The sequence below is a fragment of the Bacillus rossius genome, chromosome 2 (assembly GCF_032445375.1).
Source record: "Bacillus rossius redtenbacheri isolate Brsri chromosome 2, Brsri_v3, whole genome shotgun sequence".
Lineage (NCBI taxonomy): Eukaryota > Metazoa > Arthropoda > Insecta > Phasmatodea > Bacillidae > Bacillus > Bacillus rossius.
Genome location: NC_086331.1, coordinates 86,931,421 through 87,075,599, shown reverse-complemented (window position 1 = coordinate 87,075,599; position 144,179 = coordinate 86,931,421). Strand labels below are relative to the sequence as shown.

Sequence of the window (144,179 nt, the reverse complement as noted above, 5' to 3'; positions counted from 1 at the left end):
AGGAAGCAGCTCCAGCGATTAATGGGGCTCTTAAATTGGCTCAGGACATTTATTCCAGATTTTTCCACAGTAACTGCACCACTGTCTGATCTCTTGTCCCCCAAAACTAAGTACCGTTGGACAGAAGCTGCGGACTAGGCGCTGACTGCTGTCAAGGCCCTGTTTCGTGAGTGTCATACGCTGGCCAGGCTGAGGCCGGAGGAGCCCCTGTACCTCCAGACAGACGCTAGCCATGTGGGCATGGGGGCCGTGCTCTACCAGCTTGGGCCCGAGGGCGAGCGGCGGGTCCTGGAGTATGCAAGCGCTAAGTTCAGGCCTGCTGCTCGCAAGTATGATGTCAACGAACAGGAGTGTCTGGCAGTGGTGTGGGCGGTAGGCAGGTACTGTCACCACTTAGAGGGGAGGTCGTCTGTGCTTCGTACGGACAATCAATGCCTGAAATGGTTGAACTCGATGCAAGGGAGGAAGTCTAAATTCACCCGCTGGGCCATGACGCATCAAAACTTCGATTTTCAGGTCGAACATGTGCCAGGGAAGACAAATCAATTGGCAGACGAGTTGTCTAGGCATCCTGATCCAGCCGTGGTGTTCGAGGATGAGGGCAGCTGGGATGACTTGGTGCCACCCCAGGGGGATGTCTCATCCACGACAGAGGGGCCGTCACCCGCGGCCCTTTATATTACCACGCAGGCCGCCCCTAACACTAACTCGGGCTATGTGAATACACTCTCAGACTTGGTACAGGCAGTGCAGCAGGCGCAACTGGGACACGCGGCGACCGTGGCGCAGATGGAGGAGTGCCGTGCGGGAGACCTATCTTTCAGGCGCTGCAGAGGGGAAACACTGCAGGTCCGAGTCCCAGGGGACATGGAGTCCTGGAGTATTTACGTGTCGGAGGGGGCGCGGATGGCAGTCATGTCCTTCTTCCATGACCATTCTCTTGCAGGACACCCGGGAGCGGAGCAAACGTTGAGAGCCGCAAGGGAGACTTTATGTTGGCCAGGCATCACAAGGGACGTCTGGGAGTATGTCCGCCGTTGTCCACTCTGTCAGCATGGGAAGGTGCGGAGATCAGACGGAGAGGAGCAACGGCCCCGCCGGCCCCAGCAGCCTTTCCACACCGTGGCATTAGACATAATGGGGCCATATCCACGTAACAAAAAAGGGAAGCGGTTCTTGGTCGTGGTAACAGATATGTTGAAGCATATCCAGTGTCCAACGTACGTTCAGGAACTGTGGTGGCAGTGTTGGAAGGGGAGGTGTTCCCGCGCTTCGGTTACCCAGCAGTGCTACTGAGTGACAATGGCGGGCAGCCAGGTGGAAGACGGCTTGCCAGAGGTGGGGCGTCGAACATCATACGACCTCCACTTACCTTCCACGCGCCAACCCAACCGAGAGGCAGAACCAGGAGATCAAGGCTCAGCTCCGCCTCCGGTTGGTAGAGGACCATTCAAAATGGGACGTCCACATTCCTAATCTGTTGTATTGCCTGTGGCGGCAGACGAGCGCCGTCACCGGCTACTCCCCCGTGGAGCTGGTGCAGGGATAAAAGTTGGCCCTCCCGGGAGAGTGCGCGTGGCTGCAGCGGCAACAGAGGGGGAATGGGGGAGAACTTCCGCATCGAACTCTCTGAAATGAGAGAGCAGGCACGTTAGCGGCAGGAGCAATACCTGCAGCATAACACTCCACTGACAACTCGCCCTCCTAAACCTCTTGAGCCAGGCGACCTAGTATACGTCCGACAGCACCATCTGTCATCGGGCGCCAGCAAGTTCAGCGCGGGGCTGGCCCCGAAGTGGGACGGGCCCCGTGTGGTGTTGCGTCGTGCAGGCGAGACATCCTACTACATCCAGACACCTAGTGGACGGCCATCGAAAATACACCGAGATGACTTGAGACGAGTTAACGACGATGACAGGGAAGACAGGATAGATCCCCGTCAGACACCGCGGGGGGACGCAAACATGACACCGGCCGCGCGAGGGGCGTTCCTCACGGGCCGCGGGATGAATGGGATGATGACGACAGACGAGAAGAGCGGGCGAATAACCCGGTGGAAGGACAAGACACCAGACAGAACGGCGAGGGGAGGCATGACCAGCCGCAGGCGGTGGAGCAGACAGGACATGGTGAGCGGGAGAGGCAGGAGGACACGGCCATCGAGGTGTCCGAGTGGTCAACGGAGGACAGCCAGACAGACGTGACTCTTCCTGGGCTGATTGAAGAGCCGGACGAAGGGCAGACGCAGGAGACCCCGACAGACGAACAGATGCTGACAGACGACAGCCCTCAGGTCACAGCGAGGACGGTAGTATGGTTCGAGAGTCTGGCCGGGAGACACTAGGAGCCCCAGAGGCTTGGGGAGCCCCTGTGGCCATTAGACATTAGCCTCACTGACTCTGACTCTTCGGTCCGAATTATGGAGCCTGAGACAGACGATGACGAGGAGCAAGATGACGGGAAGGGTTCGCCGCCCCTGCCGACGGACGAGTCACGTACAGACGGGCCTGCGGACATGACGGAGGCGGAGACGTCATCGGACGAGGAGGCGGAACCGTTCGTGGGGGATGTTTCTGCCCCACCCTCACCCGACACATTCTCTGACACGTCACCCGTCCAACTGACACATCCCACTAGGGCACGATGGGCACCTGGGTACTTGCGAGACTTTGTATGCTCACAGATGGGCACAGTCAGTCTTGTCGTGCCATCAAAGCCCCGAGATAGTGTCATGAGCCTATTGCCTTATTTTGTCACTAAGGGGATATGTAATTCACGACCCACGGCACCAGACGTCATACCCACCACCACACCCAGTGCTATGCAGTGCGCGGCTATGAAAACTCGTGGATAAATGAGAGGCGTTGACGGACATAACGGCCTCGTCGGAGGGGAGGCATTTGACGTCGACCCAAGTGTCTCCCCGGCTCCTTCAGGCCGTTATGCCTCGCCAGCGCCATCTATTGAGCGTGGTGTGCGACGCAAGTGACGGTGACGTGCGACGTTTGTTTTCTGTACAGGATTTGACATATTATTTATTGTACATTTATTTTTGTTTTACATTTTTGTACATATTTTTGCTTATATTTTATTTTAATTAATTTTGTATTGAAGGGTTTAGTATTTTATAAGTTTTAATTGTTCACCGGGCGCCAAGGCCGTGGCTTCTGCCTGTGACCAATCAGCGTGTTCCGAGGGCTCGCGGAGGAGGGGGGAGACGCGGGCGCTCAGGCGCGGCAGGGGAGTGGGAGGGCAGTCGTGGACCCGGCACGAGAGGCGACGGACGTGTTGGTGATGCCGCTCCGGGACGGTGAGAAAAGCGGGCACGGTATTAGCAGTGGTTCTAGACTTTTGCCGTGCGGAGACGTTTTTTCAACTTTGCAGTCGAGCTTGTTAATTTGCTATTCAGTCGCGAGCTCTCATCATATTATTTTCACGCACGTGTGTTATGCTCTCTATTTTGGCGAGTCGCGGTTCATTTTTTCAAACTGGTCATTCGCCGTCATAGGTTCTGTGCTGTTCATTTCTTTCTGGCCAGTGTGGAGTACAGTCATACAGACATCCTATCGCGCGCGGGTCATAAGAATTCTATTCCTTACTGTGGGAGTAATAGTCGTCACGGGCGGGACGTCCCGTAATTTTCTTAACCAGATTAGTGCGCGGAACCGGGTTTCGACCCACATAGAAATAGTCACAGGCGGAAACGCGGCAGCCCCATGTAAAGTGTTCAGTGTCTTGAGTATAAAGGACCATCAAACTTTAGTCGAGTTGTTCTCATTTCATCTCTGGAGACTAAGTCCCTCGGAAACGTGGCCCGAACCCCCCTCTACCGAACCCTGAGTAGCCGGCAGAACAGCATCATTGTCAGGGACTAGTCAACCAGCCTACGACAAATGTAAATAAGTGGGATTCATTGTGGCATTACTCAGGGAAGGAGCGGGCTTCCGCTTGTGTTGGGAGCATCCCGAGAGTCAGGAATTAGCATATGATCAGGACAGTCAGTGACATATTATAGAACATGCTGCAAAGGCTAAATCTGTAAATATTGACTGTAATAATAATGTAACCGGCTTGTATATAAACTTGGCTATAGTTCCTGGTATCGCTGTCACACGCTCCCGGCCAAGCATATAAATGTACAGCGGCACCAGTTAGAGGTGGGTTGTTACAGCAATTTTCGGTATATGTTCCAACCTGATACTGATACAGTAATGTACTAGTTACAAGTATCCGATACTTCTGTATCAGATAGAGCAGTAGCGGTCCCAGGAAGCAACAAGGTGTCAGCATTCTCGTTTCAGGTTACACCTCCTCCGTGCCGTCATCACCAGCGTAAATAGGTATCGGTGTCTCTGATATATTATTTATCACGCCCGGTAATTCTCTACCTCTGTTACGCTCATGCCCGCCTAAATACAGCCAGTATCAATCAGTTCAACATTCACTGCAGTTCGTCCTGGCCGTCTATTACCACGTACATTGTTGCGGGCTGTCATGCTCTGTAGTTAGTATCTTTATAGTGTAATAAGGAATGGATGAGTGCAGGAAAAAGACTTCATTTGTGTGGAATTTTTTCACGAAAAATAATGAGTTTGCTAAGTGTAATTTGTGTAAACAAAAACTGAGTTATAATGCAATATATTTGTTAAATAGTGACTGAAGTTGCAAAGTGTTTTTTTTTTTAATCGATATTGACACTGCTATCTGCCTGATGTAACTCAAATGTCTATTGATATAGTATGCTCACTAATGTACCTGTTTTTTTTATTTTTTATTTTTGATAAAATCGTAAATTTTTAATGTATGAAAACACTAGTTACTAATTGTTTTCAAAAAAAGAAAGTCCATATGTTGATTACATCTGTTATTATAGGATCAACTGAGAATTTATTTGCATTTTCATAGTTGTTAAGTGTACAAATATAAATATTATATATTTTATTAATGTACTTTTTAATATTAAAATTTCATTAGTTTTATTATTGAACGAGACGGTGTTTTAGCTTTTCTCCCTAGATCGTGGATCCACATATCTATCACCTAAGGATGATGGATCTAAAACCAGTGTCCTTGGTCTTGTATCGCTATTAGCGTACTAACTAGAGTCTTCAGTCTTCGCAAGAAGCGTACTTTGAAGTAGGACAATAAACAAAACGACTTGTAACAATTTCTCTCTGCGCCTCTCCTTCAACGCCTTCCCCTGCGCTTCCTCCCCTACATTCTTACCCTTCTTTATCCCTTATTCGTCGTGCCACTCCCTCCCCTTTTTACAAGCTCCGCCCAAGTGACCGTCATCTGCGATCGGGTTCTGCGCACATTGGCCGTGGTGTTGTTCAAGGCGAATTCTACACTGATACTAAAGTACTTGATACTTGAATAGTGGACTCGTTTGCCATCCCTGATACAGGCACGTATCAGTGACAAAGTATCAGGTTGATACTCTGCGACCCACCTCTAGCACCAGTCGGACTCGATCGGTAGCTCTCGTGGTGTGCACGTTACTGGTGAACAAACTGACTGCTCTGCCTGTAGGTTCATTGAATCTGACAGCGCGGAAAGTACGTGAACCATTTTGTGTACATGGTGAGTGCCGAGAGGCAGCGGCCAACTGCAATCGAGCGCGTCCTGTCGGTGGCGAATTCAGGGGTCCAACTGTGCTGAGCAGCTGGATTTGTTGGCAATATATAAATATCAACTCGTGGACCATCTGGCGGGAGGGGCAGTTGCTTTCGTGGCTCGCCGATGATAAAATGACGGCAGAACTTCAAGTTGGACAGCGCACTGGGCCTGGAGTGTTGGTACTGCCGGCGATGCAGCAGCAATCGACGAGAGCCTGGCGTTACACACACTTCTAAAGCTGCACATCGTCGGCAGGGGGGAAGAAGAGTAGTGACCCTCGGAACCTCGCGCCGTGCATGAAAGGTCCCGGTGCGTCGGCTGATGGAGAGAGAAACCTGAACGATAGAATCGGTGAGTGACTGGAGCAAGAGTCAGCTTCGGGGGCAGCGCAATCGCGCGGGGCACTGGCAGTTTGCGGGTGTGTACTGACAGAATCCCGCGCGGTTGCCTGCTAACTAACCTCTTTTCCACAGCGGAACTCTACACTCTTCACGGTTATATGCCTCCTTGGCGACTGGCTGGGCACATACCTGTTGGGGGGTCACTGTGCTGTCGCGCGCGGCCTTGGAGCTTAACACTACACTCACACAACGAGATTAACTAGGTCACTTTTGACGCAATACTTTACAAGCCTCTAAATACAGACATCACGACACTTCCATACATCAGTTAGCCACCTAACTGAGGGGGAAAGGGTGACCTTCCCCCCGCCTGACATCTACACTAAATAAATTAAAGCCAAGCACCACAGCGGCAGCTACTTAACTACTTGCAGGACCGTGAGCCACTATTAATCTTAAAATCGCACACTTCGCGCCCCGCCGTCGTTTCTAATGATTCGAATAAAGTGACGGGGTCGCAATCTTAAATTGACTTCCCACATAGCGAGTTATGGGAACATAATAGTTCCTGGTATCGCTGTCGCATGCCATAGAAATTACTAGTTTAGTAACCTGTAACCTAATTCTAACTACTTTATAGTAATAAGTTGTGCATTTTCTGCAACGTCTGCGTATAACAACAACTATGTATGGTAAATGTCGTAAAAGGGGAAGACTGGATAGCTCTATATAAATAACATTCGTGAGAATGTGACAGATCACCTGGAGGACTAACTTTTATTTTTTATTTTTGGATGAAATGTTAACTTATATTGTATTATTATCAAGAATCACTCCTTTTTAACACATTTAACACACAAGGGGTTTGTGTTGTTAACTATATTTTCAGGACATCTATTAATAAATTATTCTGAAGGTAAAAAATTTATTTTCTCTTCATATATATTCACAGAGAAACATTTTACTGATTTAAATGTAATGTTCTGCAGTTCGTTTTCCTGAGATGGCAACACCACTAACATTTTTCACTAATTGTAAGACCGCGAGTGTTCTGGTATTATCATTTTACTGTATTATTTAGTATCGTTCTTACAACTTATTAGCCCTATGTACTTACCTACATTCTTGTACAGTGCATCTAGCTGGTACAAGCTTGTTTACATGGTTCTTGTGTTCCAAACCTTTTACCTTAGCCTTTTTTATAATGTTTTTTTTTGTATTCAGCAGTCCTTTTGACACCCTTCTTTCGTAGATCATTGTTGTCAATAGCTTCTTCAAGACAACTCTTCAAACTACTGCTAGAAAAACTCCATTTTCCTGCAAACTTACTTTTGTTTTATTTCACAACACACACGATTGCAACAACATTTTCGTTCACACTGAGCTGAACATATTTGTCAACAGATAGCATACAAGTGTCAGCACATTTAGTTCCAGTTATTTAAGGTAGATGGCATATGTGTTCACACAACCACGCTTATACTCTCACATCAAAAAAAATTTCACAGTCAAAACGACCTAAGTCCGGGACTTAGGTTGTTATGTTTATAAACATAAAAATGCAGTAGTAGATAAAAACGCAACAAATACGTGGACTAAAGTCATTTTACTAGTAAACTGTAGCCCTTAGCAATTGCTTCACGATTAGGCAATAATCTCAAAACACCAAAAATCTGACTTAAGTTGTTTTGCAAATTCACCATTCAGTTGTATTTTAAAATAAAATATTAAAATATAGAAAGGAATTGGTTGTGTTTGTGATGCGAAGCTATAGAATTACCAAAATATATTTGATTTTGCAAATATGTTTAAAAGTTTGAGAAACATTGTTCTATGTAACATATACAATTATATTTTAACATTAACTATTGAAATAAAGTACATACCTATTTGATTGTGTTTGTGATGCAAAGCTGTACCATAGGAAACATTAAATTTAATTTTGAAAGAATTAATTATAAATTTATGATATAAACTGACGTCGTCCAGCCGAAGGCCACCCCAAAGCCCGACCTGCACCCGCCAGTATCCGACCCCGCTAACGGAATGCACCCCAAGACATGGCCCACCCGAGTCAGGCGAGCCTTCGATGCCAAGGTAGAATCAAGGGCCGTGTCTAATTATTTGAACACCTCGACCCCAGTTCGCTAACAATCAAACATAAATTAATAATAACTCCACTATTAATTAAGAACCCCGCCTAGGAAAGTGCGACGCAGGAGTGCCCGAGTCACTCACGTGTGAACTTACATTAACAAGTTTATGAGTGCCTCCTTTGCGGCCTTCAGCCTTAATTAATTATAGTGTTGTGTTAACCTAAATATTACCTTCCTGTTTTTTATGTGTAACTAGCCACTGGAGCAGTCAGCAAGTGACGAACAGTTTCTGGTGTGACTTAATATTTAAACTTAATTTACGTAAATTTGTAACCATAATAATTAAAGAGTATCTGCCAATCATATTAATTATTAATAGTTAATGTGTGAATTTAGAGCTGCTCTCAGCGTCTTATTATTAAAATAATTTCCGAATAGCGTAACTTTAGCAACTTTGGCGCGAGAGAATGCTGTGACCTTCCCTCGCGCCAAGGGCAAACGCCAGTAACGAGCGACTTGCGGACCAGGACGGACGTGCGTTCCACGGGGAGCCATCATCCTTTGTCCACACTGAACAGTACTTCTGGTAATTATAGTCATACAACCCAAACCTATTTTATTCGTTACGTTAACTCCCCGTGCGTCCCCAGTCTTTTAACGGTGTAGGGCCTAACCCAGCCACTTAAATTTTAAACTCACCACAAGAGACATTACGCGGGGTAGTCCACTTTACGGCACGGGTCGACTCCTGCTACCAATGAACTTTCGTTAAGGTCGAGTGCACAGGCCCCGACGACAACTACGAGTAAACTTTGTATCTAATTTAACTGCGAGCCACGATTCACACAAGCGAATCCGGACACCGCCCAGTTAACAATTTTCGGGATTGGCCGCCTCCAATCAACCTCCCCCTTAACCTCGACTGGCGTGAGGGCTTAACATAGTGACAATGCGTCAGAGAACTAATATTGAACTAATTGTAACTTTGTAGGGTAATTCTTTGTGCGACGTGCAAGTGTAATGTAAGTGTAATTTGCGACTGAAATCATTCATCTAAATAAACGGCCACTCCACACACTCCGTGTGCGACGTGCCAACGACCATACAAACCTCGAGTTCGTGTCGTCATTGGATTGCACCTCCCTATCCCAGCTAGGAATCAGTGTATTATGCTGTACAGGGCCTGTGATGTGATACCAGCTAGGGGCCCCTCCAACCACGAACTTCACCGACGGTCCTAGTGGGCCATGCAGGGGCAACACACCCACGAGACCCAAATTTGGTTAGACGCTGAGCTAACCTGGCACCCTCCCAGAACGTAATTTCAACAAGAGCCAATCTCCCGCTAGGATACACGCCCGGTCTCGAACACAAGAACCCGGACGACGGCAAAACTGAATACTCAATAATGAAAAATTATTGCCTAAAAATTAAGCTAAATGTTTATAAATGATTTTTCGAACCAACAAACACTGCACTAAAATTTTGTTTTTTCACCTCTAGTATACAGAAACATTTATAGGAGTTGGAGCCAAATAAGCAGAAACTCGTTTCAGAGTTTTTTTCAGAGTGCCCACACAAATTTGTAAAAAACTTTCCCTGGCTTTTCCATGTCAAAATGCTAGAATTCCCTAATGTCATCAAAAGAACAATGGTAATTTATCTGCTCATTACATGATTGGTTGACAAGATAACAAATGGGGAAGGGCTCCAAAGTTCTGGCATAGTCCTCTTCTGAAAAAAAAAAACTCGTATAACTTAAAAGATATCTTTTTAGTCATACGAGTTTTTTTAAATTGTACTGAAACACACTAATCTGTAAACATTTCCGCATATATATATATATATATATATATATATATATATATACATATTATCATGAGCTAGCTCTTCACATTTTTCGAAGATAGTTTTAAACTTTTTGTTGCTGTGATGTCGATGTTCTTGGACGCTTGATATCGTGTCATTGACTAGTTGTATTGCTCTGAATACGTCCATGTACTCAGCCTGTAACTTTCGAGACACGGGTAAAGTGATCCCTAAAATATCGCCGATGATAAACTCCGATGATAGCATGCAATGTAACAATGCAAATGCATTGCTCCCTTGAGATGATTTTTGGGCTATTGCTTGTAGTACTGACGGTAGGACAGGGAGAGCCTCTAGAATGGTAAGTACAGAATCATGCCGTTTAATCCATCTTGTTTCACACAGTTCCTTGAGAGTATGTTTCCCTTTCTTCAGCCTGTCTCCCATTTCCGGGTCTAATGCATGAATTCTCCCAATGGATTCACGAAAAAAGTTTGCTACTGAAGAAATCACCCCTACAGCATTCCTTACAGCATACCGTACAAGCTTTACTTACAGCCATATTAAGTCTGTGATTAGCACAGTGAGTGTAGAGGGCCAGCGGCTCTAGCTGCATTATTCTAGCCTGAACGCCTTTAAACATTCCACTCATATTTGACCCGCCATCAAATGCTTGTCCACGACAGTTACGAATGTCCAGGTTCAATTTGGCAAGTTCTCCTAATACTGTACGGCAAATGTTTTCGCCAGTGAGGTCTACAACGTCAACAAACCTTATAAAGTCTTCTTTAATGGAATAAGTAGCAAGGTCGTAATAGCGAAAACAGACAGACACTTGTTCCTTAATATAATTATCTGTTGTTTCATCAACAATCAAGCTAAAATATACTGCATTCTTGATGTTAGCTGCAATTTTGTCTGTTATTACCTCATTACAACACTGGATAATATCGTTTCGAGTGGTCTTGCTTATATATGTGCTGTTTTTGCTACATGACTCTATATGTGACAATAGGTCCTTGTCTCCAGCATCTACTCGAAACTTCAATAAAGCCCTAAAATTCCCTTCTCCATAGGACGACTGCTCTGTTTTTAAGTCTCCATCGTCCCTGTGTCCTTTAAGTGGAATATTTTGGACACCACAAAAAATTACCATTTTTATGATAGGTATCAATTTCTTTTTGTTTTCTTCAACTAGAGCCTTTTCTGCACTTCTGATTTGACAAATCACATCATGAGATTTTCCCTCCATCACCATTTCCAAAATTTTGGCTTGCTATTACATTTGCTTTATGGTATTTGGTGTTCGAATGATGTTTAAAGTTACTGTTGCCTTTTTGAAAGTACTTAAAGGCTCTACAACCAGTTTACCTAAATGAACATCATTCGTACCACCCTCGTATCGTCCAAAGAGTATGCATCTTTTACACAATCCTCCGTTAAGCTTTTTGCTATACGCGAGCCATGGATAGAGTTTCAACCAGTTATACTGAAACGACCTATTATTTTTTCCCTCAAGAATCAAAGGAAAGTTGTAGTCAGTTGGAGGTACCCACGAGTTCTTCATCCATTGGTATATGTCTTCATTTGATAGTGAAATTGAAACACTTTCACTGTCCAAAAGATATCCAAAGTCACGATCTTGCCCACGAAATTGCTGGCACCGGCACCTCAGTACCAATCAGGTCTGTTTTACTTAAAGTAGATTAAGAACTAGTAGACAAAGAAGAGGAAGTTGTAGGCTTAATATCATTCTGTTTATTCGAGGGTTCGGAGGAAATTGGTTCTGTCAGTACTTCGTGCTTCTCTGATTCTTCTACTATGCCCTAAAAATAAAACACAACAATGAAATTCAAGTTTAGTTCTGAACCAAGTATCAAAATGTGGTACAAAGCATTTTAAGGCTAACACAGTTTACAAAATGTTTCAATGAAATTGCTTGATTTTTTGTATACAACCGCCTCTCAAAGTAACGCTCTAATTCTAATCCATTTCAAGAAAACAGAGTGCACATTAAAACAGCTCTAATCAAATATGTTTTCCCATAAGAGTGCATGCTAAACAAAATAATTCGTTTTTCTATTAGGTAAATGATAACTGACTACAATTTCAATCAAAACACTTTTGCCCCTTTAAATCAATTTACAAAACTAATTTATATCGAAAGACATGTTAAGAACATTAAATTAAATTTTGAATAGCCTGAAATTAAATTTAAAACATTCGCGTACCACATTGTTCACATAATAACGGCTTTGGCCACTTAGGTTTTGGGCTAACATTCCTAAGTAGGTGCAAAATAAATAATATTTTAACAAAAAATAACCGAATTCAAAATAACATTTTTTTAATAAAGAAGCCATAAAAAGTAAAAAAATAATTGCTTTATTAATTTACTTATGTTTACTTTAATTAATTAATACACCTGTTAATGTAATTTCCGCATCTGCTTTCTAAATGTGTATCTGAAATGAAATGACACACCAGCGCGATATGGTAGCGTGAGGTAAAATAGCGCTGAAAGCTTCTTGTTTTTCTCACCAGAGTTCTTACTGATATGGTAGATGGAGTGGCGTACTGTAAACATTAGCTGAACACAGAATGAAAATGAAGGAAGCAAATAGCTATAAAGGAAAGAGCAAAATATTGTTAGTTGATTCGTCACATTTATTCGTTGCATTGTATTAACTACACACATGATTTTGCTATTTTGTGCGCACAGAAACAAACATTATCATAAAAGAAAACAGCGCGCTACTTTGAATCTATAGTTGCGCTACTTAAAATCATGCCCTAATTAATGGTGTCGTTACTTTAAAACAGCGCTAATCAAACCGTGTTACTTCGAGGGGCTTGTATATTTTGTAACTAATTTTCCGTTCATAATAGTGCCGTCGCCCGGGTTCTCGTGTTTGAGACTCGGCGGTGTTCCTAGCGGGAAGGCTGTTCTGTTGCGGGGAAGCGTGTCCGGGAGGGCGCCAGGCTAACGCGGTGGTTAGCCACGAGGTGGGTCGTGAGGTCCGAAAGCCCCTGCGTGGCCCACTAGGAACGGCGGCGGTGGTGATGATGGTGTTAGGGATCCCTAATGCTTTATGCCCCACTGGCCCTGCACAGCATAGGACGCTGATCCCTAACTAGGTTGGTGAGGTTCAGAAATAACGTACACGGTTTTGCACTGTCGTTACAAGTCGCGCACAGACTGTGCGGAGTGGACGTTTAATTACAATGGCAAATTACACTGCACTTACAATCACACGAATTCCCTAACATAAAGTACATTGTCAATTACACACGAGGCGCTCTGACGCGCCATCACTAACGTTATGCCCTCACGCCAGTTGCAGTTGAGGGAGAGTATTTGATTAGAGTCGGCTAATCCCGTAATTGGTAAACGGCGACGCGCGGGCCCACCTGTTTGGACCGCGGCTCGCTATTAAATTAAGAACACGTCTACGATTGGATGTAGCCAGTGCCTGTGCACTTGGCGATTAATAAAAAGTCTGTGGTGGCGGGAGTCGGCCCGTACCGTATATTGCACAGCCCCACGTAATGCGATGTGTGGGGCGTGTTAAGTTGATGCGGCTGGGTTAGGCCCTACACCGGAAAAGGACCGGGTGCACACGGGGAGTTTTTAAAAAAGGTTTCGGGGTCTGACTATAATTACCAGATTGAAGTTCAATGAATACAAAGAGATGATGGCTCCCCGTGGGACGTGCATCCGTCCCGGTCCGCGAGTCACGCTGTACTGGCGTCTGGACCTGGCCCGAGGGGAGGGGTGATCTCCCTGTCACGCCAAAGTTTCTAAAGTTCCGTTATTCGTAAAAAATTATATTAATAACAAAAAGCAAGTGGCACTAAATTCATACAATAAAACTTAATGATTAACTTAATATATATATGTTTTAGAAATGACATTTAATAAATTTGTATAAAATAAGTTTGAATTATTAGAGCCACATTTGAGACTGGTTGTTGCTTGAAAACTACTCCATTGGCGAATGTTAAATGCTAATTTGGGGCGGTTTGAGTTACGTCACATATTACACTATTGAATTTAGGCTGAAAGCCGCAAGGGTTGCACTCACAGCTGTTTTAGTAAAAAAACTACACGTGAGTGGCCTGGGCACTCCTACGTCACACTTGTGTTGCACGGTGTTGTTAATTCAAAGTGGCGGGTTCATTAAAGTTTAGTGAATTTACTGTGTACATGACTCGGTTTGTCTTGCCAATTACGTTAAGGGCGTTGATAATACCTAAGTCACGCGGCGCTTGTCTGACTCGGGTGGGCCATGGCTAGGGGCGCGTTCCGTTAGCGGGGTCGGATACTGACGGTTGCAGGTCGGGCTTTAGGGTGGCCTTCGGCCGGACGACGTCAATAGTGATTACGTTTCGCGGGAATGTTTTTAGATAGTAATTATTGTTATTGCAAAGTCTCACAATGAAAATAAGTACATACACAGCCCTATATAATTTTGAGATTCACTTACCTTCGATTTTTTGCAGAAAAAAGAATCCAAGCCCAGTTTTCTCCTCTTTTTCTTACTATTCATCTTGACAGCACTGAATTAAAAAAATAAATATAAACTAACGCACAAATAAAAATCCTAAAATGCTGTTGGGCGAGATGGTAACTCACTAAGCCACATAACCTGCCCTAGGTTATAGATACTATTCCTTCTGCCTGGATCCTGGAACATTCTTGGCCGTTCCCAACAGTTACTAGCAATCCCTGGCGGTGTTAGCTGGAACTACTTGTACTACCTTGACTCGAGATTATCGATTATTAGAAGTAACTTCGATGTGAGGCTCTAATTGACGTCGTACCAACCGAAGGCCATTAGCCCGGCCTCAGCCCGCAATACTGGCTCCTGCTGGCGGAACGCACCCCTCGCCAAGTATCTACCCAAATGAGACGAGCGGCGTAACCTTGGCACATGGAGGGAGTGTCCCCCCCCTTCTGCACGCCAACCCCTGAGGCAGTTCTGATCAGCTCGCGGCCCGGAGCGGACGTGCTAGTACCGTGGGGAGCCTTCAAGTTTTGTCTCTGATTCCTCACGACTGGTAACTATAGTCATCACCAAATACCTTTTTCAACGCAACTGCCCACGCGACTCCGGGTCGGTTTTTTTTCTACGGTGCAGGGATTAACCCGGCCGTCGCTACTTTCCAAGTCAAGCCACCGAGTCTAGGGGACACTCTGGGGCCGATCGACCCACTCACGGTTAGACGACAGAGCTAGCCTGGCACCCTCCCGGAAAACACCCCAATTTTCATGTACAGCTCCTTAGACTCGCCCCGGCTGATGGCAAATGGCGCCCCTGCGTGTGGCAAATAGTGCAAAAAAAATTAGCAAAAGTAACACCCGTGAAGCAAAACCGGACAGAAAACAAACCAGGAGAAATCTCAAAACAGAATTCTTCAAGCCATTCCCAACTCAGACGACAAAGCGGGCACGAAACAGCCATTTTGTGGGCGAGAATGGATCAGGTTCAGACAGACAGCGCGTCGAGGCGAGAGGACATAGGAGCTTCTCCCCACCACCCCGCAACCACCAGCTTCGCGTCCTTCGCGATGCGGGAGCGCGATGCCACAGCCCGACATCCCCTCCCCTCAATGACCATTTTTCACCTCCGCTTTTTGCGGCTGTCCGGGCGCTCTCGGCCGTCGCTTCGCACACCCATCCGCATCCCCTCCTCCGCCGCGACCATTCTTGACCTCCGCTTTGTGCGGCTGTCCGGGCGCTCTCGCCCACCGCTGCGCATTGCTATCCGCACTCCCCCTCCTCCACCACGCCTGTTCGGTCCTCCGCTTTGTGCGGCAGTCCGGGCGCTCTCGGCCCCTACCTTCACACAGGTGTCCGCACCACCCCCTTCTCCCGGCCACTGGAGCGGCACGCGCAACCAACCCGCCCTCCCAATCGCGATCTCTGCTTTGTGCGGCTGTCCGGGCACCTAGCCCGCGGACCCGCTAAGGCATGTGCGGCACGTCAACAATAACAGCTGTCCAAAGCACCAAGAGTCGCAACACAACTTTGTTTCACCAAACATCCAACGGGACATGCGCACACTGCAAGCAATTGAGAACCACAGACTTGCTGACAGGCTCACTGCCTTGGCAAAGCACGTGCCAATGCGCAGCACAAACCAATACCACGTCACCAACCAACCAAGTGAACCACGAACAGTGGAACATAGACTGGGAGAAGATTTGAAAGGAAAAATTAGAGATAGGGTATACAATACCACCACAACCCACACTGACAGTGCCAGTCACCGGGAACAAGCCAAACACGTGTTACGGCATGCCGCCACACCAAACCACAGCACAACCGATTGGGCACGACATAGCAACGCGACCCACCAACATGCGCATGGAGTCGGTGCGAACCGCCCCATACTCATCGAGGTTACCCGAATTCAGTGGTGCGCCTCACAAGGACCCTCGCGCATACCTCCACCAGTGCGAAATCTGACTCACACGAAGTGGAACCCCAATGGACGAGTGGCCCGAGCGGACCAGCGAACAGCTGCGGGGAAGCGCCCTGACATGGTGGCGCCTATGGGGCCGCTTCGATATGGAGTGGCAGGAGTTCACGGAGGCCTTCAGCCAACGGTTCGATGCAGGTGCGACGATGGTGCAATGCACCACACAATTCTATGGGAACACACCGCGAGATGGCGAACCCGTTGAGAACTTCGTGGCACACAAGCTACAGCTTTTCAAGTGCATAGCACCACTCGCAGAGCCCATCAGAGCACTCCCCACCATCACCCTACTGTTGAGGGACGAGCTCCAGCGGTTCATGCGCGTCACCCACGAAAACACAGTCATGGAATAAGTGCAACTCGCAGTCGCGACGGAGCAAAATGTTCAGAGGATGTGGGGAAGGAGCGCACGTGGCCCCGAGCGAGAACGGAGCAGCCCACCCAACCGACGACACCTGCTAGCAATCCAGGCACAACCACCCCAACCACAACAGAGGGGCCCCAACCTCAGGGAGCAAAGAACGCTACGCACCAACGGCCTGACGCGGCCAGAAGCCAGCTCGAGTTATCAACCGCCGCAGTGTAGGTTAGGATGCTCCCAGGGCACATACCACTGGCACAGCGACTGTCCTAGGGGGGCAAACACCCTGCGCACGACACAACCCGCCTACCAGCCACCCACCACCTCGCACGACCAAGAGCCGATGGGAAACGAGTAAGGGGGGGACACAGATGGAGCCCCTCACCAGCAATACCGACACACGAACCAGGTGATGCCACGACCACGGCAAACCCACCCATGACAAGGGCAGCACGACGTGAACCACCCACCACGACACTCACGACAGGACGCGATGACCCCAGCACCGCACCACGCTCAACCGCCGAGTGCATCCACCATGCCGACATACGCCACATGAGCACCGGTGACAACCACGACGAGCCACGACAAGCGCCGCCTACCACAACACCTCGCTACCGAAGACCACCAGGTATACCAACCATGTCAGAACCCACCACGACACTCACAACAGGACCCGGCGACCCCAGCACCACACCACGCTCAACCGCCAAGCGCACTCACCGCGCCGACATACACCACGCCCAACAGACTGGCCACAGCGAACCAATCCAGTTACAACAACCCCCCAGGATGGGACAACTCACCAACCCAGCGACCACCTGCTCCGCGTGCCCATCGAGGTGAATGTACGCCCGATCCTTGCCCTCATCGACACGGGGGCGAGCCAGGTGTTCATCCACCCCTCGCTGGTACCTCCCGGCACCTTCTGCCCACACCAGGGCGAGTTCTGGCTGGCTACCACCACCCACGCCGGCCGGATGATGGGACACGCGGATGTGAAGGTAAGCTTTCGGGAGCTAACTACACCAGTGATCGCTGTTGTTGTGGGGGACTTGGGGGAAGAACTTGTGTTAGGGCAACCCTGGCTGGCAGAACACGATGCTGTGTTGGAGATGGGGCCAGCTAAAATCAATGTGGGGCGAACTGAGAGATTCGTTGTGTATGCGGTGGGTCGAACACCTAGTCCATCAGGCCCAACCATAACCCTAGACGACCTCCACCACGATGTACCACTGGAGTTCCGTAGTGCCATCAACAAAGTCCTGCACGAACGACGAGGCGTGTTCGCAACCGCCGAGCCCCTACGGTGAACTACTGTAGCCGAGCACTCAATCCCGACCACCACCGACCAACCCATCTTTGAATCACCTCGGGGTTATGGGTACAAGGAGCAGAGGATCAAACGGGAGCAGGTCACTGAAATGCTGCACAGTGGGGTGATCGAACCCTCCAACAGCCCCTACAACACGTGTATCGTTCTGGCCCCCAAAAGGGACGGTACCCTGCGTTTTTGTACTGATTTTCGCCCTCTAAACGCCGTAACCATCAGCGCACCACCCCCGCAGATCAGCGTCGAGACGGTGGTATCCGGCCTCGGGAGGGCCCACGTGTTCAGCATGCTAGATCTGAAGTCGGGATAGTGACAAGTACCAATCAAACACCAAGACTGGGAGAAAACCGCCTTCACCGTCCCTGATGGAAGGCGATTCCAGTACAGGGCCATGCCTTTCGGGCTCAAGTGTGCACCAGAGACATTCCAAGCAATGATGATGTGGGTGCTAGAAGGGTACCTCGGCCAGTTCGCCCTCGCGTATCTAGACGACGTTATCATCTTCTCGGAGACATGGGAGGACCACTGCCGCCACCTAGCACTCGTGCTCGAGAGACTCGCTACCAACCACCTGACCGCGAACCCTGCTAAATGCCACCTGGGTACCGAGGAGGTGGAATTCCTGGGGCACCACGTCAACGCGGAGGGGAGCCAGCCTCAGACTGGTGATCTCCAGAAGATCGCGACCGTGGAGGCTCCACGTACGAGGAAGCAGCTCCAAAGGTTTATCGGTCTGATCAATTGGCTGAGGGTATACATACCCGATTTCTCCCGCGTAATCGCACCCCTCACCGACCTGCTGTCACCGCAAAGGCGCTACCACTGGGGCAGCAATGCGCAACGTGCGTTCGAGGAGGTGAAGAGCACGTTCACTCGCTGCCACACCCTTGCATGTATTGACCCCGAATGCCCACTCATCCTGCAGACAGATGCCAGCGCCTTAGGGGTAGGCGCCGTAATGTTTCAAGTTGACCACCTAGGAGACAAGCACGTAGTGGAGTACGCCAGCACGAAGTTCGGGCCTTCTGAGCGTAGATACCACAGCAATGAGCAGGAGTGTTTGGCGGTGATCTGGGCAGTAAAAAAGTACCGGCCGCACCTCGAGGGCTGGACCTTTACTCTCCGGACCGACAACCGCTGCCTCACCTGGCTCCAGACAATGCAGGGCAGAAAAGGGAAACTCATACGGTGGGCATTACTCCTCCAGTCCTTCGACTTCGTGGTGGAGCACATGCCAGGGCGAGAAAACCAGCTGCCAGACGCCCTGTCGCGGCAACCGAGCGACCAATACAAGGTCATCGATGTGGAGGAGTGGAAGGGCATGCTGCCGCCCGGTCCCAACACCGAACACCTCTCGCCACTAAACACCTGTTTACGGATCACGACCGACGCCAACCAAACCGACCCACCACCTGACACCGCAAATGATGTCGACCAATGGGTCATGACCGCTCAACATCAATCAATCGAAATGACCCGACGACGACAACAAGCTGGAGACGAACTACACCCGACATGGAGAGACCAGGATGGCCGGATCATGCACCGAGCGCTTGGAACGGCTGGGTCGTGGAAGACCAATGTGCCTCCCGAGGCGCGCGAGGCCGTCTTGAGGTTCTACCACGAACAAGACCTGGCAGGACACCCCGGTACGGACCAGACATGACACGCAGTCTCCCAACACTACCATTGACCCGGCGTGGCGCGGGATGTGAAGGAGTACGTCCGGGAGTGCGAGATCTGCCAGGTCCGCAAGGCATGCTGACGCGATGGGGAGCAGCAACAGCACCCACAAAAACCGACCCATTCCTTCCAGACCATCGCAATCGACCTGATGGGGCCCTACCCCAGGTCACCCAGAGGGAAGAGGTTCATACTCGTCGTGACAGATATGTTCACAAGGTGGACAGAGGCATATCCGTGCAGCAATGCCAGGGCGTCCACCATCATCCACCTCATGACGCAGGAGTTCCTGCCTCGGTCGGGCTACCCACAGTCGGCCTTGACCGATAATGGCAGCCAGTTCATCGGCAAGCAATGGCAGGACTGGTGCGCGCGGGTGCATATCCAGTACCACACCACCCCAGCTTACCATCCCAGATCCAACCCCACCGAGCGCAGGAACCAGGACTTGAAGATCCAACTCCGACTCCGACTGACTGACGACCACTCAAAGTGGGACCAACACCTCGCCGACGCCCTGTTTTGCATCCGCCGTCGTGTGAACGCAGACACCGGCCACACGCTCGCCGAGATGGTGCAAGGGAGTAACCTGCACCTCCCAGGCGAATGGGTCACCCACAGGATGCTGCATGATGGAGAAGGGACGGAGGAACGCGACCAGCGCAGGACAGACATTAATGAAGACACACGACGACGACAAACGACCTACTCGCAGAATATCACCCCCAAGACCACCCGGGAGCCACCCCTAGTCCGAGCGGGAGACCAAGTCTACGCCCGGGTCCACCCACTGTCTGCAGCCCCCCGGCAACTACTGCGCCGGATTGGCACCGCGCTGGAGCGGGCCTTACAAAATCCAGAGACACGTGGGCAGGACTGCATATCTGGTCAGACTCGGGGGCGGCGTATCCGGAAGATCCACAGCGACGATCTACGACTGGCCACAACACCGGGTGAGCTGTGATGCCGGAAGAACCCGACCACGACGAGACACACGACGACATGCATGACGATGAACAACCGGTAGCAGAAGAGCCCGAACCAGCTACCGGAGAGCATGACCACGACATCCGAACCAGGACACCAGAAGAGGCCCTCGACGACCTAGAAACACCAAATGACGCACAATATCACACACACGAGATGACAATGTCATGCCAACCAGGACAGATGACCCGCCACAGACAGGTGACCATCACCGACGTCTCACTAAGCGATCCGGAGGGCCTATTGGGAGACACCGCCACCGTCATCAACGAACCCGACGACGTGGTACTCGGCGCCACCAGACAACAACTACAACTCTGTGCGGCTGGGACAGTGATCGCCCACGCATCAGAGGAGGAGGCGGCAACCCTACCTGAGTGCACAACACCCATCGTGGAGGAACCCGACGACGAGGCAGGAGAAATCCCGGGTATACCCGAACGAAGGAGGCAACCTTACTCTAGCGGGCCATCCAACAACCACGATGCGAGCAACCGCCGTACAACACCGACGGAAGACCACAACAACACTACCACAACCACCACTCGGACGCCTCACGACCCACCAGAAGTGCCCGACGAACCGCCCACACGCCAAGTGATGAGACCCGCCAGGGACAGGCGGCCCCCGGGGTACCTGGCCGAGTACGATCTCGGGAGGGCCCAGAGGGGCCACCGTGGCCCCCGCAATCCTGAGGGCACGACGGAGGAAACTCTACCACCGGTGGACACGCACTACCACCTGCGACCGCCCAGAGCCCCAACCGCCTGGACATGCTGTGAAAACTAGGCCACCACACCACACCACCAACAACCACAACTCTGCACACCACCACCTACCTCATCATGCCTCCACGTGGCCCCACCAGCCGCAGCCACCCCAGGCGCCAGGATGGGGAGTCAACGACATGCTAGGGGTGCAAACCGCCGCAGAGCCTGATCGTGTGCAAGGCTGGGCTTCTTCAGGGAGGGGTGGCGTTTGACGTCGTACCGACCGAAGGCCATTAGCCCGGCCTCAGCCCGCAGTACTGGTTCCTGCTGGTGGAACGCACCCCTCGCCAAGTATCCACCCAAATGAGATGAGCGGCATAACCTTGATGCATGGAGGGTGTTCCCCCCCCCCCCCCTCTGCACGCCAACCCCTGAGGCAGTTCTGATCAGCTCGCGGCCCGGAGCGTACATGCGCGTACCGTGGGGAGCCTTCAAGTTTTGTCTCTGATTCCTCACGACTGGTAACTATAGTCATCACCAAATACCTTTTTCAACGCAACTCCCCACATGACTCCGGGTCGATTTTTTTTTTTCTACGGTGCAGGGATTAACCCGGCCGTCGCTACTTTCCAAGTCAAGCCACCGAGTCTAGGGGACACGCTGGGGCCGATCGACCCACTCACGGTTAGACGACAGAGATAGCCTGGCGCCCTCCCGGAAAACACCCCAATTTTCACGTACAGCTCCTTAGACTCGCCGCGGGAATCGCACCCGAAATCCCGGCTGATGGCATAATGAATAAGTACTGTAAAATGTAAACTACGTGAAGGTACTTTCATTAAATTATATAACAAATTATTTCATGCACTAATTTATCCAGTTCATCTTTTAACCTTTTTGGGGGGGGTGGGACGTGCCCCCGTGCCCCCCCCCCCCCCTCCATGGAAGTATAGGATAATTCCTCTAGAGGAACTATTCCGAAAAATCAAAAACTTTAAGTGATATGTCATCCTATAATTCCTGTAGAGGAATTATTCCAACAGTGTCTATAATAGGACCCCAGCTATTGAGTTGCTCACACCTGCTAATCCATGGCTAACTCCAATTTATATTCTTCCTAAATATTTCCTGTTTAAATATTCAATTTTAATATGAATTCCAAATAAAATTGAATGGGCAATAGCTTTAATAAACAATATCACATATAAATATTTTTTTTCGGAATCCTGACGAGTCCCCAGTGTAAATGCACCTTTAATAGATGCGAGATGGCGGGCAAGTAATGTGATGTGGAATTGAGCTCTGCGGAAATGGTGGAATTATAGGAGTACAAAGGAGTTGAGAAGGGAGTATACTAAGATAACAGCGTAACATTATATATTTTGTATCAATGTAGATAAGAATTAAGGGTTTTAGTGTTTAATCTTTTGCATAAGGAGGTAGTAGTGTTGTGTTGATTTGCGGTCGCCACGTGGCCGTTTAATTAGAGTAGAAATAAGATCTAAGGTGTAGGATTATCTGTTGGTTATTACAGCAGGATTATATATTATTTAAGTTATTTGGGTAATAGGTTAGTGTAGAATAGTGAATTGTGACAAAATGGGTAGGGTGAAATGTAAGTCGAAGCTTAAATGTGTGGGTTGTAAAAAGGTGTGGAAAGATGGAGAGAGTGGTGTACGGTGTGACAAATGCGAAGGCTGGGTCCATACGGAGTGTGCAGGACTAGAGGAGAGGGAGCTGGGTAGTCTGGGGCAGGAGTGGATGTGTAAGGATTGTGACAAGGATAACAAGGGTTCAGGAAGTGTAGTGGCAATGGCAAGAAGCAGTGGTAGCCAGGAGCTGGTAGGTGGGGTGTCAGGAACTCAGAGGGAAGGAGGGAATGTAGATGTGGGTAAGGACTGGGCACTCAATTTCATTGGTGATATTTTGGGAGGAAAGATTGTTGAGGGTCTGAGTGGGACAAGGAGGGAAGTCGATTTGGAAGAAGGATTAGGTGAGGTGTTGTACAGGAAGGAGATGGAAATAAAACATAGATTAGAGAGGGTAGAGGAAGAAGTAAAAAGGGAGGATGGGTTGAGAAGTGTGTTAGTAAGGGTCGAAAGGCTGGAGTGCGAGCTGAAGAGGACAAAGGAGGAAGTTGAGAAGGAAAGGCAGATGAGAAAGGAGGCAGATGTGGAGGTAGATAGGCTGCGCAGGAGGGTGGAGGAGCTGGAAGGGAGGGAGAAAGTAAGGACTCAAGCTGTTAAGGCCACATATGCAGAGGCATGTACTGGGGAAGTTCAGGAAACAGGTGTCAGGTTGCAGAATGAAGGGGTAGCAAGGAGGGTGCGGGAGGAGGCCGGCAGTAAGGCTGTGGGTACAAGCAACGTAGATGTGAACAGGCATGAAGAGGGCAGGGATACGAAAAGGGGTACAATAGTTAGACAGGAGCCCGAAGTGATTTTCCTGAGCAGCTCTATTGTGAAGGGGGTAGAATTGCAGGGGGTGGGGAAAGGAAGTATATATAAAGCTGCGTTTGGGGGTGCAAAGATTAGGAACTTGGGGGAGAGGGTAGGCTGCATGAAAGGAAGCAGTAAAGTTAAGGTGGTGGTTGTTCATGTAGGGGGAAATGATGTGGCTGGTAGAGTGGTGGGGAGGGAAGTAGAGGAGGATATGAGGGGGCTAGTGGGCAAGGTGAAGGAGAAGTTCCCTGTAGCCAGAGTTGTGGTCAGTGGGGTACTAGTAAGGAGGGGTATAAACTATGTCAAGGCTGCGGCGGTCAGCGAGGTGTATGAGAGGGTGTGTAGGGACTTGGGAGCCATGTTGGTAGATAGCAGGAAATGGGTGGGGCAGGACTGTGTGGGCAGGGATCAGGTTCACCTAACAGAGAGGGGAAAATGGATGCTAGGAGACCTGCTAGGAAGGGAGACTTCTGGCCATTTGGAAAGGGCAAGGTTTGAGCAGCAGGGAAGAAGATAGCAACTAGATAGTGAGGAAGGTGGAGAGAAGGGGGGTGATTGTGAATATAGTGCTGATAGCAATGCTAGGGAGGAGGTGACAGCTAAAGTCAACAAAACTCAGATTGGTTGGACGGGGAGCGAGGAAGGAGAAAAGAGGGGGGTGGAGTTGGATAGGGCTGCAAGAGTGCTGGAAATCGGGGTTCTAAGGGGAAGGGGCACTCGTATCAGGGCGGAAGGGACAGAGGCGCAAGGGGGAAAATGCCAATATGTAAAAGTCGCAGTTATAAACTGTAGAAGTATATATAAGAAGGTGGAGGAGTTCTGGGGCAGGGTGGAAGCCTATGGGGCGGATATCATTGTAGCGGTGGAGACATGGTTGGACGAGGAAATTAGAGATGGGGAACTGAAGAGAGCACACTTTGAAATATTTAGAAGGGACAGAAACAGGAATGGAGGAGGGGTAATGGTGTGCATGCGAGAGGGACTCTGTGGTAGGGTTGTATGGGTTGGGGGGAGAGCGGAGTTATTGGAGATGCAGTTCCAGGTAGGAGAGAAAAATGTACGGCTGATTGCGGTGTACCGGCCACCAGGTCAAGGGGATGAAGCCATACGGGAGGTGCAGGACAGGTTGGACATGCTAGGGGAAGGCAAGTGGGTGATAGTGGCGGGGGATCTGAACATGCCAGGGTTGGCATGGGAAAAGGGGCCGGAGGGGATGGGGTCAAGGGAACAGAGATGGGCATCTCAACTGGCAAACAGAGGACTGGAGCAGGTGGTGACTGAAAGCACCAGAAAAGGTGCCAGGAGAGGAGAGCAGGATGACGGGAACCTGTTGGATGTGGTACTTGTGAGACCAATGGAGGCGGTCAGGGGAAGTGTGGTAATGGAGGGCATCAGTGACCACAGGATCCCAGTAGTGGAGTTAGACGTGGGCTGGAGGGAGAAAAGGGTAAGGAGGGGAAACGTGGTAAACTGTTGGGGTAAGGCTGATAGAGCGGGGGCAGAGGCATTCCTGAAGGGGGAATACAGTAGATGGGTAGATATAGAGGACCTCGAAGGTAGATGGGCTGCCTTAAGAAATATTCTGCTGCAGATGGCTACACGTTTTGTACCTCAGAGGAGGGTAGGCCAAGGAGGTGACCCTCCCTACTATGGAAGGGAGTTGAAAGTGTTGAAAAGGAAATGTAGGAGGCTGCATGCGAGGGCAAGGAAGCTTGGGGGAGAGGAGATAGAGGCGGAAATGAAGGCGCTTGGGAAGGAACTAGGGAGGAAATCGCGGGAAGCAAGGGATGCTTACATGGAACAGCTGATGGGGGAAGGGGGGACGGTAAATGGGACGGAGCTCTACAGATACATAAGAAGAGTGAAGGGTGAGGAGGGAATAGGGGTTCTCAGAGGAGGAGGGGGGCAGGAATATACAGAGGACAGGGAAAAGGCAGACTTACTGCAGGAGCAATATCTGGCAGTATTTACAAAGGGGGAGGCATGGGAGGGTAAAGAGGACGATAGTTTAATGGGCAGGAAGGCCTTTGAGCTGCGACTGACAGATGTAATTAAGGTGATCAGGAGGTTGAAAGGGAGAAAGGCAGCTGGGCCAGATGGTATAGGGAATAGTCATTTGAAGTTGGGTGATAGGGAGATTGGGAAGTACCTGTTGGAGGTTTTCAAGCAGTCTCTGGAGGAGGGGAAACTACCAATGGAATGGAAGGAGGCAGTGGTAGTTCCCATCTACAAGGGGGGAAATGATAAGGCGGAGCCAGGAAGTTACAGGCCGGTCAGTTTGACGTCCTGTGTAGGAAAAGTGATGGAGAGGTTGGTAGGAAGGTACGTAAAGGGGGAAATGGAAGATCTGGGGTGGGTGGATAACAGGCAGCATGGATTCAGGATGGGGTTTTCATGCGAGACCCAGATGGCTGGGCTGTTGGAAGACCTGGTGGAAGCGGTGGACGGGGGGAAGCAGATAGATGCAATCTTTATAGATTTTGAAAAGGCGTTTGATAAGGTCCCCCATAGGAGGTTAATGGAAAAGGTTGAGTTGCTGGTGAGGGATGGAAGGGTGGTAAACTGGGTGGGTGATTTCCTGAGGAATAGAAGACAAAGAGTGAGAGTGGGTGAGGAAAGCTCCGAGGAGGGGGAAGTGACGTCGGGGGTGCCACAGGGGAGTGTGCTGGGGCCTCTGTTGTTCACAATTATGATAAACGATCTGGGGGAGGGCATGAAAGCCAGATGGAGGCTATTTGCAGATGACTGTGTAGTGTATGAGGTTGTGGGGGAAGGGGGATGTTTAGCAGAGGACTTGATAAGGTTGGAGCAATGGACGGAGAAAAATGGAATGTCCTTGAATGTTGGTAAGACAAAAGTTGTCAGATTTACAAAGAGGAGGAAAGTCACACGAAATGTATATTACTGGAAGGGGCAGGAGATAAGAGAGGCAGCAGGATATAAGTACCTGGGGGTGACACTGAAAAATGACCTAGGATGGGCGGAGCACATAGAGGGGGTGGTCAGGAGGGGAAGGCAGGCGCTGGGGTTGCTTGGTAGGACCCTGCAGGGAGCTGGGAGGAGGACAAAGGAGAAGGCATACTCCACATTGGTCAGGCCAATGTTGGAGTATGCGGCGGCGGTCTGGGACCCCTACCTGGTGACTGAGGTGAAGGAGCTGGAAGGGGTGCAGCGCAGAGCAGCTAGGTGGGTGATGGGAATGTGGAGAAGGAGGGAGGGGCAGGATGGGAAACTGCATAGCCCAACGGAAATGATTAAGGAGTTGGGGTGGGAAACGTTACAGAGGAGAAGAAGAGTGGAAAGGTTGGTCAGGATGTTCAAGGTGCTGAAGGGGGAAGGGGGATGGGGGCAATTGGGAAGCAAAGTACATAGAGGGGAGTACAGAGGACGAAGAGACCACAGATGTAAGCTCCAGAGGGTGTGGAGGCGGACAGAGAGAGGGCGGAACACCTTCCTGGTGAGGACGGGGAGGGAGTGGAATGGGCTGGGGGAGGAAATGGTGGAGGTCAGGGATGGGAGGGAGCTGAGGAGAAAGCTGATGGAGGGGGGGGAGAGGGGAGTGAGTGGGAGTTCTTGCCACCGGGTGAAAGCCCAATTGCAGGTTAATAAGTAATAATAATAATTACAGTTTAAGGTCAGTAACATGACTGCCGAAATAAACTTTGAGGTAAAAGTACCTTGAAAATTTGTGAATTACCAATATTTACATTTATTTTTATAATATACTGGTTTAAACAGTTTTAATATCAATAAAGAATTTAGACATGTGTATAAAACTGGTTCTAATTTAGATTTTTTTCTTCAGATTTGTTCTCTTGCAATGCTTCGTGTTAATTTAGTTTCGGATAGGCTTTATAGTTATCGTAATAACTATGGGATCCCCTCCATTGCTCCATGGCGGAGGCCAACTACAAGTAAGATACGGTGGCAAACCCCCCTGACTAGGTTACGTTCGAACGTCAGTCACTGTGAATCTGTTGTTTGTGTTGTGTCGTACTACGTTGTTGATGGGTTGTGCGAAATGTCAGTGAAAAGTAAAGCCATATAGTAACAAGTTGATGTTATGTGCGTGCTGCTATCACGTCAAAATTGTAATAAAATCAACATTTCATTCATCACGCAGAAGTACCCACTGTTTGCAGTGACATAGATCATTAGGTAGGTATACTGTTTTGTAGAATCTTTGTTTTAATTGTGTACGGTAATGTAAGTTAGCGACATTAGAAATTGTTTTATAAGGCATTGGTTGCACATTTATAACTACATTACCTTTACAGTGACACGTATAGTGATTTCGTGCTGATCGGTACACTCGAAAGTAACATTATAAAATAAATTGTAGCTGTTTCGGTGCTTATGAGTGAAAATGAACATTGTCTAGTATAGATTCAGTTAATTTGGCAGTGATATAAGAACAGCAGCTTCATGTACTAACAATTTTACACACAATGAGCTATGTAAGTGATTTTGGTTTTTAAGTTATAGGCCTACAAAGATATTTCAAGGTATAAAAATCATTGAATAGTGTAAACATAAATGGGAAAAAATGCTTGAAATTGCAAAAATGAAAACTTGTACACAAAGAAAATATGTTAATGTTAAAAAATTTGATAGAAGTTGTGAAATGAAAAGTTAAGTAGACACTGTTAATGCTGCAGGTAGGCTGGTGTGCCTGTCATGCAGAACTAATGGTGCAGATTTGAATTAACACATCTTATTTTACCATTTCATTTTTCCATTGTTTTCTTAAGTGATTTTGTAGAACATTTTTAACTACAGCAATTTAAAGAACTTAATCAATATTTAATAGTTTTATTTTAGAGACCATGGTTTTCCTTTATTTCATAGCTCTTCACGACTTATTCATCTCATAGTTAAGTCTAGGTATATGTACTGAAGTATTGTTTAATGGCTAGTTGGGTATTAAAAATTTGAAATGTAGCCAACTTAACCAAACCAACTGTCCTTACTATTTTTACTGTAGCTCTAGCCTAACCTAACACAACTTTACCAACCGTTCACATGATGTCTCAATATTTTTAATGTAACTAACGAAACGAACCTTCTCCCAATTTTTTGCTAGGTAATTATTCTGTATCACGTATCCAAGTTTATCCCGTGATCCTGATGGCATGTTCCTGTATACATTTCTTAATGTTTCTAATGTAACCTCACCACTAGTTAAAATGGTTAACTAATGGTAAACTATTTTAAGTATCACAACAACCTCTTAAAAATATTATTGGAAGACATGTTAGGAAGTAAAATCAAAACTTTTTTTTTTTTTTAAAGGAAAAGAGGTTATCTTTAAAAAGTACCCTTCAAACACACTTTTGCAGGTCTTTGAATACTAATATAATAGTGATTTTAATGTATGGTAAAAAATGATGTTGAAAGGATCTATTTGTTTATAAAAATTATCAGTTAAATGGGGCAGTTAAGTGATATGAGCTTATGATTACCTAGGCATAAGGTAATTATTATACGAATCTACAGCTACGCACTTGAAAATGCCTCTATATTTAAGGTAATTTTCTAGAATAGCAGCTTCTGGGAATTAAAATTAGTATTTTTAGAATTAATTAATTTAATTTTTTGTTCTTTGGATCCCCCATGGAGTTGAGTGCTCCGAGATATAGAAGAAATCAAGTTGTACATGTATATACATACAATATAGTATAAATAATATACAGTAAAGAGTACCGTTCACATTTCATAAAAAACGTAGGTAAATAAAAATAGCATAAACTTTAGCCATGGTCACAAAAGGAAAACATTTTCTAAAACTTGTGTTGTTTTTTTAATATAGATAAATTGTTTAAGGATTATGATGTCTTAATGCCTTTTTCAAATCAACTGGTATTGTGATCTGCTTTCATAAATGTTTTAGAGTTTTTTGTTTTGAGGTTCTCCTTATGTCTTAGAATAGGTATATATTTATTGATGACTGTTCAGTTTTTAAGTTTTTTTGAACTATTTTGGCATATGTTAGGTGAGCTACATTAATAATATGTACAATTTATTTTTTAAATATTTAAATTACGAAATTTAAGAAATTAGAACCCAAACACTTAGTCTCATTTATTTTGAAGGTTTTTTAAATTATTATCACTGACCATGCTTATTTTATATTGTCTGGAAATACACACCTAGGATTAAGGGAAAATTAAAATAACTATGCAATATCACAAAAAAAAAAATAACTACCATCAAAAACCACAAAAATAAAATAGGTAGAAAATTGCACATCCCATACCAAATGATAATTTCCTCGGCAACCATTCCTATGATAAAAAATTTAATTGTTGCCAACATTGTTGCATTTAGTAATTAATGTAATATTGAATCTCAATAATAGAGAAAATTAAAACTTTAAAGTTTGCATAAAATAACATTAAATAGGTACTTAAAAATATAATAAACTCTGTAAAAACATACCTGTTTCATAAAAATTTTAAGAATTAGTGCTTAACTGATTTTAATAATTGGACGCCATTAACTTGTTTACGACAGGGTATAAATGAAATGATACATGATAATGTATAGACCTCTGTAAATATGGTAAATTATTTGTTATAAACAAAGAATTTGAAGTACAAAATTTGAGGTGGTGTATATTTTTTCCCGTGCATTTTTTCTCTTTGAAAAATCAAAGTTTATGTTGTATACTATAAAACATTTATTAAAAATTAGTATATACTATAGCCCATTTTGGTTTAAATTTAATGCCAATAGAGAATATGTACCTATAGGACATTGGGGGTTGTAATATGCTTTACTTAGTTACATTGATTTATAATGTTCCTGTTTATCAATAGGTTGTTTAAAAAAAATTGGGAGCTTATTCTCACACAGGCCCTTAATAGTTTCTAATATTAAAAAAATGGTTGTCTGTAAAGTCGGTTTACGGACGATAGTTTAATGTGACGTCATAACAAAACATTGATGAGATGATTGATCCAGAAGAAAATGAAATATCATATTCGGCCTGAGACTGAGCCGTAATAGGTTTTTGCAACCAAACCATTTAGGCATTAAAAATATTATATTCTTTGAGGAAGAAATTTTTTTAAAATTTTTCTATCTTTTGTATGGATACAAAGAAGGAGTTAAATTAAATTTACAATTTAATTGATAAATTTACTTTTATTTACATTCATTAATTCAAATATATTTATTACTTTTGTAGTGTCGCGCGCGCCTTATTTATTTTTGCAAGTATAAAAATGAAAGTAATGCAGCGGCCGGGATTCAATCCGTCAACCTTTGGATTGTTAGTCAGCGATGCTAACCGCACGGCCATGAGGCCATATTGGGATCAATTGTTTCAGATGTTATATATATATTTACAAAAATTTTGTGTTGTGGAAGTTTTAAAAAGTATGTAGTCCGCCATGTTTATTTCTTATAGTGGTTGGCGGGAAATTAATAACTGTACTGATTGTGCTGAAAATCGGTGGACGATTGTTAAATTACATAATATTAATAATTCAAACGATGAAAATATGATTGAAAAGTCAAATCGATGGTTGTTCCAATCGAGTGGAAGAGAGATGCCACGCATACGTACAATGAGCATAACAGGACACATCCGTAGTGGGACAATGTGCGTTACGGAACACTATTTTGTGCGTGCAGCCGGCATTCATCGATTTATTAGACGTCACGTCAAAATAAATTAAATCTTAAAGTTACTATCCAGGTGTAAATCACACTCATAGTTTCACTTAGTACACCAAATAACACATTTTGACAGTTTAGTTAATAAGACTCAGATTTTATTGTAGTGTTTCTTCTATAGACCTAAATAGAAGAGAATGACAGGATATTTAAAATGATTTAATTTTACATATGAATTAAGAGTAATCATGGATGTGATTAGGTAAATAATTGGACACACTGGTCTGAGATAAATTTAATGAAAAATAATACACTATCTGGCTGAGTGTGTTAATGCTATGTTTTGAAAATGAAATTAACTTATCAATGACTGGTACTGAAGTTAACTAATCAACTTAATTTTCAGGCTTTTTAATACTTCCTAGTAAAGAGATAGGCCTACCACTAGAAATAAACATTTGTTTGTGCAACTCTTGTGTAGTCTAATATTAGTATATTAAAAAGAAATCATTTTGCTTGGGGCCAGATTTAAGTTTAACGTCAAACATTTTAGAATGTTATGAATACTGTAAACTCATTAAAATAATATTTTTTAATTCATTTATAAAAGTCGTAAAAACTCTCAGAAAATTTTGCAGTTTATTGAAAAAAAAACTGTTTTAAATGTTTATCACAATGTGCATTGAGATAGTACACGGACAGCTTTCAAGAAGTTTGATCAAAGTGTTGATTTTTCCATTTGTATGAATTATCAACTCTTAAGAACATCACAGATTCTTCAGACTAGCTGGAATGACAGGTCTGTCTCTTGGGGAGAGTAGCCGGTTTCTACTAGTGTCAGCCTTATTCCATTAGTGTAGATCCTGCCAACTATATAGGTGGATTTTCATTTTTATCAACATGTGAGACCTTTATGATAAGGGGCTTAACAAACACAGTTTTACCAGCTTTTGTATTAAACTTAAAGTAACAAGTCCAAAAGCAAGCAATGAAAATGTGCTTTCATACGTAACCAAACCCACACCCTCCCAACCAAGCGAGTGCACCTGGTAGGGTCCTTCAACCTGCTTGGCCACAGAGAGTGAACTATCTTGTATCTGTGACCTTTGATGTTAGCCATTGTTGATAAGGTATCAATTTATCAGACAGAAAGGTAGAAAGTGAAGCAGATAGGTACCGTGCATTCCAACGTAACTGAACATTTTGGAATTTGGCTTGTGATGGTTATTTTTGTCTACCATTGTACAAAATTATAATTGAGCATAGTCTGCCTTATACCTGATCAAACTGACCACATACAAAGCCAAGTAATACCATAGTTCAACACTTTCTTAATGGAATGAAAACCTTGCAAATATTTTAATTGTTTAGATTAGTTGTAATGGACTTTGTCATGTTTATGACATGAGTAAGGGAAGGTACATTTAAAGTTTAGTAATTTGATTCATTCAGGACCACTGTCTTGGATTAGCGATTCTGCTGGATTAAAAAACGTCACTAGAGTTTTAATGGGAATACCAAAGAAAAATTAATTTAAAGTTAAATGGTATTTAAAACATATTGTAATAAGCTGCTTTAAAAAAAATACAGATAAGCATTGGTATTCTTCAAAAATCACTATGGAAACGTACATGCAAAATCTAACCAAGTAGAAAACGGGAAACAATACTGAATGAAAGCCGTAGATAACGATAAACTCTGCGTCTCGTCACGTGTGGCCCTTTGTTGTATTGGTTTGTATAGTGCATCACTTACTGATGTGATGCTGCTGCCCAGGCTATGAACCTAATGCAACCTGACTGCTAAGGTCAACAGGCAGTATCTGCGTGAAAAATGTGAACGTGAGTGGCTCTATTGGTGCCGAATTACAGAATGTGCGGAACCATAGACTGCGGGATTAATGACCTTTCTCTTAGTTTCAAACACAAGAGTTATATTCTGTTTGAAAATAAGACATTGTGATTTGAATCTCATTTATATTGTTTATAAAAAACTGCAAAAATAATCTTTGGGAATTTTGTTAATTCTTGAAGTACATAGAAACATTTATCTAATCGACTTCTTGTTTCCGAGACAGAAATAAGAAACTTAAAATTCAATTTGAAATGAAATAGAAAGTTATGGAAAACTGTATTGTACATCAGATCATGATTTAGAACAGCTTTCTTTTAGAATTGAAAGTAATACCTATAAAACTTCATAATGGCAATTGAAGGTAAAAAGTTTTGCAAAATGTACCAAAACATGATTGCAAAATGTATTTTTTATCCAATCCCTTCATTAAATACTAGTTATTTGAAACAAAATAAAAAAAATTACCGTTGTAAATAGAAAACATCTCAGATTATTACAACAAACTGGAAAAAACTAATGAATAAAACAACAATTAACAACTTTTATAAAACTATTTTAATATGACTACTAGACATTTTAGTTTTTTGAAATAATATTTTTGTATTTTGTAAAGGCAAATCACCAACAACTTGTTTTACACAAACTGAACAAAATAAAACCTACAGTTTGTCTTTATAATGGCTTGCTTCTTGTGCTAACACTTTCTTGAATTCCGTTTTACTATATATATATACTCTATAGATATAAACCTACTTTTTAAATTATAAGTATTTGACCTTTACAGTAATATAATTGTAATGTACGATGTGTACATGCTACAGCATAAAAAGCCTTACTATTATCCTATTGCACATAAATAAAGTGGTGGTCCATATCTTAAGAGTCACTAACCACTCATATCACTTTTATTGTCACAGTTGATGACCAACTCCAGTTCATTAACCTATGATTCTTCAGCTCATGTCATGCCTCTTAAAATACTGCCAAATAGCAGTAGCTTGCTTATTCATCTTGATTGTTGACACTAGACTATCCCTATTTCCTACAATCAACCTAAATGTGTCCACAGGAAAAGAATAGTACTGAAATGGTTTTGTTTACATTTGAGAGCTGGGTAGGACCTGTGCTACTTTCTACCAACTGATAAGCACATATAATGTTTTTTTTATACAGTATCTACCAATCTTGTCTTGTTTGTTGGGTTAATATTTGTAAATATTGAGTATGTCGATGTAACATTGTTGCTCATTCTAAGGCTGGCTTGCACAGTCATGACTTGAGACAAAGGAAGGTAACTAACTCTTCCATTGGATTTACCTGCAAAGTTGCTTAGATTTTCCTTGACTGACTGCACCACCTTGCCTTAAGTCTTCAACCACTGGTGTGTAAAAGAAAGTGTTGGCCTCTTAAATGTTGTAAGTATTAATTTATATAGGTGTTTCTATTTGATTTTTGAAAAGCTGTTGTGAAGCATGATACATACAACTCATAAGCCAGCATGACTGGCTTTACAACTGTTTCGAATATGTGTACTTCCAATTAATGTGCTGATATGGTTATGTAAAAATTTGTTGGAGAATGTTAGCTGAGTTAAGTTTTATGATACAAACTGCTGACACCCTGCACCTGACTTCATCAGTATGAACTGAAGTTGGTACCTTATTCAGAAATGGTCCTACACTGGAGAGGGCTGCACACGGGTGTGACATTTGAATGATATTTTTCAAGCAAAAACAATATTTGTATGTATTATATATAACTAAATGTGTTCCAGGCATATGTGCACAAACACTGCAGTTAATGGGCTAATTGACTGCATTTTCATTTGTTAAAAAAAATTTATACAATTATTTTTACAAGCATCTGTATTTATGTTACGGGTGTGACATATTTTGGACACCACAGTACAAAATTAGGCTACATGTTTATGTTGAATTCTCTGTGAAATCTGAAAGGACTTTTGCCAAATATAACCATATGTGGCCAATAAAAAGAACGTAGATAATTATTCCTGTGCCAATTTGTATGAAGATGTTCCTTTATTTTTACAATAAATTATATTGTGTCGTTATGGGTGTGACATCATGTTACGGGTGTGACATCATATGTTACGGGTGTGAGACTGTACATCAACATAACTGTCACTTTTGTAGACAGATTTGAATTACATACACTAAATCATTTATGTCATACCAACTTCTTATATTAAACATTGTACATAATACTATGTACCAAATTAACAACAATTTTTAATGCAAAACACTTCTAGCCTATTTTAGTATGGTGTAAAATGTGTACAAGAAAAAGTCAGTCTAACTTTATACAGGATTTCAAGAAACTAAATTATCTCACACTCGTATAGGCTAAGTTTTAAAAATGTTTTTTAAATTTCACTCCAGATTTGCATCTTAACAAACATGTTACGGTTCAATGACGTCAATATACTTTTGAAATTCATACTACACTCTGTTACCGACTACCTTCATTACTGGTTCTGGAAGATACTTCAAAATTTGTTTGATAAAAACATAAACACTTGTCTTTTTCATTAATTTTGAATATTCTTTTATTGTCTTTATCATGAAGTTTTAAAAACAGTTCCTCAACTTCCTCCCATCAGGCTCACTTTGGCACATCCCTACAAATTTGTATGTTCTCTTCTTTCCCTCATATTCTACTAAAACACATTGTCCTGGTTTGAGATGATTTGTTGAAACTGAAAGGATGGGTTCATCGTCACTGAAATTACTTGATTCCGTTTCTGGATAAATGTCTTGTATGATACTTTTTCCTTCGTCATGCTGCATTTCTCACTAAGAGACAGAACTTGTTCGATGGTTTAAAACAATGTTTTGACTGAAGTCCAGGTACAGCCTGTATATTGTTCCACTGGTCCATTAGCATCCCTTTGAATTTGTGAATTTATTCCATGTTTACAAAAATTCATTTTATTCCTGAAATGATTTCCGAAGCACAATCGAAAAACTCTTTTGCATTAATAACCATCCTACGGCGGGACTTCACCTCATTCCACACTTTATGTTTGACCATTCCTCCTACACCATCCACTGCCCCTTTGCCATGAGAAGTGGCAAAAAAATGCCACTCCCCAATTAGCCCAAAATCATCTAAGAAGAAACATAAATTAAATAAATTGTATCTTTTTTCTCTTTCAACTCCTTCGTGCGCTTCCTCTGGCGTTCCGAGTCCTTCAAACATTTTAATTTCAATTGTCTTTTGTTATTAGGCCTACACAAGATATCCATATTTTTCTTTCGTCTTGTCTTATCTCGCTCTTGTTCTTTACTTAGGTGCTCCTTCCATTTATCTGGATCAGCTTTCAATCTCTCTCTCCACTTACGTACATGTTCTTTGCTGTCCTGTACCTTCATCTGTAAAAAGTAATAATAAATATACATTCAAACTTAAAATTCACAGCTACTATATATGGCTAATAAAACAAAACTAATTGTTACCGGTAGTCCTGACACATTCCAAAATGATTTACTCTTAAAAGCATGCTTTAATACCTTAAAAGAAAATAAAATTTTATATTTGTGTTACGGCTGTGACGCTTTTTAATATTAATCTTTACTTAGTTAATCAAAATATAGCCAGTTAAGGGATGGTCACATTAAACATTGTCATATATAACCTTTCATTCACATAATGAAAACATGTTCAGTTCTTTATTTAACCAAGCATGTCAACTTTTATCAATTTTTTGTTACGTGTGTGACAGATATGCATACAGTTACTAAATAACCAAATTCATGACAGATTAACTTACCAACAAAATGGATATGTTGATGTTTCTTTACTGCAAGGTTAGCACTGTAAACACTACCTAGTGAATGTTACAAACAACCTTTTTGGAGGGAAGATTTAAGCATGCCAACTTAACATATCTCTACAAAAAATTTCTCACTGTGTACATGGTTTCCTTTAACGTTTAATATAATAACCTAAAAACAAAGAATTGTTACTACTGTACCAAAAATGTTAAATACAATACTTAAGTATCCTAAACAAACCATAAAAAGTGCTATACAATAATTTTTAATTTTTTGAAGATTTGTCCAGTTTCACATAGAATGGCCCGAGACTAAATTTCATGTGCTTCAGTGATTAGTCTTAGATATAGTCTTCTTTCAGTTGCTTGGAGCATTCTGGCTGACATGTCACTTATCTTACTTAGACAAGTTCTAACAGCTTGATTAAAGGATTTGTTTTGTTAGGCATGATTGCTTGCAGATTAACTTTTATCAAAATTATTGGGACAATAGTGGTATAGTGGTCAGATTGATTGCGTGTTACCAATGTAGTCTGGGTTCATTTACGGTGGGAATGAAACTAGATACTGTATTTTGCAAATAGAAAATCTGGCATGCATTGCTGTGGGCTGGTAAATTTTCTCAGGGTACCCTAATTTCTTCCAACAAATAAATTCTTTCACTATCCCATTCTCATAGCTTCACACTTATGTCTGATGGTCTCAATCTCAGCAAGGTGGTAAGATATAATAGGGTTTACATGCTTTTAAAATTATTAATGGGGGAAAATTTTCCCTTTTCAAGGCTTTGAAAGTGGTTGAATTTTATTTTAGTCCTTGAATTTTGATCAAGGCCTTTAAAAGTGCTTAAATTTTATTGAACTCCTCCAATTAAGTTTTAGCAAGTTATGAAGGAAAAATGGCAATATGAACATTTCTTTTGAATTAATGCATTTCTTTTTGCCTATTATCATTACAATATATGTACAGGTGATATGCACAAGATGTAACATTTAACTTTCATGATTGTCAAACTTACCTACCTTTACAATAATAACCATACACAAAATTCAAACTATGTTCGTCTGTTAGCAGAATTGATTTGGAAGATTATTATGATTCACAAAGGTGGTATCATAAATCGTACAATGAGGTTGACCAATGAACAGATGACTGTGTGCTAGTGTAAATCAGTTGAAAGAGTAGCCAGCTACTAGAGTTTATTAGCTATGGATTGCTATTATAATACCTAATTTATTATCTTTACTGTACAAGTTATAAATTATTCATTTTCTTATATATTTACTGTTTTATGGTAGATGTGGGTTGTGTTTATTAAAACATTTGCCAGGCTTTGTACAAATTTATGGAAATCTTTGAATTTTCTTTTCACCTTGGAGCATGAACTCTGTATTAAGCCTTACCATCAGGACTATTTATAAACTTTTGTTTTTTGCATATGTGAGTTAAATTATTTTTACAAGCTTAATTTTTTACACCATTGAGAATCACAGTTTCTTTCAGTTCAGTTGAAGAGTCCTTTGGAGTAATGATTACAGACATGCATTTGTGTTTTTATTTTGTGGCACAAAATGTGTTACTTTTTTTACCTGAAAGTAGTGTTAATTTTTCCAGTTATTTTACACATTTTTATTTATTTTTACCAAAATATTTGCAATTTTCTTTTATAAATCCCAATGCTAATTAATCATAATTTTCACAGGACTACCGCTTGTCGCTAGTAACAGCAATGAAAAGAATGCACTACTCAGCAAAATATATACATATACTATTATTGAATAAAACTGGCATAACTGTACATTATGCTAAAGTATACAAAAATTTTATATTTTTGAGATTTTATTTATTTGAAGGCAAGTACTTGTAGTGTGTTATTCAATCAAAATTATTAATCTTTTTAGAGCATTATTCAGTTAAAAATTATTCATCTTGTTACTGAAAGCTTGATGTACATGTACAATATCTGCTCATCATATTTCAGGAAACCATTTCGTAATTAGGATGCATGTGGGCTAACAACATGTGCTGTCTTCGCTTTATGGATGAACTAACCTCAAAAAGATTGTTGGTTCAGAAATAAAGTGTGATAGCTCATAAACACCTAAAATAATTTTAAAAATGCACTGCATAGTGAATCACTTGCTAAATATCAAACCCTTAAGCAATGACTGTAAACAAAACAAGAATAAAAATTCTATAGAACCTTAGATTTAGAAGAAGCACTTCACTAAAACGGTTACTGGTCGTAACCAAAACTCAGCATTGACAACTAAAAACATTGACCAAACTATCAAATGTGTAACTTTCAGCTTCCTGCTGCTTGTATTTACATATTTTATTATTGAAGAATACTATCTTTGGTGATTGAAGTTAATTTTTAAATATCAGTTTTGCAGTATTTCAAGGTTTTGGAAGGGGATTCTCAGTATTTAAAAAAAAATTGAAAAATTAATTTTTTTCAACAAACAATTACTGAAATTCGCATAAATATTTCTGTTATCGCAAGTGTGTTAAATGCATATCCTTAGTCATTATTGCTTGGCTGTCACATTCGTGTTGGAAGATTCAGAGTTTGGTCCCAACCCGCAATATGACTTAATTTATGAGTACCGAGTCTGTCCCCACCATAATCTTAAAGGGCCTTTTGTCTTAAGTGTCTGAACATAACTTTGCAAAGTATCCTACCTTAACCTATTAAGGATAAAAAAATAATAAATTCTTTGCTTTTCCCATCCAAAATAGACTTAAAGGTTTAAGCTACTTCTTGGTTTACCACTAATGGTACTCTTGTCATGTTTTGTTTAATGATTTTAATTTTTTTGTGTGTGTGAGACAAATAGATTTAAATGCAAACATATTTCAGTGTGTGATTTTTATGCCGTTATCCTTGTATGTGCAATTATGAATTCCAATACCACAATATCCTGTGGAAGACAACATACTTTTTTTTTTCTTTTTAAAGGAGAACTTACTACATGCAGAACATGTTGTCACTAAGGGTTATATACTTAGTCTTAAAACACCTATATTCCTAGTAGGTACTAATTATAAAAAAGCACATGTAATATTGCTGTTACTCAGTTACAGTAATAATTAGTTAAGGAAGTACCTCAATAAATTGAAATCAGTATGTTTTATTGTGTTGTTTAGTACTCAGATTATAGGTTGCTTAACATTTAAAAAGAGTGGTTATTTTTTGCATTGTATTACAGTTTCAATAATTTTAATTTTTTTTGTTTCTTTTTTTGTAGAATGATGGATCCTGATCCGCCAGCTCCGTTACTTAAAGATGCACGTTCTTACAGACCATTCAAATCCAGTGAAGATTACCTCTTTGCAATGAAAGAGGATTTGGCAGAATGGTTGAACATGCTTTATACAGGACTCTACCTATCTGTAGATAACTTCATGGATAAACTAGAAACTGGTGTTGTCCTGTGCAATGTAAGTTGAGTATGTTGTAAAATAATCTAATTTAGCCTATTATTTAATTCCATTGTAACATTTTCTTAAGTTGTTAATGCTGTTTCATAGGTATATCACTAACTAAACTTAAGCTTTAGCATGACAAAATTGACTATATTTTTTAAAATAATATGGCAGCTTTTCAAAGTATTGCATGCAGTGCACTTTTCCATGCACCACTTGATGACTTTTGTGCATGTGGGGAAGCATGTTTAAGTCAACAGTTTGAAACAGTGTAGTAATGTCCTTGGGCAATAAATGGGTTGTTCCAAGTGGGCACACCAGAGCTTTTAAATAATTCAATAGAGCTTTGATGTAATTCAACAGTGTTTTCACATAACTCAACAGAGCTTTCACATAATTCAACAGAGCTTTGCCATAATTCAACAGACCTTTGATGCAATTTTACAGAGATTTGAGATTTGGGATGTCTGGTGGCTAGTGTGACCATTTAATAGGCTTTCATACAGAATGAATTGGTTGAAATAATTTATAGCTATGGTTCTTAAGCTATTGTTAAACTGGAAGAATTCTCTATTAATGGCTTCTGATTAGCACATAGTTTTTTATACAGTTAGCCCCTCACAGTTTTAATGTTATCTTGGACACCATGAAAACATTGCAAATCTCTGTCAATAGCTGGCCGAAATTGTTTGCTAAGGCTAATATTCTTTTAAACTTAAATTCCTAGCTTGTACTTCCAAACAAAGAGCCAACTTTACAAGAGTGTTCTGTCACTTACATAATAAAAAAAGAAACATAAAATTAGCCAGTTTACATTTTTATGGAGTTTCAACATTGCATAGAAATGTTTTAAATAATTAAGAAAATAATTTCATACTGTTTTTGGACATAAGTCATTTCTGATTTACACTGTATGTCATAGAGAATCCTCCAGAACAGACAAAGAGATAAACAAATACACATAAAACAAGCCAAAATCATCCCGTATTAAAAGTTAATTGCATAGACAACACAGAGAAATATGAGGAAGGAATTAATCTGAAAAATAAGCACAAAGACAGTGAGCTGACGACGAGTCTGTGCCTGATGACGGGCACAGATGTCAGTTCCCAAAACGTCATAGCTATTTGGTCTTAGGATGTCTTCTGCCATCATGTTGTCTAAAATATTTGTTTAGTCTGATCACTGGGTTCATCTCTTGTGTTGCTGTGTTCTCGTTACATTGTCCAGACTATCTATTTCAAAAAAATTTTTGTCTATATGTATTTACTATTTGTGTTAAAAAATTTCTTGTCAGTCCTCTGTGTTAGTCTCTGTCATATATTTTTCTGACTAATTCTTTCCGTGAAATTCTATGTGCTGTCTGTGCATTTAACTTTGGACATAATTGATTTTGTCTTGTTTTCTGTGAGTTAATTGTATTCATCTTTTTGTCCATTCTTGAGGTTTTTTTACAACTTAGTGTAAACCAGCAATGTCATATGTCCAAACAAAAGTTTTAAATCAATCCCTTTCATTGCAAGAATCATTCAAAGAATGAGAAAACAAAATAATGCTTTTAAATTGACCTTGCAGCCATTTTTTTGTGATAGTGTTCTACAAAATCTTAAGCTACTTGATTTAGTGTGTACTTTCGTACCACACCAAACATAAGTTCCAAGATAGTGGCATTATGTTAACCTAAAATAAACAATTAATTTGTATGCAATGACAATATATGCTCTTAAATTTATATTAAATTACTTTATGCTAAATAAAAACTCAAACTAATATATCTTCCTTTATAAGCAGATACACTAGTTTACCATATAGTTTTCTGTTTTCATTATCTTATGAAAAATAAAAATAGATTTATAAAAGTTCACATAATGTGTTTAAGCAGTACAATAGCTTTGCTTTAATAGTAAAAGTGGCATGAATAATAAATTTGTGTCAGCAGGTTATACACACAGGTTGTAGGTGATAGGAGTTCTTTAAATATAGTGTACTGTGAACCAGTTGGATGCCGACTTGGTGCTCATAAATTTGAGTCATACTGAGATTTTAAATGGAACCAGTAAACTTTGCCAAATGAGAGTGACACATTAGCAAATACTGCCACTGAGGACAATACCACTAACATATTGACTCACTCTGTACACCCGTGAATTTGCCATGATAGCTCATCTGCTAGAGTAAGTTCTTTAATGGAGTACAAAGAAACTATTCCATAGAGGATAGAAAAGTTTTAGAAATAGTGTGGATTAATGTTAGGGCTTCTTCCGAAATGATTTTTACTTTAGTTCTGTGTTACTTATTGTAAGAATAGCTGTAGGGAAGCTTCCTTGTGAATACATCAAAATATATAACTTTTTTTTTTTACTATTTATATATTTCAGATGACTGGAACAATAATTTTTATGTTTAAACATCTTAGCTCTTGGTATACAGCATTTGGAGTGCCAAATTAAACTTAATGATAGTGAAACTACCCTGGAATATATTTGTTAAACTAAATTAGTCATAGTAAAAAGTTTTCAAATACCTAAGAAAAGGGGCATTATAATTATTATAATACAGGATGTCCATAACAGACTGTCCCAGTTTGTGATATATTATAACAGTTTAATTCAGACTATTTACAACAAATTATATATCAAATTGACTGTAAACTAACCTAGTTTAGTAGTTCAGTATGTGCACCTTTAGTTACACGATACACATCCAACCTGAAGACAGATTCTTCCCACAGTTTAGTTAACAAGTCCTGAGTAATGGAAGCAATAGCCTCTTCAATTCTGTTTCTCAACTCTGGCTTTTATAAAGCCCCAAAGGAAAAAAATTGTATGGTGTTATGTCAGGTGAACGTGGAGGCCAGCAAAAAAGAGTAAGGGACTTCGACATTCAACCACTCTCATACAGATTCCAATGGGGAGGAGCTCCATACTGTTGCCAAATAAATTTTATAGATTCATATTCTACTAATTGGGGAGATTGCCATTCTTTTAACATAGTGACACTGTAATTGAGAAAACAGCAAATCAGTACTTGTGCATGCGCTTATCTAAAATTGTTTGATTTACTTTTTAATTGTGATCTTGAACCAAAACTCTACAATGCTTACAGTTGATACTATCAAAATTTATAACTGTGAAATTCTTTTATGGATATACTGTACATATTCTCCTTGCAATTTGCCAACAGGCTCGATAGCACAGAGGTACAGAGCATGCTTGATAACCTCAAGGGACATGGTTCAAATCTCACCACTGGAATTTTTTAACAACATAATAAAAATATAATACCTTGTAATACAAATGTGGAATCAGCTGAATAATGTTAGTTTTGTTTGTAGGAAGAATTTACAAACTTTTTAAAGTCATTTCAGCAAAAACAAATATACAAACATGTACTTAGTGTTACAAATGTATTTTAAAATGTTTCAGTTTAATATTGTAGTAATGCCATAGAAGTAGAACTTCCAATGTGTGCGGAAACTTTATGGAGTTTTAACAAGTTGGGAAGTGTTGAATTAAAATTCCTTGCCCGATTTTAGTATTTCTTCAAGTCTTATCAGAGCCGTGGTAGCAAACAGCTATGATTCAGGCAGAAAATTCTTGCAGTGAGTGCAGAAATTAATTTTGTGATTTGCTTCTCGAAATTTTGGTATGCGCTTGAAAAGCGAATCTCTCTACAGCTAATAGTTTTCGAGCAACAGTCTTGTAAAGCTTAGTGTTTTGTTTACATGACTCTTGCACAATAGCATAGTTATTTCCGCACTGTAAAATTAGCTTGCGGCTGCTACGAAGACTGTTTTTGTATTTCAATATCAAGTATTTGTGCATAACTTTTAATAAAAAACATAACATTGTATGAGTTTTACATAATCATTTCTTAGCAATATTTAAATATAATATTCTCATTCAAAATTATCAGAGTAAATATACCTTGGTTAATTACATAACCACTAGCAGGAATACTTTACTGTACTTCTAGCCAAGCATAATATAAATAATGCTTGTTTAAATTTGTTGTAGTTTAGTACAGAATTTTAATAATTTAAAGGAGTGATTTATGCCCCAGACACAGCATTGCCATGTTTCTACACTAACGACTGCAGTGGTTTACGACACAAAGGGAACTGGTGAACAAAACTGTGCAAATAGCTTTGAGGAAATAGTAACAGATAAGTCTCGTGTGGACTTAGAAGTGGAGAAAGTAAACAGCAGATAATCATGAGTTTCATGAGTCACCTCTTGACAGACACCATGAAAAGAGCCTGCACCTACAGAACAAGAAAAATTTCACTGATAGTCATATGTAAAAAAATGTGTTTAATGTCAGAATATTAAATGGGAATGGTTAATTTATTGATGAATAAGTAATGCTCAAGAGACATATTAATTTTGTGAGGAGGTTCTTAATAAGTAATGGAGTAAATAATTTTATGATCTTATTGTAAAGTGTCTTTTAAGGTAGCTTGGGTACCTGAAAATTGAATTTATACATACATTTACTAAAAATTATAACAAATTTATGTACAAAGGTTTAAGTGACAAACATTTCAAAATTTGAAGACTCAAAATTTGTGGGTTTTTGTTTAGTGTTCTCAATGTAAAAGGGTTTCTACACTTTCTTTCAGCCTGTAATTTAAACAAAGAGACCGCACCCCAATCCCATAAACACTAGTACAGAGTTTATGTGTATGTGAAAATTAACAAAAATGACATTTGTTTAAAGGTTTAGGTAAAAGATGGAAAAAAAAATTGCAAATGCCACATTCTTTATCCAAATTCCTGTCATCAATGAATTTCTTAGATTCTTGCATTAATGAGACTGCAGTGTGATGTCACTTCACTGCGCCATATTGTCAGCTGCCCAGTTTGTCGCTTCTTATAAACACATGTTTGATCAAAGGGCAATCTTTCTCTAGTAAATAATGGATTCAACAAATATTTTCCCAAATAATTTTAACAGCCTAGTGTTAATGAGTGCTAATTAAGAGTGACAGTGATGATTATATCAACAATATGATCACTACTGAGGTAAATTTAGGTAGTTCAGCTAGTGTTTTGTCATAAACAATGATAAGAAAAGTTATGCTCTTGGAAAGTCGAAATTTTAAAAACTGTTACATCAGAATTATTTGTATGTGAAACAAAAAATCCTTCTTTTATGAAGTTTATTTTGGATCACAAAGTACTATTGACAGTTCTGGGATGCATCTCAGGTTTAAAAAAACCAAGAGCAGGTGAGAAACATTTTCTAACCACTATCAGTTTGTGCCACTTAGATTTCGTGGCACAAGTTTTTGATATTTGTTTTTGTGTTAGTATTTTATGATTTGTTCATTTTTAAGTTACATTTAATTTTTTTGGGGTGGACATTTTATTATTGCTCAGGATTGTTTCATTTGATTCTACACAGGCCTCAAGCTTGACATTTGGCTTGCCTATCGCTGTTAGTTAACAGACCACTTCCCACATTGCTTTCCCATGTGGCGCTAGGCAGTGTCCCTCCATTACCCGCGTTTCTGGTCATGTACAGACAGGTAAGCGTATGCGCTGCTATTATGCCCTATTCTGACTATGCTATGTTCGATGTTCCTAGTTCCGCACACTTCCATGCGGCGCCAATTTCCAAGCTATGAACACTTCTTCCCCCACTTCCACTGTAGCTTCGCCCCCTTATTTTTGAGACCCCGAACTAAGTGTGACAACTGCCCCTCCTGAGGCAGTCCACTTGTGCAACTTTCACCGTATGTTTGTGTAGTTGTCAGAGACATCCTTTGACTTAGGTCCACTACCGCATCGTGGGTCGGACAGTTGACTACTCCGGAAGATGTAGTCCCGAAACTAAAGGGTTAAAAGAGGTGAACCTATGAAACGTGATACTGGCGTACCCATGATGTGGGTCAGGTGTACACACGAAAAAGGGCAGTGATGTACCCACAAAATGAGGCAGAAGCGGATTAATGTAGTGTACTTGGCGGACATAAGAGGCATAGCAGTGGCATACCCACGGGGAAGGAGAGTGGTGGACCCATAAGTACGTGTAATGGTGTATGCATGAGGGTGGGCAGTGGTGGACCCATGGGGAAGAACAGTGGCATACCCAAGAGGACAAGCAGGAGCGTTCCCACAAAAAAAGGGCAGAGGCAAAATAAGGTAGTGCAACAGTGGCAGACACACAAGGACGGGCGGGCGGTGGCGTACCAATGAGTTGGGCAGCAGCGTACCATCAAGGAGGGACAGTGGCGTACGAATGAGAACAGACAGTGGCTTACCCACGAGGACGTGCTGTCGCGTACCCATGAATAGGGACAGTGGCGTACACACGAGGAGGGACATTGGCATACACATGAGGGGCAGTGGCGAACCCACGATGACAGGCAGAAGTATACCCACGAAAACGGTCAGAGGCAAAACAATGTAGCGCGGCAGTGGCGTACACACGAGGACGGACAGTAATCTATCCACGTTGATGGGCTGTGGCATACCTACAATGTTTCGTACTAGTGAGGAAGTAGAGCGGTGAACCTACGAGGTGGGTCAGGGGTGGACTTAATTAGCGGGACATTCATTCACTGACTGATCACAGTATATCTAAATAAAAAGTTTTAATACCTAACATAGGTAGTCACTGTAGCAAGAATATGAATATTTAACCCTATTCAAGCATGATGAGCAGTGCGAGATTGTTCTAGCTGTAGCATTGCGTAGCAACGCACAAGCACATCAGCTAGTTATATATAAAAATGACCTTGTGATACTAAAAAATGGTGTGAGAAATTTTATCAAAAGGTCATGAAAAAATCGTGGAATTGGTCACCGGAATTTGTAGACACCGTGTTCCTTAAGTCTTCATCCAACCTGTACAGCATATGACGTGATGTTAGCCAGGTGTCAGAACCCCAGCTGACAGGGTGTGTATCCCTTGGCCTCGTGGCCAAGTTCAGTACGCGAGGTCCCGCGTTGATCACTGCCCATGTAAGGCAAGTGGTCCATGGCTCGCGGGCCTTGTTTGGCGGCAAACATTCACTTTCCCCTTCGCCAGTTGCTCGCCTGCGTGCAAACACTTGTGGACTCTTCGCTCAGTGATTTCTTTCAGTCATAACAGGCGTATACCACATGCCAGGCTGTCATTAGTCTGTTCCAAAATGTTCAGGTTTTATTACTTGACTTGCCGTTCGCTTCGCTTCAGAGTATACATTTGAAGAGAGGTCTATTTTCCTCGCTACTCGTGTGCCATTGCTGTTCAGATTCGTCGTTGGAAGACTCTATAAACATCCGAAGTACGAATTTTTTTTTAATATATGTAAATGTTTGTTTAGTTAATTTAAAAAAAATTACCAATTGATTCATGAATAAAAATATCATCTTTCACGAAAGGTGTTGTGAGACATTAATACCAGGTTCAAAAGCACGCGTTCCTACCCCCCCCCCCCCCCTTTTTTTTTCTTCCAATCCACCCGGTGACATTTAGGTAATAAACTCGCGGAGAGTATGTTTGAGGCTTCCCAGACAGCTATTCTGGTGGAAGTAGCTCGAGTTTCCCGCATTCGAACAGTTGAACCACGTAGGCCTGCACCGTTGTCCGCGCAGCAGATAGTCACAACTGACGTGATGACCTCGTTTCGTTGCGGTGTCCGTTTATTTTGTCGGTGTTAGATACCTAGCTGTACTTGTGGTCCGATATGGACATGCTGTGTATGGCATATGATATCGAATACTTACGCACAAGCCACTTAATTTTGTAAGATGGCCGAGATATCAACAATATGTATGGATGGGTAAACGTGCACGCAGTAGTAAAAATGTCTTTGTTGAAGAATTGTGACAGTAATAAATGACAATGCGTGAATGTAAAAAGTAGGCTTGCACCCACACATACAGTTTGCTGAGCCCCCTTTACTTGCTAACGTGATAAGGCTATACAGAGCTGATACAAACTAAACTTGATAAACATTACAATAGAGTTGGACGGCGACACTCAAACGTCGCGTAACCTTGCAAGTATGCTGACTTCCAAAATCATTAAATTAAATACCTATCAAAAATGAATGTATGAACCTATAGTGATTATAGATGGCATTAAAAAAAAAATCAAATTTAAGATATTTTATTTTAAAGAAATATCAAAAACTACTTGCAACTAAGCAACAAATCGGTGACTAATGAATCCTTTATTGATCTTATTTCACTCGGTGAAATCATTTATTTTTATTGCACTAACTTGTAATCGGTTGTTAGTGTAATTCTATCTTGTGTGTATATATATATATATATATATATATATATATATATATATACACACACACATACATAAACTACTAACATCTTGTCAGAACTCTCTCAGGTAAGCCGTTTTCGCGCTGAGTGCGTTCTGAGTGTTAGATGCCAAACTTCGCTTGCCTGACAGTAGACAACACTTACTACACACACTGCACTAGAGTGGTTGTACACCAAGGTGGTGCCGTGGTAAATAAGCTGGGGTAGTTGCACATCGCGGCGATGAAACTAACTCCACATGCTAGCGACATTCCCGGTAGACTGGTAGCATTGAACAAGACTGTAGTCCAGTGTTGTTGGTGATAGCTTGTCCCTTATTTCCTGAGCCACGCACGAGACTACTGGAGGCTCAGTCACGGTATCTGGTTCTCTCGTGTGAGGTCACTTGTCATCCGTAGTGAAGCGTCGCTGGCCGACGCAGGATACATGGCCTCTGCACTCAACATAGAGCGATGTCGCGGCGATGATTATGCATGTCTCGACGACCGTGCCTGAACTTTCGTCTGTTCTTTAGATTGTGAGATTAGTGCACCTTTGCTGTAGCGGTTTGTAATTTTACACAAAAAAAATTTCACTCAAGTACGTATTGGCGTGTGTTCACTTTGCTGTTGCATTAGATTGCACTAACACAGCATATCGTGTTACCTGCTTGTCAGGAAATTTAAATTTAGCATCCGACACTAAGTCCGCATTTCGCTAGTACGGCTTTTTTTGTTTATTTTTATTCATTTGTTAGTATAATATCTCAAAAAATCTTTTCTAGCATTGTGTTATTAACTTACATGCGAAAAAAGTGTGGCCACGCTGGTTTACTAAGTACTGAAGGGAGTTGATACTGGCAGCCATATTTTCTTAGGTATTTACATTACACCCGTCATCTTGTATTCTAGAAACATTGCACTTTTCGTTACGCCTGCCATCATGAAAATCCGTAATTTTTATGCTAGAAAATCGGGAAAATTTTAAAAATTCATAAAAAATTAGATTAAATTTTTATACAATTTTATTTAAAAAAAACACGTCATGGAGTCCTCAGTTTGATCCAGGCGAGGCCATACGTTTGAAAATGAATCATCAAAAAATATGTTAAAAAAGATTAATTCGATCGGCTCGGTTCGATCCTTGACTGATGCAAAAATATTATTAAATTAAAACTACCATATAAAATAAGAAAAAACTAAAAAATATCACAATTTATACTCTACTACAAGTAAGCTTACACAGACAGATACGAGCAATTTGGAGCCTCGAAGACTCATAGTCCTGTTGCCTCATAGTCTCGTAGCCTTTGTTGCCATTTAGCCTTGCAGTCTTGTCGTCTCATAGACTTGTAGCTTTGTAGCAAAGTCGCCTTGTAGCCAAATGTTGCTGGAGTGGTTATGCCTAAGACAGATGGAGCCGATGACTTTCGGAGCCAAAGACTGTTTGAACCAAAGACTGTTGGAGCCGAAGACTTTTGGAGGCATTGTATCATACTGCATCTTGAGACCGATCATATACCTGTGGCGAGAACATATCTCTGTGACGAGAAGTATCCCTGTGGCCAGATCGTATCCCTGTAGCGAGAACGTATCCCTGTAGCGAGAACGTATCCCTGTGGCAAAAACATACTCCTGCGACAAGATCGTACGTACCCTGCGACGAAATTTGACAAGTAAGGCGTTTTTCTCCCATTTTCTACAGGTTGCCGTTAAATCAGGAGAGTCTTAGGGCCTATAACACATGGAGCGTTGTATTGCGCGCTAGAGCTAACGCACGTTAGTGGAATACCTAGGTGTAGATGAAAGCGTACACATGCTAACGCGCGTTAAGCATGTGTACGCTTTCATCTACACCTAGGTATTCCACTAACGCACGTTGCAACGCCACGTGTGTACAAGGCATAATAGTTGTTCACGGATTCAGTCTGGCCTAAATGTAGTGCCGAAGCGTTAGGTAATGGAAAAACCTGGGTATCTCATCTAAAGTAGCTAGCTACCACAGGAGCTGTTCGTAAACCGAGATCGTACACTGGTGATAATGTAAGGGGTTCTAAACAGGACGTGACTATCAGTCACTTGATGGGGACTGGGCTGACACTACATGGTGGCTACGAAGTGCTTTGCTGAAGTTAGTCAATCTCGAAATAATGCACCAACCTGTAGGATTTAAAAGTATTCTTTGTATTCTAGCAATATTGTTTTCCCGAAAACGCAAAATTCGTTATAGTGCATCCTTAATTTATATTTAATGGTTTTAATGTTGTTTTTTTAATTTTAGTGTTCAAACATTACCAGCATTGTTGTGGACATATATGAAACTATTAGAAAGTGTGATCAAACTGTTGCACATTTTGTGTTTGTGGCAGATGTTTCTAGTGTTACGCGCGTTTATACTGTGGTGGCTTTTGTTGCGATCTTTTTCTCCGTCCGTAATGACTTAGGTGGGTACGTAAACAGAGAACCCACCCACATCCCTCAAAAGAGACTATCCATTAAGGAAGTTCGCCAACATGGAAGTGACGTCTCTGTCCTTCTTCACTTAACTCTGTGACAAAGGGTGGGAAATACACACTAGGCAAATGTATCTAATAAAATATTGTAACACAGATGCACAAACATAATTATATGTGTAACCCGCCCTTTTCATGTAATGTCGTCAGTTACGTCCTTTGAACTGTTCTTGTTCTTGCTCCGGCTAGACCCAGGGTAATCACAAGACTGTTTTCGCGATCAGACCTAAATAATATGATTGATTTTATAAATGGCCACTTGTTAAACATGGCTGCAGAAATTAAAATTTATGAATAATTCTACATAATAATTACTAATTTAATATAGGAATTCTGGCCAATATAACGGGTGGACTTATGATTCATTAATTTAAACCTTCTCGTGCCCTCCAAAGGCCGAGACAATACTCTGGGTTCGTAGTTAACGCTTCTGGTCCCAGAACCAAAATCAGATACTAAACAGTGCCGATCCTTCGGAGGTCGGGCGCGTCAGTGCACCTTCGTGGCAGTAATCAGACTCCCGTATTCCCTTCGCACACTGTTCCTCGAGGAGACCTGTTCAGTGACCCGGAACTATCCAGGTCCACCAACCAGCATTCTTCGAAAAACCTAAGCCCCGCCCCCGCAGCAGAAATTTCATATTTGTGCGCAGAGTTTTATAGTCATTTCTTTAAAGTTTCATTTCTGTGACATTGATGCCATGATACACGAAATTCTTGGATCAGAATGAATATTTTCATATCATCTTAGTAAGTATTTTTTTAAATTTACTATTCGCATATCCTTGAAATGCAGCTCCCCCATTGGCCGGAAGGAAAGAGACGGGTCCGTCCACTGGCTGGGACCGTTAGCTAGGCGTGGCTGGACCTTCAGCCCTCGAGTGCTGCCAGCAGGACGTTCCTTGACAGTGGATACGAAAACCCACCGTCGCCTCTTTACAAGTGTGCCGTTCGGCCCAGCTGTTCTGCAGGGTTTTAAATACTGGACTTTTTACATTAATTAATCATAACATTTATACTTACTTCACTTATACCCTAAATACATTAATAAGAATAAATAAAATGAAATAAATGAAATTGGCCTATTACATATGATCGAATTTAATTACGGCGTAAACGCAGCAAGTACAATATGTGCAACTTCTGTTCCAAAAGGAACACATATTTCTACGGCGGATTCTAATATCAAACTGGCGGCTACGTCTTGCCGGTGCGTGTGCCAGCGCCCTAATGCGACGCTGACCCAGCGCGGGTGTGTCGCCAGACCTTTAGCGGGACCCCACATGCTTCACTTGCCCTCGTGGTGCATTAGAGCACTTGCGAGTCATCTTAGTTCTCTACAAATCATATTAGCGAGCTGAATAGTTTGTTGGAATACTTTTCCAGTAAATAAATGATATCTCGGCAAAAAGTTTAACTGGAAGTATTAAATATGTACACTCACAAACAGGGGCGTACGCTGAGGGGAATTGGGAAAGGGAGGGGGGTAATAGAACCTAATTTCCTTCTGTTTGCTTTCAAATTCTTTCCTTTTGCTTTTGTTGGTTGAGGATGTTAGATTTTTGGATTTTTTAGGATTGGGGGGGGGGGGGATACATCACCCATCTCCCCCCCCCCCCCCTTTTCCATTGTGTAAGTCCTTGAAAGACTTTACCTATGTTAATTGTATCTATGTAAAATTATTTTTAAAATAAAATATTCCGATTTCACCATTATGTGTGTTAAAATGTTTAGGTACGAAAAATGCTTGAACATAATTTTTTTTCACCTTGAAAAAAATAATTTCTCTGGGGACGACCACCGGCTTCATTTGTGAGATTTGTGTTCCTCAGTAATGAAATTAACTACATTTGGAAGATTACTTGATTTGAGTTATATTTCACCTCCCTCTCCTCCCTTCTATCCAAGTTTAAATCCTGCGTACGCCTCAGTTAACAAACACATCAATTAATGTCAGTTTATTTACGTGTATAGTTTTGTTACGTAAGTTACGATAGGTATATGTGAAATTATCTTATGAACATGTTAAAATATTGACTTCTTCCTTTAATTCATTAATACAGGGTGTATAAAGTGAAAATTATTTTACGAGTCTTTTGTTTACTTAACCAAATATAACCTACATTCAACTTTTAAAAATGGTGACGTTTCTTTACCTAAGAGTAGGCAAGGAGTACACAGATTCATTTAGGGCTGTATTCCAAGACACAAAAATAAGGGTTTAGGTGTTGAATATGCAATACCTGTACCCTAACCATATTCCAAGTGCACGATAGGACAAGGCCAGTCCCTTATTTTTAGGGCACTGATTTTTGGTGTCCTATCTGTTGCCGATTTAATCCATAACTGTATATATATTTTTTCCTTTTTAATGAACTTTAATGGAACTTTTACGATTACAATTTCCCCCCTAATATCTTAAAAAACAGCAAACATAAATATGGCCAAAAATTCATCGTTTATTCTTTTACAATCAAAATTAAATATTTTATTTCACATTATAATTCCATAGTTTTAAAAAATAAGCTAAAATTACGATGGATTCCACGAAGTACAACTGTTTATAGCCTCGTACAAGTACTCGTTTATTAAAACGGCTGCTGATCTGATACCTTACAGGGGTTCAGTTAGGACACGTTTTGGAATATGACCCGAGAGTTAGGATACGGCAGTTGCCCAACAAGGCAGTGCATATTCGCTACCTTACTGAAACGTCTTGGAATACCGCCCTTATTTGTCCATCTGAATGCTTCACTTTCAGTTCGGACAGCTCTCGTTATGTCACTTCCGGAGACATTAGACTGTGTATAACTTTATACTTCAGGCAAATGCGGACACGTTTTTTAAGACTTGGTTACACACACCCTGTTGGTAATAATATTTCCGTGTCAATGTTATTTGTAATGAATTTTCATGTCATTTTATCATGATAGCGCTCTTGCATACAATCCATGTTTCTTCTCAAAATTGTTCAGTATCTAATAGCAGTAAAGAGTCACACAAGTGTTTATAATCAAGATCGTGTGTGACTCTTTACAGCTTAAAAATAACATTTAGTAAATATCTGGAGAGAAAATGTGATCCACAAACAGATTCAGGAGAGCTATCTGAATAAATGTACAGGAAAATCCCTTAATGAATAGCAATGAAGATAAAAAAATAACACGGGGTGTAAGACCGAGCCTAACTGACGTTGTCTGTACAGTTTTCCGGCGTCAGCACCCTCGAGTTGGGGCCCGTGGTCTTTCCAGTGTCGACACCCCCCGAGTTGGGGCCCGTGGTCTTTCCAGTGTCGACACCCCCCGAGTTGGGGCCCGTGTTCTTTCCAGTGTCGACACCCCCCGAGTTGGGGCCCGTGTTCTTTCCAGTGTCGACAACCCCGAGTTGGGGCCCGTGGTCTTTCCAGTGTCGACACCCCCCGAGTTGGGGCCCGTGGTCTTTCCAGTGTCGAGACCCCCCGAGTTGGGGCCCGTGGTCTTTCCAGTGTCGACACCCCCCGAGTTGGGGCCCGTGGTCTTTCCAGTGTCGACACCCCCCGAGTTGGGGCCCGTGGTCTTTCCAGTGTCGACACCCCCCGAGTTGGGGCCCGTGTTCTTTCCAGTGTCGACACCCCCCGAGTTGGGGCCCGTGGTCTTTCCAGTGTCGACACCCCCCGAGTTGGGGCCCGTGGTCTTTCCAGTGTCGACACCCCCCGAGTTGGGGCCCGTGGTCTTTCCAGTGTCGACACCCCCCGAGTTGGGGCCCGTGGTCTTTCCAGTGTCGACACCCCCCGAGTTGGGGCCCGTGGTCCTTCCAGTGTCGACACCCCCCGAGTTGGGGCCCGTGGTCCTTCCAGTGTCGACACCCCCCGAGTTGGGGCCCGTGGTCCTTCCAGTGTCGACACCCCCCGAGTTGGGGCCCGTGGTCCTTCCAGTGTCGACACCCCCCGAGTTGGGGCCCGTGTTCTTTCCAGTGTCGACACCCCCCGAGTTGGGGCCCGTGTTCTTTCCAGTGTCGACACCCCCCGAGTTGGGGCCCGTGTTCTTTCCAGTGTCGACACCCCCCGAGTTGGGGCCCGTGTTCTTTCCAGTGTCGACACCCCCCGAGTTGGGGCCCGTGTTCTTTCCAGTGTCGACACCCCCCGAGTTGGGGCCCGTGTTCTTTCCAGTGTCGACACCCCCCGAGTTGGGGCCCGTGTTCTTTCCAGTGTCGACACCCCCCGAGTTGGGGCCCGTGGTCTTTCCAGTGTCGACACCCCCCGAGTTGGGGCCCGTGATCTTTCCAGTGTCGACACCCCCCGAGTTGGGGCCCGTGGTCTTTCCAGTGTCGACACCCCCCGAGTTGGGGCCCGTGGTCTTTCCAGTGTCGACACCCCCCGAGTTGGGGCCCGTGGTCTTTCCAGTGTCGACACCCCCCGAGTTGTGGGCCCGTGGTCTTTCCAGTGTCGACACCCCCCGAGTTGGGGCCCGTGGTCTTTCCAGTGTCGACACCCCCCGAGTTGGGGCCCGTGGTCTTTCCAGTGTCGACACCCCCCGAGTTGGGTCCGTGTTCTTTCCAGTGTCGACACCCCCCGAGTTGGGGCCCGTGGTCTTTCCAGTGTCGACACCCCCCGAGTTGGGGCCCGTGGTCTTTCCAGTGTCGACACCCCCCGAGTTGGGGCCCGTGGTCTTTCCAGTGTCGACACCCCCCGAGTTGGGGCCCGTGGTCTTTCCAGTGTCGACACCCCCCGAGTTGGGGCCCGTGGTCTTTCCAGTGTCGACACCCCCCGAGTTGGGGCCCGTGGTCCTTCCAGTGTCGACACCCCCCGAGTTGGGGCCCGTGTTCTTTCCAGTGTCGACACCCCCCGAGTTGGGGCCCGTGGTCTTTCCAGTGTCGACACCCCCCGAGTTGGGGCCCGTGGTCTTTCCAGTGTCGACACCCCCCGAGTTGGGGCCCGTGGTCTTTCCAGTGTCGACACCCCCCGAGTTGGGGCCCGTGGTCTTTCCAGTGTCGACACCCCCCGAGTTGGGGCCCGTGGTCTTTCCAGTGTCGACACCCCCCGAGTTGGGGCCCGTGGTCCTTCCAGTGTCGACACCCCCCGAGTTGGGGCCCGTGGTCTTTCCAGTGTCGACACCCCCCGAGTTGGGGCCCGTGGTCTTTCCAGTGTCGACACCCCCCGAGTTGGGGCCCGTGTTCTTTCCAGTGTCGACACCCCCCGAGTTGGGGCCTGTGGTCCTTCCAGTGTCGACACCCCCCGAGTTGGGGCCCGTGGTCCTTCCAGTGTCGACACCCCCCGAGTTGGGGCCCGTGGTCCTTCCAGTGTCGACACCCCCCGAGTTGGGGCCCGTGGTCCTTCCAGTGTCGACACCCCCCGAGTTGGGGCCCGTGGTCCTTCCAGTGTCGACACCCCCCGAGTTGGGGCCCGTGTTCTTTCCAGTGTCGACACCCCCCGAGTTGGGGCCCGTGTTCTTTCCAGTGTCGACACCCCCCGAGTTGGGGCCCGTGGTCTTTCCAGTGTCGACACCCCCCGAGTTGGGGCCCGTGGTCTTTCCAGTGTCGACACCCCCCGAGTTGGGGCCCGTGGTCTTTCCAGTGTCAACACCCTACCAAAGCCATTCATTCAAGCTTTCACAAAATGAAATAGTTGAAATAACACTTATTTTTTTCTACTATTCTGCTTAACGTTTTTATTCACTTGTATTGCAGTCAAACTTTCGCTGATTTTGAGACCGTGAACATTCGTGTTTATTTCGATGCTGGTTTGAGTGACAAACTTTCAAAACCAGACATGGCTACAAGAATAAAAAGAAGTTTTACATTAGTTCTGTGTAAAATTGTTGAGTGGCATATACATACCTATGATTGGACTACTAAATTTTTACTATAACGCATATAGATGTTTATTTTTCGTATCACAAGATGTGAGTTTAGTTTCACTTTCTTGTGTAATGGAACATGCAAATGTATCTCATTCCATTAAAATATTATTGTTTTTTTGTTCACAACCTATTTTTACGAATGTAAACAAGTTTTTTTCACAAGAGAAACATTTTAGTTTGAAATTGCCGCCGAAAGGCCGTACTTGAACATAGCGACGAAGTGACGTCACACTGCGAAAAAGCTCTTGGCCCGCTGCCAGTCTCGTCAGGCGGCCATGGCAAGAGTGACAGCAAACACATCTCCATCACGTACTGTCAAGTCGTGTACAAAATCTATCTCCCAAGCACATTTAAAGGTTTTTTTTTTGTGTGCAATAAATGCCGGAATATTTGGAATTCAGTTTATGTAAGAACCAAGTAGTGATTTATTTTCGCAACAATCGTGACGTATGGCTTTAAAAAAAAATTGTTTTGTTATAAGAATTTTTTACACAAGTTGGAGATTTTTTTTATAGATACGAACGCTCAAAGTGATTGATACATAATAATTACGATTTCATCAGAAGTGGGCCTAAGGCTGTGAATAATTGTATATCCTAGACGTATGCTTAACTAGTTTAATTTACAAGAAGCCAATTTTGGATAGCACGTGTAGGTTGGCCTAAATAATTTAGATTATAAATGATCACTGTCTTTATGTATTTGAATTATTTAGTCTGTGCTCGCTGGTGTTAGTCGTGCGATAGTGCGCCGAGTGCCGGCCAGCGTGGCCTCGCCGCGGTGACGCAGACTTGCTACCTGTCTGTGCCCACCTTCTGTGTGCACAGCTCGAACAACTGCCCGAGATAGTCTGTTCGTGGAAAACATTTGAGAATACGTGGAGGTCGGAATGGTGTCTCTGTTCCCGTAATTCGTTTTTAAATTGTATTTTTTGGAGAAGGGGCTTGCAATTCACCTTTATCTTGATTTCCCTGCCATATGACGTTAAGGTCACCACTGAACTATCATGGTTGTCCTATGCACGACGTGATGACTGCGCGCCAGTTCAGAGCCTTGCGCTAAGTCAATACCGCGCTAGAAACACTATCGAGCGTCGCACGTATCATGCCGCCTCACTAACACAAATGTACCCCACGCTAGACGCACCCCTCAGGTCAAGTTAGCTTGCTGCTTCACGAAATATTACTATAGTTGAAAGACAGAATTAGACACAATAAATAATGTGCATTTCAAACAAACATTTTCATAATGTAACTGCCGGATAACTAATATATGAAGTTGAAAATTCCTTACTAATGAGAATCACATATTTATAGGCCATATTTTAAAGAAATTTCAGGTCATAACAGCAGTGGTGGATGTTGGGGGGGGGGGGGGGGGGGGTTTTGAACATTACTTCATACATTTATTTAATTATGTAAAGTAATATCCCTTACTCTCATTTACATTGAAAGAAAGGTTTTTAAATTTTCTTGAATAAGATTTTATGCTTTTTTGATTCAAGTAAATTTATCAAACCTTTATACAGTTGGGGTGGTGACCCTCTCCGGATCCGCCCCTGAATGAAAGTATTTTTAGTTTTTAAATGCTCTCGGTGCCTTAGGTTATGTATGGTCGAATGGTTCCATCAAGGGTGAAAATGTAAGTATATAATGTTAACTGTGACGGCAATCATAAAACAAACTACGCCGTAAATGACTCTGGAACACGCGAACACATAAACCTTTGCAGATAGTTACTTGTTTTTAACATAAAAACAAAGTCCGGTCGACAGTCAATACGCACGGCCTTGACACGGTAGGAGAAACACGAAGCCCGCCAAGCGAGGACGTTAAACCAATCACAGAGGGTTCTCGGCCCGTTTGAAAACCACAACATTTCTGATATTTTCAACAGTTTTTTTTTTTTTTGTAAAGGCCGTGTTTTAGTTCTCTGTGACACACACATTAAATTAATACCTTATCCCAAATACTCGCGTTTTTATAGAAATTTCTGAAACATGCATGTTTCCATTGGATATATTTGACATGTTCAGATTTTTAATTTTTATTGTTGCCACAGTGTGATGCTTTTAGGACTATTTTGTTATCCATCACATAAAATGTGTTGCTATTGAAAATCCCCCCCCCCCCCCCCAAAAAGTGTAGATTTCAAGGGGGAAATGAAAAAAATAATTAACCCATCTGCTCAGTCCTGCCCATTCTGCATGTTCCCCGTTCTATTTTCTCCACACCTTCCCATACTTTTTTATAGTTAGCTGGTAATCAGCCCGCTGGATATAGAACAAAGGTACTCGCTGCTTTATCAACTAGTTCTTGAAGCAGTACATTTGAAAACATTGGCGTGGGGACAACTCACCGAGGCGATCGAATGCGTCCGCCATTTCTGCCCGTTTATGACCAGGTTAGCTGTTGAGAGCGGTTCGGGGTTGGTCAGGGCCGCCGGCGATGGTAACCAAGCCGCAAACTGTTTCCCAATTGTTTACAAATCGTGTTCCCCGCCAGAACATCTGTCAGAAAACGTGGCGGAGAACGTGAGTTGTCGAGGCACGGAGTTTGTTTACAAACATGGTTGCCTTCGTCGGCAGAACACCTGTGGTAGAAGCCGTGGAGTGACCGCTTCAATTTTCCTCGGGCTGTCGAAATGTTTGGTGGCCGAGGAGGGCACGCGACGCCACCATCTGCATTCCTCGTGGACAATCTGCGCGTTGCAGCACAAACAAGCAGCGTCAGCGGGGAAAGGCAATGTCCACTGGGACTGGGGACTGGGATGACTGACCTTGGCAGCGGCCTGCCGCGGTGCAAATATGGCCACTCGTAGCGCGCGCTCACGGCCGCCCGCTAGGTGCAGCGCGCTCCAGCTGGCGAGGCAGTGAGTAATGCCGTCTCGTTAGCGTGGCCGCGTGTCGTAACCGCGCGCCTTTCAAGGCTGCTCTTGTAGGTCACTGAGTCGCCGGTGCCATCTCGTAAATATGGCCAGGAGCGCGCCATCCCGCACAGGCGCGGCTTCTTGGTAGCCAAATGAGGGCGCACTTGCCCCCAAGATACTGCACTTCACATCTACACTACCTTCTACAGTATTGGGGTGAAGTGATAACACAACATGGAGGCCTGGATCCAAGAAGGAAACCTTCCACAAGTGGAAAATGCAGTACCCAGCTGGGAATCAAACCTAGCACCAACCACCGAGCCATCGTCAGGTCGAACTAATTATGTTGTATTAAGGTCTTAAGCACAAGTGCCTTCCATTTTATATATATCTACGTTTGCTCCTAATGTCATCTCTGGCAAACTTACAACAATCTTAATTAAAAATCTTCCGGTTCCTACCAGAAGTTGGTTTTACTTTATATTTTATCTTATTTTATTGAAGCTTTGCGTCTTCACAACGTTGTTGGAGATGGATGTAACAAATGTAATTCAGAGAAATTGTGAAAAGGAATGGCCATGGAAGTTGTAGCCATGGCCAGTAATTTTTAGACAACAGTGGATAACCAAAACAGGATGGCTTTACCAGACTCGAACCTGAGTCCTCCCGAACACAAGTCCATCACCAGTTTGTGCATCTATGTCAGCACATAGATAACTTATGTGCACTGGACTGTGTTCAGTAATTGTAATTGATTGCCAGGAAGAAGGATGAAGTGATATGCTACGTTCAAAACACTGCCACACTGATTTAAAGCACAGTGTCATAGCCCCAATGTAGAAAAATCATATATGTTTTAGTGAGTGGTGATATATGTTTTATTGGATTCCAGTGTTTCTGAATGAGGATATTATTAAAACCCTTGTTGTGGTGCTTGGAAGAGGAAGAAGAAGAAGAAGAAGAGAAATAGTGAAACTTTTCCTTGCCATAACAGCCACTAGAAGGTAGTTTCTGATGTGTGCTACAAGAGTGTAAAGTTGTGAGCAAGCCCAGGAAGCTTGCAACACTTAACCTGCTGCTACTGCTACCGTTGAGTAAAATGCTTTTTAGACATGATGCATGTCAGTACAAAAAGTTACTTTGACCATTTCAATGAAAATCATTGTAGAAGAAAAGGTTTGAATACATGCTCTTCATTTCTTGAAAGAGACTTGAACTGCATTTTTATCAGTAAAGACCAAGAAACTATAAAGCTAACTATATTGACAACAGTTCCCATTACATAGTTCAGGAAACACTGGAAAAAAAATCATCGCACAAATTTTTTTAATGCATAATGCAATGGAAGCTTAGTCAGTACGTGATGTAAGATGTGATCCTCAAGAAAATAAAAAAAATCTATTGTTTCCCACCATTGCAGAGGAAAGACATCAGTTCTATCAAGTTTTATATGTTTTTATGTTCAGATTATTCTTAAATAGCTTATAAATAAATTTTAATGTCGTGTTCATAAATGCAATTGACACAACTTTGAACAACTGTAGTTAGTTGCACACATAATTCACATTGAAAATTTCAATAAAAGCATTTTTAAATAAAATATTTTGTTGTAATCATTAGTTATACAATTAATTTTGGGCCACATCAGTCTTGCAGGTTCTGACATTCTCAAACCTGAAACAGTTTTTTTTAACAGAGAGTTTATTAAATCAGATGGATCAGCCTATTAAATAGGCTGATACTGAAAAGAAAAAAAAATATGTATATATTTGTGCACACACACATACATACACATATACAAAATTACACAATTGAAAAATTCACATCAGGGACTGGCATGGCAGATTTCAGACAACCAATCAGTCACTCTAAGGATAGTTATAACTAACACATATATATGCTGCAAATAAACACATAATGTCTCAAAATAACAAATCAACAACAAACATAAAAAAAGAAAACATACAAACATTGCCTTTACCATCATTTTATCATTGCTTGAAAAGCAAACGTAATGGAAGTAAAACTCTAATGGTACGTAATTTATATGTAATTAATGTTCTAAGGGCTAGAAGGTTCCTGTTAGCATATTTTAGTACATAGCAGACCAATTAACTATATTTAGTAAATCACAAATTATTTCTGGAAAAAAATGTGTAAGGCTTGCCCTATAAAAGCACACAATGTTTTAACAAAAATTATTAGCTTTATTTTTGGTTGAAATGATTATGTATGTATAAAATTTTGGTCATTTTTTATTCATCTTAATTAGTCAATCTTTCTATTATTATTAATAACCGCGTTAACGTAGTGTATCTGTCAATAGACCACACATTTGGTGATATAGGTTGGTTGACAGAGAGAGGCAAGATAGAATGAAAATGTGAAGAAATATATTAGTGACATTTATTGTTATTCTATACTCTGGGAGTTTAAAATCATATCTTTAAATAATATTCTCATTATTTAACAATTTTAGTTTTCATGGCACTTATAAGTTATCAAATAGTATATACATTTAATGTTTTGTTCATCCTATTTATTTCCTTTATCAAGAGCGGAAGTTTGCGACATAAAAGCAAAACTTTCAGGGGTGGTATTAAAACAAAATGTCTTCCAAGCTTGAACACATCTTCTGATCCCTCCTCTCACCTCCTTCCCTCAACAAACTTCCCTCTTCCCCTCGGAGGGAATGGCTATTTCCAAAGAGATATGTTTTTGACGTTGGAAAATGTCACTCTGCCAGGGCAGGGGTTCAAAGTCCCCAATTAAGTACAGTGTACCATAATTATGTTAGTGCTTAAACCTCATTGTACTTGCACCATAATCAAAGTATATATTTATGAAATTATGTGTTAGCACCATACATCTTAGTATTTTATTTTATACTTTCTATTTTACGGTAGACCCTTTTTCATGGTTTTTTTTTTTTTTTTTACTTGCAAAGGTATCAGAAGCTGCACTCTTTTGGTATACTTGTCCCTTGGCAACTTCTGGGGTGGCCTTCTGCAGGGAGTTGTAGAGGGTTTTTTTTTGCCTTTCCCATTGAATAGATTCTGAGGACTGTGTATCAAAGCAGTTAGTCATCAAAAGGTAGTATGGTATTTTCAAGCAAAGTTTGTGTATCATTATTTAGATATATATTTAATTATGATACATATATAATAATTGGAATTGTATCATCTCATAGCAGGCACAATACAAGATGGGTTCAGAATTAATTTCATTCCCTAATAATCTTCCCATCTTTTCTCCTTCACCATACCTCAAGTTCGTAGTTGTTTTACGTCGTTGTGGCATTTGTTTTCCACGAGTGTACTGCTGTCCTTCACCTGGTAGTGTATTATTCAGTGTTAGACCAGGTTTATATACTACACTAGAAATGCATAAACAAAATACATACAAGATGCAAAAAGGTTAAATAACAAAATTTTCATTTATCCGTTTTGAAATTATGTGAGACTCAACGTAAGCATTAGTCAACTTTCAACTTCTTGCATTTCGGCTTGCATTCCTGCCTTCTACGTTAAAGTGAAGGTTCAGAAAACATTTAAAGATGCAGACATAATTTCATTTTTATTTTTATAACATATTTCACATTTTCACTTATTAAATAATTATCACACATTGAAAGCAAATTACACTTTGAAATAATACTATAAAGAATTTTACATGTTTTTATGGAAAACATTATTATTTAATGACCCATGATGAAGAAATGTTTTTCTACAATTTTAAAGTTTTAAGTTATGTTGGTGAGTTCTTGCGATTGATGTGCTTTATAAACTACCGTAGTTTTTTTGCATGTTGTGTCCTTCCTCGCGCACTTTTGTTTCTTGTGAAGTTAATAAACCCTGCCATAAATTAAGCTGAGATTTTTGTTAGGCATACAGGATTTTGAAACATAAATTAGTTTATTGTGCTGGTTAAGGAATAAGTTTGTAACAGTGTTTAGTGAAATTGAGAGCTGGACTAGTTATACACATTTTATTTAAGGTAGACTTGTTTAGTTTTTTAAATGGTATTATTTTCAGAAATTTTTTTTTTATTTTAAATTATGTGTGTTACACTTAATTTGGTCACTTAGTTTCTTTACCTACTTAATCATTTTGTTGCACATAAAATGATGAAAGAGAAAGTAATGATGGAAAAAATATTGACGGAATTGGTTAATTTTTTTTCTGTCTAGAAAATGTAACCCAAAATGTATGCAGTATGGGCAGTTAGTGAAAACAGTCTCTGAACTGTTGTACTTAATTTTAGGTCTGGTATTTTCTTTCTGCAGATTTATTAGAATACCTAATTCTTATTGCGCAATGTCTGCAGTGGTCGGACGTACTACTTGTGTGCTCCCACGTTGGTAGTTATAAATTTGTTTTATATAGTTTTAATTCCATGATAAAGTGATATAATTAATTCCTCTCTGAAAAAGACTCAATAATTTTGGGAATTTTCAATGCCACTCAATATTGAAGTGTTAGTACTTGAACTGTTGTTTGACGGAGATATGATTGAAGAAAAGAACTCTCCTCTGAAGTACTTTATGAAGGGAAAATAATTGGTTAAGGATGCTGTGCTGTGTGTAACAATGGATTCAATCAAAGTAAATTAAATGATCGTTCTCATGAAATTATTATATGATAAAGTTGGCGATTTAAAAAGTGAGAATTTCAATTCCCTCCTAAATTCTCTTACAGATAGAAGAAATATTTTAGATGTGATATATATATAGTTTTTAATAGAAAACAATTTTTTCATATTAACTCTGTTATTAGTTTGTGGAAATAAATTTTCATATTTATTAAAATGGTGTAATTAGCCTATAAATAATATAATTAGTCTTTCTTAAAAAAAATAATAAAGGTGGCTTGTTGAAATTAAAGGACAGGATTTTAATGACAGCTTTTTCAAGAATGTGGGAACAATTAATATTAAAATTATAACATATATATATATATGTTATAATTTTAATATTAATTGTTCCCACATTCATATATATATGTTATAATTTTAATATTAATTGTTCCCACATTCTTGAAAAAGCTGTCATTAAAATCCTGTCCTTTAATTTCAACAAGCCACCTTTATTATTTTCTTTAAGAAAGACTAATTATATTATTTATAGGCTAATTACACCATTTTAATAAATATGAAAATTTATTTCCACAAACTAATAACAGAGTTAATATGAAAAAATTGTTTTCTATTAAAAACTGTATTATCAAAGCTATTTTATTTTATTTTAAAATCCTTACATACAACATTTATTTTATCTCTTCATTGTGTTGCTTGTTGCAACTTCAGCTAGAATTATTTCATTTTAATTTGTGTTATTAGTTTTAATAATATATTCTACACATGTATTTTTTGTTCCTAGTTATAGCCTAGTCTTTTTATGTTTACTTTGTTCGCTCTTGTTGGTGCTGCCTTATGTTACCATCCGTAATTATAGTATTTTTTTTTTTCTTGACCTCTGTTTTTATGTCTGTTTTCGGTTTTTTTTCTTTGTAATTAATATTTTCTCATTGTGTTATTTTAATTTGTTAAAACATGGTTGTATTTATGATTTTATGTGTTTGTGCCTACTACCAAGTTTCTGCTACTGTCTGTAGGCATGTGACAAACGTCAAATAAATAAAAATAAATTAAATTATTTTCCATAACTAATTTATAAACTATTAAACCTATTATGTAACTGGAAAATGCTTTTTAAAGTCCACTTATGGCATTGGTATTTACTTGCATGCAGATCTTCATCTTTACAGTGGCCTTTTTGCTTAAGCCCCTTTCCACAGTCGTAACATGAGGCAAAGTAAAATATTCCTCTTTTTGATTAACTGGTGAAGTTTTTACATAGATTTTACTAACTTGACTCTGCTAGCTGCCCTGAGTCTCCATATTCATTATTGTTAGCACATGCACATACATTCCAGAACTCTATCTAGGCAACATGCTGCAGTCATAAACTGATTTTCCTGCAGCAATTGAAATGTTCCCATGATTATTTTGTGATAATATAAAATTTTCATAAATGTCAGTTGTTTGTTTTGTACTGGGCTCTATGAGTGATAGCATCTTTTGGACACTTGTAGACAGTTGTAGTGTAGAATACAATCTATAATTTTATAAATACTCTATGAATTGTTTCTCACGTGTAAATTAATTTCATGTTGAATATATGGAGAATGTTACTTCTGATCAAGGATTTTCAGTAAAATTATGACTGGTACTTAAAAGTCTTTGATGCTAGTTAAGTGGTATTAATCTACAGTGAGATCATGACCAACATGCGGGTTAAATCTGCTATAATTTCCTAAGGTATTTGAGCATGTTGTTGCTTTTTAAACCAAACTGGATTAAGCAGACAATTATAACCAAATTTTCTGATAACTTAAGAGAGGATACTCTAAAAGTATACATTGCTTACTTATCTTAGTCACTCATTGCTACTTTCATTAAAAGAAAACATTGGAATTAAAAATAAATGTTTTGATATTGATTGTGCTTCCAAAAGTTTGTGCAAGTCTGTGAATTATGTCATTCTTTGGTGTTTCACAACATTTCTTTAAATGTGTTACTTAGGAATAATTACTATTGGGATGATGACCATTTTAGCCTAATAGTCTAAATGAGCATGTATTATTAGAGTTAACACAGTAATATGCGTTCACTTCTGTTACTATATAAATGGTTTTATTGGATTGACTTCACAGTCTACATTTTAAACAAAGTGTATCAGCAGCCTGCACAACAACAACAACGGAAGTCGTTAAAAAATAACAATGCTGCCAACATTAACACATAACATCCTCTTCCACTAACAGAATATTACCAAAACCAGAATCACTTATATTACGTACCTATACTAGGACGATACATATAAAGAACTAAATCGGAATTGTCATCAACACTCCCTCCCAATTCCACATTACATTCTAACAAGATTTAACTTCTCAACAAAATATTCAAATTTACAAGCAGGCAGTCCCTTGGTCATGATATCTGCTATCTGTTCAGCAGACTCTACATAGATTAATTTCACCTTTCCTTTCCCTACCAGATCTTTGACAAAATGATACTGTACATCAAAGTGCTTAGACCTTTTGGTCTCTAATGACTTAGCAATCTTAATGGTTGATTGATTATCCTCATGAACATTAATTACATCAGCCACATCTACTACTTCTTTCAGCAAATTGTGTACGAAAATGTCTTCTGTTAAACATCTACCTATAGCATAGTACTCTGACTCACTGCTACTAAGTGCTACCACACCTTGTTTTTTTGAACCCCAGCAGATAACATTGTTATTCAGTTTTGTTACAAAACCTGAAATACTTTTCCTATCATTTGTGTCAGAAGCATAGTCAGCATCAACATATGAGGATATAGTTAATGTGTTACAATATGACTTTGCTAACTTCAAACCTATGTTAACTGTATATTTAAGATACTTCAAAACATGTTTCAGATGTCTCCAATGGTTGTAAGAGTAACATTTTTGGAATCTACCAAAGTATGATACACTGAAACATAAATCAGGCCTTGTGCAGACTGTAAGATACATTAGGCTGCCTAACAGCTCTTTATAAGGCACCTTAATCTTACACTCTCCATCACATGACAAGTTAAGTTTGGGCTGAATTGGAACTTTACTAGGTTTACATTCTATCATGTTAAATTTTTCAAGAACTCTCCTAATCAAATCACTTTGACTGAGAATTAAGCTTCCATCCTCACCTTTGAGGATGTCCATGCCCAAAAAATGCAACTTTTCATTCGAACTCAAATCTCTCATGCCCATCTTAGACTTAAGAGCAGACTTAGTGTCTTCGAGATCTGCACCAGAATTTGATACTAACAGAAAATCATCAACCCACACTAAGATATAAAAAGTACCCCTATGGTACAAACAAGGATCAATTTTTGATCGCATAAAACCCAGGTTGATCAATTCACTATTTACATAGTCATTCCATGCTTTAGGACTTTGCCTAAGCCCATATAAGGCTTTGTTCAACTTAAGAACTTTATCGTCACTGCACTGTACACCATCCGGTGGTTTCATATACACAGGCACTGGTAATTTGCTCTTCAAAAAAGCTGATCGTACATCGAGCTGGTGTAGCTGAAGACCTCGCTCAACTGCAACTGAAAGCAGAACTCGTAGCGTTGTCATCCGGGCAACTGGAGAAAATATATCTTCATTTTCCAATGTTGGCTGTTGATACCCACGAGCAACAAGTCTGGCTTTCTTCTTCGTAGTTCCATCCACACTTTTAGAAGAGAAGATCCATCTACTGTCAATAACAGATGCATCCATGGGTGCTTCAACCACTTCCCAAGTTTCATTACTTTCTAAAGATGACAGCTCCTCATTTAGTGCTTGCCTCCAACCAGCATCTTTAACTGCATCTTTGAAACTGTTAGGCACATCTGAAGATACTGATAATGCCAGAACATCGACAGCAAAGTTGAGCTCAAAATCTTCCAAGTACTTTGGTAGTTTTTTGTGCCTAGAAGATCTGATTCCAGTTGATTCATCGTACACACCCTCAGGATGAAAACCAATGAAGTCACCATCACCATCATCATCAGACTGATTGTTTTCATACATTTGTGTGTCATCTCGTGCAAACTGAGGACATACATCCTGTGTTTCATTTGGAATGTTTGAAGTAACACCTTCTGATGTTGCAGTATGTGTAATACTACCTGAGGATGGGCTTTCAGTATACCCAAGCTCATCAAAGATCACATTTCTTGCAAATTCAACATTTTTCTTTTCAGGATTCCACAGTCTGTAACCATTGTCACAATACCCGGTAAGAAATAACCTTTTAGATCTGTCACTGAGTTTTCCTCCATCTCTATCTTCTTTATGAATGAATGAATATGCAGGACATCCAAAAACTTTTATCTTTGACAGATCAGGCTTATGGTTATACCATCTTTCAGCTGGGACAATTCCATTCGGCAGTGCTGATGTAGCCAGTCTATTTGTGAGGTAGGTGGCGGTCATAATAGCTTCTCCCCACATCTCCTTGCCAAAGTTACTATCTAGCAGGAGACACCTAGTTTTCTCCAAAAGCGTTCTGTTGATTCTTTCTGCCATTCCGTTTTGAGATGGATTTCTGGCCATAGAATAACTAACACTGATTCCTTTCTTTTCACAAAAGCTCTTAAAATTGGAAGACACGTATTCACCACCTCTGTCACACCTTAAATTCTCTATGCGAGAATTAAACTTAGCCTCAACCATAGCTGTGTACATCTTAAATTTTTCAAAGACTTCTGATTTATTTCTCAGCAAATATGTGACACAGAAATGACTATAGTGATCAATAAAAGTCACAAAATAGTTAAACCCATCATATGTTGGTGGGGATATTTTTCCACACACATCAGAAGACACACATTGAAGTACTCTCTTTGCTTTGCGTTCTTCTGGTATAGCCTTCAGATAGGGTAGCTTAGTTTGTTTACCTTTCAAGCACACATCACATAACTCAGTGGGATACTTGGAAGAATGTCCCATTCTTCTATGCATCACATTGCTTGACACAGCTTTCACCATGGCTGCATTAGCATGCTCTGGTATGAGATGCATCTTAACTACATACAATCTTCCAAACACTTGTCCCAACATAACCTTACGACCACACACAATTTTAACACAAGAGTTTTCAAAACTTACTTTACATCCTTTCTCTTCTAACTTACGGACTGAAAGTAAGTTAAATGCCAAGTTCTCACACACTAAAACATCCCTAATCTTTATGTTTTCACCTCCTTCAGACATACAAGAAATATTTCCTTTGCTTACAGCTTTCAATGACTCACCTGCCTTAGCCACATTAATGTCGAAGTTCACATCAGTTCTATCACTTAGATATTTTTGATAGCAACTTTTAATGATATGGCAACTTGCACCACTATCAATAACAAAAATAACTTCTGTTAGTTCACCATCATTCATTGCAGGCTGTTCACTGTCCACATGCCCGCATGACGAACTTTCTGTATCGAACGATGTCAAAAAAGAAAATTCCACCTCATTTGTAGTTGCAGCAGTATCCTTATTCTTCAATTTTGGACAATTAAATTTCATGTGTCCCTGTACTTTGCAATAATAACACTTTCCATTAAAACTTCTACCTGGAACATAATTACCTTTGTTATGCTTATGCTGTGAATACTGATGAGATTGTCCTCTTAATCCCTTGTATGCTGCAAAAACGTTTTGTGGGCTTTCATCTTTCTTCAGAAGTCTCTCTTCTTCTGCTAATAGAGTATTTTTCACATACTCAAATTTCACAGCCGACTTATCTTTATTATACAATATATCCATGGCAGATACAACACTATCAAAATCTGAGGGCATTGCCACCAACAATTGATTAACCATTTCATCTTCCTCAATCTTTCCACCAGCCACCTTGACTTCCGAGGCCATAGACTCGAATTGCTGTAAAAATTCTTGAAGAGGCTTTTCTTTCTTGTATTCCAGTTTCCGCCAAGCTTTCTGTGCAGTCACCATGGATTTCATCCCACGTTTTTCATATGTAGTTGCTAGGGTGTCCACAATTTCTTTTGCCGTGATTTTATTCATAATCATCGGCAACATGTTGTCTGCCAATCCTTGGACGAGAAGATTTCTAGCTTTGACGTCTTCTTGCTTAAATCGTTTAAGATCAGCTTCTACCGTCGGAGGTTCGGTTGTCAACATGTGTAATACTCCATTCTGTTCCAACAGTAACTTCATCCGATAGAACCAGTTACTAAAGTTTACACCATCAAATGGTCTAATCCCAAATGGTACGTTTGCCGCATTCGCCATACTTGAATACGACATGTTTCACCAAAGACCATACACTGATAATAACCATACACACGAGTCACATGAAGCCCTTAACCAAAAACTGCATATTCTCCATAAAACCAACTATATCTCTTGAACAGAAGTTGCCTACTGGCTCTGGGCCCATAACCTATTAGAGTTAACACAGTAATATGCGTTCACTTCTGTTACTATATAAATGGTTTTATTGGATTGACTTCACAGTCTACATTTTAAACAAAGTGTATCAGCAGCCTGCACAACAACAACAACGGAAGTCGTTAAAAAATAACAATGCTGCCAACATTAACACATAACATCCTCTTCCACTAACAGAATATTACCAAAACCAGAATCACTTATATTACGTACCTATACTAGGACGATACATATAAAGAACTAAATCGGAATTGTCATCAACATGTATGTTGTAAAAAATATTTTGATATGATGAAAGATAAATTCAAATATCAATTATTGTAGGCTTATATGGCTATGTTAATGATTTTAGATTGAAAGTAAACCATTTTGTGTTTAGCACATGGTAGTCTCAACATATTCTTTAACTTTTCCTATAAACTTCTTAAAGTTGTAATTTTCATAAACATGTATAAGCGTTCTTACCATGGTTTATATTGTTTTGTAGTTTTTTAAGAAGCAGGCATTTAATCATTTATACCATGACATCAGCAGTCTACAGATTATTTTAGTTATTGTTGCAGCCAGAAACTAAAAAAAATGTAGTTGTTTGCATGAAGCCATAGCCATTGATATACAGTGAAGACCTCTAACATTCGCAAGCATTAAAAAGCATTGCAGCTTTCATGGAAGACATGTAAACAGTATATATATCTCAGAAAATTTGTTTGTGTATTGTTTAAGGAAAAAAATGTGTTGCATGTTAGTTTTGTCAGAGCGATAACTTTAATAAACTCAAGACCTTTAAAGGTTTATATTGTTCACCCACTGAGAAATTAATTTGTATATCCCTACTTCACTCTTCCGTTCCTGCATTGGCCTACTGCATTTCAATTTGGTTCGTTGAGTTACAACATCCAGTCACGTTTACTCTACTATGAAAAGCATTCTGTGGTACAGAAAAATTTCTCTAAATACTTTATTACTATAAAAGACACTCTTTCATATGGTATGGAAAACTGAAACAATTTTTCTTCAATTGCGCAACTTTGTCTATGAATTAAATTTACATAACCAAAGCAACATTAATCAGTGTCAGTAAAGTTGCGACATTGTGATTTGAAAGTAATTATTTTAGTTTAGACAGTTATAATTATGAAGGTCATTTTGTATCATGATATAAAGTGTTTGATATCAAAAAATGTTGAGGTATTTTTAGGATATGACAAACAGTTTTGTTGTAGTCACGTTCATGTGCTGTAATAGAAGGTTCATTTCTGAATTTAGCTTTATGCAAACAGTTTATACCTCCAAGATACACTGAGAATAGTAGAGTAATTTATACTAAAATTATTGTTTTGCGAGTTTCGGGGATTTAATTATTTACTGAGATCAATGTATTTCTTATGCAGATGTAGTTTTGATACAATTTAATACTTAGAAATTGCCCTAATATTATACTGTAGGAAAGTCGGTCATTGTTGCATATATAAGTTCATTTACTAACTTTCCTGCTGTAGCTGCTCAATTTTATTATTATTATTATTTATATTTTAATGTTTTCTAAAAGGTTGTCAGTAAGCAGATTGTCTTTTGAAAGATGTATTATTTAGTCCATATATGTATTTGTCCTTTGTGTAGGATTTTGTGGTTACATTAGATAGTATGCTTGTGTGATGATTTATGCTGTAATTTATTTAATCTATAAAAAAAATTGGTTGTCTGTAAAGTTGGTTTACGGACGATAGTTTAGCGTTACAACGTCATAACAAAACATTGATGAAATGTTTTCATACTTTTATGAATAAAATTGAATCCTTTTTGTTTTAATAACAAAAGAATAAATACTTGAAATTATACTAGTAATCAGATTTTTAAAATGCAAGAATAAATAACCTTTATTGCCGAAATTGTTGTTGTAATAAGCAATGAAAACCACATTAACTTTTCACTTCACCTTATAAACAGTCCACGAAACAGTTCACGTGTAGATGACTTGTAATTCATTTTAAAAACTGGCGTTTGGCTATAAAGATTAAATATAATTATGAACAAGTTTTCATTTAAATAAACTGTAATCAAATATCTGTCATCAATTATATGAATCACCACAATTTTTTAGTCAATTGTAACATAACCTATTATTATTGCACTCGCCGACAGCGTAAAACGGAACACAGCGTAACGGAACAATGAGCATAACAGGACACAGCATAATGGAACAATGAGTGTAACGGGACACATCGTAATGGAACAATGTGTGTAATGGGACACTTTCGTGCGTGCAGCCGGCGTTCATTGATTTATTAGACGTCACGTCAAAAAGAAACTGCTTTCTGCTATGTTTTCAATGTAGTTCAGTGGTGGCTCATTATTTACTAGTTATGAAAACTTAGTCCTACAATGCTTTGGAAGAGCAGAAAGTGCCTGTGGAATACAGTGCATTTTATAAACATAATATATTTCCAACATTTGGTTATTATTTTCATGCTGCAACGTGGTTGAAGCAACTAGCAATTAAACATGGTATTTGGTTTTTGCAGTTCAGCCTAACACAAGAAAAGATACATTTAATTATGTTAAATTTTAGTGAAAGTCATTTTAAATTTAAACATGCAAACACTTGAACTCTACCACTTCAAATTTTTAATGTTAATTATAATTACAATACGTATGTTTCCAAAAAGCATTTCAGGGGTTAGTTCATTACAGTTCACCAATCCCTCACTTAGCATGACTAATGTGTTCCTAAAAATGTTTGTGTTATTCAAAATCGTATATTCTGAAGTATTAGTTTCCACAAATAGCAAGGTTGAAATGACTTTTATGTGTTCCAAAATGTGTAGAGAAATATTCTTTACGTAATATAAATGCGTAGAATAACACTCAACGATAAATATGTCACACCATTTATCTTTATAAGCCTACCATCGAATACTTTGTATGACAAATACACCACCACATAACCGGAGATAGTTATCGTCAGTCAGCAGGTTGAATTGCCTGCCCAGGCGTGACCTTCAACTCATGTCGCGTACCTTTCTACAAACTTTCCAAACCATCCTTTACTGGCAATAAAACCAATATTACTGTCCGGATATTTACATTTTAATTTTTCAAAAATTAAAGTGCTTATTCGTGTATCACCACTTGGTTCACATCAACCCTGTCAGGCCGGTGATTTTTTTTTTTCATTGCACCATTCTTTAGCAACCTTTACCATGTGAATCATCTGTTCATTTCTGTTCCAGTATCTAATCTCAAATATATTCCCACTAGTACAACCAACAGCATCAGACTTATATAAATGTTTGATAGTCTTTACTTCTTACAATTGTGCATACAGTTGACTTGCTTAAAACTAAAGTGCAACGAACGTAAGTTTGGCCTTCATGACATTCTGCATGCCGTAATACTTATAGTTTTGTCTCAAATACTTGAACACAATGCATTATGCTCTCACTTGGTAGCCATGATTTCACTATGATTCCAACTGCATGTGCTTATGCATATACAGTTACCGGCAGACAAATGGGCAGACGTTGCTTGTGTTTGTGCGAGTTCCCTGACACTGGCTAGACTGAGTACATCATGGTCCAGTCTGTGGACGGGTGACAAAGGTACGGCATGGCAGCATATGCACGGATGTAAAAACATTTGGTCTTTAACACTCCATAGCAGCAACTTAACTTGCCATTGCTAATGTTGGTACAACAGCCGATAGCGTAGTCTGTCCTGCGCGCGAATCTCTTTCCCCCTCGTATAGCTAACTGTACGCCACAGTTCATTGTTGTTTACCAAGTTGGAACAGACTTTATGGCTTCATGCCAGACTTTTTTTCTGCGTGTGGCGATTTCGTGCTAAGTGAAATTTACAGATGTGCTATTCAAGACTAGGGCAGTAAAATTAACATTGCACTAAATGAATTTTGTACAATTTGAAGACGTGCTAAGTGAGGGATTGGTGTATTGTAAGATTTTTGAAGTTATACTTCTTTAGGCGCGTTATGAAAAAATGATGAGAGTGAAATTTTAAGATGCGCACCCATCACTGTAACACAAAATTAACAGGTTGAAGCTGTCCGCTAAACCGCTCATTAAGTCTCAAAAAAAAACTACCAACAAAATAGAAATAGAACCTCTATTAGCCGCGCATGTTGGCACGCTCGTCGCCTCTGATCACTGTTTTCATATAATATTTATCCACATGTTTCTAGTTTCTACATTCACAAGTGTTTTAGTTTCATACAAGTGCGAATTATATATGTGCTAATTAATTATATTCAGTAGTGATTTAATTGAATATTTTGATTAATATTATTTATTTTTTGTAAATATTAGTAAAAAGAATTGTGCTTATATACTTTTTCAAGTGCTCCAATATAATTGAGTTTTAACTATCTGTATGTATTATTTATTGATATAAATTAAAATATTATTATTTTATATCATTAATAGTAAATATTATTAAATTATTAATGTTAAATATTTATTGTTGGTTATTTAATATTTACAAAATAAAGAAATAAATTTAATAAAACATTTAATAAAAAAAATTGTGATAAAAATTAAAATCAAACATCAAATTAAAATATTAATTTTTAATATTTATTATTAAATTGAATAAATAATAAAAATTTATAAAAATAAATGAACAAATTTAATGAAAACTTTTTGATAAAAATGAAAAGTGAATATTAAATTAAGAAAATAATAAATATTCAAAAAATGAATAAACTTAAATTAAATTTTTTAATTTATTATTAAATTTATTTATTTTCTTTTAAAATATTAAATAATCAGTAATAAATATTTAAAATTAAGAATTTTATAATGTTTAGTACAAATTATGTCATATTTATTATTCTCTAAATTTTATTTATTTAATGTTTCAAATTTAAACTGAACTTTATTGACTGTGTTGACTATCTTTTTCCAGCCCTTTTATTATTTTATTGTAATTAATTATTTGCATGCAACTAAAAACTATTTTTTAATGATGCCAAAGAAGTATAACTTCTCACACGCGTACATAAGTACACGCACCCATTTTTTTTATTTCGGATGTGAATATGTTTCTTTGTAAAGGAAATTTTCTTCCATACTACATTAAACACTGTAATAATTTGAAATGAGTATTAGAACCTCAGGAAGCTAATGTGAATGGTATTTTTGAAACAAATGTAGACTTTGTGATTTGAATGGGAGGTCGTTTACCTGTGAGAGTCCTTTGAAGTAATAAATGATTGTTCTCAGATGCATTCCCATGGTACTAAACAGTTATGTTTAACATAAGTATTGTTATGAACATGAGCAAGGCCGCAACACGTGCAGGTGCAGAGCTGGCTGGCGGCCGCCGAAACATGAGATGTGCTGCGTGCGCCTGGAAGATTACAAGGATTGTCGCTTTCCCCCCTCCTTCCCTCTACGCCCCGCGCGACACCCTGCCTTTGACACGTAACTGACACCTGACAGCTGCGGAGTACCGCGCGCCACCTGGCAGCTGCCGACACGTGTTTCGAGAGATTTCTGCCGTCGGGTCGGCGCGGAATGACGCGACAGGCCCCAGCCGCGCTTGTGGATTCTAGAAATGGCATCTGTGATGCATAAAACGAGGATGCCGGCCTCAGAGTTCAGTGAAGTGAAGTCGGACAAAGGTTCCAGGGCAAAGAGTTTAGTTCCGGGCGATAGTGTCGCGGGCGCGGCGGAGTCCCGAGTGAAGTTCTGAGCGAGGCGTAGAGTGGGATCTTGGCAAAGGGGAAGTGTGACTGCGGCGACGGAGGACCACGAGGGGTGCTGCGGCGAGAGTTGCGCCAGAGGTGCGGCCCAGCGAGGTGTGCGGTGTGTAAAAACGAGTGACTGGGGAAGCAACATTTTTAAATGCAATTGATTAATTGGCATTTTTAGATTATTTGCTAGTAATTTAAATAGTGGCAATAAATAAAACTGTGTAATAAAATCTTTAATTGGGCTATCCTTTACAAACCCGTGATTCGTAACAGTATTTTATGTTACCGTTTATAATGTTGTACAAAGCAACAATGAAATTACATGCTACAAAAATTGTTTGAAGTGTTTGTTGTTAACCTTAGAGATCCCACATAGCATAATCTGGCTGCTGTCACATTCCGCATCACCCGTCACAATACTTGCGGCAAACTCTGCTTCTTTGTTGACCAAAATATTGTATACGAGTGACAGTAAGGCTGTCACATAAATTTGTACTGTAAGAATTTTGATGGCATAATAATTGCTGGCTTTGAAAATAATTTGTATTTGCTTTTGAATTGTTCGATACCATGGAAATGCTTCTGAAACCATATATTCATAACTTCAAAATACTTTCAAGAACAGCCTTTCAAGAACAGCCCCCCACGATTCAACAAAATGTGGGCTCTCATTTCAAGGATATCCTGTGAATATGAATGCTTTATTTCCTGCCATTTTGTGTTGGAAATTGTAGGGAATAATGTTTCTTTGTCAATTTAATGTTACTAATAGTTTTTTTTTACTTCTTTCAGCATGCCAATGAGGTCTATAAGTCAGCTGTCCAATTCATGGTGAAATACGAGTCCAAAATACCACGTCGCCAAAGTCCTGCTTTGCAATATGCACCAGTGCTGGTCGAAATGGGAGAGTTAAAATACAGGTGTCATGCAAAGCCAGGCACATTCTTTGCCCGTGACAATGTATCCAACTTTATTTCGTGGTGCCGTGTAGGACTTGGTGTAATGGAATGCCTACTGTTTGAGACGGATGACTTGTGCCTACGCAAGAATGAGAAACATGTTATTCTTTGTTTATTGGAAGTGGCCCGTCGAGGTTCCCGTTTAGGTATGCCTGCACCTATGTTGGTACAACTGGAACGAGAAATTGATCGTGAACAAGCAGCAGAGCAAAGAAGTTTGACAGCTGATAAGTCTTTTGATGAATACTCTGATGACGATGATGAACTACCAATTCAACCAGTTCCACAGATTGTTACAAATGATTTAAAGAGTTTGGATGAAATGGTAAATATTTTAAAATTTTTATTTATAATTTCTTTTGTGCCATTGTGTACTTGTCATGATCATTTAAAGTTAAGCATAATGTAAGATTTTTTTTATTTATTTGGAATAAATATATAAAATATTCTGTTCATTATTTTAGTTAGGTTTATCTAAACTAAAAATATATTAAGAGCATAAATACTTTCTCATGAACATGTATATCATTATTTTCAAAAGTTATAAGTAGAACAATCATGAGTCATGCCTAGATGTTTATTATTCAGGGTTGTTTTGTGAGTGTAGCTTTTGATGTTTAATTTTGGCATCTTTGGAACCCATTTTGAGAATTTTAATCAGGGTATGTAGACATTCAGTACTTTGCTTCGTGGGTGATATTCCACTTTGGAATCTGCATTCTATTGCACTTGCCATTTACCCATGGGACTCTCATCTCCCTGTCTTACTGCATGTTGTGATGTGTCTTTCATAGTATAAGACTACCTGTAGTTTGTATAGTAATATAATACATACAGCCATTCAGGGTGAAATTAGCTTGATATATTCTCTGATTCGCTCTTTACTTTAGACTTTCGCTACAGTTCCAGTGCGACATTTTTTTCCCAGATTGGCTAGTAAGCACTCGGTTTTATCATTGCTCAAGTTTCTTTCCAAGCTCCCATGTGTCTAAGGTACTACTCAAAAAAGAGATATACAGTGTTCAAACCAGAACCCACGATGGTTTTAGGATTGATCCACCATCAAGTGCTTGCCAAGGTTTTTAAAAAAAACTTTGTATTCACTCCCCACCTTACGCACAGAAATGAAAGTAAAGATGTGAATCAGTGTTCCATCCTAAGGAGTTGGAAACAAAGCTCCAGCACTCTTTAGGCAAGCATAATACAGAAGTGAATATGATCTTAATGAAAATAAAAACCATTATAGAGGCATGATTCCAATGAATCGGAACACCTTTCAAAATGACACCTCAATATGAGCGGTAGCTTGGTGCAAAAACAAACCTTTTAACATATTAATCTAACTTAACTTAAATGTAAAATTGCATGCTTGAAAAAATTCTTAACCAATTGACTACATTAAAAATTAAAAATGGCTATTAAAAACCTTTTGGGGGAAATATTCCTTGGAACCAAGACAACCATCAGTTTCTCTTCTCCCATGAGGGATAAAATCCTATTTAATTATGTTCTGAATTTGCTATTCATATAAATTATTTTTGTACCATAACTAGTTTACATATTTTTGAGACAAGATTCTTCACTCCCCTTGTAAATGGTGCAAGCCATGGTCTGTTGTCCACTTCTTTTTGCAGATCTCCACATTTTCAGATTGTACCCGAAGCCAGTAAGCAACCGGGCTGAGAATTGAAACCAGTGCTTTGCTTCCTTTCTCTCCTACTTACAATGAGAGTGTTTATTATGAATTAATGTTTTGTTAAAGAATGGCATGTTGTAAAAACAATGACTTTATAATAACTTATTGCAGCAAACCTCTTAAGATCCTCAGTATGCAAAATGGATTGTTAAAATGTAGTGTAAAATATAAACTCGTCCCTCTGCAGGTTTAGGCCGCGTGGATTAAACAGTGCAAGGAGGGAGAGAATGCTAGACATCTCTAAACAAAGACACGACACATGTGGCCAGACAGTGTGGATGTGGCTGTTTTTTTGGAAAATTAGCTCTCTTAGTATTTTGATAGGCAGTAAGACATTTGAAGACATAAGATTTTTAACTTTCAGTGGAAGACCAGTTTCAGACCTAACGTCTATGTTTACTAATGCTAAATTGATAGGTGAGGATTTTAAAAGACAGTTTAAATGAATTATTACAGCTCTCACAAATGTCTTACAAGTTGGGTAAAAAAAATTTGATTTATTGTTTATCATTTTATATTATTAAGAAAGCTAATGGTGTAACAAAAATTTCAGTTAATACTTATTGAAATTGGAAGAGCAATTGTCAGCTACCTAAAAATGGTTTTGTTTTTCAGACATGTATTTTGGCATCTGCTGTGTGCTAGTTCGCATGAATTCATTGTTCTCCAGTGGCCCTTTCATAGTTAGTCCTTGTTCATTGTTAGCAACAAAATGGCTTAGTGGCTTAGATGGTTTTTGAGTGAATATGAGCTAATGTGGTTTTCTGTATATGGTGCCAAATATATATGTATTATATGTTTATGCAAAGAAAGTATGTGTTTAAAACTATACACTCTTAAACTCAGAAAAAAGCAACCATGTATTTCTGATGTTTGCTTTTTTTTTACGCTTGTTTCTTTGTCACTTAACATGAAAAAGTCCAGATATGCTTTTGTGTGGCCAGAACATAGTTTTTGTTACTTTCATGTAGCTTCTGGTTTTAGGTTCGAGATTTGCTGGAACATTGTCGATGTCCCGTGCAGTTCCCAATGATAAGAGTTGCTGAAGGAAAATACCGTATTGGTGACTCTAAACTGCTGATTTATGTGCGGGTGAGTTGGATGTTCATTAGTAAGTAAACCTGGTGGTAGAGCCAAGACTGAGTAATGATTGTATATATTACTGGTGCTGAAGACTGGGACTGGGCTGTGTAATGGTGGTGCCATTAATATGTTCCTGCTTTAGAGCTGTGTCAGGGATGGTATTTGTGCACTGTTTTCACAGGAAAGGAAGAAAGGCTGAGAATCATTAAAGGGTGGCTTTTGCATTTCATGCATGCATGGACTGGCTGTAATTCAGGTTAGCATTCACAGTATAAGACACACACACTTGTGAAACTTAACTTTATAGAGCTTTAATTTTGCTAATTAATTGATTTCACTCACAAATATTAAAACATGGATGATAACTTGAAATGGCTGTGCAAATTTGAAGATGGAATGTATTTTGTGTTTGTTTGTATCTTGTAATAAAATCAGTTTCAATAAACTATGGAAATATTTTGGCTAGTACCTGAAGTATAATAAAGTATTTTCTGGTAAGTACCATAGTAAAAAAAAAATGCTCAGTAGGAACTAAACTATAATCAATTTAACAAAGATTCCTCACTAACACATGCTGTTCCCACAAATGGTGGCAAGGTGCTTAAGGCTTAGTTTACTAATTGAAAATCAAGGAAGAAAATAGTAGATATAAGTTTGACAAGCATTCCTTTCATCTGCAGTTCCCCATACCTTAACCTGCTGCGTTCAAAATTAAGATAACCAAAAATCATGTTGTTTTTTTCTATTTTTTATTTTAATTTGTTTGAACTAAGGAAGTATTGTAACAAAATGAACTATTGTAACTGATATAAAGTTATGAACAGAATGTATATTGAAAAAATATGTAATACTTGCATAAATAAATTTTCAGAATATTGTGTACAGTAATATTTTATAAGCAGTAACATCTCAAAATTTAATATTAAATTTTACATTTTCGGAGATTATAATGCCTTCATCGTATAATTTGTAAGTTTAATTTTTGTTTCTAACAGACCACATTTTGAGGTTGCTTTAAATTAATAAGAAAATAAATTAAAAACATAACTTAATTTTAATCACATCCATAAATGAAATAACATACAAAAGTAATATTAAATTACAAAAAGTTTCATGTTTTTACATAGGTATATTTAGTGTGCTCTCTAGTTTTTCAAAACAACATACTGTTAGAGGCAAGTGCAGATAATCAGCCAATTTTAAAAGTTTTTATAAGTTATAAACAACAAAAATTCCACTTATCCATAAAAGGATTGCAGTGTTTCAGACTTAGTTATCAGTTAATTTCCTCTTTTTTTCATAAAATATATAAATTTGTGGTATATAGTATATTTAGAGTTAAAATTTAAAAAAATAATAATAAAGAGAAGCATCATTTTTAAAGTTAAAAATAAATTTAGTACTGTAAAGCATACACCACCTGTAATTCTCCTGTCAGAAACTTCTATTATCCAAGCGTAATCTTGAGCACATTCAATTTAAAGTGCTGTATTGTGAAGACAAATTTAGACAATCTACACAGCTTTGCCTAATTTACATGCATGCATTCATTCACAGAAACTACTGCTGATCATATGTTTGGAGGGATTGTATTCCACCTGGTAGGAGAATACTCGTGCAGTTGTCACTACCTCGGATTGACTAATACAATCACCAGTACTAAGGGGAAAATCTAAAGGTAGCAACAATAAAAAGAACTTGGAGATGAGAATGTTAGTGAATGTTCTTTTAATGATATAAGTCTCCATAAAAGATCACACAATAAAATTTACATAAAAATCTCAGTAAAACAAGCAAACACCAGGTTATGAACAAATATAAGCAAGTAACAGATGTATTACTATGGTCCTTATTATCTTTACTCAACAATTTACTCCACATCTAAGTGAGATCACAATGATGGGCACCTACTTGTAGGCGGACAGGATTCGTTAAATCTGTGTTGCACATTGCACATAGCAACTATAAACATAACCCACAGCATTCACACTCACATCCCCTCACATAACCATTCAACCACAGCGCTGCATCGTATGTTACACAACATGTGTAACCTCTCACTTATATTACCTGTAAGTACAATAACATGATTACTATCTACATTAAATATATATCAATCAACAACATATTGATCCAACTAAGAATGAATCCAAGATAATATAAAAAAATTATTTTTAGAATATACGTGTGTGTGTGTGTGTGCGCGCGTGTGTGCGTGTGCGCGTAAACTGGATGGATCAACCATAATTATCCACATAACTGTTGCTCACATCTAGGCTTGTCACACAATAGTAATTCTCAAAATGCCATATTATTTACCTCCAATACGAGCATGACACCCAACCACTTAATTAGTATACCATTGGTTAGACTCATCACCCTTTTTTAGCAATAAGCAACAAATATTCAATCATCTAAATTTCAATTTGAGCTTAGCACCATACCACTCAAGAATTTAACCATTGGTTAGACTCATAATACTTCAGTAACAATAAACCAAAATAAAATGATAACCCTAATTAACCTTTATCAGCAATAACACTCTGAAATATAAAACTGACTGGATTCGGATTTGAGTTCTGACAGCAATACATAAGTAAATGTTCCAGTTTATATATGTAAGATGTTATCACTTTTCTTCAATATTATTGCAGCACTGGATTTACAGCAGCATGAATTTAATATGTGATGAATGTAATTTAACTTGGAACATTCAAGTTCTTGAGGCATTACCACTTTTAAACTGCACAACAGTTCTTTACTTGTATATTCAACATTTCTCCTCATTAACACACTCAGGTAAAGGTTATATAACCTATTTTGTACTTTATAAAAATATATGAATTAACAACCAGTTACATAAAATTCCTCTCTTTATTGCAATTTTACAATTGTGTCTAACCCTTGCTTTATAATAACATTCTCTCTTAAAAGCAGTCTAAATTTTTTTACTACACCACAGGTTGATAAACCAACTAATTTTTCTATCACTGTGCTTCCATCCATTTTTTGCTACTGACATTAAAACTATCCAAGCACAGTGCCAGACAAAATTGCATTAATCTAGGAAAATCACGAACCCAGCCAGTAGTAATAGAAAGAAAATGGCCAGATAGATAGTCACAATAAATAATAACATCCTCTGCATAACAAAAGAAAATGGTGATAGTCAGTAATAAAAGTAATTTACTGGCTACCCACTAGTAACTTCAGAAAATTGCAGCACGACTCACTTCGTGACTAACACGAGTCATTCTTCTTTACTGTATTTATCAACTGACTAGTAGTAATTTTGTAGCATAGTCGATATGATGCATTCCCACTTACTTGTACAAAGATTTGCCAATGACTTTACAACACCATATGTAAAGAAATATTACCTGGGTTAGCTCAAAACCTGAGCCACACCAAACTGTACCAACAGCTTGGACTTTTTTCCACGCTGAAACAGACGATCACAACTGACCAGCTTTGCTTGCTGCTCATATTGCCTCTTCAATGATCCTGACGAGAAGTTACTTCTTCACACGCACATTAATTCAAATGCCAATTTTATAAACTGTCATAACTGCAGCAAAACGATATGCATGTCGAAAAACCACTTTTGGTATTTACATGCAGGACCTAACCACACCAAGCACACACTAATTTGTCGTACTTATCTTGCAAGGCTAACCTGGCTATCACATGCCAGCATAAAATTGTATATCTTCAATTTTAATGCACAATTTTACTGACAGCGAACTTTTCAACCTTTCCTCCCTGGCATCTTGTTGTAATCTCTCTTTACAACTTCTGCCAAAAGACGAGTGAATAAAAAAAGGCGAGAAAGGCACTACTGAGCACAGTGGGGGATCCAGGATTTTGGTTTGGGAGGGGCTTGACCCAGCTGAGGCTAGGCTTTTTCAAGGTAAACACTAAAACAATAGTGGACCCAGATGATTTTGGAGGGGGCTTGAGCCCCTTAGCCCCCCCTCTGGATCCGCTACTGACTGAGCACACAGCACAAAAATCCCCGAGCTTCACTCCATAGTTAGATGAATCAGCCCGAACATCCATGATCTCACCACCTCAACTCTAGCGCCAAGCACACTACAACTTCGGACGATACTGCGCTTAGCGGTAGCAACAGGAACTACAACCACAATTGCAACACATGCTCACAGATAGCGCGCAAAGTACTAAACAGGACTACAGTGACCCACTGACCCACTGACCAGCCAGCTCAATACCAAACCAAGTGATGAGCAGAAGCATAACCACACAGTGTTGTATTGCAGTGAAATTAACTGAAAACTTAATAATAAAGCATGGCAGTATTTGATTGCACGTTTTTAGGGTTTTGTCTTTTCACTAAAGCATTTTTGTTCCTATAACAATTTTGATTGAATATGTAGTGAAATGTTTTGGTGTTTAGTTTGACAAACATCATACTTGCACAGTAAATTATGTAATTGAAACTAGTTTCCAAACATATATATTACATCAAAAAAATTATAGGACTAAATAAAACTTTTTAATTCTACATAATGAAAAATAATTTCTCTACCAGAATTATAACTATTTAACTTATTGTGATTAAATACTCTATCAAACTATCCCCTGTAATAATTAGGAGATTTTTTTTCCCCTAGTTAATTTCAGTTATGAATATTTTGAGGAATGCTAGCAGTTCGCTCAGATTTAAAATAAGATGGTTCACAGTAACTTGAAAAAGTAGCCACTGGATCAGAAACTGGTTTATATGAAAGGCTGGGTTTGTTATTATATTATTTTTATAGGTCCACAGATATTGAAAATATATACATTTTTTTAAACGTTTAACTGATTTTAATACACACTTATGTTTTAATCTATTTCTACATAGCCAACTTTTAACACATCTGAGTTTTACATTGTACCAATTAAATGTTCAAACTTCGAAATTATTTGAATATCTTTAATTATTTACATTATTATACAGTTGATGGGTATGAAATGTAGAGTTTCAGATTCTATAGAATCAGCATTAAAAACTTTGTTTTTAAGTTTAAATTTTTTTTTTTTTTAATTGTTACTCATTAACAATGTACCTACTGTGGCCGGCAGTTATCTTGGCGTGTCTCAGCGCGGGGGTGCGGGGACAGCGGGACCGGAGAAAGAAGAGGGGGTAAGCAGGCGACACGAAGCCGAGAGCCGTGTACTGGCTGTTAGGAAAATATCGCCCTTCAGTGTATACCCGAAAATGGAAGGCGAAGGTGGCAGCACGCAGAGGCGCGGTAAAGTGATACATAGCGGAGAGCGGGAAATAATAAAAACCGTGATGCAGTTTTGTGATGAAGAAGCGAAAAATAAATGTCTGCTCGAGCCTTTACAGAGACAGGCGGCAAGCGCAGCGAAGTACACGGGTGTGAGTGAACGGTCCATAGTCAGGATTCGTAAAGTCAGCAAAGAATGACCACATGACCCACAGACTACGCCAGGAAAAAACAGATATTTTAAGTATTTAATAAACAATGGAAATATATCCATACTACGTTACTGTTACGTAGTGTATAGTGGAGTAAAATATTTGGGCAGTTGGGGTGTGTGTGAGTTGGGCGGCTATTAACAAGTAAGGTCTTGATAGCCTATTGTGGAGAAATGATGAGTATGAAGCGTTGACGAAATGACAGAACGGGGAAAACGTAGTACGTAGAGAAAGTAATAAGAATAGTAATAATAGAAATTAATTTCAATTTAATTTTATTTTTCGTCACCTAATACAATCAATTATCATGGAAAGAGAACTTCATACTTACATTAAACAAATCATATAATATATATGAGGTTTTAAAGGTTATAATATGCATTTTAAAGTGGAAGTACAATGCTAATTGTATTTACATTTATAATACATAATCAATTATAGGTGCATTAAAATATAAAGCCACACATACACAAGCATTTTTTAAATGCCTTTAACGTTGGTAGTCAGGTGTTTCCTAAACGACTCACATGCAGTTAAAGCAGCAAATATAACATAACATGCTCCATGTTTACTTAAATGTACATCCAGCGCTAAATTGAACGTTTTAGTTACGGAAACCGGAGAACGATAAGGGCTAGACTGGCTCCTGCGTCATCAACTGTGAGATAGCTTTCGCGCAGAGAGCTACAATTGCGTAATGTTTTGGTCGTTTGCTTTTTATTGTAAGACTTTTGTTTTAATTAACTTTGAGAACACAATGAATTGAGAAGCATAGTTTTAAATTTATTTTACATACTAAGTGACCTAGTTTTCCAAAATAAATCGTGTCTGGTTTTCGGTAGTTACTAAGTTAACATTTCAATTAATTTTGGTTAGCATAATAATTAGCAGACACCGTAAGTATATTTAATGGGACAAAGTAAAACGTTGCAGGTTTAGATAATAGTTTGTTACTTTTCCTGACAGATAAGTACAAATATTCGAGCACAACCACTGCAATTTACACAATGTTACACTTATGTAATACAAGTACAATTCATAGGATTTCTCACTTTTGGTTTGGTAACCCAGCGATCTTAGCCAAAAGGCCTTACCGCCCTGGGGCCCCCACGGACGTGGATACAGACTTACGTAGTGTAGGAAGTCACGCGCCGAATGTATTCTGTTCTGCTAGTACAAACCTGGCCGCTGACCTTGACAATAGGGTATCGCTTCCACTTCGCCCTCCCCTCCCCTCCAAACAGGACTAGGGAGCTCAGACGCCAAGATATCTGCCAGGCATAGTACAGCAGATAATACAATGAATAAAATTTGATTACTGTCATATTTACTTAATTTGAAATATAAAAAACACTACTTAAAGTAAAAGAGAACATTAGGTAAATTACTTTAAAAAATTGTAATTATGGATCATAAAAGTAATTTTTCAAACATTTCAAATTTTTTAACCACACCCTAAATATTTTCTTCTTTATGGAACATAATCTAACATTTGACTCACTTTTGGATGTAGTAAATGTCAGTTCACTTGTATGTGAAGAAACTAAAAAGGTATAAGCGGATTTTCTGCTGTATGGATATGTACAGAGGCTTAAGACTCGTCCCACACACCTTGTTGTGTTGGTTAATTAATTTTCTTGTCATTACTATTAGTTAAGGTGTTTTTCTGTAAATTTATTCCGATAGCTCTCTTGCGTTTTGTAGTTTGAGTCTCAACTTGATATTTACTAAACTGTGTTTTCGAGATGTGTAAGGTCATGCAAGTAATCATAATTATAAACACTTGTGTGACCTCCTACCACTATTAAATATACTGAGTAAATATCTGTTCAGAAAATTTGAGACAAAACATAAAATACTATTGTGATAAACTTACAGGAAATGCTTCCATGACAAGGAAATGAAATAACCAACTTGGTTGGCATGTTAGACCGCTCATTATGGGCTCTCAAGAGTGTAGAAAAGTTATTAAACACGTGCATACTGTATTGATTCTCATAAAATGAGCCATGGAATTGGTTGCCAAGTGAGTGTAAAACCTTAGTTACAGCCACTTAAGATGCTGGGAAAACAGATTTTTAGAAACAGAGTTTGCGTTCATAAAACATTAGCAGACTTTTCATGCTTAACATTTATTGAGTTATCTCTTCATTAATAAAATTTGTTAAACTGCTTTGTAGCTAAAAAAATTTTAATAGCTGCTTCTATGGCAAATACTAAACTTTGTAGTTAACAGTAACATATTTTCAATACTGCAGTTGACTGTTGTATATGTCTGTTTTCAAATTTATGCATGTGTGTAATGGCATGTATGTGTGATAACAGGATAATAGTCAAATTTATCATAGACTAATATATGTAGTTTTCACTTTAAACTAACTGTAGTGCTATCTTTTCAGATTTTACGGGTACATGTGATGGTACGTGTAGGAGGGGGCTGGGACACACTGGCCCATTATTTAGACAAACACGATCCATGTCGCTGTAAGACAGGTAAGACTATTCCTTTGAACTAAAGAAATTTACTAACATTGTCAGTGTTTTTTTTATCAAATATTATTATTTAGGTAAAATACATGTGCAGTTAAAATCACCTATCTAGGATAAAAATGATTATAGCTTGAATGTCTATAAAGGAGTCATAACCGTAGAGATTTATAAATTGTGTAAACTTAATCATAAACCAAAATTTCCATGTTAACTTCTGCTATAAAATAGTCTGTGTGTAGAGCAGTGTAGGGTGCTATAATATCAATCTTTATGGTATGATGTATCATAGTAAAATTTTAAGTTTTAAAAAACAATTTTAGTTTGCCTGTGTTTTGATGTAATTTTTATAGCATTAATGTGCCTGCCTTGACATTGTAATCATCTCTTCATCCATTAAGTACAATGTTTCCTAAATGGTTTTAACGGGACCATGTAGCCCAACTATGCAATTTGGAAACTCCTCAAAATATCCTAGTGGTGTCTGTTTACGAAAAGCACTTAAGTATGCTCTGAGGGCTGATGAGTTCTGTTTCCATATTTTGTTTTTAAACTGTATTTTTATTATAATGACAATGGCTAAACACATGTTTTAAGAATAATTTTTAGTTACAAAACACCAGGTACAGATTCTTAAAAGCACCCAAGGGACTTGCATTACACCTTTTTCTTCATTTCAACGCCATATAATGTTATGGTTACTACTCATAGTTGCCCTGTGCACAACGTGAAGACAGCGTGCTAGTCCACAACCTTGCGCTTAGAGACGATACCACTCTAAAAGCACCATTGAACGTTTCATTTATTATTCTGCCTCACCAACATAAATACACCCCTGTCTAGACGGGCCCCTTAAGCAAATAGTTTCAGTTTGTAACAACATCTTGCCTGAAAAAAATAGCTCACCAACATTCCAAAAGTGTTCAGACTAGCTGGAATGCCAATAAGGTTGCTTATAAATGTCATCACAAAAAAATAATTGCAATCAAAATATGATTAACTATGCTTAGGTGTAAAACAAGTATATTTAAAACTTTGAATAGTAATCCAGAAAATTTTACCAGTAAAATTCTTTTATACTTTTTGGTTATAAACTTTTTTAATGTTTCTAGTGTATTTTTAACTTTATTTGTGGTTTGTTTGCTTGTATTGTTTGCTTACAGTGAATATTGACTAAAAACTAAGTTACAGTGTAGTTCACCATAGAAATTATATTAGATTGCTCACTATTACCAAGTAGGTATTTAGTTTCAAAACAAGACAGACAATAAAATTTTTTTATAAAAATTAGATTTAATTATATTGCTCTTGTAATGAATTGCTTATATTTATTATTTATGGCCCACCTATATGAATATTTCTCATAGGAAAGTATAGCAGTCCAGTACTGTTCACTTATTTTTGTTCAAACATAGGTTTATGGCTTTAGTGATTAACACTCATTATTCCAAGGCCCAAAAATCCATGTTACTCTTAATATTTGTGAGGTGTTTTTTGTCTGCAAGAAATTTGTTTTTATTTGACACTTGCATTGCGTTGATGTGTGGAGAGCCGGGGCAATTGTTTCAAGAATTCTGGAGGCTCCTTGCCATATCAGTATCTAATTGGCACAGGAAACCCATCTCGTTTTGTTAGTGACAATGTAGCACCAGAGAAAAGAAAGCTTGTAACACTAACAATAATAAAAATAATGGCAATGGAAAAGCTACAGTGCATAATGCGAGGCGTTTCCGGAAAGTAAGTACTGCATGGTCATAAACTCGCGGGGAAAAAAAGGTTTTATTGAAAGTTTTAGTTTACTACATATCTACATCACATTTTCACATAGTTGCCATTTAGTTTCATATACTTTTTGCAACACTGTACCAGTTTATTTAACCCCTCTGCATAGAAGTTTGCCACCTGGAAATTAAACCAGTTGACAGTCGTGATTTTGTACATTTTTCTGTAATTGTTGACTCATGTTTCATTAGATCAAAAAATGAAGCCCTTTTCATCCCAAAAAAGGTAGCCATCATTTTTCTGCTTGAGTACGGAGATTGCTTGAACTATCTGTAGAGATGTTTACTAAGTGCCTGTACTTAGGCTACACGCATTGCATTTTCAAAGTCCATGATGCCTATGTCCGAAGCATCCGTTCAATTCCCAGGCTGCAAACCTTTTGCACCATATTTCTATTAATCCTTAGTCCTTATCACATTTTAGATTTTATGGTAGGTATTGTTTTATTGCAGGCCATCGTACAGCGGTGGCAGCAAAGTTGTTAACAAAGTCCGGTGCCCCATGCACGGATCTTGCTTCATCTTCAGTTCTCTATGACAGGTATGAGAGATGTTACTATGTAACATATTAGTAAATTTTATGTTTACAAAGAAATGTATTTGTGTTCCCATGGTTGGTAAACAATAGGAATATAGGAATTTGGAAAATGGTTACCATAAGTCAGGAATTCAGTGAAATATAAGACTAGTCAAAAATAGTTTTAAGCAGGAAAAATATGCTAGTTTCATTGACCTATGGTCAGACTGCTGGCTTTTTGGCCAAAAGGGACATAGTGGCAAACACCCTTTTACATTGTTATTGGGTTGTAAAAGTAATCATGTAATAATTAAGCTATTTTTTAACTAATACATAATCTGAATTTTAAATCTTTATATGTTAAAAATTGTATTATCTTCTAGTGGAAAGTTAATTCCAAATTTTTTTTTTTATCAATCTGTAAACTTTATAGAATAAATCCAGTTGTAATTTTACATATTAACAAATATCAAATGAATTCTGGGTTTGAGTGTGATTTATGATTATTTTCTGTTTAGATCACCCCCTAGGACACGTAGATCTTCTGCTTCGAGTGTTGGCAGTGCCGGTGGTGGAGGGGGAGGAGGCTGTGGAGGTGGAGTTGTGTGTGACTGCAGCACTAGTGGCACTTGCTTGCAGTTGCCAGCTCACGCACATGCTAGGATCACCTCCAGGAGTCGCTCTCCCACTCCTTCCCGTCCAACCACGCCCTCCCATTCACCGGCTTCTTCACGTCCAGCAACGCCCACATGTTTGCCACTGAAGCATGGTGCTGGGCGACAATCTGCCCGAATATCCCTCCAGGAATCATTGCCACGCACTTTTAATGATTCTGCATCAGATATATCAGGTAAGGACTAGCACCTATTTTTCTCATATAGCTTCGAACCTGCTGGGGCGAGTATTAAGGAGGGGCACCCTAGAAGCATCCTGAACCCCTGCCCCTCTAGTCAGAACCTCCAGTATGGTCCTGAACCTGCTCTCTCAAGCTGTAATGAAGAACACATGTCAGGATTTCAAAATTACTATAACAAAATGCAGGAATTGAACATGCATTTTTTAAATACCAATTGGTGATGACTGACATGCTCATGCAGCAGGATGCCTGGGTTTACAATGCAATATACATATATCTATATAAAGGACTATAGTGCGATTAATATACACAAGAAATTGCAAAATGCAAATATTTTGCATGCTGAATGCTATTTTAGTTACCATACTATTGATTACATGATACAACAAAATATAAATAATAATGATGGTGATGATGTGATAATAATAATAAGTTTATGGCAAATTGACTGAAATATAGTTGAAATCGTGGCCACGAACACAAAATTACAAACTAGAGTGACTAGCATAAGGGTTAGCAAGGCGAATCATTGTGTGAAGGTGCTCGTTTCCAAACAAATTATTGAATATTCTACATACCTGCAAGTTTGCTCGCATCCCTGTGCGTTTCCTTTTACTTCCCAAAGCTGAAGCATGTCAGCAACGTATAGTACAACTCATAGTATATTTCCTCACAAGCGTAAATAACAAATGAGTCCTGATGCGAACTGTCATTGAGCCTGTGCTCATTCATTTCTTAACTACCAACTAACTATACATTATAAGATAATGAACATGATTATATATTACCATGTAGCCATCTAGCCCCATGTGACATGGAGTTATACTGTCAGTGTTCCTACTCACAGTCTCATGGTTGCTACAAATAATCAGCGTAAAATGGAATAAGACAGCCTGGTGTGCTCTTTACAAACAAAACCTTAAGGAGGTGCCACATCCTCATCAACAAATTAGCATAACAATTAACATTAATCAGGTGTGATCTGCAAACACTAACCTAATCTCTAAACCTGCGAGGACCACTGTGACAACTGCAAGAAAAGTCCTAAACTTAAGTAGGCGTATATCTTCGCCTCTAAATCTAATATTGACAAACACTAAGAACTAGGCTAATGCAAAACTTCAGCTAAAATCATGTCCTAATGTAAGTAAGCCAAAATAAATTTTCCAAAGGGCGGTGCCGAAGACAAATTATAGTAAGACTGAGAAGTTACCGTTATTTACTCGCGTAAAGGCCCCCCCCCCCCCTTTTTTTTTTTAATTTTTGACTCAATAAAAAAGGGGAGGGGGCCTATATGCGAATTTGGAGGAAAAAATAATTTTTCTCTTTTTTCAGGTATGAAAAACTAACATTTAATAAAAGCTAAATGAAATACCGCCACAACTTATTTAAACGCCAATTAAATTTTGATTAAATAAAACAGCTGGCGGAACGACTCGCAAGTCGTGCGTCTTTGTTCTAATGAGGGAGGGTGGGGGAGGCAGCGACGTGGCAGGAGGGAGAGAGAGGCAGCGAATCCGCAGTGGGGAGAGGCAGCGCTGCGGCAGGGGGGGGGAGGCAGAGGCTTGGCTTAACCAGACAAAGGAGTGTTAGAAATACCAGTACCTGCTCCACCCACTTCCCTTCCTCCTTCACTTCCCCTCTTCTTCCCGTCTTTTTCTCTGACAACACTCCACATCAACACAAGCGCGCGAGTCCAGCTTTCTTTATCTTTATGTCATTTGAGATACGACTAACTGCGTACGTCTGTCACGCCTCACGACAGTCCTACTGAGAGCGGACAAACTATAATACCAGCCTCTGTATCACTGCCGCTTACAAAATCACCTCCCGCCGCTCACAATACATGGCTTGCTGTTTGATACATGCCAAGCTGCCCTGCCCCCAGATAAACCCAGAAAAACACGTTTTTAAATTTTTTCTCAAAAATGTTTACAAAACAAGGAGGGGGGAGGGGGGCGTGTATACGTGGGCGGGGCCTTTACGCAAGCAAATATGGTACATCACATGTATTTAACACTTACGTAGCACGCCGCCCTCGCTCTACCGACGATAAACACAACTGATTCTCAACTTATAAGCATGTTGCCACTTTGGTGACCTTTCGCAGGATAAAATGTTTCCCACCTCGCAATTGCTATTTATACCCAGAAATTACACATGTCGGCACAGGAGGAAAAGGGGAGGGGAGGGTACACATCACTGAGTGAAGTCTGAGTCTTTCGGTATGGTGTTCAGATCCTAATTACGACCGGTCCACTGCCAGCTCAACCCCCCTAACTTTAAAGCCCTGACCAGGGTAATAATGTTCATGCCCCATCTGTGCCCCGAAGTTATGAGGGTTCATTTTCACGCAACCGGAGTTCCCTCGTCATCCTTTGTCGTCGTTCACGTGTGTCAAGGAGAAGTTAATCAAAGGATATATCCGATCCGGAGAGTCTGGCCAGAAGCAAAGAGTTCAAGCTGATCCATGAGAAGAAAAGAATAGACTCAGCTTAGGAATTCTCTTCATTTATGGTGAATAGAGCAGCCACAAAGGAGCTGCGAAGAGCATCCACCAACATTACCGCAATGTCATGAGGAAGAGGGCCACCCAAGAGCTGGCTCTGACAACTTCCTGGCGATGCAGGGACCTGGTCTTCACACATGTTGCCTGACAGGCGAAAGGGCCGGATGGTAGGCTGACAGGCGGGCTTGTGAGAGGGGGAGGGCGGCAGCGGCCAATGGTGTCAAGCCATCCGACGTCTTCATTGTCTTCTTATCTTCCTCCAAGAACAGTTGTCCGCTCGAACAGGTGCAAAGTATGAAACAGGTTTAGGGGTGATAACGTGGAAAAGAAAACGGGAACAAACACAAAAAGGAATTAACACCCTTGTATCCACAAATGTTATCAGAAATTAATTTACAACACAACAAAAAATCAAAATGCCTACCAGCAAGACTTGGAAATGTATATTATTCAACAAACTGTTTCAGCTAGCTAACGTGACTTTTACGAAAAACTTTGTCCTGATCACGATGTTTTAACAACGCAATATTCACGCCCAACATCTTACTAATAATAAATGGACCGATGTATTTACAAATGAACTTGCTCCCTACTCCCTCTGCTGCTGATGGCAACATAACATTTTTACACAATACCACATCTCCTATATGAAAGCGATGCGTCACGCGGATGTTATCGTGTCGCCTTGTGCCACCTCCTGTGTTTTCCGCAGGTATTCCGCCATGACACTGTAGAGCTCCTCGCGGGAGGCCTCATCTCCCAGAATGAGAGGAGAAGGAATCCCCCACACGTTGAACAGAGGGTGCGTAAGGTGCCTGCCTAGGAAGGGAACACTAGGAGGAAACCCTGTGGCACTATGCTCCGACATATTGAACCCCACATTAATAAGGTCCAAGTCCTCATACCATGTAGCATGGTCCCAGTTATAAAAGATGATCAGACAAGCTTTCAGGTTCTTATTAAACCTCTCGACCATGTTGCCCTGGGGAAAGTAGGGGGAACTATAAATGGGCCGCATCACCCACTCAAAATACATGTTCCTATAAGCTGTAGATTGAAAGTATTTTGTATTGTCGGACACAATGAAACACTGAGCCCCAAAGACTTCCACACTGAGTCATTAAGGGCCTTGACTGTTGTGGGTGCCTTCATGTTCCGGAGAGGAAGAAGAAATACAAATTTCGTGAAACTACATCTAAGGCTATCAGAAGACAGACATTGCCTTTGTGCGACCTGGCCAGCAGACCAACGATATCTACGTGCACCGTGTGCCACGGAGCTTTCAGTAGGTCAGAAGCATATAAACCCATGATTGCTTGTCAAGGAGGCTTACATATTCAACAATCATCGCAACATTTGACGAACTCTTTGAAGTTTACTTGTAGTTACGTGGGTTCACACAGTCATTAGTCATCATATGTTGTTGTCAGGGATTACAATGATACTTGTGCCGCTGTTTGTTATTCTATAGTCAATGCCATAAAAACAGACCATATTGTGTTCTCAAGTTAAGGAACATTTAAAATCTAACAGGCTTTCAACACTTTCAAACATCAGCTTAGTAACACTGTACAGTGATAAGTTATTTGACACCCTAACTGTAAGGCTGCTGAACATACAGTACTAAGCATGTACCCTGTTTTATCGCATAATCGTCGCACACGCATAATCACCACACCGATATTTTATGGCGACAAAATTTGGATAAACAAACCTCTCGCATAAACGTTGCATGATGTTTTTGATCCCGCTATTAGATTCCAAGCGCTTTGTGTAGGTATCTTTTCCGTATAAAACTATATATTTGAAAGTAGAGATCTAATATTTATTCAGACATTACCACTTACTAATTAACGGAAATACGAAGATGTCTGATGTGTAAATTTTCTTTTAAAGGCGTTTCTAAACGTTTTAACCTTTATCTGTTCGTCTGCGTCGCCGCGGTGTACCGCTTATAAAAATGTAGCCAGCGCTAGTTGGCATCATTCATGTTTGGTTATGTTGCTTCCCGTATAGAGCTTGCATACATAGTCGAATATTGATATTGATATCTCGCCGATTGCATGCAACGTGTGCTCTCTGTCGAGTTCCAAGTTAACTACATTTGATGGCCTGCACGCTTTCATGGTGTGTACTATGACAATAGTTATGCGTTAGTTCAGGCTCGCATTCGGGTCACAGATTTTGTTTTTCTATTTAAAGTTGAAGAAAGGTTTTTGTTCTATGACTTATTAATTTAAATTGTTCTGTGTGCTCTTGTATACTCCTTTTTTTAAATAAACATACTTTCAATGAATGGGTTTTGTTTTTATGAATAACTTTACCTAACAAAAAAAAAATTTCACATAAAAGTTGCACCCCTACTTTTCTAACTTGATTTTAGTATAAAATGTGCAACGATTATGCGATAAAACGTGTTAATTGTGTTGTAAAGGAAAATATGAAAGTTTCTTTGAACATGCACTCTTTTCACCAGAATCAGGTACACCTCCGACTCGCATAGCATGAGTTCAATTAACGTGAATGCTGAATGTGCATAACGCGAGAACAATTTTTGTGGAATGGTTTCAGATAGTGCGAAATAAAAACCTGCATAATGCGAGGTGAGAATTAATTTTTTGGTATAGATTTACTGCCGCGGGGTGTCGCCGCATCGTTGGATACATCGTGTGAATGCCGCTCGGGCAGTGTCTAGCCGAGCTCAGCGCGTCAAATATCGCAGGGAAAAGCCGTCTCAGCTATTATGTTATCTTACCCGCCCGCCACGTGTGTGTGTCATTTTCATGACTCAAAGCGCTTCCCAGGCAACTGTAGATATACTATAGAGCATCCCACTCTTAGATTGCAGTATGGAAGTAAATGGGCGCATTCTCTCTCTCTCTAACACACGCCGATTGCCGTTAGCACTGTCCTTGTTTCTTCGTGCGTTGTTGCCAAATATGAAACGAAATTAAAAATTTTAATTTTTGGACCAAGCTTTTTTTCATATTGTATAGAATCAAAATACGCATCAGGCAATGCTTATTTTGAATACTTAACAATATTTTAAGTGTCCGAAAAAATTAAAAAACATAACTTATTCGCTGCGAACTGTTTTGAAGTATTCCGATATGTTTCACATCAAAGAAAGAAAACCTACATGTGTATTTCATTCAGATTTTTTTTATTAGTAAATTAATGCCTTAGGACGCCACCGAACAAATGTTAAGACAAAAACTGTAAAGGTTTCACTTAAATAATTTTTTTAATATATTGAAATGCATTTTCTCACAAACTGACACATCAAAAAGTTGACCCGCGGAAAAAATTTTTTCTATTAAAGATAGATGGGGGACGAAAGCGAGAAAAATGTTCACAATGAATTGAATTAGTTTTTAAAAGCAGCTCCATCTCAATTGCTTCTACAGTTTCCGTGGAAATAGCTGTTAAAGATGTGTCTTATCAGTACAAGAGCGCGCGCTGCCGTCGTAAGAGGAAACAGGGTCGTGTGTTTAGATAAGTGGGGTTCTGTCCTACAAGAAATTTCAAATACATGGCTTCCTTAGTCAACAAAAAATATTATAATCGATTCTTGAACATAATATTTAAAATGTATGAAATAAATACGAAGGAATTTAATAGCGATCATGGTACAAAATTTTGAATTATTTTTCTATCCTTCGCACCAAGCATCTTATCAAACATTGTTTTAGACAAAGTTTTGGAAAATAATTATGATATTATTACAAACAATTTAAACAGATTTGATAAGGTGTCTACTTAGGCAGTTACGTTTTTTGTCCGGTGAAATTTTTGTTTTCGAACCCATGCAGTTATGGCTGGTCGTATCAAAAATGTATTTAGAAAACATTTTTCGGCATTAGGTAATCCGAGTTATCATACGTTAAAACGGACTCGATATTCTTCATATTATGGGAGTTGTTGCGATTTTTCTGTTTGTCAAAAAATCTTCCCCATTTTGACCCAATTGTTCGGATTTTTCCCATAACTACTCGACTGAGAATTTCCATTACCATATTTTATTTATCATTTTGGACATGACTTGTCCAAAAATACGGCATTTATCGGGCCCATGAAAATGTGATACAGTAGAACCCCGATTTAACGAAGTGCTATGGTTACCGAAAATGTTTACTCTAAATCGATGTTTCGTTAAATCCGATTTACCGATTTTCAATGACCCCCGCACTCATAATCGCGTCCCTACGTTTCCATATCGTAGACAGGGTCGACGCTGATATCTTGTGCTGCCGTGCTATCTCAGACTTCGTCAACTTTGCATCTTCAACGTATTTTAATCTCGCTCGTACGACCCCCGGTTCGTACGTACACCTCGGTCGTACATACAGATTTTCAGAAACCGTGAAAAATGAGGCATAAAATAAAAGTTTAAAAATATGTAAAGTGTAAGAAATACGTTAAAGTGTATTAAAATACAGTCGCAACCTGCAGCGTTTATAACAAATACGAGCTACATACACATTGCGTCACAGTAAAAAATCAAAAATTAAAAAATTGGCCGCAAATTGATGGAAAATTTCCGTTAATAGCGCGCCGTACGCGGAGAAAGGTCATTGTACTCGGTCAGCTGCTATTACGGCGCGGCGTAGCCGCCGGCTGGCTCTCTTTGTTCGCTGAGCTGCGCAGCACTTATAAAAAACGTATTCCAAAAACTAAACACCGCGCACAAAGCTCTTACTGAGAATAATAAAGCTGTAGCAAACCGTATGTATTCGGTACTGAGTAACGGGTGCGCTATCTAGTAACGAGTAACGAAACGTTACACACTGCATCTCGTTACTCGCATTTATTGTATGTTTTACGCATGCGCGCGCATATTCAATGAATTTGCGTTACAAAGAACGATGTTTGTTTATTAAGTAAAGTATAATTTGGAAATTCGTCGTCAAAGTTTTTTACTGTTTATTAAAAGTATTGTGTGTGTAGACAAAGTTTGAGATTGGAACAGAAACAACGTAAGAAAGTATTGTTTACAAATTAGAAATATGTTTTTATTATCGCGTATTTTCACGTTTTTTTTGTTCTTATCTTAAAAGACAGTATAAAAAAGCCGCTCTAATGAGATTTAATTGTTTCTTGGTTAACAAAAACTTTTAATTATCAAATATTGTTCATTGTTTATATTCTATTTATTATTATTTACGCGATGTCATACTGTACGCGTACGCAATACGACTCGATTCGTTGCTGCAACATAACATAGCATGTTATGCGGTATCAGAAGTAACGAGTAATGTAACGTGATACGATAGTAACGAGTACTAATTGTTATAGTAACGAATACATACGAGGACGCTTTTTTTCGTTACTTTTACACCTCTAGAGAATAATGATAATAGCGTATTGGTGTGACGTGGTCACAAGTTGAAAAAACCTGGAGGATGGGAAAGGGAATATTTGGAAACGTGTGATTATTGGCTAGCACTGTTACTATGCGGGCGTATTTGGAAGATAACGTGGTGAGTCAAGCCAGGTATGGAGAAGGTGGAGGGGGATGCGGACAAAGAAACCCTTCATGACGTCATGTGTCGCGGACAGTCTATCTATCCAGGCGCGCGCAATGACACGCACCTACGCAATTCAGTTACAGCGCCCGCAGTTTTTAAGCAATTTGAACAATTTTTTTAATTTTTTTCGTATTTGGACAGATGATGCAAAGACACATATTAATATATAGTACCTCCATTCTATTACTGACACCACCAAGTGTAATTTTTAATAAGATTCCATTACTATTTACTTCCATTTTTTGGAAATCTATATTATTATTTTAATAAATTGGTGTTTTTTGATGGTTCCTGAAAACCTTTACGTTAAATCGCTGTTTTCGTTAAATCCGTGTTCGCAAAATCGGGGTTCTACTGTATATATATATAATTATATAGGTATATATATGGGATTTATAGAACAGAAAAGAAAACTATAAGAAAATTTCGTCTACAATAGGTAGTTTTTATTTGAAATTTACATAAAAGTGGCATTATTACAAATTTATATGTGTAATAGTATAAAATATTATAAATTACGATATGATTTCTTAAAATGCTTCTTGTTCTATCCAAATTCCAAAGACACGCATCTCCTGAAATTCGTAATGTGTTAGAGATTTGGCAACAGCGCGCGCCATAAGCCGTGTGCTGCAATCTAAGAGTGGGACGGGCTATAGTTATTGTCAAGCTTTGTTTTGTTGTATGTACACTTTATAATCAGCTAGTCATTTTGTTGTTGTGCGTGGTAAAGTTTGCAGTACATATGTAATAATTATGAAATGAACAAAAGAAGTACAGTCTGATAAAGTGGTAGCAAAAAGAAAAACTGTTTCTTTAGAAACGAAGTTGGAAGTTGTACGGCGTTCTAAAAACCATGAAGGCAACAGTGCAATTGGTCGCACATTAGGCCTAAGTGAATCTACGGTACGGACCATTATCATATTTTGCAAAATAAATGAAGCTTGTATGATTGTAGAGGAGAATGATCCTAACGAAGAAAGATGTGACAACTTCAAAAAAGAAATCAATAAGGTATGTCAGGTGTACAAAGACTTGTACGAACACAAAAAAAAGTAAAACACAAACACGGCTAGAAAGTTTTTTTTGCGCCTGCATCGACTTCCAAAAGAGCAGACCTTGTGAAGGAGGCGACGGCGCCGGCTTGGGAAAGAGAAGATGAAGGTTGTGACACGCCAGCTATCCCTCCCACTTCAGGACAGGAAGTTGATTCACCCCCTGCTGTACTCGAACAAAAAGACAGCTTGTTTACATTTTCACTCGTGGAGGAAGAAGCGACTACATCCACATCCGCTTTTTCTCCGGACAATCTACACTAATCTTTCCATTTATGTAAAGCAATCTGCAACTTATGTGTGTTTACGAGTTCATTCTTTTGTTTTAGGGTTTTTTTTTAAACAGACACACGTAAGAATTTAGTGGAAAACTCAAAGGTAACTTGGTGTGTGTGCGCCCAAACAGTTGTGCCATGTTTCATTATGGTTCTTAGATGTTTTTTCCTCAAAGTTAATACGACTAATGCTCTCTACCACTACGTGTGACAGTTTTATTACCTTCCCCTCGTACTTAAAAGGATTTTTTTGTGCGTTCACTAAACCGTACCATGTGAAATAACATTGTTATTAACGGGGATAGCCGAACTCGCGTAACGCGAATTCACTTAGCGCGAGTATTTCTCGGAACCAATTGTTCGCGGTATGCGAGTCCGAGGTGTAGTGTCTTTGTGATTGTTTTATTTGCAGTGGGGGCCCCTAGACTTGGCGGAGCCCTGAGCCATTTACTTTACCCAAATATTTTAAAGTAAGAAATCATGAAAAGTCAATTGAAATCTAAAAGGTATTGATCAGCACTTTGTATCCCTTTTTCTCAATAAAGTTTTTTTTTTTCCCTCAGAAAACTAGACACACGAGGAAAACAAAATCAAATGGGCCAGCGCGGGGCCCTGGGCGGTTGCCCGAGTTGCCCAGCCTTGGAACCGCCCCTGTTGCTTTGTAACCAATCCCCGGACCACCCGGATTGATTACATTAGCTGGGCGAACAAATAACACGTGACCAGAGCAAAATACTAGCGAAGGCTAGTTTAGCATACAGTACTCTGTTTGTTTTGAAGAATTTAAGGTAATCTTTTTATGAAATGAAAGATTAAAAACGTGACATATATATGTAACTTTAATCATGTATTTTTTTTTTTTTTTTTATAAATATTATTTTTACAATTCTCTAAAAAAAAAGGTAACATAAGCAGTGATTTACAAATTATCTTATCACTTAGTTCTTTACATTTATATCATCTTACACGCTTATAGTGACCACATCTATTTAGTTTTTTAGAGATATAGTCTTAGGTACATGAAGAATAGTTATGACGATATTTTTTTTGAACAACAAACATAACAATGAATCGTCTTAATTGAATTGTTTCGCCTTTAGGTGCATATCCAAACTTAATGGACGTCTTATTAACTCGACCAAAAACTTCATTACAACACAGGATAAGAAAACTATGTTACGTATCCACCCTTACGTAATCTCAGGTACATTAGTATTATCAACCCTAGGACGTGTATAGCAGAACCCCATAAAACACCTCTCAAAAAAATATACGTTAAACCTTGCGATATAAATGTTATTATAGCAACATTTAAATACGTAAATTTTACTCCAACTGAGTGTACGCATACACCATTACATCATTACTAAGGATTCTACCTATCATTAACCATCAATATCTAACATCGAACGTAGGCACACAATGACGGATGAAACGGACCCGATTAACTGAATTAGAAACAACACTAAGTCAGTGTAAAGCGACTGAAAACGCATCTAAACAAATGAAGGGAAGACCTACAACCACCCACGGCCTGATAGAAAGTTCAAACGCCGACAATCCCGCAACACGCAGTCAGAGGCGGAGCTCACGCCACTGCCTGAGTGCATCCAGAGTAAGCAAGCTTTTTTTTTTTTTTTTTTTTTTTTTTTTTTCACTGACTTTACAGTTTATTAACAGATATAGTAAATTGTTAAGACACACGAGATTCCAACATGCAGATATGCAACTGGGAGCACTGTATGCCCCGCTACCAAAATAACAAAAATATTCATTGTTTATATTACAAGCAAACACTGAACATTCACTTGATATGAAATATCCCACAACTAAATAATATAATTTATTTACAAAGCCTTAAAAATTTGCAGCTAACTTAATGAGAACAAAAATCAATAACATCATAACACTGCCAATGTTCCCGCTCACTTTCAGCATAGAAAATATTACAACATAAATAAATTTCTCTACGAGGCACCTTTTTTTCCAAGAATTATGTCTGACGAAACATCAATCAATGTACAAAGGCTGACACCTATAAAAATCACAATTCAGTCTTTCTCTTGAGAAAGATGGTCTGTTTATACATTTTTGCCCTGATAACTGAACACAATAATATTTTATATATCACATTTTCCTCCAATTTCTGACAAATAATCCAACATAAAGTTAACATGATTGGCTTACACTTCATGCTCAGTAAGGATGAAGATCAAAAATTAAAAATAAAACAGTATTTTCTTCAGAAACAACATTCGAAATAACATTTTGCTATCAAGTATATAGGTTGATTAGAAAACCAGTATGTTTATTTTAAGTTATTTTTCAAAACAAAACCCAATTTACCTTATGTTGTAAAAAATATTATTATTATTTTTTTAAATATAAACATCAGTCTTTGATGTAACTCACAAAAATACTTTTTAACCATTCATATATTTCACAATTTCGCAGCAAAACATTCACTCACAGTCTTGTTTGATTAGTTCGTCTCTGTCTTTAGAAATATTCTGGTTTGCTTGGTCGTTCTCAAACTCCACAAAGTCGTCGAACAGACTGGGCCACGCCGCCGTGTCGTCGTACAAGCTCAAGTCCTCGTCCACGGCCTCGCAGAAGTTGAGGAACATGTTCCAGGTGTCGCGCGGGATGCCCTTGAGTTGCGCAGATCTTGTAATCAATCCCCGGACCACCCGGATTGATTACATTAGCTGGGCGAACAAATAACACGTGACCAGAGCAAAATACTAGCGAAGGCTAGTTTAGCATACAGTATTCTGTTTGTTTTGAAGAATTTAAGGTAATCTTTTTATGAAATGAAAGATTAAAAACGGTGACATATATATGTAACTTTAATCATGTATTTTTTTTTTTTTTTTTATAAATATTATTTTTACAATTCTCTAAAAAAAAAGGTAACATAAGCAGTGATTTACAAATTATCTTATCACTTAGTTCTTTACATTTATATCATCTTACACGCTTATAGTGACCACATCTATTTAGTTTTTTAGAGATATAGTCTTAGGTACATGAAGAATAGTTATGACGATATTTTTTTTGAACAACAAACATAACAATGAATCGTCTTAATTGAATTGTTTCGCCTTTAGGTGCATATCCAAACTTAATGGACGTCTTATTAACTCGACCAAAAACTTCATTACAACACAGGATAAGAAAACTATGTTACGTATCCACCCTTACGTAATCTCAGGTACATTAGTATTATCAACCCTAGGACGTGTATAGCAGAACCCCATAAAACACCTCTCAAAAAAATATACGTTAAACCTTGCGATATAAATGTTATTATAGCAACATTTAAATACGTAAATTTTACTCCAACTGAGTGTACGCATACACCATTACATCATTACTAAGGATTCTACCTATCATTAACCATCAATATCTAACATCGAACGTAGGCACACAATGACGGATGAAACGGACCCGATTAACTGAATTAGAAACAACACTAAGTCAGTGTAAAGCGACTGAAAACGCATCTAAACAAATGAAGGGAAGACCTACAACCACCCACGGCCTGATAGAAAGTTCAAACGCCGACAATCCCGCAACACGCAGTCAGAGGCGGAGCTCACGCCACTGCCTGAGTGCATCCAGAGTAAGCAAGCTTCACACCGAAGAATAATTCTTAACTGGGACCCATGTTAAGCATGTGCGGTTTCCACGAGCATACTGACGACCTAGATATACCTAGCTAAATGATCGCAAAGAGCGTGCCTACGCAGATGGACAGCCTTACTCCTAGTGAGCGAGGACTGCAAGGAAGACCGGTCGGGCGGCCCTATTTATACCCCACTAAATCTATGCCACAAGAGGCGCTACTGTCGACCTAAAAAAGGGGAAGGGAGGAGGAATGGTGGAGGGGGCACTGGTAGGTGAGGAAAGGCTGCCCGTTGGAGTGGGGGAAGTGGGACGGAGGGGAGTGATGTGCTGGGTTCGAGTCCGGTGTTGGCTACAACTTCCCCCTCCAAAGTTCCTCTTGCCAGCGAAAATGTTAAGTCTCAAAAAAGCACGTACAGGTCTCTAAAAGAGTGTTGCAAGTAGAATGTAGAAGAGAATGTTTAATAGTTGTTGATGGCTGAGACACTAGACACTATCCAAGGCTAAAACCGGCCGGGGTGAGGGTACCAAAACGACCAAACCGTCCCACAATACCCCTCTTCAGGCCGAAGTATAAGCGGGTGGCACAACTCTTGCAGATGCCCCCGAGATGCGTCGTTTAGTCGAAGCACGGCGAGGTCCAGAGATGAGGTTCCACTGGTGTCTACTCACGACACCAACACTGAGCAGTCGACGATCGGATATTTTCAACTGCAGGCAGACGAGGTACGCTCCGAGAGGATGTAGCCCAAGTCCGGGCAGAAGGCTTCGCTCGAACCCACCGCAAGATCCCACGCGACATGATTCCATAGTAGCAGCACAAGGGAAGGACGAAGGACACAGACAAGGACGATCGCGATCAACTGAAACAAGGGGGAGGAGAGAGAACAAACTGGGCACACAACATAACAGAACCTTAAAAACTAAACAACCTAATTCTACAGCCTACTCACACCGTACCTTACCTTTGAAAAAAGAATTTTAATTGAGCTACATGGGCCTTACGAAATTTCCTAGGATTATCAACACATTTTAAAAGGACTGTATTAACCCCGAGGAATCGCTCCACAATGAACGGTCCCTCATAGGGGGGTATAAGTTTAGAATTTATCTGAGAAGCAAGATTAGGAAGTTTGTAACATCTTACAAGTACCAAATCACCTACTTTATACGTATGATCAGATCTGTCTCTATTATATGACATGGCTACATCGTGGCGCGCTTTTTCCAAGTTACAGGAAACAGTATCCAACACTCGATTAAGCGAACTGGCATCTAAGCTGGAGTCGATGGGAGGAAGACCCCATTGGTTTAGGAGTGGATGGGACAAGTCTCTACCTAAGAAAGGTACACAGGGAGGGAAACCTGTCGCTGAATGAATCGATGAATTAAGCCCAATGTTTATAAATGCCAAATCGGAATCCCACAGAGTCTGATCAACCCGGTAAAAAGATGTAAGGATTCCTTTCAAGACCTTATTAACACGCTCCACCATATTGCCCTGAGGGAAATATGGCGAACTATACACAGGTTTGACCGACCACTGAAAGGTAAAATTCTTGTACACAGAGGACTGAAAGTATGGGGCATTATCAGACACTATTATGTTTGGAGGTCCGAATAACTTAAACACATTATCTGTCAAACTCTTAACTATGGTTTCTGCTTTCATATTGCGAAGGGGCAGTAATATTACAAATTTAGTGAATATATCAATAACCACTAGCACACATATGTTTCCTTTTTTTGAACGAGACAACGGGCCGAAAATATCAACGTGAATACAGTGCCAAGGAGCAATGGGAGGGTCGGCGACATAAAGGCCTTTTTTGGCATTGTGGGGAGGCTTCGACATTTGACAATCAACACAAGTTCTAACATATCCTCTAATATCTTGTTTCATTTCGGGCCAGAAAAAATGTTTTGAAATACGTTGGATGGTTTTCTCGATGCCTAGATGGCATCCTATGGCAGAAGCATGGAAATAACACATGATCATAGGACGTAACGCCTTGGGAACAACTGCCTTTTTTGCCTTTCCTATCTTACCCGTAAAATATATTAAGCCTTGGTCGATGATATATGGAACATTTCTCTTACTATGCAAATCCTTCCTAATCGCTAGACATAGGGAATCTTCATCTTGATATTGACGGATGTTTAAATATGATTCTGGGAATAACTGAAAGGCGTGTATCTGAGCCATAATACTATTATTTTCTTTTTTAATTTCAAATTCATCGGGGTTGAACATGCGTGAAAGCGTGTCGGCAACAATATTATCTTTACCAGGTATATGATGAATATTAAACCGAAATTTGGATAGGCGTAGGATCCATCTGCCTAGTTTACCTAACTGATGGGGATGATTGAATAACCAGCTTAGGGCTTGGTTATCTGTGTATAGGTCAAATTCTCGATTATCCACATATGACTCAAATTTTTCTAAGGCAAAAAGACAGGCTAGGGCTTCTTTCTCATATACACCGAACTGACGTTCAGTCTCCGACAGTGTCCTACTGGCAAATGCTATCGGTCTCAAATTACCCTGCTCAACATGTCCCAGAACTGCCCCTACCGCTACACTAGAGGCATCCACCTGGACAGCGAAAGTTTTACTGAAGTCAGGAAGTATCAAGACCGGTGGTGACGTTATTAGGTTTTTTAACTTTTGAAAGGCCTCCTCTTGTTCGTCACCCCATGTAAAGCTGACATTCTTTTTTCTTAAATGGTTTAAAGGAGCACACACTGTAGCATAATTTTGAATAAACCTAGCATAATAACCAATTAGCCCTAAAAAACGTTGAACACCCTTAATATTAATTGGTCTGGGAAAATGAATGATAGGTGCTATTTTATCCGGATTCATATGCAATTCACCCTGGTGCAAAACGTAGCCCAAAAACATAACTGAAGTTTTACCCCATTCCACCTTTTTTGGATTTATCGTGAGGTTGGCCGCTCTTAATCTATTTAAAACTTCAGTAACATGGGTGATATGCTCTTTCATGGAGTTGCTATAAATAATAATATCATCAATATAGTTGAATACGAATTTGTATTTTATATCTGCCAGGATGTGATCAATGACTCTACTCATGGCTTGACTTCCAAATGTGACTCCCATGGGTAATCTATTAAATTCAAAGTGCCCGAAAGGAGTGGAGAAGGCAGTATATCTTCTACAAGCAGGGTGAAGTAAAATCTGGTGAAAGCTGTTGTTTAAATCTATTGTAGAAAAATATTTTGCTTTACCTAAATGCTGAAGAGCGCACTCTACTGTCGGAAGAGGGTAGACATCCTGGTAAACTATTTTCTTATTGAGCGGAATATAATTATGAGCAAGGCGCCAACTTACACCGTCTTTCTTGCGTACAAGGAAAGTAGGAGTGCTGAAGTCGGAAGTCGAAGGCACAATAACATTCTCCTTAATAAGTTTATCAATAATTTCACGCATGGCCTGTAACTTAGGCGGAGACGCTTGATAGCACTTACTGCGGACTGGTATTTCATCACGTAGGTAAAACCGGTATGGAAGGACATCGCACTTCCCAATCCTTTTAGTAATAACGTCAGGATACTGGGCGATCACTTCATCTAGTTTACATCTCGGTATTTCACTGTCTACATCAGGACATACAAACACGGTGTCCTCTTGCTGTCTGGCGTGCAACGGAATTTTGTAAGTGGGCGCGAAGTCAAAACATAATTCATGATGACTCAAATCAATCACAGCTCGGGCATGACTTAAAAAATCCAGACCGATAATGAATTCAGGAGATATGCCATCCACCACAGCAAAACTCCATGACCAGGAAAAGTGTTTCAATTTTATGTGTAAAATCACAGACTTGTCTGACGAAATAACGTTACCGTTAGCCACACACATATTTATAGGTTGCTGTATAAAAGACGTAGACGAAAAGCATTTCATTTTCATGAGAGCATTCACAAATTGTTGACTCACCACAGATCGGGTAGCGCCCGTATCAATTAATGCGGGAAAAAAAAAGTCTTTGAGTTTAACTTGTACCTAATGTAAACACGGATTTTGACAAGAGGCTTTACGAAGGAACCGACGGCGACGACCTCTTTTACGCCCCGTCAAAACCGGTTTTCCGGACACGCAGCCCGGTAGTGTCCCTCCTTTTTACACTTAAAACAAGTTCTGTTGTGAAAGTCTACCCTAGGAGCTTGACAATCGGTTACAGCATGGCCGAATTGAGTGCAGTTCGCGCACCGGCGGTGAGAATATTGTGTCCCCGACTGTACCTGATGACGCGGTGTGTCTGCCGCCGGACTGCGCGCCGTAGTCTGGGCTACAGGAGGACTTACATTAGCCATAGGTGGAGGCCCCTTCTGGGTGACAACAACATTAGTGTTAAGATTGGATGTAAGGCGTTTTGGTGTAACGTTCTTATGCTCATCCTTACTATATGATGTATTGAACTCGTTACCGCATGTGAATCTGCTTTGAGCATGAATGCGAGTGTCAACAGCAATCGCCCATTTACGTAACTCCTCAAAAGAATGAGGAAGAGACAACATACTTGACAAACTAATGGCGACCGGCGAAACGTTGCCCATTATCAACTCCACGAGTTCACTTTCCTTAAAATGAAACCCCAGAACCAAGGCATAAGCTATCACACTATCTATAAACTGAGACACACTTTCAACTGGTGACTGTAAACGTAATACGTAATCTCGTTTACACTGTTCCATGACAAGAGGAGGACAAACAGCCTGAAGGACTGAATGTTTAAATTCAGCATATGATTGCCTCTGCACTATCGCCTCCGTTAAAGTATTTACGTAAACCCCTGCGCATTTCGTTAATAATCCCTTTAGGAAGATATCTTGTGAAATCAATTGCAACTTGTGTAGGCGATCCGCCTCTAAAAAGAAATCTAACACCTTTTTAGGATGGTTGCTATCCAGCAATGGTAGACATTTTAATGTAGAAAAGAACAGTTTGGGAGCATACGGATCTGTAAACTCACTTACTGCGGGAACCTTGGGAGAGAAGGCACCGGCTGGGTTGCCAGACGTTTCAACTATGGACGCGCGTAAATGCGCGACCAGACGGGCTCGCAACTCCGTTACGGTTTCCGCACCGTCAGTACTCACGTCGTTCTCCGATAGGTATTGGATGAGTTCAGGCTTATGAAGCCTATAAACCCATCCAACACCGTCTCCACGATCCGATGTAGCCATGAAAAAGAAGAAACAAACAGATTACTGCTGCGGACAGCAGAGTAGCGCAGATCTTGTAACCAATCCCCGGACCACCCGGATTGATTACATTAGCTGGGCGAACAAATAACACGTGACCAGAGCAAAATACTAGCGAAGGCTAGTTTAGCATACAGTACTCTGTTTGTTTTGAAGAATTTAAGGTAATCTTTTTATGAAATGAAAGATTAAAAACGTGACATATATATGTAACTTTAATCATGTATTTTTTTTTTTTGACATATATAAATATTATTTTTTACAATTCTCTAAAATAAAAAGGTAACATAAGCAATGATTTACAAATTATCTTATCACTTAGTTCTTTACATTTATATCATCTTACACGCTTATAGTGACCACATCTATTAAGTTTTTTAGAGATATAGTCTTAGGTACATGAAGAATAGTTATGACGATATTTTTTTGAACAACAAACGTAACAATGAATCGTCTTACTTGAATTGTTTCGCCTTTAGGTGCATATCCAAAATTAATGGACGTCTTATTAACTCGACCAAAAACTTCATTACAACACAGGATAAGAAAACTATGTTACGTATCCACCCTTACGTAATCTCAGGTACATTAGTATTATCAACCCTAGGACGTGTATAGCAGAACCCCATAAAACACCTCTCAAAAGAATATACGTTAAACCTTGCGATATAAATGTTATAATAGCAACATTTAAATACGTAAATTTTACTCCAACTGAGTGTACGCATACACCATTACATCATTACTAAGGATTCTATCTATCATTAACCATCAATATCTAACATCGAACGTAGGCACACAATGACGGATGAAACGGACCCGATTAAGTGAATTAGAAACAACACTAAGTCAGTGTAAAGCGACTGAAAACGCATCTAAACAAATGAAGGGAAGACCTACAACCACCCACGGCCTGATAGAAAGTTCAAACGCCGACAATCCCGCAACACGCAGTCAGAGGCGGAGCTCACGCCACTGCCTGAGTGCATCAGAGTAAGCAAGCTTCACACCGAAGAATAATTCATAACTGGGACCCATGTTAATCATGTGCGGTTTCCACGAGCAAACAGACGACCTAGATATACCTAGCTAAATGATCCCAAAGAGCGTGCCTACGCAGATGGACAGCCTTACTCCTAGTGAGCGAGGACTGCGAGGAAGACCGGTCGGGCGGCCCTATTTATACCCCACTAAATCTATGCCACAAGAGGCGCTACTGTCGACCTAAAAAAAGGGGAAGGGAGGAGGAATGGTGGAGGGGGCACTGGTAGGTGAGGAAAGGCTGCCCATTGGAGTGGGGGAAGTGGGACGGAGGGGAGTGATGTGCTGGGTTCGAGTCCGGTGTTGGCTACAGCTTTGTAACTGCATGATCGTTGTTTTATTTTTCGTCTTTCTTTGTTATTTCCAGTAAATTACTAATGTGTTTCATAAATCGTTTAAAATTTTTTGCTATGTTACTTCACTTATTTTATCTAAAAGCGTGGCTACAGGTAGGAAAAATCTGGGAAAACTGAAAAAAGTTCAGGGAATTTTGTAACGTTAAGGAAAAATGGGAAAATGTCAGGGAAATTTGTGCATTGCATTAAAAAAAATTTAAGTTAGTGCTTTTTTGGTTTTTTATAGTAAATATGCCCATGTTTCGAAACTGTAAATTCCTCGTTTACGCCTCAGATTTCTCATGTAGGCCTTATAAAATTAATTTTTTGTTTTTGAATTTTTCAAAAAAAAAAGTTTTAGCATGTCTTTAAAGCTTGAACATGCTGGAAATAGAGAAGTGCAAAGGATGAAAAATACTACGAAAATGTGTTTGTGTGTGTGTGCATGTGTGTGTGTGCATGTGTGCATGTGTGAGTGTGTGAGTGTGTGAGTGTGTGTGAGTGTGTGTGTGTGTGTGTGTGAGTGTGTGAGTGAGTGTGTGAGTGTGAGTGTGTGAGTGTGTGAGTGAGTGAGTGTGAGTGAGTGAGTGAGTGTGAGTGAGTGTGTGTGTGTGTGTGTGAAGTTTTTACAAATTCGAAGTTGTGAATGAAATTGAATGTGTTTCATGTAGTTAACAATTTTGATGGTGTAAAATTGATAAAATAAACCTGATGGATAGCAGTTATTTCATTATTTTTTTAATGTTACCCTACATGGAAGCTAGTGATGTTTTAGTAAGTGCGCTCATTTTTTACATGGTTCATTTTGTTGAAAATTTTTATATTTACTGCATATATGTGGATTCCAGTGTTCATTTCAGTGAATGTTAATAGTAAGCGTCTTTTTAAAACACAATGTAATAATTTGGTGGAAACATTACTTATGTTATTTTGTCAGATTTGTCTACAGTAAGTATGGAAATATAATAGCAGCTTGATTTCCACAAGTCAAATATTGAACAACAAGAATGCGTATTATTTTTTTATTGCATGGTTTAAATATAAATAGCACATGTATGAAGGGTAGTTAATTAGAAAATAAATATTTTGGTACTAGTGCATTTTTTGTGAGTTAGAAAATTTTAGCAAGCAGCACAAAGTTGTATACTTGCTCATATAGTACGTAAATCATTGTGTAATGAATCATATATGCTCTCAAAACTAGAGTTAAAAATTAATTAATTAAATAAATCTCTCTATGGAGCAGTTCTCTAGTTATTTTCTTGAACTTAAGATAAAATTATCCTTTCTTAGAGAGTTTTATAGTGCTTTAAGTACAGGATACATCAAAGACTGTGTTCCTTATTTACATTGGGTATAGTAAATGAATTATATAATTAAATTCAAGTAAATATGTAGATGTTAACAAATGAATTTAACTATAAGATGCACAAATGGCATAAATATTTTGCTTCCTTTCTGTAGATGTTAGTAATTTTTGTGGAAAACATCTGTTAGACCCTGTAACATTTTAATGTACTTTTATTTTCATCACAAATATGGCCAAACACTTAGTTTGAGGCAGGGCCAGATTTTTGTGTTATAACCATAGTTTCTGCAAAGCCAGTTAAAAAATAATAATTATGCAATGTAGAAATTACTTGGGAAAAAATTTTATAAGTATTTACGCCCTGTACCACAAATGTCATGTTTTTTTTTTTGACGTGAGAACGTCTAATAAATCGATGAACGCCGGCTGCACGCACAAAAAAGTGTCCCGTTACGCACATTGTTCCATTACGCTGTGTCCCGTTATACTCATTGTTCCGTTATGCTGTCTGCGAGTGCAGTAATAATAGGTTATGTTACAACTGACTAAAAATTTATGGTGATTCATATAATTGATGATAGATATTTGATTACAATTTATTTATATGAAAACATGTTCATAATTATATTTAAACTTTATAGCTAAACGCCAGTTTTTAAAATTAATTACAAGTCATCTACACGTGAACTGTTTCGTCGACTGTTTATAAAGTGAAGTGAAAAGTTAGTGTGGTTTTCATTGCGTATTACAACAACAATTTTGGCAATAAAGGTTAATTATTCTTGCATTGTAAAAATCTGATTACTAGTATAATTTAAAGTATTTATTCTTTTATTATTAAAATAAAAATGATTCAATTTTATTCATAAAAGTATGCAATCATTTCATCAATGTTTTGTTATGACGTCACGTTAAACTATCGTCCGTAAACCAACTTTACAGACAACCAATTTTTTTTTTCCTTCAACATTTTATTTTTTAGTTACGATATTTTCTATGATTATTATTTTTAATGCAAGTTGAGCAAGTAACTTCACATTTTTTTTTGTGAATTCTTTTAAAGTATTACCTTACATGATACGTAGTAGCTATCTTGATTTAATTTATGGTGCCGAAAAACCAAAATTTTATTTCGGGGAAATGTCAGGTTTTTTTTGTAGCCACCCTGTGCAAGGGTGCAATTTAACAACAAGGTTAACTATTGCCATAAGTACCAAAACTTAATGAAAAATTATTTTTGAGTATAAGTAGAGTTGTTTTCCACCATCTTTTCTTAAGTTCTTTTAGCAGTCCGTACCACTGACTAGCCAGATTATACGACTGTTACATACATGGAACACTTAAAGAAATTTGCTAATGCTGTTTATAAGTCCCATATAAATTTGCTATCTATATATATAGTTTTTTTAATTGAATAAACTCTCTCAAAAACAGTTCTAGGTTTTAACTGTTTTTGTTCTTCCTGACCGAAAATAAACTAAGCACAATGGCAGCATCTTCTGACCAAGATATTGTCTATAGAGCATCCCACTCTTAGATTGCAGTGTGGAAGTAAATGGGCGCATTCTCTCTCTCTCTCTAACATACGCCGATTGCCGTTAGCACTGGCCTTGTTTCTTCGTGCGTTGTTGCCAAATATCAAACAAAATTAAAATTTTAATTTTTGGACCAAGCTTTTTTTCATATTGTATAGCATCGAAATACGCATCAGTCTGAGGGCGTACCGGTGTTGAGGATGGAAATACTGGTGGAAAATAATGTGCGCCACCACGTGAGTGGGCACGTGGACCCGGCTTGAAACTCTAACTCAGGGCGTTACATGGCCCGTGTGCGGCGAGATATTAGCCCTCCTGACTTAACGCAACGTCTGTCCCTAACTAAGCCCACTCTCAGCGTCGGGCATGCTTCTAATTACCGCAGTGGGCTCTCAGGGCGTCCCACACGCTGCTGACCAGGTGAAGGACCCATGTGGCCCCCCGAACACAAAAACACTTGACTCAATTAAGTTGGTTTTTATTACTCACGTTACACACCCTTACACAATCCTCCCTTGATACTGCTATAAAACGCCCGAGGCACGAATCGAATTGGGTGAGGAGGCGAACCACGCACGTGGTCGCCTCAAGCCGTTACTTAATACACAGATGATCGAAAACTCCGTAGAGTAAATAATTATTAATTAAGCAGTCTCTCCGACCGAGAGAGGCCCTGAGGATATAAAGAAAACGATTTGGATAAATTACTTAACAGAACTACTTCTCGGTGAAACAACGGTGATGTCCTCGGCTTCCTTAGTCAACCATGTATTTCCTTAGACACGCATTTCTGAAAACCAGCCTGCCAGTTAGTATCGCGTCTCGCGACGAAGCAACGCGTTGTGTCCGGTGACTCGTTACAGTTATAATTTTGACAAAAAAATTATATATTAACATACGTGATTTTATTTTCTACATTTATTTTTATTACGTACATATAAAATATGTAAGTTAGAACACCGAAAAGAAATTATATCGGTAGGCTACGCGGGAAGGAGCGCAAGATTGTGTTGAATGTATTTGAGTATTTTTCAAAAAATATGAGTGTGTGCAATGCAATTAAGGAAGCTTACCATTCTTCTGGTCAGCTCTGTGCTACTCTTATGGAAGGGGTAACAACATTGGTCAGTGGTAGCGATAGTGATTAAAAGGTATGTGATGTTATTAATTTCTTAATCAAGTTAACGTTACATTTATCGTATAAATTCCTATGAATGAAATGTGTGTGAACAGATTCTTGTTGTAAGTTAAAGTTAAAAAAAATTCCTTATCGGCACAGCCTAAAGGCGCAGGAAGATTTTGATGATTATATTTCGTTACATTAGAACAAAAAGGGATTTTTATATCCTTAAACCCATATTTTTTTTCTTCCCCTTGCAGTAATGGTTGTTACAAAATATATTTTAATCGAATCTTGAACATATGTAAAATGTATCAAATAAATACGAAGGAATTTAATAGCGATGATGGTACAAAATTTTGAATTATTTTTCTATCCTTCTCAACACCAAGCATCTTATCAAACATTGTTTTTGACAAAGTTTTTGAAAATAATTATGATATTTACGAACAATTTAAACAGATTTGATAAGGTGTCTACTAAGGCAGTTACGTTTTTTTGTCCGGTGAAAATATTTTTCGAACCCATATAGTTATGGCTGGTCGTATCAAAAATTTATTTAGAAAACATTTTTTGGCATTAGGTACTCCCGAGTTATCATACGTTAAAACGGATGCGTTATTATTCATATTATGGGAGTTGTTGCGATTTTTCTGTTTGTCAAAAAATCTTCCCCATTTTGACCCAATTGTTCGGATTTTTCCCATAACTACTCGACCGAGAATTTCCATTACCATATTTTATTTATCATTTTGGACATGACTTGTCCAAAAATACGGCATTTATCGGGCCCATGAAAATGTGATAATATATATGGGATTTTTAGAACATAAAAGAAAACTATAAGAAATTTTTGTCTACAATAGGTAGTTTTTATTTGAAATTTACATAAAAGTGGCATTATTACAAATTTATATGTGTAATAGTATAAAAATTATAAATTACGATATTATTTCTTAAAATGCTTCTTGTTCGATCCGAATTACAAAGACACACATCTCCTGAAATTCGTAATGTGTTAGAGATTTGGCAACAGCGCGCGCCATAAGCCGTGTACTGCAATCTAAGAGTGGGACGGGCTATAGATTATTTACAAAAAACATCACACAAACAAAGTTTGCTGCTTCTAAAATAGTTTTCTTTTAATTGGTACTGAAAAATCTCAACAAAAAAGAAGTTACCGGGGACAGAAATAACTTCCTGTGTCCCTTACGACACACGGTACAACCAAAGGACTCCGTCCTCAGTACGACGACAAAACAAATTATGTTTGCCTTAATGCTACATACATACTACATTAAATACTTTCTTTTTGAGCCATCACTCGACCCTGACCTTTTGTTACCACAACCAAACCACGACTAGTGGATGACCTTACTACTTCAATCCATTAAGGAACACTAATTCACAAAACATCGTCAAAAAAATAATACCAATCCTGGCACACACATATATATAATCGATACACATATATATAATACATGAAAAATCTCTACACCCATATATTTGGGGTACTTTCCCTTCTCTGTCTCTGTAAAACATGTAGATAAATAAACAATGAAAAATGTAGTAACTTTGAAGCACTTGACAAGAAATTATAATGTAATTTACAGTAGATAAGTAATTTGTATTATAGGATTTTATTACATCTATCTAAAGAAGGAAAAAGGTAGCATTACAATTATTGTGTTTATAATGGGCCTGGAATACACCACTGCACACATGCAGTGACCCATATAAGAGTGGTTTTTTTTTTGTTTTTTTTTTTAATTTGTCAAACCTTTTGTGAACTTAGGATAAGTCTTATTTTATTTTTGGTAATATTTATTTCCTTTCTTCTCTCTCTCTCTCTCCTTTTTTTTTACTTAACATTTTCACCACCAGTAATAATAAACAGTAGACACGACCAAAAACTATTACTTTGCATAATCCTACCAATAAACTATTTTGAACGTGGAAGAAACTAGACTAGCAGAGGATGGTGCCGGAAGACAAGGCTATGGCACAGTGATAAAAGGCAGGAATTCAAGCAGTTTAAATCACAAATCCCGTGATGCAAGCAGTATGGCTTGCCCATGCTTATCTGTAAAGCTTGGAGGAAATACGAAAGAAATTGACCAATTGCAATAAAATGCCATGCTAGAGAGATGAGGCAGTTAGAGACAAAAAAAGTTAAACTGTTTAGTGAATCTAAGAAAGAGGTAGAATTAATATATATTAGCACATAAAAGATGTCTAAATGAAGTAGTAGTTTTGCGAACTTGTAATTTACGAACAAAGTATTTTCTTAAAATTTTAATTGTGTACAAGTTACATATAACTGAAGGTACTATTACTTCGAAGTGAGTGACTGAAATACTTTAAAATTTTATGATGTGAATTGTTAAATTTGAGAAATAGTTGGATGTTTTAAAACTTACTTTTAAAATCATATTTGCAGAAAATTGAGGTCATCAGATGTAAAAGTAGCAATGTCCCAAAATATACTTAACAATTTTAACTCTTCAGTTTATTAATTATTGCAAAAGAATTTGAGTTGCTTGTTTTACTTCTAATGTCTTCTTGGAAAATCTTATATGAATATGCATAGTGACAAGAAGCATTCCTAAGAGATTAAAAACAAAAGAGGAATTCTTATGGTTCTTTTGAACGTAACACATACATGACATCAATTAATAAACTGGCATGTTAAATTTATTATATTGCCCAATTTTTTTTCATTAAGACTTGTTTTTCAAGAATGGAAGGCAAAAAAAATGTGAAACTTCTTTTTTGAGGAGGTTACAATTTTTGAGCATTACGAAAATTCGATCATATGAGGGGAATAGTTAGGTACATGGTAGGGGAAACGGTAAAGGCGGCGACGCTACTCCAATGCATGCTATGGCGGTCAAATGGGAAGATGGTGAGGAGGGTGGAGATAGGTACGTAGCGTAGCATGCTATAGGCTAGTTGTTACGGCCGGAAGGGGATACGGCAGAGGAGAGGTAGAAATGACACAGCAGTGATGCTACGGCATTCTGGTGATGCTGCTTGTGTTTGTCTAGGCCTATTTTTTTTATATAGATAATACCCGCATCCTTACTATTCTCCATTATTAACTCTTGTTCAATAAAAAAAATACTAATAATTGATCTCTATCCATACCAAATGAGCAAGAAGTTTCACTTCTGTCGTGCGTGGACTCCATGTATACACTTTTTTTTTTTAAGTCCAGGGCCTTTAAAACCTGGAAATAACCAGGAATTTAAACAACTTGTTCAACAATCTAAAATTAAATTACTGTGTGAAAACATTCATTGGCCGCATTGTTTACGTAATAAGGCTCGGGCATAATAATAATAATAATAATTGCAAAATAATAATTTTATTAATATGAAAGGTATGTTTCTTTTAAAATAAAATTTAAAAAATTGTCAACTTAACATCTTCTATTTTAAAAATAATTTTGAAACTTTTAATGTAAATCCCGATATTGTTGCCTGCCAATATTTTCTAACAAAATTACTAACACAAATGCATCCTGATAGGCGCAAGGGAAACTATCCCTGAGAGCTTCAGGCTTTTCTCGTTAGAGCGCTTCTGCTGACATGAAGGATGGCATAATATAAACGTTGGCTGAAACACTCGGGGTGTAGAGATATTTCTGAATATTATAAAATAAACCACTGAACTATATTAAATGGGCTAAAGTAAATACACAATAAAGGAAGTAAATAACTTTAAGGAAGTTTGTTGATTCATCCCATTATTAGTTTGTTGCATTGTGCCTCTACCATTGTGAGCTCATGGAAATAATTTCACATAAATGAAACAAATTGCTACTTTGAATTTATGACCACTCTACTTCAAATGATGCAGTAATATATAGGCATAACTATGCAAATCAAACAGGTTTAGGGGCGGGTGTACTGACTTAAGCAAACAGCTCTTCATAACATTTACAACCCTCACCAGAAAATGACCTGTTTCAAAGTTATAGCACCAAAACAAAATAATTATATCCAAAACACACTAATGAAGCTCTTCTGCTATTCTTTGCTACGTTACATTGAGACTTTATAAAATGACTTCTCTGAAAATGTTTATCAACCATTTTTTTAACCGTAAGTCTTAACAATTTAAAAAAAAAAAATTGTACTTTTGTCTACATACTGGCCTTGTCACCCTAATTCTTTCCAGGATGAAAAAGTATTCATTTTTATTTATGATGGCAATCATTTAAGAAACTGTGCCTTAAATGTCTGAAACAAAATTGTACGTGTAGTTCCATATATCCTACACACAAACAAATTTCTATTAATGATGTAGTTGGCATGGCCTTGAGACGAAAGCCAATACCCACTAAATGAATCCATGTTACTGATGTCTAATCAATTTTTAAGGTGTTAATGAATGACCCATTAAAAAATCCGGAAAGTTCTGGCAGTGGATTAGTTCTTTTTGGGACACATTGATTAAAATTAACCCTAATTCTAAACACTCGTAGGGTTTTTAATTAAATACCTGACACATGCATGTTTCCTATTGTGTACAAATCACCCATGTATATATGCATGTGCGAAAATCTGTATCTGAGATGGAGGGAGGGTTGCCACCCCATGATCTACGCCCATGCGTATATGTAATGGTAGGCTGGATATTTTTTGTTTGTAATTTTTTTATAAATTAGCTGTCAAATCGTGGCTTTATCATACCAAATTTAAAAAATAAATATGTATAGGTATTAGTGATGGGTCAATTCCTGTTTTTTTCCGGTTCTCGGTTCGGTACCAGTTCTTAAAAATCTGTTCTCGGTTCTGACTTAAACAATAAAATAAATATTATTCACACATTATTTATGAGGTGTTTTAAGTAATAAACTATTTATTGTTTTGGCTACAAAAAAAGCACTGTTTCAAGCTACAGTAAACACACCAACCTTTTAAAAATGTAATATGTAATAATAACAAAATAAATTCGAAATAATATAGAGAACACTTAATAAAACTAAAATTTAGTATATCTATCTAGTAATTACCTCAAGAAATCTACATACACCCTCCTTTAAAACATAGGAATAAAAAGAAAATGTTACAATAATGGAAATAAATACAATGATGGTGAACTTTCAAAGAATTAAACTATTAAAAGGTCCATCAAACTTATTGCCTACATTGAATTCAATTTGTTTGCACAGTCAACAGTAAATTACTGCCACACGTCTGATGCCATTTCTTTCACAATTTGCTCTATTTGGCCAGAATAATTATACTTTAGAAGTGTCAACAAGCATTTTGTTTGACCAGCCAATAGTAAAATACATCTACACATCCATACACCACTTTACTATATAAAAAAAAACTTTCCCCTTTAAAGCAATCCCGTTTACCTAAAAGAGAAAGTTACTAGCCATTACGCTAGATGGCTGCAGATGCAGTGAACTAACAGTCCAAAGCACTGCACAAAAAGCATAAAATTTTAGAATGCCGAAAATTATTACGGAAAATTTTAAATCAATCATTAATTCTATTAAACAAATATTCTGTGGAATTTTGCACTTTTAATTGTTCTTTATACACCAGTCACCCTTACTTAGGTGTCAACGACTCAATTAACTACCTATTTTTAAAAACAAATTGAAACAAACATTGCGTCTTTCTATTCTCACATCTCTGCTGAGGCACGTTATAGAGTTTCACACATCTATGAACTTTATACATCTATGGCACCTTCAACTGTTATGTTTTGATTGTATAATGCACTTTGTTTACAGATGTGACGAGAACATTAAATATTTTCACGTGTAATTTATTTTATAGTTAGAGATGAATATTATTACACAGAAGTCCAAAAAAATAATTTATATGTGAATTGAATGTGAGTTGAGCCATTTCATGCTGTTGTAGTGAAGGACTATTTTCGAAAAGGGTTTTGCTATACTGCCGGTACCGGTACTGGCACCGACATTTTAGCTGCGGTTCTCGGTGCCGGTTAAAATGCTGAGAACCGTAGGAACCGAGAACCGGTACCAACCCATCCCTAATAAGTACAGTAGAACCCTGTTATAATGTTCCTGCATATAATGTTTTCCTGCTTATAATGTCATATTTTTAAAGTCCCAATATTTCCCCCATAAGGACAATGTATTTATTTCCTGCATATAACGTTCATAAATAGTGTAATTTCCTGCTTATAATGTTTGCTTTCTAACATTTAATAAATTGAGAAAAAATGTTTTAAAACCAAATTATTCCAACTTTTACGATAAAAAGTTTCCTTTATGTATGTTTATGTTTACAATCACTGCCATACAATACATGAAGTTTGTTAAAATACAATTTTATGCAATATACTGAAGGTACACAATGTTCATAGTTATGTATAAGTTGGCACCCTTAGTCAACTCTTCTCTTCCTTGCCATTCTAGTGGGTATTCAGATGCACGTACATAGTCCTACGATATTTAAGTTGCCAACCATTGAGCGAGGGCCTAACTAAAAGTGTTTTCTATTGCTTACAAATAATTTTTTTTTCATTCATACGTAGGAATCCCAAAATTAAACATTTTCAGGTGGCGAAGGAGTAGACGTTCTCACTCTTAATGTTGTCATCATGAATCGTGAGACAATTTTACAAAAAATGTGGCAGTGTATCTTTAAAGGCAAACAAAATTTAACCAGGGAACAAGACGAAGTTGAAAAATTTTTGGCTTGTTTCAGAAAATTCATGTATCAAGTACACTATCTTTGGTTTTAACATTAAAGTTGTTTACATAGCTGGGTGAGTCCATTGGTACAAAGCTCGAACATTGATAAGTGCTAAATTGAGATTTCCTGCTTATAACGTTTTCCTGCTTATAATGTTTTTTTCTTGTGCTCCCTTGAAAAACATTATAACAGGGTTATACTGTATATATTTTTTGTGTATGGAGTGAGGCAGCCCAGTGGTAAATGTTAAGGCACTGGACTTTTCTTCAGAGGACTCTGGTTTGAATCTCTGTCTGACCATCCTGATTCCAGTTCTGAAATCATCTTAGTCTAATTTTGGGATGGTGTCTTTTATATATATATAAATGTGTCATAGCATTTCCTCTCCAAATATGGCTGGTCTGTCATTGTGTGTTACCGCCTTTAATGACCTTACCATCGACAAGCTGCCAAGTCCAAATAAAATAATAATAAGAAAAAAATGTTTTGTGTTTTCATTTGGGTGTTTAGAATTGTGTACTATATCAGAATTTTAACATTTTCAGAGCATTCAAGTTCAAGAATCCAGCCACCATTGCTGTCCACAAGTGGTGTTGAAGCTTCACACACTCCTTCCAAGGCTGTAAGCAATGGCGATATTACTTCTTCACTTTCTAGGGATGTGCTGGATGGGGCTAATGGTCAGTTAGTGGAAAGCTCTCAGCAATATGTCTCACATCACCTGTCAAGACCCTCTATTTCACAGCTTTCCGATTCTAATCGTTTTAGAAGACAGTCCCATTCTCCAATGAGAGTTACCTCTAAAATGCTTAGCAGAAGTGCTAGCAGCAGTGAAACAAATCTTCCTGAAAAATGTTCTGGAAGATCAGCAAGTGGTCTACCAAAAAGAAATGATTCTGATAAAGTTGCGAAACTGAATCGTGGGAGAGAGCCATCACCTCAGCTAGCGAGAGTAACAAGGAAACCAGTCAGTAGCACCTATAACAACACTTGGAGTGGCAGGCCAGACAGACAAAGAAATCGTCCTTCCTTAACTGCTGACTCTTATGTTAGTAGTCAAAATGGAGGAATGGGTAATAGAAACTCTTTTCAACGCAATAGTTTCGGTGCTTACGGATCATCCCATTCCAGTCCTAGATCTGGGGCCAGACACATGAAAAAGAGCTCATTACCTTCATCCCTCCAGTCTTCACCGACAAAACAAATTTCACCACTTTTAGAACAGATTTTGCAGGTTGGTGATTTAAGTAATGATGAAATTTTACTTAAGAAAATGAAAGAAATTATACAACATTACTCCGATGTTGTAGATAACAAATTGGTAGACAAAGGGAGTTTCGAACTTTCAGACACTGTGCCCAGTGGTGATGAAAGTTTAGATTTTACATTGGAATGGGTCCGTGGAAATGGTTCATTAGAAGGAATCAAACAAACCATGCCCACAAAGAAATTGACTTGTTCTAGTGATCCTGGAGATGTAGTACAGCCGGATAGTCTTGATTTTGGCGGTGTTAAAGCAGGTCCAAGCCCCAGAAGAGATTTGAAAGCTGAGAGTTCAGCCAGTAGAATTCCTGCACCAACATTTTACAGACCACATTCATCTGAACCGCCATCACTGTAAATTTATCATTTTATTGTTGCTATTAACATTTTAGTTATCATGTTAGGCCATTTACTATAACAGTGTTTAAACTTAAGTATTCTGAGAGAAGAAAAATGTTGATATAGTAACACCAAAGTGGTAATGAGAATGCTAAAACTAGTTTAAAGCATGTAGTAATGTACCACTGGTCTAAAAGGCACCATTTTCAAATAGTAAGCATGTTTGGTTAGCCAGTTGGATTGGAACAGGTGGAAGTTTTCTCTTGGTGAGGCAGAGCAGTATCAAGTCAGAGGTTGACATTTGGCTGCTGCACCTAGTTGGCTTGACCACCTGTAAGAAAACTTTCACGCATTTAACTCTTATCGGCCAACAAAACATTCTTAGAAAATGGTGTATTTTAGGTTGTAAGCTTATTACACATTTTCAATTAGTACTAGCTTTACTATCAGCACTGTAGAATTTTCTATACATATTTTCTCTTCATCCTGTATGGTGTTTATTGGCTGAGAGACTGCAGCTATAGTAGTCATTGTTCAAATTGATTGCTAATATCTTTATATTTTTTAAAGTGCTAATTTTTTATTATTATTTAATAGTGATTTAGTTTTCATCTGAGTGACATTTTATGTTTTTATTTTTATTTGTTCATTACTCAATGATTATTACTACAACCTTTTACCAAATTTTTTAATGATGTTATATGCTGATATACTGTTTAACATTCCATGTATATTTTGATTTCCTATCATAAAATTATATGATTTAGCAAATCATCTTCAAAACTCTCACTGTTAAATTTTCTATTTTACTGTCTTTTTTTGAAAATCTATTTTAAGGCATGAAAATAATGCAGAATTATTTTATTGAAAGTTATGTTTGAGAGCTCTATAATGTTTATTTTGATCAGTTGTAAGTTTTGTAGTAGACAAAATTTGGTAGTGAGCTATTTTCTTGTAACATGTTACATATTGAAGCTGGTTCTATATAAACTAGAACAAATTTTTAACTATGAGTTTTATCTTTGCAAAAATATTTTTTCTGCGAATATATATTTGGAATAATATAATAAATATCTAGAATAAAATGGCACTAAACATTTTTATTCAAGGTTTGATACAATTTAAAAAGTGTCACATAAAAATTTTAATTTTTATATGGATAACTAGATAATCTATTTTTGGCACTATCTGTAAGGGTATAGTTGTAGAAAATGTATTTTATTATATTTACTAACTTCACTCATTTGATTCAGCATATACATATATTTTTCAAATTTGATACATGTAAACTGTGGCAAAGGGTGGTTATTAAAGTATAGGAACAAACCTTTTAAAAAAAAAAAATCAAAATTGGAGTATTTTAAGAAATGTGGTTTTATTAGCTAGCTAATATTTCATGTTACGTTTAACCTCTAATAACAAAAAAAAATGAATTTACAAAAGCTTCATTTTTACAACTAAGCATAGACCTATTACATTTTGTTATGTGAACAGTACACACCCCACAGTATTGAAATGTTGTAACGCACGGCCTGATTCAAATACTGATTTAATAAAATATAAATGATGAATAAAACCAAAAAAAATGGAACTAGCTTATTTGTAACAATTTAGTAAGTTTTTTAAAGACATATTTAAAAATTACACTTGTACAACACAAACCAGAAATTTTTTCAGCATATTTCACTTTCAATAGAAACAAAATCTATATCTGTAACATGTTTGGCAGTTATTTTGTACATTTGCTTACTTACACACAACATCCTATCTTATTTGTAAATAAAATCAATTCTTTGAGTTTTGTGAACAAATATGTCAGTCATGTAATGATAAAAAAAATTTTGTTGTATTATCTCAAGCAATAGTTTCCTTTAAATCAATAACATTCCATAACATTCCGAAAGATGACATCTTTTCTCGTTCTGGGATTTCCTGATAAATGTTGTTATCCTTTTTATAGAAGGAAACGAATGCTTGACAGAAGCACGTATTGCCGGGATAGTCACTATTAAGCAGCATAACTTATGCAATTCAGGAAATTCGTCTAATGCTTCACATTGTAATAATCTCAAAAACAGATTTTTATTTGAATTCGAATAAACAAAATTTTGCTACCACCAGTTCACTTCATGAACAAGGTACGTCAAAGTGGTTTCCATACGACTATTCGAATGCCTCAGGGAAACTTTAAGTGGTCTTTGTCTTTGTTTGGATCCATTAAAGAAAGAAATTTCAAATCTTTGAGAAGATTGAATTGAACACTGAACTGCATTCAAATGTTGTGAATTATTTTATATATATATATAATATAGTTTCATGCTTTGCTTCTTCTGTCATTTGTTGTTTCTTAGTAGGAGGATCCTCTTGTAACTCTGACCAAATCATAGAGACTGTATCTCTCTTCAAACTAACAATATTTTGAGTTTTTACACCACACAGCCGCACAATCTGGAATGTCTGTCTGCCATAGTGCCTTTGTTTTTGTATAGAGACATCTTTTCTTCCTCTCGCGATATGCACTGTTCCCCTCCTCTGCCATCCAATGTTTCCTCCCCGACTTACCTCCATGACTTGGATGGCTGGAGGAAGCAAAGCCAACTGTGTGTTCCCTTGCACTGAATAATCAGCAGCCTAGGTTTGCAGAGGGAGTTTACATTTTCCACTACTTTTCAACAGTTAATTTACATTTTAAATAATATTACAAAGGATTACTGAAATAATTGTAAAGCCCACTTTTCTGACAACACACCATATTCATTTATAATCAACACACGTTCATTGTTGATGCAAGAGAAGCAGAGCACTGTTCTGGTTCCCCATTCCAGCCACATACATACTTCGTGTACGAATGGTAGCTACGAAGATACCCCTCTCTCTTTGCTATAGCATAAGAAGCAGACAAAAGACAATAGATCTCAACTTTAGGAGTGCAGTTCAGTATTATGTTTAAACAGCACATTTTTATTCACACATGTAGTTTTTTTTATAATTAGCTACTATTGAATTAACATGTTTGAATAAAATATTCAAAATCTAAGTAATAGGCATTTTATTTCTCTTTAAAGTAGGGGTACGTATGGTTTCCTTGGTTCATGGAATATTTGTCCTTGTATGTAAATCAGATATAAATCAGATATGTTTATCTGGCATTAATTTTAAAATTTTGCATTTCTGCCAATAAGTATCATTTTCTTTGGTGTCATTGTACACAGTTTTAGTCCTCAAATTTGTTTGATGTTTGTCAGTTTATTGCAAAGATGTGCTTCTTAATGGGACTTGTAACATACTATGAATAAGTAATTTCTCTCTAAATATTAATGTAGTAATTTTTCATTCATCAGAGGAAAGAAGACTAATCTGCAATTTGTGGTAGTTTATCACCAAAGTTCTCCTACTGACAAATCACAAAACTCATTTAAGACATCATTAGGAGTTATTATTTATTTCAATTCCAAGGTTTTAATTTATTTGGTAGAGTAGTAGTACATTAACATCCCTTCATTTCTACCTCAATATCATTATAGTGGAAGGGTTTGCACTATATTTTGTTTTGGTTGAAATTCTCAGCCAGTTTTAAATTATAATTTAGTGTCAAATATGTTATTGTTCAAAATGTTTCTTGAGTAGTTCAGAAGTATGAATCTGAATTTGTTAATTACTCATATATTTTTATTGTTAATGTGTGTATTCATAAAGTTGAATTTAGTTATGAAAAAGTTTAAATAGAATGTTGTGGGTCATTATATGTGGTAAATTATTTAATTTATGCTATAAATTCTGTGGTTCACAATCCATTCATAAGATTACTACTTTGTGCAGAACCAAATGTGCAGTATCAGCAATGTTGCATTTGAGTAATGTAAAATCCAAAATTTAAAATGCTCTTTATCTGTAGACTCTCTAGCATTGTTGGAACACATGTTATAACATGATACCTAGGTATAAATAAATCTTAGCACATCAAAGATTATTTTGAATGAATGTTTACTGTAACTAGGGGTGTGCGAATATTTGTAAACACAGTTGTAAATAGCAATTAGTAAACTATTCACATTAAGAGAATTAATATCAAAATAAAATTTGTGAATTTTTACATTCACGTCTGTTTAGTTTAGTTTCTCATGGTTTCAGGTTATTCATTTTTCACCAACTTGTCAACTTGTCATTTCTAATCAATCAATATATTCATATTAACATGTTCTGCAAAGCATGTATAAAAATTTTAATCCTAGAAATTAAAATATATAATAAAATTAATACGTTCACAGTAGCTTGACGGTAGTAAATAAGCACGACACCATTTCCAGATGAAACAGAACGTTAGAAATAATGCCAACACCTAACCTATTTTTTATGAACATTTGCTATAATTTGTAGAATGTTAAAATAAATATTCTAAACATTTATTTGTATTATAACATTTTCGGTATTTGTTTTGATAATCACATTTAATCACAAGAGTTTTGTCTGTCACAGTTGTTTGAGATTCATTTCCAGATTTTGCACTATATTTTTAACTATTTTATATTTTGGCTACCGAACGGAACAACAATAATTGTCTTCAATCTTTCATGTTGTCTCTATGATGAATATTTGTATGCGGTTTGCTACCACATAATAAAATGCTAACTGAACCACAGTTACTAGTTTCGTTGATTGCAGAAAAAATTTATGGAAACCAGCTACAGAACATGGATTTGGATTTTAACTTTATCTATGCGTGTAGTTAACTATTGTTTTTGGGTGCTGTGTAAGCCTAACTTCTGTTGCATTCCTTAAAAATGTATAAATGGGGATTTATATTTTTTAATGAAGTAATTTGAAGTTCATTGCTATGAATTGATACTGGGCAAAGTGGTGGAGAGTAATTTTCTCAGAGTTTGAAACGTGACAAACCAAATATATCTCAAAAAAATAGTGAAGATACCTTAACTTTTTTTTCCAGCAACAAACAAACAATAGAATGTAAATGTACCACTTACGTTCTGTAAACTCCAACAGGTAGCCTATTTAAATTATAGTTGACAAATTTTTTTAATATTTTTATAATTAAATATTATTTGCAATGTAATTATTTAATTTTTTTTTCTTTTCATTTATTTGAATTCACAATATGGTAACTTCTCAACCTTAAGCAAGCCACCACAACTTGTACAAACAATTGGGAGCAGCATCTTCTAATAGCAATATCTTAAAAATGAAATATGAAAATTTACATAAATTACACATGACATTAAATGTGCTGTTACAGGCAGATATACGTAATAACAAAATACTTAAACTGCTAAAAAAAAGGTTGATGGAAGAAACTAATAAAGTCGCCTTTTACGAAACCAAATACAAAATTTTAATAATGGTAAAAAATTCTTTGAAGTACAGAATACCAATAAATGAGGATAAATGCAGGAGGATAGGCTGGCTTATAAACTTAACTAATCCTAAAATTGAAACAGGTAAATATACAATCATTTTCAAAAATATTATATATACCTGGTGCAAATATACAACTCCTTAAAAATATCAGCTTAAATTACACTCATTTAATTTATCTGAGCTTTTATCCTCCAAAACCATTATAAGCAATGCGTGAATATTACTTAAAACATTTACTCTCTCTACCAAACAAATTGATAACATATTCTAAAAATTTTACAAAATTGTACCTATAGACCCGGTCTCAGAGTGATAAATGTCTTTTCCTTGCTGCCGACTTGAGTCAGTTGTCAACAGTCTTAAACAAGGAAGGATGATTTATGTCCATTATAATTGGCCAAAACTTAATTTACTCTTTCTTTCTTTGTGCACTCGAAAATCATTTTCCTTGCAAAATTTTAATCCTTAGCTCAGGATACAAGTCAAACACTTGTGACACAAGTCGAACACTCATGACGTAGGTAGTTCGGCACAACTGTTAAATTGGGCAATGCTTTCAGTACACAGTTCCTCACACTTTTCAAGGGCAGCTTAAAATATTGGATGGTTTCACTTACTTGCATTTTTGGGAGTCCCTGAAGAAAAGGCTTAAAACCAGAAAACCAAACCTGGTAATTTGGCGTAACCAACGTGCTCTTGATAGTACATCAATGCCAAGCTAAGACCCTTGGCACACGCCTGTGCAAAAGTGCATAAGCCACCGCCGTTCTCTGGTGGCGGGTCGCACCATCTCGTAGCAATTGTCGCACATAGTCTGCAGTCATTTTTCTTCTTTGTGAAAACGGTCATCAGGCAAGAGCGCTAACACACGCCTCCTACCTTGAGCGTGGCCAATTCGGCACACCTGTGTCCAAATTCCGACTGCATCACCACTCCCCTTCACCACCCCTCTAGCGGCCGTGAAGGAAACCATTTAGACTGTAGATTTGGTAAATGTTTTTTTTTTTTTTTTTAACTTAAAGTTCAAAAACTTATTCACTATTAAGTGACTGTAGCAAAAGTTAAACTAATTTACATAAAAAAAATATGAAAATAAGTAAATTATTTAACTGTATAAAGATGAGCATTTTACAGCTCATTACAACATTTATAACAAAAATATACCTTGGTGTAAATTTAGCATGTCTTTAAAACTAAACAAACTAAAAAATGAAACCAAGTTTTAAAATTACCATAGTAAAAATTGAAATCAATACAACCATAAAATAATAAAAAACTAGCTTTTAGTATTTAAAGTCTAATAAAAAGTTCCAAAATCCAAGCATCAACAATTGATATGATGTATAACTTGATATCAAAAACAACTGAGAAAAGTGGTTTGCCATTGTTATAAACTTTGTTTTAGCTAATTATTATAGTTCACTTAGCATTCAAGGATTTCATAAACCACATTTAAGAAAAAAAATTAGACACTGTGGTGACTAGTTTCTTTCAAATTAAATCTCAAGAACAGAAAAATTTGCTGTATAAATAAATCTAGTCTTGCTACCTGCAAACCTTTTTTGTGAACATTAGAACATAATTTCTTTACTACTTTTATTTTGTATAGTAATACACCAAAGCAAAATATGACTTATTTTTGACTTTGAAATTATTTGCTTTAAATTTGAAAATTGTATTATTCAATTCAAAAATATTTGACCACCAAAATATCCACTATTCGCACACCCTAACTTTAACTGAGTTTCTCACTTACATGTTTAAAATATTAAAATTAGGCACACCTATATTTCTATAACTTAAACATATTTTAAAGGTGGTATTAGAGGTTTATGTAGGTAGTAACTAGTAAATTATACGTATATTAATAAATCAGAAAAGTATGTGTGTGATTTTATTTGAATGACAGTGTAATATTTTATATTTTGATTTATTTTCCTACTGAATTAGACAAATAATTGTGAGTTCTAATCATAGTTCTAATGTAAGAATGTTTTCTAAATTAGATTTAAAATATTTTTTCAGCTTTAATACCAAATTTACACATGTAATTTCATAAACCATGTCTTCTCATTAATTCGTTAGTTGTGATCTAACATTTTTTTGCACATAGGTCCTAAAAATATAGAAGTGTGTATGGTTACGGTTTTACTTTGTGATAAATTAGGTTTATTATAAGCTGTCATAGTTATTTTGCAACTTAATATCCTCTATGTTTAATGTATACATTCCATTGTAAGTTAAGACAAGATTATGATTATTATGGCACTCTTCTTAACCAATTTTAGAAACATTAATGTGACATGTTAATTGTTTAATAAATTAGTATGTTTGTCTAAATTTCAACAAAAAAACTTTTTTTAGGTGCAAAAATATTTACAGGTTAATAGTTTTAATCTCAAGGGCAGTTGAAATTATTGAAGTTATACTTCTTTAGGCACATTTAGGGTGAAATTTTTGTATGCAATGGAAATGCAATGATATGTGTGCTCACATAGGCAGAAGTTAAACATAAAGTTTAATGCCGATGTGCGGAAACATTGAAAGACTGGTTGATCAGGTTCAGATTCCACTATAAACACAAATGAACATCACTGTGTGGATGTGTGGTAGCCATCTTGTCAAAAGTGTAAATCTTTTGCGTGCGCGCGCGCGCGCGTGTGTGTGTGTGTGTGTGTGTGTGTGTGTCTCTCTCTCTCTCTCTCTCTCTCTCTCTCTCTCTCTGTCTTCCTGTGTCTCTCTCTCTCTCTCTGTCTTCCTCTCTCTTTCTCTTTCTTTCTATCTTTCTTTCTCTCTCTCAATATGTTTGTGGTTACCTCTAACAACAATAATTTTTTGGTTTTTGAATTATATTCTATTGCTGTGGTGGAGATGGTTTCTTGTAAGTAGTGTAATTGACCTGAATTTTAGTGGGTAAAGTCCCTGTGATGATAAGACTGTGCCGGTGGATGCTCTTATGATGTTGTCGCCGCGGTGCTGATTCAGAAGTGTATGCATACTACAATAAATGCCGGTGCTTGGACGGTGAGCCTAGATCCACTTTGTAGTATAGGTGGTAGGGTGTCTTATTTATTTAATATGCTTCATTGCACTTTAAATTGCTGACTATAAAGAAATAAATGGCAAACAAGCAGCACTCAAAAAAACTATGCAAACTTTACTGTGATCCTTTGCTATTCAATATCACAAGTTTTGTAAAGAAAGTAATCATTCATTGCCTATGTATGTTTCGTACACTCATCAAATACTTGCATATTATTGTTATTTGTAGATAAGTTTTTATTTCTGTTAATTAATTGTGCAACATTTTATAAATTAATAAAATGGTTTCTATACATAGGCCTGTAAATACCGCCAATATAAATACTGTATCTAATGAGAGAACAAATAGTGAACGTGTAGGTGACAACTGCTTGTTCATGTTTACAAACACATTTTCAGCTAACAAGAGTTTGTGAGTAAGCATCTTTTTTTTAATGAGATATATTTTGTTTGTTAATGTTTTGTTTATTTCATTGAATATTCTTTCAGTGATAATATTATTTAAGTTGCTAATCTAACCTAACCTAACCAAACTATTTGTTTCAACAATTTTACAATATTTTTAATAAAGGTAACTTAATCCAACCAACCTTGATTTGACAATATTTTGGTTAATGTTAAGGTTAGTTTAAGAATAAGTATTTCAGAACTAACTATAAGAATAACTCAAAAGTGCTAATCCTCGAAAACAAACTTAGGGTGAATGAAAGTATTTGATATAATTTTTACTATTAAAACTAGGGCTGTGCAAATCCCAAAATTTGGGAAACATTTAGAGATCACTGTAAGTTTTTTTTTTACATTCAATTACGTAAATTTAGAGAAAACTAGTTTTATATGGTTGTTCAGAGACATAACTATAACTGCGTTATCAGCTAGCCTTGGTTTACCGGGAAGAGAACCAGTCAAGTAGTTACAAATACGTATCGGTAAAACATTGCACAATGCAGTGTCTGCCCGGTGCTAAGTTTTATTCTAAACGTGGCGAAGGGTATTTGTATAGATTAGGTAGAAAACATTCTGCCACAAACGTAAGGAAGAAGGATGATTATCTTGAATGTTAAGACACATTTTTTGGGTAGACCAGGTATAGGACTGCCCTGCTGCTGGTGATGTTTATCTTGACAGCTCTGGCAATTCTATTCTCCTGTGGGCTGACGGTGCTAGAAACGTTTGCTCCTTTTACCCCAGCATGCATTCACTGGACAGATAAATATTTATAATTTACTGTAAAATTATAATTCAATACTATTATCTTACTTCTTTCCTTTTATTGTTGTACTTTAATAAACTTTTAGCATGCATGTTAACTCTTGGTTTTTTAATCATGCCAAAGAAGAATAACTTCTAATGTGTGTATGTAAGTACACACACTTTTTTTTATTAAAAAAATGTATTTAACTACTTACAGTTGTGAAAAATATATGTTATATTAGATATATTTAAGCACATCCTATGCTGAGTTTGATTTTTGGTTTCCAGTTTAATTTGCAACAAAATGTGAATGCTGGCAAGCAAAGAATTTATGTTTGGTAGGTATGACTACTGTATTTATTTTAAAAATTGAGTGTAATTTATACTTATCAACAATATTTTTGTGTTGTCCAAGGAAAAATCTACAAATATTTAAAAATCTGTAGTATTTGATATTCAGGTACCGGTACTTGTAAATATATTTTTGAAAAAAACGTATATGACATTCCAATTGGATTTGATTCTTTGTTTATTAACCAAGTGTTATTTAAACCTCTATTTCACATAAAAAGAAACTAAACGTGTGTTCAGTCATCTTACTTTATGTGTGTGTGTGTTTGCATTTGTGTGCCTCCTTCAGTTCATATTTTACTTAATATATTTGAATAAAGTTATGTAAGACAGGAGATATTACAAGATTTCTTATTATGTATGATGTGCAAGAGTAATAACAAAGGCACATTTTATTTGTAAAATATACACAACATTAATAAATGACTTAATGTGGATTTGTGATGCTGTGAAAAAGTTATTTGAAACTGTTGAAAATTGTGTTAGTTAATGGCCTATATTTAAGAGTTAATTGATAACTAACTTTATTTGCTGGCAAATAGTTTATGATGTTTTATGTCAAAATTTCATTGGTGGAATATATGAGAGAATTAATTATCATAATTCTTTACAGACTTTAGTGTCACATTACCTTGTAGTAAATAATAGCTGTAGTATGTTGCACCAGTGTGCCTATTCACGTGCAATTCATTCCAATTTTTCTTGTGATAAGGAAATTTTAAGCTGATAATATTAATTAGTTCCTTGTTGGTATTTAGCTGGCACTATAATCATGAAAGAGCAGACACTTAGGATTAATAATTGATATGGTTATGTCCTTTGACATTTTCTGTAGAGAGTATGTTATTTTCATTTCTTGCCGCTTGTGCCTTCAAGCGTATGTTAGAGTTTTTTTTTTTATCAAAAGTTGTTTATATGTTTTTTGTTATATTCAACTAGACTAGTTAGATAAAAAATTGCCTCATTTGCCAGCAAATGTTTTATATTATGAGGTTGTTGATTTAAGCAATACCCTTAGATATTTTCAGGTTAATTATTTATAAACATGTTATTTATTTTAACCTTATTGTTAATATTTTATAGTTTCTGTGCATATAACATGAGAAAGAAACGTTGTTAGATAATAAATGTTGAATAATATCCTTGCCTTATGGTGCAACATTTTGGTGCATGCAATTCTTAATTTAGTGTACTTCAAATGTGTTAATATTGTAACTTATATTTTTTGTAGTCTTAAAATTCAAATAACCAAATAGGTTTTAAAACCAATACATGTTACCATATTTTATAGCATTGTCTTAGTTTCAATCTTAGCTGCTGCCTAATCTGCAAAGAGCTGTTATTTGTTTGTATATAGATAGTTCAGTAATATGTTATTCTTCAATAAAAATATTAATTGTATTTTTCTGTAGTCAACTGTAAACAGGGTGTTTAGCTGGTCTCTATTTATTTTTAATAAGTAAACAATTCTCATTAACTGGCCATCATATCAGTAATATTCTAAACGTATTAAAAAATGAGTCTTTTCAGGAGCCACATAAACATCTAAGGAATGGATGCAAATGTGATAATAAAAAGGGTAGTTTGTTTAGCAGGTGTATACTAGGATAAAACAGCCATTTTTGGGGATTGATTGCCTTAGCATTCAGAAAAATAAAGACTGGTGACTCAACCTGTATCCCATATATTGGTCACAAATATGATAACAATACAGTAAATTTTATTCAGTGTAAAATGTATTATTGCATTTAAAATGTTTTGTAATATTTATCATACATCACAACTTGCTTGTAAGTGCCACGTAAATACTAAATTTAAGGGTGCATTTCAATATTTAAAACATTTATAGTGAAAAGGTGCTAATGAAATTGATATTGTTTTTGTTTATACAATGAAGACTCAAGAAAAATATGTTGTTAGCTGTAGTTTTTTGTTACAATGAATCATATGCAATGTTTGTATCCTAGTTGCATTTACTTTTTAAGCATTTGTAAATGTTTAAAATTTTACCAACTTTTATATTTATTTAATGTGGTTACTGGTTTTGGTATACATTATTCTATGTTGGTTCTGTGCTATGAATGATTATGTTTATCCTTTATTCTAATTGTTTTATTTTTAAAATGAAAGATAGGTTAAAATAATTTTAATTTACTATGACAATTTTTGTAATGCTTTGTGTTGATTTTTTTTTTTTTTTTTTGAAAATTTTATACTGTGTAGTGTTATTTCAACATTGAGTTAATAAAATTTAGATGCCAGTAACTGATTTAACTTAGTTCCAATATACCACATCACTTTATAGAAAATGCTAACTTTTTTGTACTGAACTTCATTAAAATGTAATATATTAATTTGTCAATTTTTTTTTTAACATTCAAAGAAAATTAACCTTCCTAAATTAATTTGATATTTTATAACTGTGCCACTTTTGGTTATTCCAAGACACAATTTTTTTTTAATTAGTTAACATTTTAGTAGTATTATATTTAAATGGAACTTCAGTTTCATTTCCCCAGGTATTCTGGCTCCTCTGCACAACAGTTCGTGCAAGTTCCTGTCTCACAGGGTGTCAACAAGGCCTCTGATAACCGCCCGCGCTACTCAGTGCCACGGCTATGTTGCATCACTGTGCTGCACAGTTTCCTCACGTCCGCATGCCCAATGTTGATGCAGTGGCATGGTGAACAAACCGCAAAATCGCCAAGCAATCACTGTTATGAAGTCAGGCAGTTTCTTGCCCCCTGCACCCCATGCCTAAGTATTAGAATGGCAATGGGGAGAAGGTCGCCCTCTCCTCATAGTGATGTGTTGTAATCTGTCATTTTTCTGCAGTGCTTCGAAATAGTTCCATCTGCAGTAGACTCCTGATTATCTGGGTGCAGGTTATCTTATTTGCATGTTAACCGTGCTTTATTTCACTTCCATAAACCATAAACACAAAAATAATTTTTAACTATTAAGATTATTATTTTTTGATCTATTGATGTGACAGAGCATTTAATGCTTTGATTCAGGACTAAAAATGTTGCAAAAAAATAGTGCATACGTAATTGTAAGTGTTCGTATGCATCATGAACTTCAAAACTGCTAGAGCAAATTCTAGGCACACCCCTGTAAGCCACACGCTCTTGTGTTCAATGTGCCCTTGTGAACCATACTCAGGTCGCCACCGACACTGCGCGACCTCCATGGCTCGCGCAAAAAATAAAACTGGCCTGCATAGTTTCAAGGCAGCAGTCACATGCAGCAGTATTATTTTTGTCGTAATCTTTTGACAGTAATGTCCAATAATACACGCAAAGGAATTGTACTTGACATACAGTAAAAAAATCATCAACCAGCTAGACGTAAAATACAGCGATGTTTTAGTGATTTGTATAGCAACCTTTTTCTATAAATTACATCTAGGACTTAAGTACCTATTAAGTACAACTTTATAGAGTTGTCTAGATAGTCAGGATTAAAAATATTTATTTATTTACATTCAAAAAACTTAACAGTTTTTTTCAACATTGCTTTAACCAGTCATTACCCTAGATAATCGGGAGTCTACTGTAGAAGTAAGTTGTATCCCTCTGCTGGTCAGAATTTTCCTCTCCAGCATTTTCTCGAGCTCTAAAACTGAACAGTTGACCCGTTAATGCCATCTTAAGTAGTTTTGTCACTTCTGTTACCCTCCTCTCTGACACAAGAAACTACGCATTGTTCCACCAAATTAGAAGCACTTAATCAGGCAGCCATTGGCAAACTTCATCTGCGAGCTCTCTTCGAGGCTTTGTGCAGAAAATATTTTGGTGTAAGATGTAGTCCTGTGATTTTGCTCACCGCAGATTATGTGGAGATTAGTTGGTGAATTATTTTCTCCTGGATTTTCTTTATCAAAATTTTGGATTATCAACATCATGCTCTAACACATTAATAACCTGCATTTTTAAAATGGATGCAAAACAGTCTTAAGTTTTTCTTCAGCCTATGTAGCTGAATGTATTTTTTCCATTTTCGTTGTTTCGTTTCATTTTGTTTTTAACCCTGCTTTAACTTCATCTGTCCCAGTATTACAGTACCATATCCAACTTTAACGATTCTAAATATTTGCGGCAATTAATATTTTGGTACCACGTCAACTGTAGCCGTTTTGAATGATGGTGCTCTAAATCTATGACTAAGTTGGCCTGGTTGACTTACATTCCTTGTTCATGGTTGCCGTGTGGTATCCAACACAATCATCTTTATTCTTCTTTTAAGTTACAAATAAACAGTGAAATTTATGTTATTTCTGGGAATATTTGTATTAATCAAGTTCTTAACAAGGTGAGTAGTAATTAAATGTGTAACGAATAGCTTAAATATATTTTTGAAGGGATCCATAATTTGCTTTACTGAAAGTAATGCAATAATAGTAAATCATATTGCGATTATATCAATATTCAACCTTTTGCAAAGCATTAATTCTGAAAATTTGAAAGCCATTTTAAGTTATCTTTGCCTTATGATTTTCTTTTAAAGTAAAAGGAGAATACACAGGAATTGCAGTTTTCTTTTATTTCAGGAAATCCATGTAAAATAAAAGTTTCACACATGAATTTATAATGTCCAGATATTGTATATTTATTTAATTGTAACATGTATATTTACAGTTGAAGGAAAAAAATCCTATTGATAGGAACAACATACATAAACATCATATATGAACAAAACAACACAGGACAAAGAACAAACAAGGACAGCACAACCAGAGATCAATACTACAATGATAAAATTAAAATTATAAATAAAAACTGTTATAACTGTACCATATTAAAACCAATCAAAGGAAATAATTATTAATAAAAATGAGTGAATATATGCAAGACCAGCTCATAACCCGTGGCTTTGCTTGCACAATTTCTGAGTATTACTAAAATCGTACCATTAAAAAAAGTTGTGTGTGCAATTCCAAACATTTTTTACTGAATAAATAGACTAAATAAATGGTCAGATGCATAAAATAATTATTTCATAACATAACTTTATAAGAATGATATTTTTGGAGTAGTTATATGTAGGGCCTTTTTTTAGTATCTGATTTTAAATCTTTGGTTTCAGAGTGTTCGAAGATATATTTTGCCTGATGAAATCACACGTACCGCCTTTTAATTTCATGGGGTAGACAAATAAAAAAGATTCTTAAACTCTTACCTAAATTATTTTAACAAAGTTTATGCCATTGTTTACGCTGAGATTACATTTACTCTGGTTAGAGATATTCTTAGAATTGTTAAATGATTTCACCTTATTACAAATACCTCCCATTATTTAAGGATATTTGATCAAATTACATCTTTATTTGAAATATAAAATACATATTAGTTTACTCTTAGTTTACTTAGTGTTACTTAAACATAATCCCCCGATTTTTTACCCCTCACCTCTTTTCCCACAGGGATGCCAATGTAAAAATTAATAACTTAGTAAATATGGCAATATCTATTAACTAAACAAAAATCAAACTTAACCCTTTTCTTTCTGTGAACTGCAGGATGTGAACTCCAAAACAATTATTATAAACTTATATTTATATTGAGTTGACATTAATTTTGCTAATAATGATTTTATAGATTCCGTAACTTTTTGAAATTTATATTAATTTATAATTTTTTTTTAACCCATTTTCTGATTGATTTTACTTCCTATTCACATATGTACATGCTCCCCTGTCCCCCTGCTCTGGGCCTGCATACCCTTGGCCTGTTTCCCGGGAGAGGTTGGGGGCAGTTCCCTCTTGCCCGAGATCCTACAAGCCAGCTCCTTACAGAGGAACAGTTACCTGTTTCCAGTCGTGATCGTGTTTGTATAGTGTGTGACTTTACATGCGCTTCGCGGTGTGTGTAGCGAGCGAGTGCACTACAGCGGTTCACAGAAAAAAAGTTTTGTTTTGTAGCTGCCGCGCCCAAATTGGCCATCCAATCAGCGCACAGCCAATCAGTGTGCAACAGGCGCTGACTAGTGTTTTTGTTACTATAGTTTAGATTTTCTGAATTTCATATGCTCTGCAGGTCGTACTGTCCTAAAGAATTATTATTAAGGATTATGTGTGCCTGTATTTGATTATAAAAGTTTAAATTCCTTATTTTAATGGTTTCCATGATATTTATCATGTGTAGAAACTGGTGAATGGCAGCTGTGCTGGTGTGTCTGTCTTGGTTGGCAATTATTCTTAAATATTGGTTCTGGGTTATTTGCACAGCTTTAACACTGTGATTTGCTGCATGTCCCCAAACCTCACATTTATATAGCAGGGTAGGGAGTATGATTTGTTTATATACTACAGTAGAGCACCCCTCAACCGGAATCATTGGGGGGAGGTCTATTTCTGTTATGGGAAAATTCCGGGTAAGGGGAGTTGCGGTAGGGCCGGCCTCCCGGCCGGTTGAATGACCTTCATTCAAGCAAGCTGGCAGGCACGTGTTTCTTATCACTGTGGGTGGGTGCGTGCGTGAGGAAAGAGGAAGAAACAGAGTGGTCAGGGGAGGTATTAGGACTACAACTGCGGTGTTGTGTTACTTTGGTGTTGACGTGCAAGTGATTCACACTTCCGGGAGAGTGTATAGTCACTGCCACGCACAGTTTACATTTCACATACACAAGAATAACACTTCATGCATCTCGTTTACAAATACAAAGTTAGAAAAACACAGGTAAATGTAGACTGTTTAACCATATATTAACTTATAAATATGTTCATAATACATATTTGTGCACTAAATTTTTGTCTACAAACTGAAAGCATCACACGTTGGAAGTAAATGTTACTCGCTATCACTTGTGTCTGCGTGTGTAGTGGGAGTGGGTGTACATACTCTCGGGTCTGCTGTTTCATCATCACGCTGTTTAGTGACGGGACCTGATAAGATCTTAAACATATCTGTAATGCGAGTTTGCTTTGTTTGCTTTGACTTCTCTCCTAGTTGTTTTTTTTTAGGAGGTACAGGCTCATTAACTGCTGTTCACTTATGTAGCTTCGCTGCTCAAGTCCCGCTATCAGACGATTCACGTGAAAAATGCATTCTTCCTGAGTGATTTTTTCTGAAGGTTCGTCTACATCGGAATCTGCACTTTCTTTCACGTCTTCTTTATTCTTGTTTGTGACCATTTCCACAATCTCTTCATCTGTATAATGGTGTATGACTGGAACATCACAGTCAACAGTGAACCATTCCTCAATGTTGTTTTCTTGCAGTTCTGCGATTTCAGGACTGGTTATGGTCTCTGCATACTTCATCAGGTCATTTGCCATTGTTTTTTCTTGAGAAATATTGAATCCACGGAAGTCTACTGGCTCATTTTCATTTTCTTCGGTGAAAATTATTGTCGGCCACAGTTTGTGCCAGGCATTGTTCAGGGTAGATTTAGGGATGCTATCCCAAGCCCTTGCAAGTGCCCACACTGCATCTTTTAAACTGTAATCTTTCTTTATTTCCTCAACAGTTTTGCCACCATTTAGGTCAGTCAGGAATGATCGCAGAAACTGTGATCGATAGCGGCATTTAAGTGAGCTTAGGATTCCGTGGTCTTGGGGCTGAATGAGTGACGTGCAGTTCGGCGGCAGATAACTTGCATGTTATCTTTTGACAGGGTTTCAGCTGGTGGGTGGGCGGAACAATTATCCAACACAAGAAATATCTTGCAATCCGGGTCCAAGCCAACGCTGTTGCAGTGTTGCCTTGCCTGTCGAACAAAAATGTTATTTTTGTTGTGACCCAGGCTTTCTTGCATGACGTATATTCTACAGGCATTACCTTGACGTCTTTTAACTTTCGTGGCCGCGTACTTTTACCGATGACCAAGAGTTTGATCTTGTGTGTTCCAGCTGCGTTAGAACAACCTAACACTGTTATTCTTTCTTTGCTTTCTTTCATCCCAATATGCGCATCATTAGGTGTAGGTACACAAAGTATTTCTCAGCATACACCTCCAATATAATGCCGTCTCGTCTGCATTATACACCTGCTCGGGTGTTAGTTTTTCATCCGACACAAGCTGGGCGAACTCCAGAACATACTTTTCTGCTGCTTCTGCGTCGGCAGAAAGTTTTTCACCACTCGGTGCATAAAGAGAAATTCGGTGTATTTTCTTAAACTTGTGTAACTACCCTAATGAAAAGTCACATTCATAATCAAGTTTAAGTTCAGCATGAAAAATGTTAGCCTGCTCAGTGAGCATAGGTCCAGAAATGCTTAGTCCCTCGCTTCTCCTTTGTCGGAACTATTTCATTAAAGCTTCATCCAATTCACAACTTTTTCTTGGGCGAAGTGTTTTTCGAATCTCCATTCCCGCTTTGGATTCACTATCAACGTAAAATTTGCACAATTCATCCTTTTGCTTTTTTATGTCATAAACTGTGGACACTCCTACACCATAAAGTGTGCACATCGACTTGACAGAACTTCCGGCATCCAATTTTTTTAACATGTCTATCTTCTCTTGAATGGTCAACACTTTTCTTTGCCGCTTAGCTGTGTCGCAAGAACCCGGAATTTTCCGTTTACTTGACATAGTGAAACAATGAAACTACTTATAACGTAAACACCTTTATAGTAATTCTCGTCCGACGCAAAAACCAGCTGCGTATCAATGCAATGCGCGGGAAAGACTGGCTAGAATTAGCTCTCTGACACGTGTGCGCGCGCCTAGAAGGCATGTACAGTCAGGCACAAGTAGAAACGCCTCGTTCCAGTGCGGAAATGTTTTGTAATGTTATAATTATTATTATTTTTTTTTTTTTGGAAAATTAGTTCCGGATATCGGGAGTTCCGTTTGTGGGAATTACGGTTGAGGGGTGCTCTACTGTAGTAGCTTTTTGTAGCTGGGAAAATTGGATGAGTTTAGTAGAGGGTAAAATTCGTGGAGTTCACAGATTGCTGTATTTTTAATGTTAGTTAATGTGTGGCTACCAATTGAGCTGCCTATCCAGAGTTAGGCCTAGGTATTTAACAGTTTTTTTTTTCGTATGGAATATCCGGGTTAAAGAGTTTTAGATGAGACTTAGAGATGGTGCATTATTTTGTAATTATTATTGTGGCAGATTTAGTAGGATTTGTTTTTATTCACCATTTTGTGTACATTTGTTCTAGTGTGTTGGCGTTTAATTGCAGTTAGGGCGTAGCGACGATTGCTATGTTTGTTTAGTTATTGCAGTTTCGTCTTTATACATTTTAATTTTAGTTTCTGTTTCAGGGATATTGGCTGTGTATATGTTATATAAAAATGGTGATGGCCAAACAGATCTAATCTGATTAGATCTGATAGGCGATTGGCAACATAGAAAGTACTTAGGTACGTTTAGATAATGTGCTAAAAGATGTACTATATAGTTAGGAGGAAAGTTATATGTTATTAATTTTTGTACAAGCCCTGGGAAACATACTTTATCAAAGGCTTTTTCTGCATCTAAAAGTGTGATTACTTTAAATTGTCTAGCTTTGTGATTAAACCCTTCGGTAATGTCTTCTACTAATTTTATTAGTGGGTGGATTGTGCTGTGTTGTGGTCTAAAACCGTACAGTCCAGTCAATGAATGCTCAAAAGGGGGGGTGTAGAGGGAAATGGAAGGAACACAATTTTTGACTTTGGGACTTTGTTTGGACTAGTAAGGAGGTAAACATACTAAAAGTCCCCACTTCTAGGTGGGGAGCGGGAGGGAGGGGGGCGTGTAGAAGGTCCCCTTTTGTCGGTTTTTCTCTTATATCTCGGAAACTATACGCTCTAGTGAAAAGACCAATCTATACTAAAATAAAGCTGATAACATTTCCCACAAAATTCATTCGTTTCAATTTTTCTCTATCTCGCATAGTTTATGAGATATTTGCATTCAAATTCGCTAATTTTTAGGGGAGGAAATTTTTTTCTTACGTTTTTTGCCCTATTTGACTAGATAACCTTTTATCCGTTCGTCGTACGTAAAGGTTATGCAGGAATAAAGTTGTAGAGAATTAAATTTTCTTTAAGAATAACCAAAAAAAAATTTAGTTTATCTTCAATCGTTGTAAAGTTAGAGCAATTTTACCTTTTTGTGTAAATCGCGAGATTTTTCAGAATAGTTTAACTTCCGTATTTTTCGCTATTCCACTGCTCTAACTATATATATTAGTTAATATATACATATTTATGCGTATAAATAGTATGTAATATATAGTATATAAAAGTGGCACATAATTAAATTATTTGTTTACATGTATATATAGTGTTTTTTCAGGTACATATATAGTTCTGCAAAATTAATACTGTTTGGTATCGTTTTATACTATTTTTGGCACCGGGAATCGAATGGAAGAACTTTCAGGGCTCCTTTGTAGAGATACAGTACAGTAGATATGCACCTCCATAGAAGAGTTTTGTGGGGTTCTATTCACGTCAAGTGAGCAGCACAAAGATTTTGGACAAGCCCGCCAAATTAAGGATGCAGCTGATGTAACCAAACTAATTCAGTGGTTTGGGAAATATTTTCCCTTTCCGGCGACATCATATCCATTGCGACGGGGGTGGTTGGTGACAATACAATCACATGCTACAATGCTGTTACAGTTGGTAAACAAGCAATAGCTTAAATGGTGAGTTGCCCATTTTCTGATATTTAACTGCCTTGAAAAAATCTAGCACTCCCCCTTTCGACTGTAAGCTCGTCAATCAAGATCAATGACGAAAAAGTGTCGGTGGATCCTTTTTTGCTATTCCAACGCATAGCCATAAGCAAGAAAACTGACCAAGATTTAAAAACTTATTTGCAATATGATTAGCTCCTTTCCCTTTAGTTTCTT

The 144,179-nt window shown here is 38.4% G+C and overlaps 1 protein-coding gene across 2 annotated transcripts; it reads left to right on the top strand.

Moving 5' to 3' along the window:
• Nucleotides 1–27,753: 27,753 nt before the first annotated feature.
• On the top strand, nt 27,754–135,729 carry LOC134529433 (GAS2-like protein 1). Of its 2 annotated transcripts, XM_063363518.1 has the most exons (8): nt 27,754–28,023; nt 40,384–40,576; nt 77,525–78,016; nt 80,372–80,479; nt 88,319–88,412; nt 90,641–90,728; nt 91,223–91,554; nt 122,364–135,729. In XM_063363518.1, exons 2-8 carry the CDS (start codon nt 40,385–40,387, stop codon nt 123,437–123,439), a joined length of 2,382 nt encoding a protein of 793 aa, XP_063219588.1. In that variant the 5' UTR covers nt 27,754–28,023; nt 40,384; the 3' UTR covers nt 123,440–135,729. The 2 variants fall into 2 exon arrangements, with proteins under 2 accessions (XP_063219588.1, XP_063219589.1); XM_063363519.1 differs by lacking the exons at nt 27,754–28,023; nt 40,384–40,576; nt 77,525–78,016 and adding an exon at nt 80,652–80,726 and having other exon boundaries at nt 80,395–80,479.
• Nucleotides 135,730–144,179: the final 8,450 nt, after the last annotated feature.

Excerpts from the sequence above, each read along its gene's own strand:
- LOC134529433 (XM_063363518.1), top strand. The coding sequence starts at position 40,385 with ATGATGGATCCTGATCCGCCAGCTCCGTTACTTAAAGATGCACGTTCT. Across the intron at positions 78,017-80,371 it reads TAAAGAGTTTGGATGAAATG|GTTCGAGATTTGCTGGAACA; the intron begins GTAAATATTTTA and ends TTCTGGTTTTAG. Across the intron at positions 80,480-88,318 it reads AACTGCTGATTTATGTGCGG|ATTTTACGGGTACATGTGAT; the intron begins GTGAGTTGGATG and ends CTATCTTTTCAG.